This window comes from Cervus elaphus, chromosome 3, assembly GCF_910594005.1.
Source record: "Cervus elaphus chromosome 3, mCerEla1.1, whole genome shotgun sequence".
NCBI classification, from domain to species: Eukaryota; Metazoa; Chordata; class Mammalia; order Artiodactyla; family Cervidae; genus Cervus; species Cervus elaphus.
In genome coordinates, this window is record NC_057817.1 from 7,696,096 (window position 1) to 7,840,274 (window position 144,179).

Here is a 144,179-nt window from a genome sequence, read left to right on the forward strand (position 1 = left end):
CTGCATCAGCTTTCCCCCTAAGAAGTCTAGACAGTACTTTAAAACTCCCTTTTATGTTGTAGCATCATCTTTATGACAGCTGATTGTCACATTTTGGGTAGTTTCCCATAGCCATTTATCAAAGTCTGCTTTTATAATAGCCTTGTTGTGGTAAAGGGGCTTGAGTAATTCAATGAAGCTATGAGCCATACTATGCAGGGCCATCCAAGATGGATGGGTCATGGTGAAGAGTTCTGACAAAATGTAAACTTCTGGAGGAGGAAATGGAAACCCACTCCAGTATGCTTGCTGTGAGAACCCCATGAACAGCATGAAAAACCAAAATGATGACACCAGAAGATAAGCCCCCCAGGTCAGAAAGTGTCCAAAATGCCACTGGGGAAGAGTGGAAGTTGATTACTAATAGCTCCAGAAATAATGAAAAGCCTGGGACAAAGCAGAAACCATGCTCAGTTGTAGATGAGTCTGGTGGTGAAAGTAAAGTCCAATGATGTAAAGAACAATATTGCCTAGGAAACTGGAATGTCAGGCCTGTAAATCAAGGTAAGTTGGATGGGGTCAAGCAGGAGATGGCAAGAGTGAACATATACATCTTAGGAATCAGTGAACTAAAATGGATGGGAATGGATGAATTTGATTCAGATGACCATTACATCTACTCCTGTGGGCAAGAATTCCTTAGAGGAAATGAAGCAGCCCTCATGGTCAACAAAACAGTCTGAAATGCAGTACTTGGGTGCAATCTCAAAAATAACAGAATGATCTCAGTTCATTTCCAAGGCAAACCATTCAATATCACAGTAAACCAAGTCTATGTCCCAACCAATGATGCAAAAAAGGCTGAAGTTGACTGGTTCTGTGAACAACTACAAGACCTTCTAGAACTAACACCCCAAAAAGATGTCATTTTCATCATAGGGAACTGGAATGCAAAAGTAGGAAGTCAAGAGATACTTGGAGTGACAGGCAAGTTTGGCCCTGGACTGCAAAATGAAGCAGGGCAAAGGCTAAGAGAGTTTTGTCAAGAGAACATGCTGATCATAGCAAACACCCTTTTCCGATAACTCAAGAGATGGCTCTACACGTGGACATCACCAGAAGGGCAATATTGAAATTAGATTGATTATGTTCTTTGAGCCAAAGATGGAGAAGCTCTGTAGAGTCAGCAAAAACAAGACCTGGAGCCAATTGTGGCTCAGATCATGAACTCCTTATTGCAAAACTCAAACTTAAATAGAATAAAGTAGGGAAAGCCACTAGACCATTCAGGTATGACCTAAATCACATCCGCTATGATTATACAGTGGAGATGGCAAATAGATTCAAGGGATTAAGACTGGTAGACAGAGTGACTGAAGAATTATGGACAGAGATTCATAACATTGTACAGGAAGCAGAGACCAAAACCATCCTGAAAGAAAAGGAATGCAAGAAGGCAAAGTGGTTGTCTGAGAAGACTTTGCAAATAGCTGAGAAAAAAGAGAAGAAAAAGGCAAGGGAGAGAAGGAAAGATAATATCCAGCCACAAAGAGAAGAAAAAGGCAAGGGAAAGAAGGAAAGATAATACCCAGCCAAATACAGAAGTCCAGAGAATAGCAAGGAGAGATTAGAATGCCTTCATAAATGAACAATACAAAGAAATAGAGGAAAACAATAGAATGAGAAAGACTAGAGATCTCTTCAAGAAAATTAGAGATACCAAGGGAACACTTCATGCAAAGATGGGCACAATAAAGGACAAAAATGGTATGGACCTAACAGAAACAGAAGATATTGAGAAGTCGCAAGAATGCACAGAAGAACTGTACAAGAAAGGCCTTAAAGACCCAGATAACCACAATGGTGTGCTCATTCACCTAGAGCTGGACATACTGGAGTGTAAAGTCGAATGGACCTTAGGAATCATTATTATGAACAAAGCTAAGGCAGGTGATGGAATTCTAGCAAAGTTATTTAAAGCCCTAAAAGATGATGCTATTCAAGTGCTGCCCTCCATATGTCAGCAAATTTGGAAAACTCAACAGTGGCCACAGGACTGGAAAAGGCCAGTTTTCATTCCAATCCTGAAGAAAGACAATGTCAAAGAATGTTCAGACTACCATATTATTGTGCTCATTTCACATTCTCGCACAGTTGTGCTCAAAATCCTTCATGCTAGGTTTCAGCAGTATGTGAACCGAGAACTTCCAGATGTACAAGCTGGGTTTTGAAGAGGCAGAGGAACCAGAAATCAAATTGCTAACATTTTTTGGATCATGGAGAAAACAAGGGAGTTTCAGAAAAACATCTACTTCTTCTTCATTGACTACACTAAAATCTTTGAGTGTGTGGATCACAACAAACTGTGGAAAATTCTTAAGGAGATGGGAGTACCAGACTAGTTTACCTGTCTCCTGGGAAACCTGTACGCAGATCAAGAAGCAACAGTTAGAGCCGGACATGGAACAACAGATTGGTTCCAAATTGGGAAAGGAGTACGTCAAGGTTGTATATTGTCACTCTGCTTGTTTAACTTATATGTGTAGAGTACATCATGTGAAATGCTGGGCTGGATGAATCACAAGCTGGAATCAAGATTGCCCCCCAAAATATCAACAGCTTCAGAAATGTAGATGGTAGCACTCTAATGGCAGAATGAGAAAAGGAACCAAAGAGCCTCTTAATGAAGGTGAAAGACAAGAGTGAAAAAATTGGCTTAAAACTCAACATTCAGAAAACAAAGATCGTGGCATCAGGCCCCATCACTTCATGGCAAATAGATGGGGAAATAGTGGAAATAGTGGCTGACTTTATTTTGGGGGGCTCCAAAATCACTGCAGATGGTGACTGCAGCCATGAAATTAAAAAATGCTTGCTCCTTGGAAGAAAAGCTATGACAAACCCAGTCAGCATATTAAAAAGCAGAGACATTACTTTGCTGACAGAGATGCATATAGTCAAAGTTATGGTTTTTCCAGTAGTCATATACAGATGTGAGAGTTGGACCATAAAGAAGGCTGAGCACTGAAGAATTGATGTTCAAATTGTGGTGCTGGAGAAGACTCTTGAGAGTCCCTTGGACTGCAAGGTGATCAAACCAGTTAATCCCAAAGGAAATCCACCTTGAATATTCATTGGAAGGACTGATGCTGAAGCTGAAGCTCTAGTACTTTGGCCATCTAATGTGAAGATCCTGCTTATTGGAAAAGCCCCTGATGCTGGGAAATATTGAAGAAGTGGAAGGAGACAGCAGAGGATGAGATGGTTGGATAGCATCACCAGCCCAGTGGACTTGAATTTGAGCAAACTTGGGGAGACAGTGGAGAAAAGAGAAGCCTGGCAGGCTACAGTACACAGAGTTGCAAAGAGTTGGACACAATTCAGCAATTGAACAAAAACAATAGCAAAAATTATGAAGGGGAAATACTGTGTGTGTTTGGAGTTAAATAGATCTGGGTTTAAATTCATATTCTAATTTAAGTGAATCATCCCTTGGAGATGGTGTTGATGTTATCATACAAATTTGTTTTGAGGATTAATTAAAATAAGAGAGCTTAGTATATAGTAGTTTCTCAATAAATACTAGTGGATAAATCTGCTGTCCTCATTTATTATTTCTATTCATAGATGGGAAATGGGATTAGTAATATAAGGCCTGGCAAAATGGAACAAATGACTAATTTGACATTATGATGGCGTGTAGTCTCTGAATGAAAGTTTTGCTTTGCAAATGAGTAGTCAAGACTTAGGAGCTCGTTTAGTTCCTGAAGTCTGCAATCTGAATGTAGCAGACTAGGGAAAACCCAGGCCACCAAGCATAGGTCAGAACAGGTTGTGCACCACACAACTCAAGGGGGGCTGTTCCCACAGCCAGTGATGTGAATGATACTTCTGGAAGCTGTCCAGTGAAACAGTCCTGGGGAACTTGGATTTGGTTGAAATAATTTTCATGATATCCTCCATTACAATTCAGTGAGATAAGATTTAGGGTATGCCTTAAATTACTCAAACTCTGCTTAATTATATTTGCTTGTTTTAGAAATATAAAACATGATGGCAACAGAGAATCAATCATAAGTATTATTTAATTATTTTTCAAATGTAGAACAGGCTGTCAAGTTAATACAAACTCATTGATCAAGTGGAAGAGAAAATTAGAGCATTTTTGTTCTTGATAATTCTTATTTGACAATCTTTGAAAACAAGACAGAATGGTTGATTTGTATCAGTCTGGTTCTACAAATGAAAGGTATTTTTCTCCTCTTGTTTGTTTTTTCTGACTTACTCCAGTTGAGGCTCCCATATAGCATAGACATGATTTCCCAGGCCTGCTTAGACAAACACCATAAGCGAATATGTTTCAGATTTACAGATATTAGTACACTGTAAGTATCATGGAGAAAATGAGAAAATCAATTCCTAGGCAGTTTGATAAGAAGTCTGGGGGTCCCCAAGGAGAGAGGGGTGTGGAATTCTCAAGGAGGAGGAAAGTACAAACTTTTTCTTCCCCTCTACATTTCTTAGTCTTAGTCACATAAAACGTTTTTATCTTTAAGCCTCAAACTGATGATTACACAACAAACAACTCAGTTTAAACTCTCTACTAAGGATTATGTAACAACAGTGTGTCCTGCTTGAGAACAGTTTCTCCTTCCTGAAAACCTTTGGCTAATCCTGTTATCTTAAAAATGTAAATTATGGGAGTGGGTCTAGTAAGATCTTTGCAACCTCCAGACATTGTTTTGATTCATTGTGACAACTAATTAAAAAGTATATAACTCCATTGCTAACACTAGCCAGGGGGCACTCTTTCTGCCCCCTTCTGATGTCAATGTCAGAAGCTTTCTCTATCTCTTTTATACTTTAATAAAACTTTATTACACAAAAGCTCTGAGCGATCAGGCCTCATCTCTGGCCATGGATTGATTTCTTCTTCTCCAGAGGCCAAGAATCCCAGCGTCTTTTGTGGGTTAGCAGAGATCTTTCATCTTGGGGGCTCATCTGGGATTCTTCAGGACAAGGTAAGGACGCTTGGAGTTCTAGTTCTTTGTTCTCCTAGTGAGCACGTTTTCTACTGTACTTTACTAACTACAGTGTGCTCATGTGAATGAATGACATGCCCTACGCGAAGCAAGTGAGGAGCCCTCTTCTGTGGTTCCGTGGTGACCTCATACGGCTTATGGCAGAAACCTGTTGGGGGTTTATACCGACCTGCCAATGCCAAGAGGCACCCAATGTCTCCTTCAGGGACCGACCAGAAATGGGCAAAGCGTGAGGACCGAACTCTCCTTTCTCAGTCAAACTTTCCGGTCTCTTTGACCATTTCATATCTTCTTGAGAATTAGAACTACTAACCTGTCGGACCATAGACTTTCAAGGGACTTGTGATCTGTGCTGTTACTGTGTACTGTTACTTAGGTCCCAAACTTGGATTGATAGTCAGGAAGCGCCTAGCCTCCCTAGGAATCGAAAGTTCAGAAGCTAGATGGAGCTCTGGCTCCAAGAGCATCTCTGAGGTTAAAGGTTACTCAGATTGGAAGTACAATGAGTTTCTTCCTCTGGTAACACTAGCTCTTGGTGGACCAGAGGAGGCTTTCCAGTGGCTTTTGTCCCAACTCCTTAGATATTCTTTCTGTGGAATCCGTGGGAATGAAATGGAAGGACTGTTCCTAATAACGCAAGGACAAAAATCACTTTTTCCTCACTGGCCAGCCCTTCACCATCTCTTTTGCTATAGCTTATACTTTGGCCACCTCATGCGGAGGGTTGACTCATTGGAAAAGACCCTGATGCTGGGAGAGATTGGGGGCAGAAGGAGGAGGGGACGACAGAGGATGAGATGGCTGGATGGCATCACCGACTCGATGGACATGGGTTTGAGTAAACTCCGGGAGTTGGTGATGGACAGGGAGGCCTGGCATGCTGCGATTCATGGGGTTGCAGAGTCAGACACGACTGACCGACTGAACTGAACTGAACTGATACTGGTGTGGTGACGCTTGGAAGGAACATCTCAGTTTTACGTTTGTACCAGTCTTATTGTGGTCAGTAATATACTCAGCGTTGTGCACAGGCACTCGGGTGACAAATGTTTCCCCCAGCAGTCTTAGCTTCAGAGGCATTCTGGAAGGTTACTCTGGTTGCACCCCGGGTGGCATCAGAGGCAAGCAAGGTTTTAATAATGACGAACTGGACATCAGTCTGGGATTCCATAAGGTCTACCCCTGGTGCATCTCCACCCCATCTCAGTGGTAGAACCTGGAGGGATGAGTATGGGCCCTGCATCAGCAAGGGACAGACTAAGTCCCACCAGGGAAGGAAAGCTTCGGTGTAAAGTCTGTCTACACCCCCATCTAGAGCCGAGAGGGACCCCTCCGGTAGAAAGATGGCACTGGTTGCTTTTTTTCCCCTCTTACAGATGGGAGCTAACAATTCCAGCCTCACTCCTTTGAACTGTATCCTGAAAAACTGGGATAGATTTGATCCCCAGAGCTTAAAGAAGACACACCTGATCTTCCTATGTGATACTGCATGACCACAGTATCCACTGGAGGATGGTGAACGGTGGCTGGTTGGAGGGTCTCTTAATTATCATACTGTCTAACAATTAAACCAGTTCTGTAGAAAAGAAGGGAAATGGGTAGAAGTAGCATTATGTGCTGCCCTTCTTCTGTCTGCGAGATATGCCAGAGTTATGTCCTAAGTGTAGAAATTTGGGTGTGAAACCTTCAGATTCCCGCCGCTCCCCCCTGCCTCCTCCTACTTTGCCCCCTGGGGTTCCAAACTGAGCAAACTGAAAGTCGGAGAACCCCGCCCCCTCCCCAGGAAGGGTTGCCTTGTTCTCGGTAAAAACACAAACTGAGATTCAAATGGCCCAAGTAGGGGTCCAAACACCCCCTGTCTCAGTATGACCTCAGACTGCTCTGGTTTCAATAGAAACTCAGACAGCAAAAACTAAGGGTGAAATACAGGATGAGATGGAGGACAGGAAACAAAGAGATAAAGAAAAGCAGGTTTCTCCAATCTATCCCAGGGATCATATGTGCAGAGCAGCCAGAGAGGCTGAGGAACAGTCACACAAGCTGTTGACTCTTCATGAAGCACCCACCGGGAGAAATAATCAGTCTATGAGAGTTAATAAGCCCTTTTCTTATCACAAAATATGAAGAATCAGGGAGGATCTGGGAAACTGTTTAGAGGACCCAGAAAAATATATTATAGGTTTTAAAGGCATTACTCTGCTTTATGACCTTACTTGGAAGGATGTGATGTATATCTTGGGACAAACGCTGACTCCCGACTCAAAAACTCAAGTTTTGGGGAAAGCTATTGCTTATGGAGATGAATGGCTTGGTAATGACTCAGTAGGGAAGAGAGAGGACGAGATAGCTGCCCTCCCCACTGGGAATCAGGCAGTCCCGACTATGGAACCAGATTGGGACTATAACTCGGCTAAAGGAAGATGGGATCAGAGTCGTTTTGTCAGATGTATTCTTGAAGGACTCAGACAAGTGCTTGCTAAGACTTTCAGTTTAGTTCTGTCGCTCAGTCATGTCCGACTCTTTGCGACCCCTTGAATCGCAGCACGCCAGGCCTCCCTGTCCATCACCAACTCCTGGAGTCTACTCAAACTCATGCCCATCGAGTCGGTGATGCCATCCAGCCATCTCATCCTCTGTCGTCCCCTTCTCCTCCTGCCCTCAATCCCTCCCAGCATCAGGGTCTTTTCCAATGAGTCAGCTCTTGGCATCAGGTGGCCAAAGTATTGGAGTTTCAGCTTTAGCATCAGTCCTTCCAGTGAACACCCAGTACTGATCTCCTTTAAGGTGGACTGGTTGGATCTCCTTGCTGTCCAAGGGACTCTCAAGAGTCTTCGCCAACATCACAGTTCAAAAACATCAATACTTCAGTGCTCAGCTTTCTTCACAGTCCAACTCTCACACCCATACATGACCACTGGAAAAACCATAGCCTTGACTAGACGGACCTTTGTTGGCAATGTAGTGTCTCTGCTTTTTAATATGCTGTCTAGGTTGGTCATAACTTTCCTTCCAAGGAGTAAGTGTCTTTTAATTTCATGGCTGCAATCATCATCCACAGTGATTCTGGAGCCCCCAAAAATAAAGTCTGACACTGTTTCCCCATCTATTTCCCATGAGGTGATGGGACCAGATGCCATGATCTTAGTTTTCTGAATGTTAAGCTTTAAGCCAACTTTTTCACTCCCCTCTTTCACTTTCATCAAGAGGCTTTTTAGCTCCTCTTCACTTTCTGCCATAAGGGAGGTGTCATCTGCATATCTGAGGTTATTGATATTTCTCCTGGCAATCTTGATTCCACGTTGTGCTTCTTCCAGCCCAGCGTTTCTCATGATGTATCTGCATATAAGTTAAATAAGCAGGGTGACAATATACAAACTTGCCATACTCCTTTTCCTATTTGGAACCAGTCTGTTTTCCATGGCCAGTTCTAACTGTTGCTTCCTGACCTGCATATAGGTTTCTCAAGAGGTGGGTCAGGTGGCCTGGTATGCCCATCTCTTATCAGAATTTTCCACAGTTTATTGTGATCCATACAGTCAAAGGCTTTGGCATAGTCAATAAAGCAGAAATAGATGTTTTTCTGGAACTCTCTTGCTTTTTCGATGATCCAGTAGATGTTGGCTAAGACTTTAAACTATGCCAACTTGGCGAACATAGAACAGGAGGAGAAGGAAGCTCCTGGTAAATCCCTAGATAGACTCAGAGAAGCCCTTTGCAGAGTGGCTGAGATTGATCCCAAAAGTGAAGAGGGAAGAGTGATCTTAAAACATAGATTTCTCACTCAGTCAGATCCAGATATCCGTCATAAGCTATAAAAATGGGCATATGGACCAAATCAGTCTTTAGATAATCTGTTACAACTGGCTCAGATAGTCTATTATGGTAAGGAATATGAGGAAAAGAAAGAAAGGCAGAGAAAGACAAAGGAACAGGCGGAAACCTTTGCAATGGCTATGAAAACCCGCCCTTAAACAGCCTGAGAAAAATGCCCAGAGGGACCCGGGTGAAAAGGGATGGGCTTGCTATTACTGTGGAAAGGAGGGGCACCTCAAGCGGGATTGTCCTCAGGCATCTAAGCCGCCCCCGGCTCCATGTCGGTCTGCAAAGGACCACACTGGAGGAGAGACTGCCCCCAGAGGCATAGGTTTTGGGGGTCGGACTCTCAAGACAATCAGGACTGAAGGTGCCTGGGGTCCCCAGACAAGCTCCCATCCTAATTACACCCAAGGAACCCCAGGTATTAATAACTGGGGGCCACTCTTTCTGCCCCCTTCTGATGTCTATGTCAGAAGCTTTCTCTTTTAATTACACAAAAGCTCTGAGCAATCAGGCCTTGTCTCTGGCCCCAGATTGAATTCTCCTGGAGGCCAAGAATCCCAGCGTCTTCTGTGGTTTAGCAGCAACCTTTCAAAAGGCGGCCTGTTATTTGAAATGATAAGTTCTCACCAGAGTAACTGGCGTGGTCCCTGCCACCATGTGGTTATGAATGTTTTACAAATTTTTTATTTAATCCAAAGAAAACAAATTACGACAGTTCCCTCCTGCATAGTCAATTAGAGGAGCAGATGTAACAGCTCAGAGGCAAGATCTTTAGGGAGCTATTGCCTCTCTTACCAAAATGAAAATGGGACTGGATTCTTGGGGCTTCCTGCTTAAGTCCCCTAATTACATTTACCAAAGAAAATCTTAAAGAAAAACAACAACAAACTTGACTGCTGCTTTATTGGCAAAAGTTTAGAAGAAACTATCTAACAGTCTATTAAAGATGAAGCAAAAGGATTAAATGTCATTTAGTATGATTCTTTTACTTCTTTAGCTGTCAGGGTTTTTTTTTTTTTGTTTTTTGTTTTTTTTTTGGCACTGGGGAAGGGTTCCTATTTTAATTTTCTCAGTCCAACAAAAATGAACTTGCTGCTACTAAAGCCGGCTTTGCTATTTGTCTCATCCTTCAGTGTTTTTACAACCCCCAGGCATCTGACTCTGTCTTTCAGATTCAGTTTAACCCGAGAAGAAATAACTTGAAGATGGCCTTGTTAACCTCTTATGTTATCAAATTAGTTAAAGGTCTCACCCCTGTGTGCAGCCCCTCTATTGCCCACATTTTTATTAGGAATGAAAATTTCTTTTCTCTAGCTTGGATTTGCATGTGTTCTGGCCTTAACCAAGCTCTCTTCATTTTCTAAATAGGAACTTCATGCACATAAAATTAATGACAAATCTGATTAAGGTGATTTGCATAAATTAGACATTTTTATTAATTTTCAATGGCTTATCTCTACAAAAGAGGACCTATAAATTTGGATGCTAATTAAGCCGGGATTACCTTTGTTAATGAACATAAGCTCATATTAAGCTTTCTAATGAGGTAGAGGGTGCACACTTCCGGGTGAAGACACTATAAGTGCTGACAGAAATCATAAAATTGTGATATTTCACAACAGAAGATGGCTTATTTATATTAATATTTTTGTCAGGCTAATTTTTTTCTTTGGATCAATTAAAGCATAAGAACAGGAGACATCTTTCCTTTGAAGAAAGAGAGATTTGAAAGGGAAAGAATGTCTCCTGTTTCTGAAATAAAAGTAACATGAATAACTCATCCAAGGAGAAAACACTCTGCATTTTTAACTGGCTGCTGATTACAATGGTCTTGCTGTTCAATTGGCCTTAATTTAGATATACTTTCCCCTGTATTTCTTCAGCCCCTGTAATGGGTTCTTAGTACGTTTGGTTGTCTGCATTTTTTTCCTAAGATTTGTTTTTCACTGGAGACTATTTTTAAATGTTTAAATGTTTTTATTGAATTGGTTACAATATTGCTTCTGTTTTAAGTTTTGGTTGTTTTTTTTTTTTCTTGCTACCTGACATATAGCTAGCTCCCTGACCAGAGATTGAACCCTCAGCCTTTGCATTGGAAGACAAAGTCTTAACTATTGAACCATCAGGGATTTTCTTGTCTGTATTTTTTATGTATTGATACTTTTTCAGATGGTGATTGCAGCCATGAAATTAAAAGATGCTTACACCTTGGAAGGAAAGTTATGACCAACCTAGACAGCATATTAAAAAGCAGAGACATTACTTTGCCAACAAAGGTCCGTCTAGTCAAGGCTATGGTTTTTCCAGTGGTCATGTATGGATGTGAGAGTTGGACTGTGAAGAAAGCTGAGCACCGAAGAATTGGTGCTTTTGAACAGTGGTGTTGGAGAAGACTTTTGAGAGTCCCTTGGACTGCAAGGAGATCCAACCAGTCCATCCTAAAGGAGATCAGTCCTGGGTGTTCACTGGAAGGACTGATGCTGAAGCTGAAACTCCAATACTTTGGCCACCTGATGCCAAGAGCTGACTCATTGAAAAGACCCTGATGCTGGGAGGGACTGGGTGCAGGAGGAGAAGGGGACGACAGAGGATGAGATGGCTGGATGGCATCACCAACTTGGTGGACATGGGTTTGAGTAAACTCTGGGAGTTTGTGATGGATAGGGAGGCCTGGCATGCTGTGATTCATGGGGTCGCAAAGAGTCGGACACGACTGAGCGACTGAACTGAGCTTTTTCCTTTTAAACATTTTTTATTTTATTTTGGAGCATAGTTGATTAACTATGCTGTGTTAGTTTCAGTTGTACATCCACACGAATCTATCCTCTTTCAAATTCTTTCCCCATTTAGGTTATTATGGAACATTGAGCAGCACCCCCTGTACTATACTGTAAGTCCTTGTTGGTTATCTGTTTTAAATATAGCGGTGTGTGCATGTCAGTCCCAAACTCTTTTTCTATCCCTCCCTGCCCCACCCTAGCTCTCTGCAATTTGTTGATGCTAAAGACAGATGTGGAAAACTTGAAGCAGGTCAAAACAAAGTCATTCAAGAAAATTACAAGGTCTAAAAAGAGAGTGCATGGCCAGCTTGAATAGGATTCTGAAGAAAGTAAAATTTTTCTCAGGATTCAATCTTCTCTCTCTGTAGGACTTTTCTTTTTCTTCTTTTGCTTTTCCTGCATGCCCACATTTCATCTTCTATTTTTCTTTTACGTTCTTCCTAAGGTATCTCCTGTTTATCCTCCCTAAATTCTCAGGGGGGCCTGCTCTAACTAGGAGTGCCCTATGCTCTGAACAATCCCCCATCTCTTTCTGTCCATCAGACTGACTTGTTCTGTGGTCCAGGGTTAGCTCAGGACCGGACCTGTTGATGTGAAGACCAGAGTCAAAGGAAACACTGGCTAGAATGAAATTGAGAGAGTTTCTTTCCTTAAAGCAGCAACATGTTGCTTTAGTCTCATGTTCAATTCTGCCTGTAACCCTTTCCAGATATTGAGCGGAGTCATTTCAATTTCCATGGCTTCAGTTTCTGTCTCCATAAAATGGTACTAATTGAGAAATTCAAAGAAGACCATGGAAGAGCAAATATTTGAGGGTTTGCTATATCTGTCACTATATCAGCGTACTGTATAAGTTAATGCAGCATCTCATGGACTATAGTATACATTACTACGCTAGTTTATAGAAGAGGAAGAAGACACGTGGAGATGTTGCTTAATGCAAGCCATCATCTCTCTTGCCTGGAATATAGCAATAGATTGACTGACCTCCCTTTATTTCCCCATTCTTCCTGCTCAGTGTATTCTAGAACACAACAGGCAAAGTGATCCTGTTAAAACTTGAGTTAGATCCGGTCCTTCCTCTGCTCAGAATCTTCTGGTGGCTTCCCATCTTACCCAGAGCGAAAGCCCAAATCCACCCTGTATGCGAGGTCCTAGTGACTGGCTTGCCTCTCTTTATCTTGCTTATTCCCATCAGTTACACCACTTCCTTGCACCCTCTCATCCTCCCACCTTAGGAGGCATCCTGCTGGCTCCTTCCTCTGCCTGAATATTTCTCTGCCAATTACCACCATGGGCTCCTTCACATTCTTTTCTCAAAAACCACCTTCTCCTCTTTCACCTTATCTAAAATGACAGCCTTGTAGCCTCAAGACTTTTTATCTCTCTTCTCTGCTTATACTTTCCCTTTTAGCACCCATCATAGTCTAAAATTCTTGTAGTTACTTATTTGTTCATTCTCTCTCTCCCCCGTTAGCTCATGAGTTCCATGAGATAAGGAGGGACTTCTGTTGTGTTTGTTGCTTTATCTTTAGCTGGCAAATTATGGCCCAATAAATATTGGCTGAATGAATGAACTAACTTTCACCCTTATGTCATACAACCAGTAAGAGATAAGACTTGATCTCAGGCTGATTTCAAATCCTTAACCATGAAACTTTATTGCTTTTCAAACTGTAAAATACTAAGTAAATGATAATTCTAATGGGTCATTTAGGAGATAATGATGGAGTATGGGAAAAACTCATGTTCCACTTGCCTAAGCTGAGAGTCTGGGTGGATTTGATTGCCTGTCCAGATAGCTCAGTGGGAAAGAATCTGCCTGCCCATGCAGGAGCTACAGGAGACGCCGGTTTTGATCCTTGGGTCAGGAAGCTCCCTTGGAGGAGGAAATGGCAGCCCACTCCAGTATTCTTGCCCAGAGAATCCCATGGACAGAGGAGCCTGGCGGGCTACAGTCCACAGGGGAGCAAAAGAGTCAGACACTACTGAGTGACTGAGTATGCATGCTATTACCAAAGTACTGGTTGGGAGTGTAGGACTCACAAAAGGGTAGACTGAGGTTCCCTCCAGCCACTGTTTTTCTTTCATATCCCTCCTTTCAGTCACATATGGAGTGGCTTAGGTAAAGTCTAGTCTGGGAGAAGACCAGACTTTGAGTCATAGTTGCTATGACACGATCAGGGCAATTATAGCTGCCACTCCCTGTGGTGTGTATTTCTATTCCATTGTTCTTTCTCTCCCTTCCCTGCCTTTTACTTTCACTTTCATCCAGTTTTCCCAGTTCTACAACTGTTCCGTAGCCTGAGGATGGCACTCCTGGTTTTTGCCTTTCTGTGTTGGTAGCATCCAAATGAGGAGACTGTTGATCCAGTCTGGACCAGATCAAGCCTCCCTAAGTCCTTCCCAGCTCTGAAATTGTGTATCTGAAAGCTAAAGTACTTGTACATTAATAAGATGCTGTGTTCACACTATGTCCCAAACTCAGAGACTGAAACCAAAGGAGAAAAAGAAAATTGAAAGATCAGACATTGGTCTAGAGGTGGAACAGATTAAAGGTTATATCAGGCCAGTTGTGTCTTTTTCTATCGGGTGGTCTGCTCCCTACTAGCCTTATTTGGAACCCAGGAGCACTCAGTCAATAGCCTGTTCTTATTTTCAGGGATTTCTTACTGCAAAATTGCTTTGGGTCTCATAGTTCACTCACAAAGCATTTTCTCTCAGGCTTGAGTTATCTTATTAGGGCTCTCTCCCCAGCCTGGTACAGATGGAGCTACACACCTGCCTTCAATTGTTCACCCTCCTGGGTCTCTTTGCTTGCTTAGTAGTCATTTTTGGTGTAGCTCTAGCTATTCAACAGTTTGTAAACCATTAACTGCAACTATATTAAAGTTTTATGATTCAATTCCTAGGATTCCAACAAAGGGTTTCTTCACAACTGCTACAAGAATAGTCATTTTTGGAGGGGGGAGAAACTATAGATGTTTTAGGAAATCCAGCTTAGAAATTTTTAGGGAACTGTTTCAGGTGTAAAAGCAGGCAAAAGAATTATGGCGTGTCCATATGCTTTTGAAAACGTTGAGTTCATTCAGTGTATTTTTAACATCAAGGAATAAATGATCTGATTTCATCTTTCTTAAAGAGTGGGAGGCCCCTTCCTCTGTGACCTTCTGGTTTTGCTTTTAGTCTCCCTCCATGGAAACTCCCATCACAGCCATAGAAGACTGGTGGCTTTGACATTCCAGAAGTCTCGCTCCACATAAGAGTGGTGTGAATGGTGTTTAGCAGCCTTGAAGTGAAGTCCTGCTGATCATGGTCCAGGATCACTCATATTGCAGACTGTTCTTCTGGTATTACTTTTTCCCATTGCTTGTAGGCACCTCTGTTTCCTTTCTTGACTTCTTAGAAACTAATTTTCTTTAAGAACAGAAGAGGAATACAATGATACCTTCTCACCTGCAGTTGAGTAGTGATTGGAACCAGGAAAGAGAAATGGAAAAATTGTGGTAAAAGCAATAGTGAACAGCTTTAAAACTTACACCACCACAGGCACTACAGCAAAGCCCTTCATATGCGTTATTTACGTTATTGTTGTTCAGTCACTAAGTCGTGTCCGATTCTCTGTGACCCCATGCCCTGCAGCACACGTTTCCTCTGTCCTCTGCTATCTCCCTGAGTTGGCTCCAACTCACGTCCTCTGGGTTGGTGATGCTCTCTAACCATCTCATCCCCTGCTGCCTCCTTCTCATTTTGCCTTCAGTCTTTCCCAGCATCAGGGTCTTTTCCAATGAGTCAGTCCCTTGCATCAGGTGGCCAAAGTGTTGGAGTTTCAGCGTCAGCATCAGTCATTCTAATGAATATTCAGCGTTGATCTCCTTTAGGATTGACTGGTTTGATCTCTTTGCTGTCCAAGGGACTCTCAAGAGTCTTCTCTAACACCACAATTCAAAAGCATCAATTCTTCAGTGCTCAGCCTTCTTTATAATCCACCTCTTACATCCATACATGACTACTGGAAAAACCATGGCTTTGACTAGATGGATCTTTGTTGGCAAAGTAATGTCTCTGCTTTTTTAATATGCTGCCTAGGTTTGTCATAGCTTTTCTTCCAAGAAGCAAATGTCTTTTAATTTCATGGCTATAGTCACCATCCACAGTGATTTTGGAGCCCTAGTAAAGCAAATCTGTCACTGCTTCTACTTTTTCCCCTTCTATTTGCCATGAAGTGATGGAACCAGAGGCTATGATCTTAGTTTTTTGAATGTTGAGTTTTAAGTCAGCTTTTTCACTCTCCTCTTTCACCTTCATCAAGAGGTTCTTGAGTTCCTTGTCACTTTCTGCCATTAGAGTGGTATCATCTGCACATCCGAGGTTATTGATATTTCTCCCAACAATCTTGATTCCAGCTTGTTCTTCATCCAGCCTGGCATTTTGCATATTCTACATTACATATAAGTAGAATAAGCAGGGTGATAATATACAGCCTTGACATACTCCTTTCCCAATTTGGAACCAGTCTATTGTTCTGTATAATATTCTAACTGTTGCTCCTTGACCTGCATACAGGTTTCTCAGGAGACAGGTAAGGTGGTCTGGTATTCCCATATCTTTAAGAATTTTCCACAGTTTGTTGTGATCCACACAGTCAAAGTCTTTAGTGTAGTCAGTGAAGTAGAAGTAGTTGTTTTTCTGGAATTCCCTTGCTTTCTCTATGATCCAGTGAATTTTGGCAATTTGATCTCTTGTTTCTCTGTCTTTTCTAAACCCAACTTGTACGTCTGGAAGTTCTTGGTTCATGTAATCTAGTTTGAAGGATTTTAAGCATAATCTTACTAGCATGCAAAATGAACACAATTGTCTGGTGAATATTCTTTGGCATTGCCCTTCTTTGGGATTGGAATGAAAACTGAGATTTTCCAGTCCTGTGGCCACTGCGGAGTTTTCCAAATTTGCTGACATATTGAGTGCAGCTCTGTAAGCGGGCTTACAGATGAGAAACTTGTCTTACAGATGAGAAAACTGAGAGCCAGAGATTTTTGTTTTGGTTTTAAAAGTACAGTTGATTTACAATATTTCAGGCAAAGTGATTCTTTATACATAAAAATACACATACACACATATATATACTTTTCAAATTCTTTTCAGTTATAGGCTATCCCAGGATATTCAGTGCAGTTCCCTGTGCTATACAGTAGGTTCTTGTTGTTTATCTGTTTTGTGTGTAACAGTGTGTATCTGTTAATCCTAAATTTCCAATTCATTCTCCCCCTTCCCTCTTGGGTGACCAAACATTTGTTTTCTGTATCTGAGAGTCTATTTCTGCTTTATAAATAAGTTCATAGGTATCATTTTTTAGATTCCACATATAAGTGATATCACATGCTGTTTGTTTTTCTCTGACTTACTTCACTTAGTATGACAGTCTCTGGGCCCATCCATGATTCTGCAAACGAGCCAGAGATGTTAAGTACATCCTCTAAGGTCACCCAGATAGTGAAGTAGCTTCCTTTCACCTAACAAAAAACTGTGTATGTGTGTGATTTTTCCCCCCCACTTTCCATATATTGAGCAACAAACCTTCCTTTTGGCTTTGGGTTATCTATTATGGAATTTCAGGGAAATTCCTGTCTAAGGAATTTTTTCTCTCAGCCTTGTTTATATCTACCTTCTTCCTATTTTTCTCCACTCTTCCCCTTCCTCCCCCCCAGGCCACAAACACATAGTACAGTAGAAAGAGAAAGGATTTTGGAAACAGGAAAACACTATTCAATCTTCACCATGCAACTTTTCCAAGATAAGACTTGAGGCAAAAACTTCAGTCCTTTGAGCCCCTGTTCCTCATATTAAAAAAAAACCAAACAAGCTCTTTCACAGAGTAGTTGTAATGATTAAGTATGATAATGCATGTGAAACTTGAATATTCTGGCCCTTATTAAATCACCTCAAGTTTCTACTTTGTGTAGTGTTTCATTTAATAGAAGATACATCCATTTCCAAAAGCCCCAAGAAATAACACGAATCATTGTGTGTGTCTAAAAAAGAAAAGTGCAGTCTCTTTATTCAACATCAAAACTTCCTAAAAATTCTCTTCTCCCCCAAGTTACAGTTCACAGGGCAGCTACCCCAATTCTGGCCAAAATTATTAGTTCTTCCTCATTTCTCTCTCTTCCTAATGTCCCAGCCCCAGTCCAGTAGGCTGACTGTTCTGTTATCTGAAGTTTGATTGAAGCATTGCCTCAAACTATTTTTAAAGCAGGTTTGCTGGGACAAATACACACAAAAGCAAACAGCTTCCCTTTTTTCTTTTTCTCCTCACCCCCCCGCCCCATTCATCTCTTCCTACTCTGTTATCTCTAATAGCTTTTTTTTTTTCTTTTAGTCTTATATTTTACAGTTATCTGTGTCTAATATTCAGATAGACTGTGAGCATTGATTTAGTTAGGAATGCTTCAGGCTGCAAGAGGCAGAACATTTGACTGGGTGGCTTAAAAAGAAGTTATTTTCTTACATACAGAATGTCAAGATAAAAGAAACCAGCTGTTGGCATTGGTTTAGCAGCTGATCCTTTTGCAGAGCCAGTCTCTGCTCAGCTAAGTCTTTCATCTCATCGAGAAAGCTTTCCTAGAATTTGAGCAAACATTTTTGTATATGTTGTTAAACTATATCAAATGGCAACACCAAGCTTCAGGAAGCCTGAGAGCTGAGAAACTTCATAGGAGAGGGGAATCCAAAGAAAGGGGGTTGGGATCAGGTCTCATGTCTGCCATGCTCCTTAAAGACAGAAAAAAATTCTGTTCAATCCTTCTTTGCTTTGCCTAGTGCCACTTCTGGAACATAGAAAGTGAAAGTGTCAGTCACTCAGTCGTGTCCGACTCTTGTGACCCCATGGATTGTAGCCCACCAGGCTCCTCTGTCCATGGGATTCTCCAGGCAAGAATACTGGAGTGGGTTGCCATTCCCTTCAGGGGATCTTCCCAACCCAGGGATCAAACCTTGGTCTCTTGCATTGCAGGCAGATTCTTTACCATCGGAGCTACCTGGAAAGCCCTGGAACATAGAAAGTGTTCAATAAATATTTGTTAAATTGATGAATTTATGAATAAATAAAAAGTGAATGGATGAATGACTTTTCAGCTGGCAAAAGCATGTGAGGCTTTAGGAAGCATCCTTTTTTTTTTTCAAACTGAAGTATATTTGATTTACAATGTTGTGTCAGTTTCTGGTATACAGCAAAATGATTCAGTTTTATATATATATATATATATATATGTATGTATATATATATATATATATTTCACATTCTTTTCCATTACAGTTTATTACAAGATAGAGTATAGTTCCCTGGGCTATGTAGTAAGATCTTGCTTCTTATATATAGTAGTTTGTATCTGCTAATCCCAAACTCCTAATTTATCCCCTCCCCCTAAAAGTTTGGTAACTATAAGTTTGTTTTCTATGTCTATGAGTCTGTTTCTGTTTTCTAAATACGTGCATTTGTATCATATTTTAGATTCCACACATAAGTGATATCATTTGGTATTTGTCTTTCTCTTTCTGACTTCATTTAGTATGATCATTTGTAGGTCCATTCATGTTGCTGGAAATGGCTTTATTTCATTCTTTTTTATGCCTGAGTAGTCACTGAGTGACTTCACTTTCACTTTTCACTTTCATGCATTGGAGAAGGAAATGGCAACCCACTCCAGTGTTCTTGCCTGGAGAATCCCAGGGACGGGGGAGCCTGGTGGGCTGCCGTCTATGGGGTCGCACAGAGTCGGACACGACTGAAGTGACTTAGCAGCAGCAGCAGCAGTATTCCATTATACATACTGTCCCTCCTTTATCCATTTATCTTTTGATGGACATTTAGGTTGCTTTCATGTCTTGGCTATTGTATATAGTGCTGCTAAGAACATTGGGAGGTGTATCTTTTTGAATCAGAGTTTTCTCTGAATATGTGCACAAGATTGGGATTGCTGGATCATACAGTAACTCTGTTTTTAATTTTTTAAGAAACCTCTATACTATCTTCCGTTGTGGCTGCACTAATTTACATCCCCACCAACTGTGTAGGAGGGTTTAGAGAGTACTCTTTACAGGACTGGCTGGAGTTAGACTGCAGTGTAAAAATTTTCCATGCTGAAATCAGGAGAAAGTGGTTTAAATAGTCTAGACTCTGATTTTTAGAAACTCTTCTGAAGGTTTAGGAAGTGTTGAACAGTCAGCTGTTTCTCCAACAAAGATAGGTACATTCAGAGTCAGCAGAAAATTACAACTCAGGGTCTGTAACTATGGAGAACCAGTTGCAAGGGAAAGAGGCCACTTATATGGAAGGGACAAGGAAGTTGGGAGGGCTATAGAAAGCAAAATGTCCATGAATTCTTATTGGCTGAGTCCTTGTCGGGAAAGAAGAGGAGTCTTCTTCCCGTTGGGCTCTGCTGTCTTCCTGGGGCTTGACAGCTCCCCCTTCTGGTCTCAGGATTCTATCTGAGCTTCCGTGGACAGAGGAGCCTGGCGGGCTAGAGTCCACCAGATCACAGAGTTGACCATGACTGAGCGACTAACACTTGTGTCTGTTAAGTTTTTACAAAAGGCTCAAAGGGCATCCTATGAGTTTTGTTAGTTATATGACCTTTGTGTAGTTATACTGCTGCCAGATAAGAGTAATATATTTTTTTTCTAGAGGAATTTGGAGGAATTGATCTAAACTGGATACAATTATGGCTTTCTTTTGTGTGCTTCATCTAAAGACTTATTTGTTTTTTAACCTACAAATTTTAAAGTCATAGAACTGATGATAGACTGGGAGAAATTTACCACACAATGAAGACCTGAGTAGTAATGTCCACATGAAGTCAGTCCCATTTGGCTTTATTCAGTGATATCCTTGAATCTTAGAAAAGTCTCTTTATGCATGAGGAGTGCCCTTCCTAGAAGCATACAGGCAGACCTTTCATGAACCAGCCTCATTCCCAGCTCTGTTCTATGTCTTCTTTGCTTTCTCTTCGTTTCTTTTTTTCTTCTCTCACTTTACTATATGTATCTTTAGGAGCTTTCTTATACCCATCATGGGTAAGGCAGGATATAAACCACTAGTTAGTGATTATGCACAGTACTATTTTTTATGACCATTTCTGAAATGAAGAGCTGTAATGATTTGTATTTTTAATTAAGCCTATTCAGAACAGGCACAAAACTTAATAGAACTGACATCAAAGGGAATTCAAAGTGTTAAAGATTGCACTTGAAAATATATCTGGGCTTCTTTGAAATGTGACACATGGTAAGTTCAATGGTGGTTTGTAACGTATGCCAAGCTGTGAGCTTAGGCACCTCATATAGTGTTCACATTTATGACAGGCAAATCTGTTGTTTTCATGATTGCCAAACCACCCTCCCCCATCACTCACCCTAATGTTCCTTGGGCGATTAAAAATGTATGATTATTTCATTTGAATTTTTGCCTTCAATTAAATATATAGGAAAATAAGAATACTTTTCGTAGGATTGATTGGGGTCTATGAAACAAATGTGAAATAAACATTGCTTTTAATTACTGTTTGTTAGATAAAAAATGAATCTAGCCATGCCTTATTTTAAAAGAGTGAGTCTTGGGAGCAATTCTTTACTTAGTGTAAATTCTCAGTCTTGCATTTTGAAGTGAGTAGTGCTGAAAACTTAACAGGTGGCTTAGCGATCGATGCACAAAGGAAGAGAATTATTACAGCACCTTAACTGCTTGCAGATGTCCTGGGTATGGAAATACACACTGCCTTTGTCACTTAGTACTGCCTAGGCTTTTAATTTGTAATGATTTTTTTATCCTTGACAGGACTGTCTGTAAATAAATCCAACTGACTTTTTAATTTACGATGGAGAATTTCAACTGGAGGCAGGGAAATCTGTCCATAAAGGAAGAAAATGGGAATTGTCACAAAAAGAATAAATTGTTTTTTAATTTTTATTTAGTGGATGTAAGGGAGTGGGGTTGAAAAGTTAAGTGGAGAGGAAGTAAAATCAGAATTCTCTGTTTCATGATAGAATTGCTCTGAAACTGCATTTAAATCTAGCTTCAATTTAAGCATCAGTCTTTGAGTATCATAATCTTGCTGTCAAATGAGATTTACCAGTGTCGTTTTTCAAAGGACGCTTGTAAAGCTTATTTCAGAGTAGCTGGTGAAGCTGTTGGGGGCTTCTCTGCTTTACTGTATTGACCCTAGCCCCACAGCGCTGGAAATTGTACGGCAGCACAAGATACCCTCCCTCACATCACAGAGGAATATGAATTCTATAAACCATTAAAATACTAACAAAAACCCCTCATGGAGTAATAACTCTAGGTAATCACCTTCAATGGTTACATCACAGAAGGGCAATAGAAAATTATGTGACTCCTATTGGAAGTTTATAATATCACCCATGATGTATTTTTGTTTTATTAGATCAAGCTTTAGGTCTAACTAACATTTTGTAGTGAATAAAGGGGATAAAGAGATGTATAAAAAGAAACCACGGGAATTTATTCACCAAAATCCAGAATGTGAAAAACTCTATGGGACAAACAATCTAGTTTCATCGACAAACAAATTGCCAAGAAAAAAAAAGAGAGGGAAGCTACAGATGAAAAGAGACTTACCGTGAATATCATATAAAACCGTTATGAACCTCCTTGTTTGAAATCTTATTTGAACACACCAATTGTGTTTTTTTAAATGGATATAATTTGAGAAATCTGAATGCTGACTGATTATTTAATGATATTAAAGAAATATCAGTGATTTTAACATGAATTAAGATTGAATGTTATAAGTCCTTACCTTTTAATGTATAGTGGTATTGGTAGTTTAGTTGCTAAGTTATGTCCGACTCTTACGACTTCATAGACTGTAGCCCACCAGGCTCCTCTCTCCATGGGATTTCCCAGGCAAGAGTACTGGAGTGGGTTGCCATTCCTTTCTCCAAGGGATCTTCCCGACTCAAGGATTGAACCCAAATCTCCTGCTTTACACGTGGATTCGTTATCAACTGAGCCACCAGGGAAGCCTTTAATGTCTAGAATTTGCTTCAACATAATGTGGGCAGGGGGAGATGGTGGTTTAAATGAAATACGATTGGCCATGAGCTGATAATTAGTGCAACTTAGTGATGCACTTGGTACAGGGGATTCATACCCTTTTTCTGCATTTGTGTTGGAATTTTCGAAAACCAAAAGTAAACAAAGAACCTAAAGTTAAAAATCACTACAGCACAAACACACACACCTTGCAAGATCTCAGATTCTATTCTGACAGTTTCAAGCTTTGACATGAAGTACTCTTTACCTCAAAGCTCTTCTTAATGTCTTCTCCAAAGCTGACTGTATTATCTGGCCTTGGTTTGTATCCCTGTAGTCCTCTGTGCTGACTCCTTCTGTTGTTGACATCAAGTTGTAACTGCTTAGTCACCGGGGAGTGGAATGATACGTGCATGTTTTAGTAATTGTATTTATTGTTGACTGCACTGAGTCTCTGTTGCCGTGTGGGCTGCTGCCTAGCTGAGATGCACAGGTTTCTCGGGCAGGGCCTTCTCGGGTGCAGGGCACGGATCCAGGGCTTCGGTAGTTGCACACACGGGCTCAGTAGTCCTGACTCCTCGGCCCTAGGGCACAGGCTCAGCAGTTGCGGTGTATGGGCTTAGTTGCGCTGTGGCACGCGGGATCTTCCCAGATCAAGGGGTCGAACCCGAGTCTCCCGCATTGGCAAGGGAGCCAGCAGGGAAGCCCCTGGAATAATACTCTTGAATAAGCTTTCTGTTTCCCATCTTTATTCTTACCCCTGGGCCTTTACCCTACTCAGCCAGCTTAAGTATCTTTTGTTCATGGCCTCAGGGAACGGGTGGTAGAGGAGACACAAAGACAAAAAGGAAGTGATGGTTGACTTTTGAGTTTCAAAGCCTGGGCATCACAGAGATAGGAAGGCACCTGGAGACATAATAGATAAAGATGCAATGAATTAGAGAAGAGCTAACTCATAGCTAGGATTCCCTTGCTGGAATATGGGATGAGATGCAGGGAACAGAGCCTAGTGGGAGGAGAGACTGATGGGATCCAGGATGATATGCCAGGTCTGGAGGGTTCCCAGACAAGCCTGGAGTCTGTCTCCAGAGAGAGCTTGCCCACATCTGACCATTCTCTAGAGTGAGCCCTATCTGGCACCAGCACCAGGAAGCTGTGTGAGAAGGTCCAGTCTCATGCCAGTGTGGATTGTATATCACTTGTGCATCCTCCCCTTCAGTGCTGGGTCCCTTAGTATGGGGGACAGGATGCAGATCAGTTCAGTCGCTCAGTTGTGTCCGACTCTTTGCAACCCCATGGACCGCAGCATGCCAGGCCTCCCTGTCCATCACCAACTCCTGGAGTTTACTCAAACCCATGTCCATTGAGTTGGTGATGCCATCCAACCATCTCATCCTCTGTTGTCCCCTTCTCCTGACTTCAATCTTTGCCAGCATCAGGGTCTTTTCTAATGAGTTGGCTCTTCTCATCAGGTGTCCAAAGTACTGAAGCTTCAGCTTCAGCATCAGTCCTTCCAATGAATATTTAGGATGGATTTGCTTTAGGATAGACTGGTTGGATCTCCTTGCAGTCCAAGGGACTCTCAAGAGTCTTCTCCAACACCACAGCTCAAAAGCATCAATTTTTCAGTGCTCGGCTTTCTTTATAGTCCAAGTCTCACATCCACACATGACTACTAGAAAAACCATAGTTTTGATGATACAGACCTTTGTCAGCGAAGTAATATCTCTGCTTATAATATGCTGTCTAGGTTTGTCATACCATAAGATGGAGATGGAGGGAATATAACCTGGAGAGAAGCAGACAGGTGGGATCTGGGATGGTGGGATATGCCTGAGTTCTGAACAGAGTCAAAAATAAAACCAAGAAGTGACAAACAAAAACCACAGTATCACCCTTATTATTGACCAATCCTAGGTTGAAGATGTAGAATATGGGTTATAGAAACCCAGATGAGGTAGACATACCTTCTCTCCTCACTGGCAGTGCTGGAGGAAGGCCAGGCTCTCGCTCTGGGAGAGGAGGGGTGTCCCGTGAGGTTACTGGAAGCTCCCACTGCTCATCTTGGTAAGCAGGTTTGCTCTGGAGAGGAAAGGGGGAGATGGTATGAGCATGCCCAGTATGTTCTTCCCAAATTTATCAGGTACAGAAGTGCCTATGTTTACCTTTCCTACAAAACTGGGCTGGAGAGCCAGCAGAGTTATGTTAGTTGTGCTGCTCTTGACAGTAAAGGAAAATCAGAGGTGAGGAAGAGGCCGTCTCCTCTAATAGTCAGCAGTCAGCACACCACTTAGTGATTATCTGACAGAAGACAGCTGTCTGCACAAAACTTTGCTCAGTACCCAATCAACTGGTCCAAGAGGGCTAACCAGCATCTCAAAAATCCCAGGACCCTTGGAAATGCTACAGTGGAGATTGTGAACATCACTGCCCAAGGGGTCAGTGGTGGCTGTAGCTGGAAAGTTGAACTCTCAGTTACCCTTGAAAGTGGTAAAATTCATTTCTGTCTTTGTGTGTGTGTGCGCGCGTGCGTGTGCCTTCTCCAAAAGTTTATAATATTTTTGATGGCAAGGATTAGACTTTATTTAAAATTGTATCACTGTCTATAATATAAAGTAGGGACCGAATAAATATTTACTGAATTCCCTTATAGTGATATTTTATTAATGTTATTTTTACCAATTAAACAAATATCTTGGCTACTGAGAGCAAATCCACTTGTCTTATGGATTAACCCCATGATTATAGCCCATGCACACTCACTTCTAGATTGCTATCTATTATTAATTTCATAAGTTAATCTTTGAAACAGTCACTGTCTTGGAGTGTTAAGGATGACTTCATTCTCTTCAGTGATTGAAATAGTTAATGGATGCTATAAATTTATCAGTACTTTTTCTCTTTCATGCCCACGATCTATGGAAATTGAATTGTGTTCTCAGCATGGTTCTAAATCAACAGCATCATCCAATAAATCATAACTATTCATGTCACTTCTTGAACTGATAAAGAATTTTATCAACTTAGAAAAATACTGTGCTCAACTACCTAATTTTATAGGTGATCTCTGCTTTCTAAAATTAACTTTCCTTTTCAAGTTGTACAAAATCTCACGTATTATTTCATCTTGCAGTGACATTTATCAGTTATTGACCACTCAGCACGAATACCTCTTCCCACTTACACACTGATTGTATTTAGGGAAATTAATTCACTCCATTGTGTTTTGGACTGGTGCTAAATGCAGATATTTGCTATGCCATTATGGACTCTGGGGTGATTTCTGGAGGCTCCTTCTATTGAATCCTTTTTCCTTATCATTCAGGAGCTACCTAGTAGATGTAGGCCTGTGATAGTGTCAGAGCTTCATGCAGCTTTAAGTCTTGAGTAGAATTATGCCAGGTTGGAAGAGATTGTTGGAGCTGTGATGTGCCAATGGTACAATCTGGGCACAGTTGAGAGCAGTTTCAACTGCCAGGACCTTCTGGAGTCACTTGGTTTCATTCACTTCAAGACTGTTTTATCATCTCTTTCTTCCAGTTTGTGGTTCCCCCATATCCTTTTAATTAATCCTTCCCTTTGTGTTTATGTTTGCCAAGATAGTCTCTGTGGCTTGCTACCATAGAAGCTTAGCTAGCTTAGCTTCAGTGAAGGCAGCACGAAGTGGGAGAAACTCTGATTTAAGGGTCACGGGACATGAGCTGTGGTCGTGGCTTTGCAGCTCACTTGCTTTGAGACTTTGGCAGAAAAGCCACTTACCCTCTTTAGACTTCAATTTCCTCATCTGTGGAGATAATAGGATAATACTGAAGGTTCAGTTTTTTAAAATATAGGTTCATGAATCACATTGTTACTGGTTAGGGACCACTATCAGGAAATAACAACACATTCTAATTAAAGTAAGAACTTTGTTTTTCAATGGCTTTACTTTTTTTTTTTAAATAAACTGTATTTATATTTTGTAATTTCAAAAGGAAATAATTTAATACATACATCGTGGTAAGTTTAGAAGACACAGAAAACTAAGAAAGTATGATGAGAAATCACCTCATGCCATAGTAAAAAGGAAGCCCTCATCTCAACTAACAAATTTTTGTCAAGTGAAAAGATTTTAATTGATTTTCTCTCACTACAAAATTAGGACACTGGTTTTAATATTTAACTATATTTATAGAACTTACACTGAAATAGTAAACCAACAAACAATGTATAAGATAGGTTGCTAGTGGGAACCTACTCCCTAAAATAAGAACTTTTATAGAAGTTTCACTTGATGTTGCAACATAAGAGGTGCTGTGAATATGTCACATATGTTAATCCTTGACTGAGCATTTACTCTGTAGCTCATCTTTTGGGTGGGGTGACCAGGTATTGGAACAGATTTCTACAACAGAGAGTAAAGAGTAAAGGAGCATGTAACTGCAGGTTCTTGGAAAATATTACCTCAGTTCATTGGGGGTGTTTATGACAGAGCCAGCCTCAAAGATGATTGATAGCATTGGCTTTAGGTCCAGAGAGTAAGCAATGCTGACACATTACATTAAAAATAAAATAAAGCCCATTCAGCAGATGTTGGCTGTGGGGAAGGAAACCTTCTTTTTGAGGACTCGAGTCTGCTGTAAATGTGAGATATGTATACACAATCTCTGGTTTGGGAGTGGTTGTCACTGAGTGTTTCCTGATATTTCAGGGCTCCTTCTTATCTCTGCTTTCATCAGATTTGGATTAGCACTTTCGGTGACCTGTGGATGGCACAAACACCGACTTCCAGTTACTTCAGATTTCAGATTCAGACTTTGCGGTTGTTATACTTGACCCGTGCGGTTCAGTGCTGTAGACACACAGCATCTAAAGGACATTTGACAGTTTTCCAGATGCTTCAAGTGACTTCTGCAATCAACTCAGATGCTATTAGATCCTTGCAAAATCTACTTCGAGGTCATAATTTACAACCTGTGTGTCGTTTGCTTGATTACCGAGATCGAAGCACATCCAGTTCATTTGGCCTCATGTGGATACTTAGTCTCTTAGAACTGATGGACCACTTGGTTCTGAGTCTTTTCTAAGACATTTACTTCAACAAAGCTGATGACTTTTCATGTCTCAGATTCTTGCAATGGCTTTCGTTCTCATTCAAATGAAAAAGTTGTAGAACAGCCTGTAAGACCTCCCATGATCTGGTCCTGTTCTTCCCTTTCTTCACCTCCTTTGGTCTTCCCTGGTTCACTCCATTCTAGCCACATTGGTTATCTTGTTCTTTGAACCCTTGACTGTCTCGGGGACTTTGCCTTGCCTGAGAAAAGAGGCCTCTAGCACCCTCCAAATTCTGTGAAGGAGCTCTTCTCCACCACTAGAGTCTACCACCAAGCCGCCACCAACAGAGACTGCATCCTGCTGCCGTGAGAACCAGGGGGTCTGGTCTGATGGTGGGTGGTAGGCTGGATGGCTGCCAGAGTGGTGGTTACTGGAGTCTTGGCACCAAAGTTGACTATTATTCACCCAAGCCAGCCCCACTCCAGTTTGCTGTGCTGGAGCTGGGGCACAGTTTGTCCTGGTACCATCCCAATATGGTAGAGTATAGCATTGCCGCCCACCAACGGTAGTAACTAATATTCGCTGAGCACTTACTATGTGCGAAGAACTTTGTTCACTTAATGCTCATAACAGCTCTGTGAGGTGGGCACTGAAATTATCCACATTTTATAGGTGGTCATGACAGAGTCTTTGAAAGGGTTAACTTGTTTATACAGGTAACAAATATAGAGACTGGATTTTAACCAAGCTGTTATGACAGCACCCTTATGGCAGAAAGTGAAGAAGAACTAAAGAGCCTCTTGATGAAAGTGAAAGAGGAGAGTGAAAAGTTTGGCTTAACACTCAATATTCAGAAAACTAAGATTGTGGCATCCAGTCCCATCACTTCATGGGAAATAGATGGGGAAACAGTGGAAACAGTGGCTGACTTTATTTTTCTGGGCTGCAAAATCACTGCAGATGGTGATTGCAGCCATGAAATTAAAAGACGCTTACTCCTTGGAAGGAAAGTTATGACCAACCTAGATAGCATATTAAAAAGCAGAGACATTACTTTGTCAACAAAGGTCCATCTAGTCAAGGCTATGGTTTTTCCAGTAGTCATGTATGGATGTGAAAATTGGACTATAAAGAAAGCTGATCACAGACGAATTGATGCTTTTGAACTGTGGTGTTGGAGAAGACTCTTGAGGGTAACTTGGACTGCAAGGAGATCCAACCAGTCCATCTAAAGGAGATCAGTCCTGGGTGTTCATTGGAAGGACTGATGTTGAAGCTGAAACTCCAATACTTTGGCCACCTGATGCAAAGAGTTGACTCGTTTGAAAAGACCCTGATGCTGGGAAAGATTGAGGGCAGGAGGAGAAGGGGAAGACAGAGGATGAGATGGATGGATGGCATCACCGACTCAACGGGCATGAGTTTGAGTAAACTCCGGGAGTTGGTGATGGAGAGGGAGGCATGGCGTGCTGTGGTTCATGGGGTCGCAAAGAGTCAGACACGACTGAGTGACTGAACTGAGCTATGATTCCAGAAGTCATGAACTTAATGGCTCCAGAATCAACTCATATTGTTGGGTTCAGTGGGAAAGAGCTCTTTCTCCCACCATTTTGTCACTTTAAGCCCAATGTATTCATATCATTTTCATTTTTAAAAATAGAACTATAATTTCTTCAGTTTTCACTCACTGAATTGGGATACATCTGTCAGGCTCTGGGCTAAAATCAGGATCAGAACTAACCAGGTAATGATTAGATTTGATGTCACATGTAGCAAAATGCAGAAAAGCTTGCCTGTCTGTATGATCTAAATGAAAACAATAATGACGATTCATTAAGAGATGATTCATGGTTAAAATAGGAACAAACGTGAAATCACCTCCCCAGGCCCACCCTCTTAGCAACACTCCCCCCACACCCTGCCAAAGTAAAGTGAAAACACCTTTCAGTTAAGTTCAGTCCTCAGTCGTGTCTGACTCTTCGCGACCCCGTGAACTGCAGCACCGCCAGGCCTCCCTATCCGTTAACAACTCCCAGAGTTCACCCAAACTCATGTCCATTGAGTTGGTGATGCCATCCAACCATCTCATCCTCTGTCGTCCCCTTTTCTTCCTGCCCCCAATCCCTCCCAGCATCAGGGTCTTTTCCAATGAGTCAACTCTTCGCCTAAGGTGGCCAAAGTATTGGAGTTTCAGCTTCAGCATCAGTCCTTCCAATGAACATTCAGGACTGATTTCCTTTAGGATGGACTGGTTGGATCTCCCTGCAGTCCAAGGGCCTCTCATGAGTCTTCTCCAACATCACAGTTCAAAAGCATCAATTCTTCAGTGCTCAGCTTTCTTTATAGTCCAACACTCACATCCATACATGACTACTAGAAAAACCATAGCCTTGACTAGACAGACCTTTGTTGACAAAGTAATGTCTCTGCTTTTCAATATGCTGTCTAGGTTGGTCATAACTTTCCTTCCAAGGAGTAAGCATCTTTTAATTTCATGGCTGCAGTCACCACCTGCAGTGATTTTGGCCCCCCAAAAATAAAGTCAGACGCTGTTTCCCCATGTATTTCACATGAAGTGATGGGACTGGATGCCATGATCTTAGTTTTCTGAATGTTGAGTTTTAAGCCAACTTTTTCACTCTCCTCTTTCATTTTCATCAAGAGGCTCTTTAGTTCTTCTTCACTTTCTGCCATAAGGGTGGTGTCATCTGCATATGTGAGGTTATTGATATTTCTCCCGGCAATCTTCATTCCAGCTTGTGCTTCCTCCAGCCCAGCATTTCTCATGATGTACTCTGCATATAAGTTAAATAAGCAGGGTGACAATATACAAACTTGACAGACTCCTTTTCCTATTTGGAACCAGTCTGTTGTTCCATGTCCAGTTCTTACTGTTGCTTCCTGACCTGCATACAGGTTTCTCAAGAGGCAGGTCAGGTGGTCTGGTATTCCCATCTTCTTCAGAATTTTCCACAGTTTGTTGTGATCCACACAGTCAAAGGCTTTGGCATGGTCAATAAAGCAGAAATAGATGTTTTTCTGGAACTCTCTTGCTTTTTTGATGATCCAGTGGATGTTGGCAACTTGATCTCTGGTTCCTCTGCCTTTTCTAAATCCAGCTTGAACATCTGGAAGTTCACAGTTCACGTATTGCTGAAGCCTGGCTTGGAGAATTTTGAGCATTACTTTACTAGCATGTGAGATGAGTGCAATTGTGCAGTAGTTTGAGCATTCTTTGGGATTGCCTTTCTTTGGGATTGGAATGAAAACTGACCTTTTCCAGTCCAGTGGCCACTGCTGAGTTTTCCAAATTTGCTGGCATATAGAGTGCAGCACTTTCACAGCATCGTCTTTTAGGATTTGAAATAGCTCAGCTGGAATTCCATCACCTCCACTAGCTTTGTTTGTAGTGATGCTTTCTAAGGCCCACTTGACATCACATTCCAGGATGTCTGGCTCTAGGTGAGTGATCACACCACCATGATTATCTGGGTCATGAAGATCCTTTTTGTATAGTTCTTCTGTGTATTCTTGCCACCTCTTCTGAATATCTTCTGCTTCTGTTAGGTCCCTATCATTTCTGTCCTTTATTGAGCCCATCTTTGTATGAAATGTTCCCTTAGTATCTCTAATTTTCTTGAAGCCATCTCTAGTGTTTCACATTCTGTTGTTTTCCTCTATTTCTTTGCATTGATTGCTGAGGAAGGCTTTCTTATCTCTCCTTGCTATTCTTTGGAATTCTGCATTCAAATGGGAATATCTTTCCTTTTCTCCTTTGCTTTTTGCTTCTCTTCTTTTCACAGCTATTTGTAAGGCCTCCGCAGACAGCCAATTTGCCTTTCTTTTTCTTGGGTATGTTCTTGATCTCTGTCTCCTCTACAATGTCATGAACATCTGTCCATAGTTCATCAGGCACTCTATCAGATCTAGTCCTTTAAATCTATTTCTCACTTCCACTGTATAATCATAAGGGATTTGATTTAGGTCACACCTGAATGGTCTAGTGGTTTTCCCCACTTTCTTCAGTTTAAGTCTGAATTTGGCAATAAGGAGTTCATGATCTGAGCCACAGTCAGCTCCCGGTCTTGTTTTTGCTGACTGTATAGAGCTTCTCCATCTTTGGCCGCAAAGAATATAATCAATCTGATTTCAGTGTTGACCATCTGGTGATGTCCACGTGTAGAGTCTTCTCTTGTGTCGTTGGAAGAGGGTGTTTGCTATGACCAGTGCGTTCTCTTGGCAAAACTCTATTAGCCTTTGCCCTGCTTCATTCTGTACTCCTAGGCCATCTTGCTTGTTACTCCAGGTGTTTCTTGACTTCCTACTTGTGCATTCCAGTCCCTTATAATGAAAAGGACGTCTATTTTGGGTGTTGGTTCTAGAAGGTCTTGTAGGTCTTCATAGAACCATTTGAAGAAAACACCTTTACTTTAGTCATTTTGTTTGTTTTCCATTTTGGACTCCCTGGTGTGATTTCTTTTGAAGAAAGTGTTCTGCTGCTCTTAAAAAAAAAAAAAAAAAAGAAGAGGAAAATCCCAAATCCAGAGAGCTATTATTAGTATTCCTTCCTCTTCCCTTTTTGGGTTGGGTGTGTTGGGGGCCAGTGAAGAATAATTCAGTCTCTGGCCTCAAGGGGATTCTGTCAACGGGAGAGTATATTTTGACAAGGATGAACACAGAGGCCCCGTTCCCTTTGACTTCTGGACAGAGGTGAACTTTCTGGCAAGGATGCCTTTGAAATGGTTTTTTTCAGGTTCCGCTTTTGAAGTATAGGGATAAACAAAACCCTTCTTTAAATTCTTTCTATTGTCTTTCACTGTTTCTATTTTCTCTGTGGATAAGAATAAAGATGATAAAAAAAAAATCCTAGCTCTTTCTATCAGAAAGAGCTAGTTTAAAAACCTCAAGTTACCTGCACACAGAGCAGTGGTGTGGTTTATTGGGGCCACATAAAATTCTGATTTGCCAAAGGGGTTGTGACTCAGTGTGAAGCTCCCCCAGGCCTTGCAGATTTCAGGTGGTACAGTGGGTGAGGAATTCTGTTGCAACAGCTGCTGTGCTTTCAAAACTGTGAGAGCACTATTTCCTTAGGGTTCCCATAAGCCTTCTCTCCCATCCCCATATTAGCAGTGAAAATTATACTTAAAGAGGAAGAAATTATATGCAGATATAAAATGAAAGTGAAATGATTTTATCACCTGGCTAAGTACTTCTCCAGCTGAGCGATTTATGAGTCCAGAATAAAATGTCGTGACGCAAGTGTGTGTAAATACTTATTTACATTTTTAGATAATGAGTTCAACAGGTGCCTTGTGAGCACTGTGTAAAATGTTGACATTAGAGAAAAGAACTCTCAGCATATTTCAGAACATAAACCCCTGGGAAGAGTTTGCTCACCCTTCATTTGTTAGAGGAGTAACAGAAAAATTATTTCATAATAATGTATTCTGTTCCCACGGTTGGACTGTCTTGCATAGGTTAGTTACTGAAATGATCTTTTTATGGTTCCAAGCTGATACCCAGTAATTATCAGGCCAACAGTTTCTTTCTTTCTTTTTTTTTTTTTTTAACAGTATCTTTCTATTCCGTAGACTGTTTTTCCTTCAAAGAGGTAGAAAATGAATTTCTCAGTGCCGGGCTCTGTAACGACTCACAGTAAACTCTAGAAATGTTTGCTGAATAAATAAATGAATGGAGGCATTTCACAGTACTGTGAAAATGAGCAGGTTGGAGCATTTTTTGAAGTCTGTTACTTCATTACTTTTGAAATAGAATTCCATTTTCTGAGTTTGGCAACCTTTTGAAACTCTGGATAAATACAGAAATTCTCACACTTTATTCCCACTGATTGTTAAATTTATGGAAGGAACAAGTTATTTAGACAGGAACCATAAACCTCCTGAGGATTAAACTTAGAGATAAAACTAAAGTAGGTCAGGGCAAATGTGCAAGGTCTAACTTGCTATATAAGTTTTTACGCTTGTCCAATTTGAAGTGTGTTTATTTTTTATTTAGGTTAACCCTTGAAGGGCCCTAAGGTGCCCCCAAAGGAGGCTAAATCCTTCTCCCTACTTTCTATAAAAATGACCACTTTGAAATAGGAGCCCTGTTGGAGAATTTAGCCCTCCCTGCAGATGTCTATTGCTGGAACACAGCTCTTAAAAAGATTATGTCTCTAAGAGGGGACCAGACTGCTGATAATATTTCTGACTTCAAAATATGTCAATGATAAAAATAGGGTTCAACAGATGGAGTTGAGGTTTGTTGAGCAGGCGTGAAATACTTTCAGAGAGAGCGACCCATACTCCCAAACCAACATGAAATATAGGTTATGGTATATTGACTTGACATACTGTAAACAGATAATTTATCAGACTTAGAACATTAACCTCAGAAAGGATCTCAGAAATCTAATTGTGAAGGAATTCTTGGAATCTATATCCCAACTTCTCCCTAAATTATCACATGCTATAATTTTATCCCCTTATGAAATGCCACATCTAAATTTAGAACTAGCTGTAAACATTGACTAGTTCTTTCTTACAAGGAGTTGAAAGTCCTTTCTCTATGTTTTTCTGGATACTGTTTCGCATAGACACTTTTTGTAGGAGTCAAAGGGATGGGGCTAAGACTGGTCGGTAGAATTTACAGAGAGACTGATATTTTATTACTGTCAAGAAGAATTTTCTGCTGGTCAGAATGGTCTTGGCATGGAGTAGGCTGCTTCATGGTTACAGGGAGAATGAATTATCCATTGCTGGAAAGCCTTGAGTTAGACTGTACAATCAATGGATAGAAATATTATAGAGAGATTCAAGCATCTGATAGGTGTATGGGATAGATATTACTTAAATGTTAGTCACTCAGTCATGTCTTAATCTTTGCAACCCCGTGGACTATAGCCCACCAGCCTCCTCTGTCCATGGGATTCTCCAGGCAAGAATACTGGAGTGGGTTGCCATTCCCTTCTCCAGGAGATCTTCCTGATCCAAGGATCGAACCCAGTTCTCCTGCATGGCAAGCAGATTCTTTACCGTCTGAGTCACTAGGGAAGATAATACTTAAAGGATCCATCTAATCCTGAGATAGTATTATTCACTTTATGATACATGTCTTTAGATATCTCTTCCGGACTTCATACAATGCATATCAAATGGCCTACTTGACATCTTCACTCGGATATCTCATATTCAACATACCTAACAGCAAACCCTCAGTTTCTTCTTTCACTCCTGCTCATCCAGTGATCTTTTCTTCTTTTTCAATAATCTTTATATCAGTCAACGGCCCCTCTAGAGGGCAGTCAGTAAGCCTTTGAAAACTCTTCTAGAGCTTCTCATCTCACCTCGTGTTTCCTTTGCCTGGAACGTCACTCCATACACGGTCATGGCGCACTCCTCATTTCCTTGGCCTCTGCTCAATGTCACTTCTTCAGAGAGGCTCTCCTTGACCGTGGTATCTGATGTACTGTTCTTTGTCACCCCTGCATGTTATTTTCTATCCCCTACCCACTCTATCTTTCCTTGAGAAACTAGTATCACCACATATTTACTCATTTAATTGATTATTGTCTGTCTCTCCAACTAGAATTTAAGCTTCTTGAGGAAAGAGAATTTGTTATATTGACTGCTATTTTTTCAATGCTTGAAACCATTTCTAACCCATAGTAGGTTTTCAATAATATAGGATGACATGATACATATATGAATGATAATAGAGATTTAATTCAAATGGGAAAATAAAGAGTGAAAATGTTGCATAAACCATGTATAAACAGGGCAAAGAGAGGGGAAGTACTTATGACTTTTTCATAGTAAAGGAAAATAAATTAAGGGCTCTCACGCCTCTTTACAAAATTATTCTCCCAATGCAGCAGTCTGCCTATGAAACATACATATTCATTAGTACACATGTTCACTCTTGGCCTTTAAAAGTCGTAGAGACATTGCAAGGCTCACCAGCCTGACTGTGCTGTTTCCATAGACAATATGGATCCCCAGACACACCAGATACCAGAGCTGGTAGATACTGAATAGTAGATGTCCAGAGGTGAAGAGCAATCATTGAGTTTACTGCTCAGTCAGTCATATAAATGGATATCAGATCCATCTTTCACATCTAGAGGGCAAATAAAGTTTTCTTATTTCTTCTTCCCTCAAGTAAGATCTTTCTCATTTCAAATGCTGGGACTAGTCTTTCTTACATGTATGAAATATTAAATTTCAGAGTCTTTATTTAAGCACAGCAAAACTCCTTTCTCAAACATGAAAGGGATGACAGGATCACTGTAAGTTTTGCCACTAAAAATGGTAATTTCTTCCCTATTCTTTTCTTTAATAAAATAGTTTTTGTCCTGAATAATAATGACTGGTGATTTGCATGTTTTTCTAAAATTAATGACTTTATTTTACATTCATATCTCAGCTGCTTTAATAATAGAAAAATGGATAGTCTCAGAGTGAATATATTTCAAATCTTTTCTAATACACAACAAGAGTTTTAAATGCTGGTGGGGAAAGCAACTCATTTTTTTTGGAAACCTGAATATATCATCTTATAGCTGTCATAAAATTAAAACTTACTGAGAACAAATTTAATGGTAATTATTTATTTTAGCTTTTAGAGACACTTATATTTTAATGAGAAATGCCTTAGAGAAAATAAAGGAAATGTCTCTAGATTCCTCAAGGAATAAAGTTGCTTTTTTTTAAAAAAAGTCACACTCAGGCTTAAGCGTTGAATGGAAGGAAGGATGCGATAAATCCACGGTGCCTTCTGGAATGCAGTTTAGCAACTCATAAAAATCAGACCCTGACTCAGTATTCTCACTTGTAGGCTTTTGCCTTGAGGACATATAAGAATAGAAAGATGTAGGCATTTGAATGTTTCTTATAAATCTGTTTTTAACATATAAAAATTGGAAACATCCTAGACATCTATCAATAGGGGTCTGATTAAGTAAATTACTGCACATAAATGCAGTGCTATTCTTAAGTCATTAAACTTGACTTACTATTTATTGACAGGGAGGGATGTTTGTGACATAGCATTGAGCGAAAAAAGGTAAAAACTGCTCTAAGCATGACTCCATTAATGTAAAATTATCTCCTTCTCATTAGAAGGATAGTCACTGAAATGTTACCTGTGCTTATGTATAGATAATGGGATTTTGGTGCATTTTTTTCCAGGTATTTTTTGGTTTTTAAGTTTATATTGTGTATGTATAATTTTAATAAAAACAAAACAAATTCACAGATGAATTTCTTATAGTAAAATTTAATTAAAATATACTACTTAGACCTACCTAACTGGAGTCAATTTGGCATCTGTTTGTTTAATAGAAAGAAATTTAAAATAATATATAATTTATTCATGAAAATAAAAATTTAAAAATAATTTTAAAAAATGATCTACCAAGGTTCCATATCTGAAGACTGTATAGGACTGTAGTACATATCTACTGAAGAAAACCTACATGTAAGCAGGAAAAAAATATGATCTAAACGACATGACATGGTATGTCATTTAAACCCAAGATATAGTTACAAAATAATATTCCTAGAATTCTGAAGATATTTTCACTTCCACTACCTTCTCATAAATATAATCCTTCATATGGATGTTTTAGAGGCGGCTCATTCGATGCTAGCAATGAACTGGGGAGACCCTGGGAGCATATTCTGGTGGTGAAACTGAAGACCACCCCAGCACTCAAAACTTTTCCTGTGGTGAGCAGTGCTCAGCTGAATGATAAATTTACTCGTCTGATTGCCACTGATTGCTACACATGCTACACATACATATTTGGAAGCTCTTAAACTGTACATCTTTTTTTAAAGCTTTTTCTCTTTTATAAGCTGTAAACTTATAAGAATTTGTGAATTTACTTTTAACTGAAGGATAATCACTTTACAGTGTTGTATTGGTTTCTACCAAACATCAACATAATAAAGTTTATTTATTTTTACTTGAAGGATAATTGCATTACAATACTGTGTTGGTTTCTGCCGTATATCAATATGCATCAGCCAACCATACAGTTTTAAATGTAAAGAAATGGACAATCATTTTATTGATTGCTTGCTATAGGTGAGGATTGAAATAGTTGCCATTACACTTTTAACACAAGCTTCTAGGAACATCCTTATGCACTAAGTTTGAGAAACATAAGCTGAGAAAAACTGGTAGTAAAGAATCTACCCTATAATGCAGCAGATGTGGGCTCGATCCCTAGGTCGAGAAGATCCCCTGGAGGAGGAAATGGCAACCTACTCCAGTATTCTTGCTAGGAAAATTTCATGGACAGAGGAGCCTGGTGGACTACTGTCCACGGGGTCGCAAGGAGTTGGACATGACTGAATATGCATGCAATCAACACACAATCCAACTACTATGAGGAAGACCATGAAAGACATATACATTCTATAAGGAGGATTCCATGATACATTCAGAGCTATATTCCTAGAACACTTAGAAATGAAAAAAGCTGGAACCATAAAAATCCTAGAAGAAAAAAAAAAAAATCCTAGAAGAAAGAATAGGCAATAAGCTCTTTGGTGATGATTTTTTCATGTCTGACACCCAAAGCAACAAAAGCAGAAATAAGTGAGGCTATGTCAAAGTGAAAAGCTTCTGCACAGCAAAGCAAGCAATCAAAATAATGAAAGGCAACCTACTGAATGGAAGAAAATATTTGCAAAGCATATATCTGATAAGGGGTTAACATACAAAGAACTCATACTATTCAAAAGCAAAAACACAATCTAATTTAAAAATGGGCAGAAGATCTGAATAGACATTTTTCCAAAGAAGAAATGCAGATGGCCAGCAGCTACATGAAAAGATGCTAAATATCATTAGTTAGCAGGGAAATGCAAATCAAAACCACAATAAGATATCACCTCATATATGTTGGAATAGCTACTATCAAAAAGACAAGAAGTAGTAAGTGTTAGCAAAGATGTAGAGAAAAGGGAAACTCTAGTGCACTGTTGATGAGAATGTAAACTGATACAGTTATTACAGAAGACCATGTGGAGGTTCTTCAAAAAACTAAAAAAAGAACCACTATATGATTCATTCATTTTACTTCTGGTTATTTATCCCAAGAAAATGAAAACACTAACTTGAAAAGATGCCTGCATCCCCATATTCACTGGAGCATTATTTATAATAGCCAAGATATGGAAGCAACCTAAATATCCACTGATAGATAAATAGATCAAGAAGATGTGGTATATATGTGTGTGTGTGTGTGTGTGTGTATGTATACACATTTTGTGTGTGTATATATACACACACACACACTGAAATATTATTCAGTCAAAAGAATGAATGAAATCTTGTCATTTGCAACAACATGGATGAAGCTTGAGGGCATTATGCTAAGGGAAAAAAATCAGACAAAGAAAAACAAATGCCATATGAGCTTTCGTATATGTGTATTATTAAAAAAAAAAAAAACCCCAAACTCATAGACACAGAAAAGAGATTGGTGGTTGGCAGAGTTGGAGGATGAGAGATGAGAGAAATAGGTAAAGGAGATTTTAAAAAGATAGAAGATTGTTATCAAAGCTACTTATTTACTTCACACATAGAACAAAGTATGTTTCTATATTTTTGTTGTTGTTCAATCACTAAGTTGTATCCAACTCTTGGTGACCCCATGAACTGTAGCACGCCAAGCTTCCCTGTCCTTCACTGTCTCCCAGAGTTTGCTCAGACTCATGTTCATTGAGTCGATGATGCCATCCAACCATCTCTGTTATCCCCTTCTCCTCATGCCTTCAATCTTTCCCAGCATGAGGATCTTCTCCAGTGAGGCTCTTTGTATCAGATGTCAAGTATTGGAGCTTCAGCATCAGTCCTTTCAATGATATTCAGGGTTGCTTTCCTTTAGTGTTGACTGGTTTGATCTCCTTGCTCTCCAAGGGACTCTCAAGAATCTTCTCCAGCACTACAATTTGAAAGCATCAATTCTTTGGTGCTCAGCCTTCTTTATGGTCCAACTCTCACATCCGTACATGACTACAGGAAAAACCGTAGCTTTGACTATATGGAGCTTTGTCGGCAAAGTAATGTCTCTGCTTTTTAATACTCTGTCTAGGTTTTTCATAGATTTTCTTCCAAGAAGCAAGTGTCTTTTAATTTCATGGCTGCAGCCACTATCTGCAGTGATTTTGGAACCCAAGAAAATAAAATCTGTCACTGTTTCCACTTTTTCCCCATCTACTTCCCATGAAGGGATGGGACAAGATGCCGGGATCTTAGTTTTTTGAATGTTGAGTTTTAAGCCAGCTTCTTCACTCCCCTCTTTCACTTTCATCAAGAGGCTCTTTAGTTCCTGTTCGTTTTCTGCCGTTAGAGTGGTATCATCTGCTTATCTGAGGTTGTTGATGTTTCTCCTGGAAAACTTGATTCTAGTTTGTGCTTCATCCAGCCTGGCATTTTTCATGATGCACTCTGCATAGAACTTAAATAAGCAAAGTGACAGTATACAGCCTTGACATACTACTTTCCCAGTTTGGAACCAGTCTGTTGTTCCTTGTCTGGTTCTAACTGTTGCTTCTTGACCTGCATACAGGCTTCTCGGGAGATAGTGAGGTGCTTTGGGATTTCCATCTTTTTAAGAATTTTCCATAGTTTGTTGTGATCCACACAGCCAAAGTCTTTAGTGTAGTCAATGAAGCAGTAGATGTTTTTCTGGAATCCCCTTGCTTTGTCTATGAACCAGCAGATGTTGGCAATTTGATCTCTAGTTCCTCTACCTTTTCTAAACCCAGCTTGTATATCTGGAAGTTCTCAGCTCATGTTGAAGTCTAGCTTGAAGGATTTTGAGTATAACTTTCCTGGCATGTGGAATGGGTGCAATTGTGTAGTAGTTTGAACATTCTGTGGCATTGCTTTCCTCTGGGATTAGAATGAAAACTGAGCTTTTCCAATCCTGTGGCCACTGCTGAGTTTTCCAAATTTGCTGGCATATTGAGTGCAGCACTTTAGTAGCATCATATTTTAGGACTGGAAATAGCTCAACTGGAATTCTTTATTTTATAGCTCATTATTTTTTCACTATTTGATTTTAAGTAGAAATCCTATAAAATATAACATTTTTGTGATTTAAAAAAATCAGCGAAACCACTTTCACTGGTTGCTTGATTGGTTCATTTATTTGTGCACTTTGCTGGTGAGGCTCCAGAACCCTGGGCTGTAACAGCACTTCCCTAGGTCACAGCTGAGATGTGTTGCTCCGGCCCCAGCTGCAATAGCAGTTTTGATTTACCAGCTTCCTGACGGTGGCTAAGATAATGGCTCTGCTCCTTCCCCTCTAGGTCCTTCCCGCAGGGAACCATTCTTGAATGCCTAGTAGACTGGCTGTCCTGTCTTTCTAATGATGGAGTAAACACCTGAATCACTGTGTTAGATACCTTACTGGAAGGAGCATCTGTATCTCACTCAACCTATGTGTTTTTTGGGGGTTGATAATTACATAAGGGCTTTCTGGTGACTCAGACGGTAAAGAATCTGCCTGCAATGAAGGAGATCTGGGTTCATTCCCTGGGTAGGGAAAGTCCTCTGGAGAAGGGAATGGTAACCCACTCCAGTATTCTTGTCTGTAGAATTCCATGAACGGAGGAGCCTGGTGGGTTACAGTCCATGGGGTTGCAAAGAGTTGGACATGACTAAGCGACCAACTAGTGCAAGGCTGCTAGTAATCACATAGGAAATGTTTTCTCCAACTGTTTCCCACATATCTTGACAGTGGACATTGCCATTGCTTGCATGGGTGCCCTCAGGGCCGGTCTTCTTCAAAGGACTGGCCTCAGGCCACCGCAGCACCTTTGCCCACAGACAGAACCGGAAGGGCCTGGGAGTTTATGATTCCCTAAGGGGATGCTCAGCTGAGGAATGATCACATCCAGAGATGAGAATCCAGCCCCTGGCCTTAAGGTACAACAGCCCTGAGGCTGTAACTTATCCTCCAGAAACATCAGGCTGCAATCAGGCTGAAACTGCTTTCCTGGGAATTCTCTGAAATTAAAACCTTCTTGATTTATTTTCTTCTTTGTTGTACTTCTCTCTCTTCCCTAACATTTTCTTCAGAGAGTACTTCCTTGCACACAAATCCTCACCTCAGGGTTTGTTTCTGGGGACTCCTACTAAGATCACAGGTCAAACATTGCTTTCCAAAGACTCCTAATGATTTTCCAGAACTGAAGTCAACAGCATAATATCCTTATCTTCTGTGTTAGACTAAAAGCTCTTTGTTCTTTGAAGGCAAGCAGGAATCATATCTTATTCAGATACTTTATCTTATTCTTTACTGAACCTGGAAATAAGGTTTATACCAAATGAGCTAAATTAGTGAATAAATGGACAGAGGATCAGTCATTTTCTTTGGGATTGCATCTAGTCATGTTAAGTGAAAATTCTGCATCTCCCAATTATAACTCCTGTGGATAAATTAGTCTGATATTCCTAGACAAAAAATGTTTTACTTATATAAATCACTATTAAAATCTAGATGACAATGATGCATTCCACCTTGAACTTTTTAAAAAGTTCAAAGAATCAGGTAAATAAGACAATACCACCTCTTCACTCAATTATGATAAATTGACTTTGCTTTTTTATATTGTGTTAGCAAGAAGAGTGACTATCCTTTTTGTTGCTTTTTAGTTTAGCTCATTTGCATAGCTTGAAATCGGAGTACATGCGTGTTGTACAAGTCAAGCTTGTAATCAATGTGATGTGATGATATGTCATCTAATTGAGGCCTATTTAGCCTTTCTTTGCTACATAATGGAGGCACAGTAAGTAATATGGAATATTAGGTTAACTGGTGATATTTTACTGTTCTAGTTGAGCTTGAAATCAATTTCCCATTGATTTGATTTAGTTCTGTACATCAGGAAGTGGATAACTAAAGAAAGGAATTACAGTATGAATTCAATATAGTTTCCTTCCCTAGTCATTCATCCTTAGAAACCAATAAATATTTATTTCTTAGAAACCAATAAATATTTACTTTTCAAAAAATCCTCTCATCATATAAAACATTTCATTTCCATAAGTAATTTTCATACCTCCAGTATATATTTGCTGTTGAAGAAGGAACTGGTCAGAACTATGGAGTACAATTTGTCTAATGATTTTACTGTAAAAGGAAATATAATTTAGATTTTTATTCATGTTTGCTTCATTTTTTCCATTCACATTTACTTTTCCCAAATTGATGTTGTCAAAAAAAATAGGATCTATGTTGAAAGAGCTCTTTTCTTTCTTCTTTAAGCTTCAGTGAATTAATGTGTTATTGTTCAGTCGCTAAGTTGTGTCCAACTCTTTGCAACTCCATGGACCGCAGCATGACAGGCTTCCCTGTCCTCACTATCTCCTGGAGTTTGTGCAAACTCATGTCCAGTGAGTCTGTGATGCTGAAGGGATTTCTTGCAGATGAAGTACATCTTTTCTAAAGGTAGATCCCTGAGATTGAGTTCTGCTGAGTAACATGGAGAGGGTGACCAAATTTCTCCAGAAGACTGGGGTACATGAGACATTTTCTTTTTTCAAGTACTCTTGAACTGTATGTCCTTCTGGAGATGCCCTAGTTTTGGTAACACCATAATTACACTAATTAGATGAACTGATTTAACAAATATAAAGCGCTTAGAATAGCTCCTAGTAAATACCAATTATGTTATAGGACAGTAATTCCTTGTTTGAAATGCTTCACATCAGATGTATTTTGTAATTCAAAATTTTTTAGATTTTAAAATAGAAATAAGAGAGAGATATTGTATCTTGCATGATTTCTCCAGTCCCTCAAATTAAGCACGTTAGTATTTCTGTAGTGAAATACGTGACTATTCATACAAAGTATATTCATAAACAGTCTCACATTAATTCAGGTCAGGTTGTGCCCCAGAAAAATTTTTTTTAAGCTTTTGGTTTTTAGAGATTTTTTGATTTTGTAATTATGGATAAGGGATTATGAACCTATATCATCATCATTAGTTTAAAAAAGCAGACTTCATTTTTTAGAGCAGTTTTAGATTCACAGAAAAATTGAGTGGAAGGTACGAAGATATATCATATACTTTCTGTCCCCACACATGAACAGTTTCACCATTGTAAACATCCCTCATCAGACTGGAATATTTATTATAATTAATTAGCTTGCATTGACAAGTTATTATCACCCAAAGCCCATAGTTTACTTTATGATTCATTCTTGTGCATTCTATAGGTTTGAACAAATATATTCCAATCTTCCTTGACTTTCAATGGGGTTATGTCCAGGTAAACCCATTGTAAGCTGAAAATATTCCAAGTTAAAAGTACTTTTAATACACCTACTGAACGTCATGTTCTAGTCCACCTAAAACATGCTCAGAACACTGACATTAGCCTACTGTTGGGCAAAGTCATATAACACCAAGCCTGTTTTACAATAAAGTGTTGAATATTTCATGTAAGTAATTGAATCTTGTACTGAAAGGGAGAAACTGAATGATTGTATGTGTACAGAAATGTCTTAAATATACCAGCTGTTTGCCTTCTCAGTCATAAATGGGAGCTCTGGTCACTGCTGCTGCCCAGCATCAGGTACTGGGTTGCCACAAGGACAAGATCAAAATTCAAAATTTGGTACAGTTTCTAGTGAATGTGTATTCCTTTGCATCATCATAAAGTTGAAAAATTATTAGGTTGAGCTGTGGTAAGTCAGGGACCATTTATAATCACATGGATCCACCATCAGAATGTTTTCACTGCCATGAAAATTCTATTTGCACCACATATTCATATCACACCCTCTTCCAACTCTTGGCAACCACTGATCTTTTTACTGTCTCTATAGTTTTGCTGTTTCAGAATGTCGTATATTTGGAATCATACAGCATGTAGCCTTTTCAGATTGGTTTCTTTCACTTAGTAGTATGTATTTAAGTCTCCTCTGTGTCCTTTAATGACTTGATAGCTCATTTACTTTAGAGCTGAATAACATTCTGCTGTTATGACATACCACAGCTTGTTTACTCATTCATCTACTGAAGGAAATCTTTGTTGTTTCTAAGTTTTGGCAATTACAAATAAAACTGCTTTAAACATCCATGCGCAGGTTTTTGTATGAACATAAGTTTGCAGCTCCTTTGGGTAACTACCAAGGAGCATGATTGCTGGATCATGTGGTAAGAGTATATTTAATGTTGTAAAAAACTGCCACACTGCCTCCCAAAGAAACTACACCATTTTACATTTTCATTAGCAATAAATGAGAGTTCTTACTGTGCCACACCCTCACTAGTATTTGATGTCTTCATTTTCATTAAGTTCAAAACATTGGATTGGCAAAAGTTTCATTTGGGATTTTCCTGAAGGAACCTTTTGGCCAACCCAATATTTTAAAGTTTCTCTTGAGACTTCTTTGTCCTATATGTTATTTAGAAGTGTATTGTTTGACTTCCAAGTATTTGGGGATTTTCCAACTATCTTTTCGTTAGTGATTTTTAGTTTAATTCCATTGTGGACTGAGAATATCATCAGTTTATATATATTCATATAATTTTTACCATTTTATAATTTTTATTATAAATCATATAAAATTTATTATTTTAATTTTTTCAGGTGTGTTTAATGGCACAGAATGGTTTATCTTGGTGAGTGTTCCACGTGTGAAAGTGAAAAAAATGTGTATTCCACTGTTGTTTGAATGACGTCATCTGTAGATGTCTATTCTATCGAGTTGATTAATGTTTTTGCATTCGACTATGTCCTTACTTATCTTCTGCCTGCTAGATCTGTCTGTTTGTGATAATGGGGTATTGAGGTCCCCAGAAATAGTAGCAGGGTTCCAGGAGGCAAAACTCAGATAAGTGTAGCAGCCTCCTGAGGACGAGGTCCCCCAAAGTTTATCTCTCTCAGGTAAAAACCACACTGAACCTTCAGCAACTCATCAATAATACCTCACACTTCCCTGCCCCAGCACAGGGATAGAGGATGAGTATAAGCAAACCAAAGTTGGAGCATTTCATTGGACTAAGGAGTTTTTTTTAAAGGGCTTTCCAGGTAACACTAGTGGTAAAGAACCTGCCTGCCAATGCAGGAGACATAAGAGATACGGGGTTCAATCCCTCGGTTGGGAAGATCCTCTGGAGGAGGGCATAGCAACCCACCCCAGGGCTCTTGTGTAGAGAATCCCATGGACCGAGGAGCCTGGTGGGCTACAGTCCACAGGGCTGCAAGAAGTCATACACGACTGAAGTGATTTAGCACACACGCACAAGGAGTTTTTTCTTAGGATGATTTCATCTTCAAGTAATGGTAAACTTTTATTAAAACTGACTAAAATATTAGCACATGCATTATATAATGAGAAGTCCAGGTGCAGTGTGGGCGCCAGGTGCATTATCAATGCATTTTGGCTCTTCCTCTCCATCTCTGTAACCTCTGGGCTCTGCCTGATTTTCTTAGCTTAAACTTCAGAATTAAATGGCTTGACAATATCTAGAAGAATGGGAAACTTCTCATCCAATTCTGTTTTTTGAGTAGATAAACCTTTACCGGAAATCCTCCCTGCCATCCCCCTGTGCAAATATTTACTCACCTCTCATTGGCTAGTGGAGTAGGCAATGGCAGCCCACTCCAGTACTCTTACTTGGAAAATCCCATGGATGGAGGAGCCTGGTGGGCTAGAGTCCATGGGGTCGCGAAGAGTCGGACACGACTGAGCGACTTCAGTTTCACTTTTCACGTTCATGCATTGGAGAAGGCAATGGCAACCCACTCCAGTGTTCTTGCCTGGAGAATCCCAGGGACGGGGGAGCCTGGTGGGCTGCCATCTATGGGGTCGCACAGACTCGGACACGACTGAAGTGACTTAGCAGCAGCAGCAGTATTGGCTAGATCAAGTGAAGTGCCTTTTCTGAAACCAACGTGAGTTATCTGACTGACTGATGCTGATCGTATGAGGCACTTGGTGAAGCGGTGTCAGGTGGTGACTTACACAGTAACACGGATCTGCAACGAAGGGCAGAGCTTGCCCTCGGAGGCCAGCTCTCCTCCGTGGAAGCCCTCCGTGGGCAGCTCTTGGTTGTCATTCAGTTAGTGCCAGCTTGGTAGTCCTAACTCCAACCAAAAAAGAGGAGCTCTTGGTGAAACTGATGTCTGTTCATTGAATTAGACTCACTCACCTGGACGGCCTAGCTTCACCACCAGTTTCTTTTAAATTGGTCACGGCAAAGTTTCACAAAAGTGAGTTGATGAGTAGGAAGACAAAATGATATTTTGGCCACAAGATTGGAAAGTTCACCAACTGTTGCTTAGTTAAAGTAATCTTAAAAGTATTTTAGTCTAAATAATTATGGGAAAATTGTAAAAGTATCATGAATGATTGGCTCTCTGAAGGAAGAATTTAGCCCATACCCAAGGAAAACTGTTACTAGTTTGGAAAAATCATGTGGCTTTAGGAACTAGCAAAGATAATTTTTAGTTGAAAGTTAAACTGAAAACTCTTTATAACAAAAAAAAACTGCCTAAAAGAATTTGCACACTTTACCTTTAAAGTGAATTTTCTCATGCTGAAATTTTAACCAGTTTTGTAATTTCTTTACTCTTATTTACATCAGTTTATTCAGTCTAAAACTCTAATGGAAGAATAATTAGTGAAGACACCAAGCAGAAGAATATCCATCATCCATATAGTCTATCAGAGGTCTTACTTCTTTCCTTTTTGGACATGCTTTTAGGGAACTACTAGCAAGAGATAAATGGAATAGCTTGTGTATTTTGATGTTTTCAAGCTCTTCCAAAAATTCTACAACATACTAGCATAAGGGTCAAACTTTGAGGGGCATTAATTACTTTTGAACATTTATCCATAAATCTTAATATAAACAGTGTTCTGAAATAACATTGAGCTGGGTGTTTTTCCAAGTTTATAAATATCAAATAGTCTTCTTAGTCAGAAACACAAGGGTAGAATTAATGCAAGAGCAACAGCTTCCAGTAATCACCTGGATCACAGCTATAAAATTTTTTTTTAAAGATGAGATATAAACTAAAAAGCTTGAGCTAACCACAAAGTATTAAATATGCTTTGACTTAGAGGTGCTGCCTGGCCAGAGTTTAATTAGGTTAAGTTTGTTTGAGTGCATGCTCAGTTGTGTTCGACGATTAAGCTTAAGCAGGAAATGCTTACACATAGTACACTGGGAACTTACAATATATCAGGCATTGTTCTAAGAATTTTCTGTGTAGTAATTTAAGTCTTAAAAGAACCCTATGAAGTAGGTGCTTTAATCCCCATTTTATTGATAGAAGAACTGAGATACAGCAAGATTTAGTAAAGGGTCACATGACTGATAGTGGATGGGGCCAGGATTTGAACCCACGCAGTTTGACAGAGTGGTCACATCTCAAATGCTGCATAACTTCACCCTGGGTGTTCTGGGGTAGCTGTTGGAGAGAACAGCCCTTGCTACACTAGAACCTTTAGTGACGCAGCTGATGCAAGACTGCTTGGAGTCTGAGGATGAGGACTGTGGAACCAGACCCCTACCACTTTAGTAGCCAGGTGACTGTGAGTAGGCTACTTCTTTCTCTGCTTCTGAACTGTTCAGTTCAGTTCAGTCACTCAGTCGTGTCTGACTCTTTGTGACCCCATGGTCTGCAGCACGCCAGGCATTCCTGTCCATCACCAACTCCCGAAGCCCACCCAAACCCATGTCCATTGAGTCGGTGATGCCATCTAACCATCTCATCCTCTGTCGTCCCCTTCTCTTCCTGCCTTCAATCTTTCCCAGCATCAGGGTCTTTTCAATTGAGTCAGCTCTTTGCATCAGGTGGCCAAATTTATTAGAATTTCAGCCTCAGCATCAGTCCTTCCAATGAATGCTCAGGACTGATTTCCTTTAGGATGGACTGGTTGGATCTCCTTGCAGTCCAAGGGATTCTCAAGAGTCTTCTCCAACACCACAGTTCAAAAAGATGAGAATGGCATACTATTAATAACTAAAAACAGTATCTAGGTCTAATGGACTGTGTTTTTCCCATTGGGACAATGCCCTTTGGAGCCCTATAGAAGGGTAATTTTTCACACAGCTGCAAACACAGCCAACTCTTTTACATAATTTATAAACTTGTCTGAAACTCATCTTTTTTTCAGAGGATATTCTAACGGAGGCAGCATTATATTAATACTGTGGTGTAACATCAGGGCCATAGAATGTAGTTGAAGACTAGATCTACCACCCCTAGCTTATCATAAATAAATGTGACTGTATTCTAAGACTAACATAATAACCTTCCACCAATATATCTTAAAGTAGAACATTTATAAAATTTATTTCATTTCTTTCATGTACATCAAAAATTACAGGGCACAAAAAAAATAAAAAAATAAAAATAAAAAAATAATAAAAATTACAGGGCACAAACATACATTGGAAGTCTTCAGGGACTGGTATTTTTGTACTTTTGCAGCATGATAAGAATCAATTTTCATTTTATCTTTAGTTTTTCCCCCTTTTAGACTTATGTTTAGGTCTCCTTCTATTTATAAGAGAAAAAATAAAACATGGTTTAAAAGCATTCTGACATTTTAGTCATAAAAGTACACTATTAAGATTCTTACATGTGGCCAATTTGCTTTAAAGTCATTGGATTAAACACATGCAATCCTAATGTCAGCTATAAGCCTTCCAACCCCAATACCCAAGTAAAACTGGTTTAAACCCCAATACTAAATATCACAGTTTGTGCAAGGGTAGAACCCAGCCCAGTTCCCATGAACTCCACATGGCATTATGTTCCTAATTTGCCCTTGGGTCTCCTACTTTCCCTGTATTTTATGTGTTGTGCACCTTTTTGATCCAAGAGAGAAATTTAACCCTTCACTAGTTTACACAAAATTTCATTTACAAAATATTAAGTGAATAGGTTTTATTATAAAAATATAATACTGCAAGCAACTTTGAACAATAGGCACTTGTAATTCTTAAATGATCCTCTGTCCACTCAAGTCCCATGAGGTTTGATGACCTTAGTCTCTACTTAGCCTCAGCCATACTGCATCCTGTCAGCTGGGTCATCTGTTCACTGGAGCAGGGGGCAAATCCTCCTTGTCTCACCCAAAAGGGTTTGTGTGTATGTGTGCTAAATTACTTCAGTTGTGTCTGACTTTTTGTGACCCTATGGACTGTTACCCTGACCAGGTTCCTCTGTCCACGGGATTTTCCAGACAAGAATACCAGAGAGGGTTGCCATGCCCTCCTCTAGGAGATCTTCCCGGCCCAGGGATCGAACCAGCATCTCTTATGTCTTCTTCATTGCAAGGATAACAGAAGGATTTACTCTTTATTAATTGACAGGAATGTATTTATCTATAAGAAAAGAAATAGAACTACAATGATATAAACAAATAAAGATTTATTGTTCTGATATAACAAGGCTTACTACAGAGGGAAGTGGTCCAGGGCTAATATAATTTACTCAATGACTGCGTAAGTGTCCCAGGCTCTGCCAGTCTTTCTGTTCCACTCTTGTGAGACATTATTGTTTGTTCTCACGTGTATGGCCTCCTGGTTACAAGATGCCTACTGCATTTTTAAGCATCAAGCTATTTTCTAAGTGATTTTAAGGCTCAAAATCAGGAAAGTGTTAACTATACTATTCATTATATATGTTTAGCTACTGTGAACTATGCGGCTGCTGCTGCTGCTGTTTAATTGCTAAGTTATATCCGACTCTGCGACCCCATAGAGTAGCCCACCAGGCTCCTCTGTCCATGGACTTTCCTAGGAAGAGTACTGGAGTGGGTTGCCATTTCTTTCTCCAGGAAATCTTTCCGACCCAGGGATTGAACCTGCATCTCCTGCATTGGCAGGTGGATTCTTTGCTACTGAGCCACCTGGGAAGGTCATAGAGTTTTAATATATAATTGCCTAAGCACATGCTAGCTGATGTTCTGTTACAGAGATAAATTAATAAAAATGTTTAAAATTATAATAAGGGGTGCTATATCTTGAATGTCTTTATGTTATTTACCAGATAGGCATTTTACATGCATAATTTTTTAAATTCTCATGACTGATTATTTTACAGAAATAAAGACTGAGGCTTGTACTTCCAGGGCCATGGGGCCTGCCTTCTTTTTTTTTTTTTTTGTTTTCCCTTTTTAATTTAGAATCTTGTTAGCAATACATTACATCCTTGATAGAAAAAAACAACCTTTTACACAGTAACTCAAAAACCAACCATTTAAGAAAGTAATATAGTAATCAACTGCTACCAGGGTAAAGAGCTCCTCTCATTTGATTCTACTGGCAGGCCCAGGTTTATCTGAACTTTGAGAAACTCTCTGTCCTGAATGGATGATGAAGCATTCAAGTAAAAGGTAAGGAGTTGTTGAGTTTCTGAGGATTCTGCCTCAAAAGAAGTTCTTCCAGGGACAGCCATAGTTCTCCAGTTTACTCCAATGTTGCTATGTTTCTGGGACGACCAGCATAGTTGCCTTTTGAGGAGTTTTGACAATTCATCAACCTCAAGATTCAGGTCTCATAAAACATTCTTCCCACATTAAAAAAGACTTTGTCCCCACAGTAAAACAGTAGTTTTTCATCGCTTCTCCAGCTTCTTGTACTTGGCTTCCAGTTTTTTTGAATATGCATCCAACTTGTAGGCTGCCTGCTCAAGAGCTGCTACTTGCTCCTCAATTATGTTGATCTGATCCAGATAAGGCTGCAGTCCAGCATACTTCTGGTTTAAGTCCTTTAAGTTTCTACTAATGTTTATAGCAATATCTTTCATTTCAAGATACTTCAGGCTGGTTAGTTTATTCATATTTTCCAGCAGCTTATAGTCTTCACTGGTGGCCGTCAGTTCCCCAGTCAGGTAAGTTGCCATTTTGGAGAACATGTCCCGACAGAGCTCATTTATGTCAGCCTCAGCAGGCTCCTTTGCTTCCTCAGCAGTCTCCACGGCAACATCATCTCGAACTGGCTCCTCGCGGTGGGTCGCGAGGACACCCTCGGCCGCCGCCGCCGCCATGCCCGGGGCCTGCCTTCTTTTACCCACCAAACTCCACAGGCACCCAAGGCTCTGGATTTATGTTACATTTTATCTACCCTTTATCTCACAAAACCTCCAGTTCTTCCATTTGGAAAGGGTAAAGCTGCATTTTCTAGACTCCCTAGCAGCTAGGGTTCTGAAGGTGAATTTGATTCTGCTAATTCATGCCCCAAGAGAGAGCCAAAAGGTGGAAGCAAGGTAAAAACCCTCTTCCTGTGGTTCTTGGCCATTCCTGGTGGCATGTAGTTCTTTCTCATAGCAGCATACCTGAATCCATTCTCCAGCTTTCTGGTTGTTTAGGGGCAGATGTAACTTTAGTGAACATTATCCCTGTCCATGAGGATGGTGTCCTACTGCAGATATGGGCCCCTGTGACACTCACATACTGTGACTCTGCCCCCTTCTCTCCGTAGATGACAAGAGACCAGTGCGTATGCTTAGTTAGGCCTCTCAATCTTTCTCTCCTGTGATTTAGAATTAGAACACAGATTCTAGTTCTATGGCCCTCACATTTCAGGTACATGAGGATCATGAAGAGCTCATGAGAAAGGAAGAGTCCAGTGCTCCACTTATGATGGGTCCCAGAAGTGTTCATATTCAGCAGGCACCTCCATGAGATTCTGATGTAGGTCACACTCGGAAACTTGGCTCTAGCTGGTTGCTGGCCACACGGAGCTAGACTATAGCAACCATTGTCTGCAGGGAAAAGTGAGTCTGTTACTCTAAATCAGTTGGCATGAGGGAGGAGAAGAGACAGAGGGCAGAGAAAGGAAGAGAAAGGATGGGGAGGCCGAGAGGAAGAGAAGAGAGAAGATGCTTTGGTTCCTGATAGTCCTGGTTCTCAGACCCTTCTGAATCTTGGTGACACTGCCCAACCTTGGATATCATAGTCTTACCTGGATTTAACACTTCCCCTTTTAGTTTAAACTAACAGGGCAGTCTTCTGTTTTTTTTTAATCTTTCTCAAAGAAAGAGAATTTCTTATATGTCAGTTCTTATGAATCTTAAGAATTCTTATGACTCTGAAGACATTTTGGTTGTATTGCATGTTCTTGAGTATGAAAAGTTATTTTTAAAGGTCAGTTTTGTATGTATGTCAGCTGTGAAGACATCAGTGCCTCGAGACACTCTAGAAATAGAAGAATGAACATTGGCATTACTCTATTTTGAAGTTTTGCATTTCCACATTGACAATAATAACATATCAAAAGCTACAATCTGTTTGGCATATATTGTTACCATCCTTCTGATTTCTTTTTGATAGCTGGGGTGAGTTGGGCTCAGAGAGATGCATCACTTACCCAAGATCACACAGCTAGAAGATGCTAGTTCCAAAATTTGAGCCCAGGCCACCATCCCTATGTCCCTATGTTCCTGCTTCATAAACACGGACATAGGAGATACGTAAGTGAACAAAACAGGGCAAAGTCCCTGAACCCGCAGAGCTTCTAGTCTAGTGGAGGGAGGTGACAGTGAATGAATATACGTGCTAGGAAGAATCGTCAGGATAAAGAGGCTACAAAGAGACTGAGTGAAGATGTGTATGTGTGTGCTTGGGCATGTGTGCGTGTGTGTGTGTGTTTTATAGAAGGTGGCAAGAGAAGGCGTCTTTGATCAAGTGTCACTTGAGAAGAGACCTGAAGGAAATGAGGGAGTAAGCAATGTGGTTGTTGAAACAAGAGTGCTCAAACAAGAGGGGAAGAAATTGTTCAATATGTGGGTCTGAGAACTGACAGAAGAAAGAATCTTCTTCTATTTGCTAAGGTAAAAAACGTGAACATTATGAGAACATATACTTTTTTAGTTATCTGATTTCACCCCTTAATTTTATAATTCTTTCCCCCTAACCTTCTTATCTATACTCCAACCCAGTTCTAGCTTACATAGTTGAAAAAACATTGTAAGTCATCTTTACATGTATTTAAAATTTTCGGTGCATTAGTGCCCTGAGATTTCATCAGCTGCTTGGTCATCCTTTCATGGTAAAGAGAAAAGTAGTCGTAGGGCTTTACAGCTAAAACCTGAATCGTTTAGTTTACAGCTGAACTTTATTAGTTTCCCAGGGCTGCTGAACAAATAACTGTCAACAAGTTGGCTTAAAAGCAACAGAAATTTATTCTCTCACACTGCCGGAGGCCAAAAAGGTGAAATCAAGGTATCAGCAGGGACATCCTCCCTCTGGAAGGTTCTAAGAGAGAATTTTTTCTTGCCTCTTCCTGCTTCTAGTGGCTCAGGCAATCCTTAGCATTCCTTGGCTATAGAAGCATCACTTCAATCTTTGCCTCTGTTGGCACATAGCCTTCTTTTATGGGGTCTCCAGACCTCTGTCTCCTTATATGGACCACAGTCATTGAACTTAGGGCCCATCCAAGTCCAATACGACCTCATCTTAACTTGATTACATCTGCCAAGACCCTGTTTCCAAGTAAGGTCACGTCCACAGGTTCCAGATAGACGTGAATTTTGTGGGGGAGGGGACAGTATTCAAGCCTGTACAGAGGGGAAATCCTGAGTATAAACTGCCTGTCAATCATGTGGAATTCATCTCTTCCATCTTAGCCTCAACCTCACAGATACAAACTGATCAAGTCTTTCATCTATAGGAGTCAGCAAACTTTTTCTATAAAGGATCGGATAATAAACACCAAAAGGCAAAGGAGAAAAGGAAAGATACACCCATTTGAATGCAGAGTTCCAAAGAATAGCAAGGAGAGATAAGAAAGCCTTCCTCAGTGATCAATGCAAAGAAATAGAGGAAAACAATAGAATGAGAAAGACTAGAGATCTCCTCAAGAAAATTAGAGATACCAAGGGAACATTTCATGCAAAGATGGGCACAATAAAGGACAGAAATGGTATGGACCTAACAGAAGCAGAAGATATTAAGAAGAGGTGGCAAGAATACACAGAAGAACTATACAAAAAAGATCTTCATGATCCAGATAACCATGATGGTGTGATCATTCACCTAGAGCCAGACATCCTGGAATGTAAAGTCAAGTGGGCCTTAGGAAGCATCACTATAAACAAAGCTAGTGGAGGTGATGGAATTCCAGCTGAGCTATTTCAAATCCTAGAAGATGATGCTGTGAAAGTGCTGCACCCAATATGCCAGCAAATTTGGAAAATTCAGCAGTGGCCACTGGACTGGAAAAGGTCAGTTTTCATTCCAATCCCAAAGAAGGGCAATGCCAAAGAATGTTCAAACTGACACACAATTGCACTCATCTTACACACTATCAAAGTAGTGCTCAAAATTCTCCAAGCCAGGCTTCAACAGTACATGAATGGTGAACATCCTCCAGATGTTCAAGCTAAATTTAGAGAAGACAGAGGAACCAGAGACCAAATTTCCAACATCTGTTGGATCATAGAAAAAGCTATAGAATTCCAGAAAAATATCTACTTCTGTTTTATTGATTATATCAAAGCCTTTGACAGTGTGGATCACAACAACCTGGAAAATTCTTCAAGAGATGGGAATACCAGACCACATTACCTGCTTCCAGAGAAATCTGTATGCAGGTCAGGAAGCAATAGTTAGAACCGGACATAGAACAACAGACTGGTTCCAAATTGGGAAAGGAGCATGTCAAGGATGTATACTGTTACTCTCCTTATTTAACTTCTATGCGGAGTACATCATACAAAATGCCAGGCTGGATGAAGCACAAGCTGGAATCAAGATTGCTAGGAGAAATATCAATAACCTCAGATATGCAGATGACACCACCCTTATGGCAGAAAGTGAAGAAGAACTAAAGAGCCTCTTGATTAAAGGAAAGAGGAGAGTGAAAAAGTTGGCTTAAAACTCAACATTCAGAAAACTAAGATCATGGCATCTGGTTCCATCACTTTGTGGCAAATAGTTGGGGAAACAATGGAAACAGTGACAGACTTTATTTTTTTGGGTCCAAAATCACTTGATGGTGACTGCAGCCATGAAATTAAAAGATGCTTGCTCCTTGGTAGAAAAGCTATGACCAACCTAGACAGCATATTAAAAAGCAGAGACATCACTTTGTCAACAAAGGTTCATTTAGTCAAGGCTATGGTTTTTCCAGTGGTCATGTATGGATGTGATAGTTGGACTATAAAGAAAGCTGAGCGCTGAAGAATTGGTGCTTTTGAACTGTGGTGTTGGAGAAGACTTTTGAGAGTCCCTTGGACTGCAAGGAGATCACACCAGACAATCCTAAAGAAAATCAGTCCTGAATATTTATTGGAAGGACTGATGCTGAAGCTAAAGCTCCAATACTTTGGCCACGTGATGCAAATAATTGACTCATTTGAAAAGACCCTGATGCTGGGAAAGATTGAAGGCAGTAGAAGGGGACAGCAGAGGATGAGATGGTTGGATGGTGTCAGCAACTTGATGGACATGAGTTGTCCGGGAGCTGGTGATGGATGGGGAAGCCTGGCGTGCTGCAGCTCATGAGGTCACAAAGAGTTGGACACGCCTGAGCAACTGAACTGAACTGAATGTACACCAGTCTTTGTGGGCCATCTACTCTTCTGCTGTAGTGTGAGAGTACCACAGACAATACATAACAAGTGATCGTGGCTACGTTTCTGTATAACTTAATTGACAAAAACAGTCTACAGGCTAGATTTGCTCAGGCTTATATAACTTGTCGATTTCTGAGCTATAGCACCAAGAAATCACTTAAAAAGAGAGCGAGGGAAAAAAGTACACACACACACACACACACACACATATCTATCTGCTTGCTGCTGCTGCTAAGTCGCTTCAGTCATGTCCGACTCTGTGCAACCCCATTGACGGCAGCCCGCCAGTCTCCCCCATCCCTGGGATTCTCCAGGCAAGAACACTGGAGTGGGTTGCCATTGCCTTCTCCAATGCATGAAAGTGAAAAGTGAAAGTGAAGTCACAAATTCGGGTCCTACTCTTCATGACCCCATGGACTGCAGCCTACCAGGCTCCTGCTTAAATCCCTACAAACCTTGGTAGAGATTCCAGTAACTTTGGTTGAATTGTGGTTCAGAATAAAATAGCATTTTCCAAAGAACTATATCCACTTCTCTGAATAACTCCTACTTGCCCATTTTCCTCAGATACAGAAGAACAGGAGAAAAGCAGGAAAAAGTTTAGGTGTGCCAGGCCTACTGGACTTAAAATACTTGCTGAATATTACTGTGAAGCAATGTGGTTCGTAATATTTTGCAATAGAGTAAACGTTATTCCAGGAAATACTGTAAGGGTCACACAGCTGTAGCCAAGTAGCATCAATTCAGCCAAATACACGGGGACACACTAGAGTGCACTTTATTGTGTTATGGAAGAGTTTCATGAACTTGGCAGTCTGGTTATGATCTTGGTGACTGGACCCAAGAGACACCAGAGAGATTTTACTAGAAACTTGAAAATATACACTATGAGCAAGATTGCCTTTGGAATAATCAGCACTTCTATTTGTGCTATCTAATCCATTATAAGAAATATTAAGACAAAACTAGAAAATCTTAAGCAACATTAAATGGCAAGGGGGAGACTTGGAGGAGAATTCTACCTTTGGGGGATGACATACAACTGAACACCGGAAGAGTTGTAGCACCACTGGGATTTAAGGGGTGGGGGGAGGGCAATGCAAAGGGGATAAATAGATGATCTCACCCTCCTGGCCTGCCACACAGATTGCGGAGCAACTTCTCTGCCCCAAAATTCTGGCAGAAAGTTAAACTTAGACATAGGATGGTCTTCTAGACACAGGGCCATGCTCCTCATGGCAGCAGCTGCCTCAGTGAGGGGACACCTGCCCCTTTGAGGCTCTCTCTCTGGTGGCTGGGTGGGTGCCGAGATTCTCATCTCATCAGGATAAATGAGGGACGATGGGAACGATGTGTCTTTCTTCACGTGATGCAAGGCCACACGGTGCCATTGCTTCAGCATGAACCTGGCATCCCTCCCTAAAAGCCACTCTGTGACATTAATATCATTCCCATTTTACAGAGGAGGAACCTGAAGTCAAATATCAGTGAATGGCAGAGCTGGAGTTGGAGTGTCAAACCCATGCTCCCAACCATGGGACAACACCTTCTCCTAAATTAAGTGGGAGAATAATGGGCCTCTGGCATAGGAGCACAGAATTCCTTACACTCTATTTAAATGTTTTCAATATTAACTAGATTTAAAATGTGACTATCAAGTCACTCTCCTTTTTTCATCTACTATAGGTCTAAAGAAGCGCAGTCTGCCTTGAGCAAATTGTACAGTACAATAGCCTGCTGGCAAACAGCACGTGGAAATGCTTGCTGACACAGACTAAAAGTGAGCTTGAACAACTTTTTCATTTCCAAAAGAGACCTTTTAAAATACTTTCTTTTAGAGAGTAACCACAAGACAAGGTTATACTTTGAGAAAACAAGTTTGGGTGGAGAAGATTAGAGTTGAAAAAAAAATATTATTCTACTTTTTACAAGTCAGAAACCATATGGAATTTTCCCTCTCATGTAACTCATAAATGACTTTGCCTGGTTTTCTTGAAACTTGACCCTCCAGACTCCAAACTCAGCAAAATCTGAGGATGAGTTGGTGTCTAGAACGAATACTCTACAGGCGAGCCTGTTACACAAGACCAGTTGTTCCGGAAGCAGGGGAGACTTACAGGCTGAGAGAAATGAGACATCTTTTTCAGCCATCAGTTTTTGACCTGATCTTACCTCTCAAAGCCCAAGCAACTTTTCTATTTCTGGACTAAAAAAGTGTTCTTCTTTTCATTCACTTTTGATGTTTTCCAAGGAAATGAGGATGTTGGGTACATGACCCTATTAGCATCCTTATGCCATGATCTATACATAAAGCAGACAAGGTTGAATTAAAACATTGAGACTCCTTGACCACCTAATAATTTGAGGCTCTTAGGATTAATTTTTTTAGATATTTGTTTGGCATTTATTTATTGAAGTATAGTTGTGACTGAGAGGAGAAATTTTTGTTTTTTCACTTAATGATATTTTACACTTTGGCAGAAGCAGGACCAATATGCATTTTGTCAGTTACCTAAGGAAACTGTGGAAACTAGAGGTAGTTGGCATAAATTTTCATTATATTCTTATAATGTTTGGGTGAATCTTTACGGATTCCTGGGCTATACTGATCCTCAAGAAAGTTCTGAAGCAAGATTTCCCTTGTATCAGTTAGCATTTGCTGAGTAACAAATCATCACAAAATGTAATGGCTTAAGACAACCATTGTTATGTTAATATATGAGTCTACTTGGCAAGTCTGCTGAACTGAGCCAGGTTTGACTGATATTGTCTGGATTCTTCATGTGTTTCCTGTTAGCTGGTGGGTTGGTTGAGATCTGGCTAGTTTAGGAAGGTCTCTGTTGGCACAAATAATCTCTACACCAGTCTCTCATTTTCCAGCTGGCTAGACCAAAATGTTCCTTAATTTGGAGGCAGAAGTTCAAAGTTGGGAAAGCTGAATCACATGAAGTCTTTTATAATCTGGCTTCAAATTGGCATGTCATCATTGCTGCTTCATTTTATTAGCCAGAGCTAGTCACTAGACCAGTGGGATTTAAGATATGGGAAAATGGACTCTACCAATCCATAGAAGGAACAATAAAGTTGCATTGCAGTGGGCAATGAATAAATGAGGGTGAGTGGAGAATTGAGGCCATATTTGCAACGTCTACCAACGGCCTGTAACAGTGAGTTTATGAAGTGAATGAAGTCAGTCCTTAGTAACACCATGTTCCCTTTCTTATACCCTATGTTAGTTGAAAGTTTAATGGATTCAAAGTCCAAAGACCAGGTTCAGGTTCCAGCTGTGCTATTTCTTCTGGAAAGTCATTTTGCTCTCTGAGCATTAATATGCTAGTCTTTAAAATGTTGTGCTATCTGCCTTCTGAGGGTTTTTTTGCTATATAAACTCTTATGCATTTGATAAATAACATTGATAGAACCTCTGTCTGAGATGTTCAAAGGCTTTATGTTGGTTCTTGGCTACTGAAGCGCCTCCTACCCATCCTTGCCCCATGCAACTATCTTCTGCTCCACGTAGGTTTGCTTTCAAAACCCCTCCTCACTCCCCAGTCTGGACCTTCCCCAATTCTCATGGTGGCCCCAACAAAAGTAAATTCTCCTAATTTTTTCTTGCCTTGAAATTATTTAGCTAATTGATAAATGATTTCAGCCTAAAATGATGTTGATTCTATATAAAACTGGCATTTTAACCTCAGCCTTCTGAGGATATCAGAATTGTTCCTACATTTCTGTTAAGCTTCTGTGGGTTCTCAAAGTGCTTTGCATGCACCTCTTCAATAATTACAACCATGTCTTGTTCTTACAACTGATAAGAACTTGACTAGATATCCAAAGCCCCGGTCCCGACAGGGACTAGTTGTGGGATTTGGGGGCATATCACCTCAGTTTACACTTTTTCTCACCTCTGAACTGAGGATATTTGTCAAATCGACCTTGAGAGGCCCTTCCAATTCTGAAAATGTATGCTAATCTAGAATATTTACAAAGTGAAACACGGAGAATTCAGGATTATTTTGAATATTTCTTTATTTTGCGACTTAGTAGATCAAGTTATTTCATAACCAATGAAAACTTAGAAAAGAAGAAATCATAATCATAATGAAAATAGCTAATATTTATTGAGAAGACTTAAATTCCTGCTTGACAAAAAGTTGTTTCCTATAAAAGTGTTTGACTGTGAATTGAAGAATTATCACACTGTAAACAATGGTTATGTCTTATACAAGAAATATTTCCTATGTAGATGAATGGATAATAGAAAGAGAAAGACAAAAAGCAAGAAAGAAGAGAGAAGAGAAAGTAGCACTCACTAAACTCTTACTCTGTGTGGTGGGAAACGGTCACAGAAGCATGAGGCCAAGATTTCCCCACATTCGAGGTCCCTTTCCTCGCAGGCCCTCAGTCAGGCTACATCCCCCGCCTCTTGTTGATGGTTGCATCTGGGTGCCTGGGTGCCAACTGATGGACTGTGATAGAAGTGAGGTGTTCCATCTCTGGTGACTTTAAAAAGCCTCCTGACCTTGCTTCTCTGACGCTTTCCCCCACATCGAGCTTACCTCGATGGCGCTGATGTCCCAGATGTTGTTGAAAGTCATTTATTGAAGGCAGCACTAGGGCTAGCAACCTGCTACCTTGAAGGAGAGGCTTGAGGCCAAAGAGGCATGCCTGCCTAGAAATACAGTGGACTGTTTGAACTGTGATACATTTGGGAGTCCGTGGGTTGCAACAGTTGAACACATCCTGATGAACATACAACATTAATTTTCAAATCATCTCTATACAATGGATGCTCTTTTTTTTTTTTTTTTAAATAGAGGAAAAACTGAGGCTCAAAGTGAGGAGGTGACTTTCTTTCTCCGGTTATACAAGTGAGAAAGCAAAGATTAAACTTGGGTCGGTGTAACTCTGCTCACCCAGGGACTGAGAACATTTGTTCATGTATAGAGGAGAGTCTACTAGAGTTTTACTATAGAAATTCTCATCATACTTTTTTACATGTTGGAAAAAACCCCACCTTTTTATGAATTAATGAGCTAAGATAAGTGATTCCTGCCACATTCCGAAGCTAATACGAGCAAGAGGCAGTCTGTCCCGTAATAGTGTTCAAGTCATAATCTAAATCTGTCATTTGCTGGCTCTATGACTTAGGCAAGTCATTTAACTTATATGAGTCTGTTTTCCAAGCTGGAAAATTAAAGTAAAAAAAAAAAAAGTAGATTTGCCTAAGAATGATCGGTGAATGGTTACCTGTCAGAGTTTCCTATCCCCTCTTCCCTTTTGGCAATAGTCTTTTCTCAAAAACAAGAAATGAAGAAACTTGCACTCAACTGTATCTTATACAGTCACTTTGTCTAGTGTTGTAAAAACCTTAAAAAAATAGGGTTGAGTATGAAATGAAGTGATATTTTGAAAATTAAAAGAAATAGTAAATGTGAAGCACTTAGCGCAGTACCCAGCCTCTGCTAGGTAGCCTGTAACAGGTAAAATCATGTCATGATTTTTTAAAGTAAGGGGAAATAAACCCTTACGAGCGCAGTGTTTGGGTGTTATGTTCAGAGTTGTTCAAACATTCTGGGCTTCTTTTTCCTGCATTTATTGATTGAGCTGTGATTTGCTTTACGATTAGCATAAGTCATAAGCCTCCTGCTCTGTTTTTCAGGAAAAGGGGGTAATTTGGGCTGCAGCCATGCTCTCATTAGAGAAAATGAGGGCAGTTAATGGTTAGTGTTCAAAAACAAGGAAGCTCTTTCAGTTGCTTAGTAACTGAAGCTGGGGGGTGGCCAGAGACTGTGTAAACAGTGAAGAAGAGAAGAGCAGAGAGGAGTGTTAAAAACGAATTTAATGCCCAGGTCATTCCTGGGTGGGTGAAAAGAGATTTACATAGCTCTGGTATTTATAAGCTTATTTGCCTCATGAGTGAAAAATTTAATGAAATATTTTAAAATTCAGCAGTGGTAAGTCACAGTGGACATTTTACTGTTTCAATGCAATATGTAAACTATTTAGCATGTTAATTGCAAATGCAATATGGGAATGATTAGAAGGCCTCGGATGGAAACCCATCCTTCTGCACAGACGCTGCTGCCACCGCGTGGACAAAGCTGGGAGCCTGACGGGCTGAAGGGGAAGGAACGGGTATGCGAGGGTCCGTTTGCTGGGAAAAGTAGTGTCTGCAGTTTTGCTCAGGTATCCCTTAGATTAATTTTGAAAAATTTCAAGTACATTTTTAAGTTTGTGTGTAGAAATTTCCATTATAAGTTCAAATGGTGGTAAGGAATAAATATAGTTTCCTGTGGTTGTGGATATCGACACTTTAAAATAAAACTGCTGTATCCGCCTTTAAATATATACAATGGACTGTAAGTGGCAAAGGGATTTGATATACACTGTTATCCACTGTAATGTTATAGGAACAAGAAATTATATATGAATAATTTCACACAATTCCTTTTTCTCTTCAAACTTATATTTGAATTTTACTCCCCCCAAATACTTATTGTGATGTTTTATGCGTATATATCTTATGTATAAGTATATAATGTTATATTTAAATTCTAATTTACATACTTATTTTTGTTACAGAGGAATATATATAGCATTATATATAACAAAATATTTATGTGACTAGAGGCTTTAGTTATCTGCATTTTCTTTACCTTTACAATTGATGAAAAATTTAAGTGTTGATTAATAATTATTAAAAATTAAAAAGCAGTGTTATATTTGGAAATATACATCATAGATGTATAGGGATTTTAAAAAATTAATTCAATTATCTATGATAAATATTCATTGCTAGACTGAGAGGTCAGTATCGATATATTCATATTCTCTATATTTATCATTTTTTTTAGGTTTAAGCCTCAACAAACTTTCATTCACAGGAAGTAATAGGACTGGAAGAACTTTTATTATGCAATGTAACTCAATTATTTGAGTGGTTTCTAAGTCACTTGCTAGATATAACCTAGTACTCTTTCAAGATACATATTTTTAATGATCAGTGGGCACCTGTTTTAGTTTTGCCTTAGAACTATTAAGAGCAAAACAATTGAAAGCTACCTGACCTGCAAAAGAGTTGGAAATCCAGTCATTAGAATCATTGACTTTCTCCGCGCAGATGTCAACATTTAAAATGTCCTTGTGATGGATGCCCCATAGATATTTGTATCCCAAACAGTGTGCCTCTATAATCTTCAGTTATGTAGGCATTAAGTTCTTTTTTGGGGGGAAACTGTTGCAGCTCATGGGATCCTAGTTCCCCAACCAGTGTTTGAACCTGGGCCGCAGCGGTGAAAGCACTGCGTCCTAACCACTAGACACCGGGGAATGCCCCAAGCTCTTCGTTTTTTTTTTTATTAACTAACTTATTTTAACTGGAGGCTAATTACTTTACAATATTGTGCCCTTCTTTTTTAATGGGAGAAAGGGGAGAGGAAACAGAGTTCTCCAACAATGCAGCCCACACCACACGACCTAACAACGCAGTCACTCAGCTCCACAGGTGACCAGAGACTACCCAGGCCATCGGGTTTATCAGTTTTATACATTACCAAGGTTATCAGCTTTAGAAGCAAGTACAAATGGAATTCGAAGATAAAAGGGGAGTATATTCTCTTTAAATTATTTGAATATATACCTGTTCCTTGCAAAGTCTGTGTGCATATCAGGTTGAAATCACTGGTTTATTCCAAAAGCCAGACTATGATGAAGCTTCCCCTCTGATACTAAATAGGACCATGGCAGCAGGGGCTCAGGGGAGCACAGTTAAATTTTCCAAATGTTAAATTTAAATAACTCTTCTTTTTTTTTGTAATGTCTTCTGAGTTGGAAAAAAAAAAGTGATTTTGAAAGCCCATGCTATGTTGGTGTCTCACTTATAGAGCTTTCAAATTGTGCCAGTTAGGATAGCCTGAATTAGGCTGAGGCAACAGGTTCGAATCTCAGTGATGAGAACAAGGTTCATTTCTGCTCACGCTGTATGTTCATTGCAGGTCGGATATGCTTCTGCTCCATGCCTAAGACCATGATATAGCAGCACCTCTCTGGGCAGCTGGATTTTTGGCAGAGGAAAAAACAGGCATAGAAAACCACGTGCCTTCTCTTAAAGCTCTGACTTCTGGGGACACGTGTCACTTCTGTCTACATGTCTTTGGAAAAAGTAAGTCCGTGGCGTCTGCTGAGTTCAACATGGTGAGGAAGCACAAACTCCCTCTAGGAAGAAATAGTGGATATTCTGACCCATAGTACAACCCTCATAGCCATAAAAACCCCAATTCAAGCAACCATTGATTTATAGTCAACAGATGGTAATTGTTTTCTAGTATTATTAAATTAAAATACCTACCTTAATTTTAAAATTAGAAAATATTTCCAGCATACAGAAAAGTACAGAGATTAATATAAGAAAGACATGACTACCTATATCCTAGAATTACCAGGTGTTAACATTTGCCATATTGACCTCAGATCCCTTTGTTAAAAAAGAAATAAAACACTATAGATGCAGTTCAAGTCACTCCACTAATCCTATCTCATTTCCTTTATAAATCCTACCTTTTTAGAAAACCCTATTATGATGCTAAGGTATAATAGCATTTCTTTGTGTCTATTCTTTCATATATTTATTACAAAGTGCTTTAAAATATGTTTTTGTATATGTTTTATATATTTTTCTACCACTTTTCCCACTTAACCTTATGTTTTAGATGTATCCATGTTGATGCATATGGATCTGGTTATTTAAAGTATTCAATAGTAGCATGGGATATGAATAGATCTCTCTCTATCCATGTTGTTGGAACTTTGGTTCATTTATAGCTTTTTACTGTTACAAATACTGGAATGATGAAAACACTTTTATATGTATCTTTATGTATAAGACAAGAGTTTCTCTAAGATTTATGCCTTTAATATGATTGAAAAGCTAATTACTTTTGCACACTAAGTTGAAGCTTTGCAAATGGTGGCTCCAGAGGCTCAGACTCAACAAACAGTGACCCTGTGACCCAGCCTTAGCTGAAACTCTCTTGGCAGAGTGAATCAGAGACAGCTTCCCAAGACTCTCCTGGTGCTCGAGGCAGATGAAAGATCATCATCCTAGGAGACTAGTGGTTTTCCTGGGGGCTGAGAGAAATGTGGTGAATGTGGGACCAAGAACCAGCAGACTTAGAGATGTGGTTAGATGAGAAAGACTCAGCCCGGAAGGCCAGAGGGTTGGACCTAGACCCAAGGAAGGCACGCTGGATGTCAAAAGGGTAACAGGGACCAAAGACTGGAAGGGAAAATCTACACCTGAGCTGATGTCACTTTGAACAAATAAGGACTGAGAACCCATATGTCCTTCCCGATGCCCTGGTGCCATGACTGCAGGGAGAGGAGGTGGGGCTGTAGAGACACTGCTGTTGCCAGCCAGCATCTAGTTCCTGCGTTTCTCATTCCAGTAGAACCCAATTTTGTTCAAGTGTCAGCTCCTCCCCTATAGAGCCCCTGTAGGTTTCAGTTTCAAAGATAGGTCTAAATGGAATAAAGGTTATCCTATATCCCTCACCAGTAATTGGTCTAGAAATGGACTTGTAAGGCAACTGGAACCAATATGAACTGAGGAGAGATTTTTACAAAGAAACTCTGAGAAAGTCCTTTCTTATTCCTTTGGAAGAATTTCCAACAGTTTTTTCTCTGTGAACTTGTCTTGAGTGGAAATGTAATTGCTGCCGCCTGTGGATTAAACTAACATGTGGAGTAGGGAGTAAGGCAGAACCTAAGGAACTGAAGGAAAATGAGCTTGAATCATGGTCCTTCCTCTGTGCTTTTAGTGATGTGAGCAAACCAGGCCTTTACTGTTTAAGCCTGTTTGAACTATGTTTTTAAATACATGTCACTACAAATACTGCTTCTAGAATGTGGCGGGAAATGTTTGCTGGGGTCGGGAAGAGTGTTCTGAATTGACTGATATTATTCTGAATTGACCGAGATTAATTTCTGCCATAGGTAGAATGAAAGATTAAAATAGAAATGAATTTTTTGTTAAAGCATAGTTGATTTACAATGTCGTGTTAATCTCCACTGTACAGCAGAAAGTGATTCAGTTTACATATATACATATATATATGTATACACATGTGGTCTTTTTTATATTTTCCATTATGGTAGGACCTTGTTGTTTATCCATTTATGTATGACAGTTTGCATCTGCTAACCCCAACCTCCCAGGGCATCCCTCTAGGACGCCCCCATCAACAGCCACAAGTCTGATCTCTCTCTGAGTCAGTTTTGTAGAGAGTCATTTGTGTCATAGTTTAGATTACACATATAAGTGATTTCGTGTGGTATTTGTCTTTCTCTTTCTGACTTAGTGTGATAATCTCTAGATGCATCCACATTGCTGCAAATGGCATTATTCCCTTTTCTTTTTTTTACAGCTGAGTAGTATTCCATTGTATAGATGTACCACATCTTTATCTATTCGTCTGTTGATGGACATTTACATTGTTTCCATGTCTTGGCTATTGTGAATAGTGCTATGAACGTAGGAGTTCATGTATCTTTTTGAATTACAGTTTTGTCCAGATATATGTCTAGGAATGTGATTGCTGGATCATATGGTAATTCTATTTTTAGTTTTTTGAGGAACTGCCATACTATTTTCCATAGTGGCTGGACCAACTTACGTTCCTCCCAATGGTGTAGGACAGTTCCCTTTTCTCCATGTCCTCTCCAGCACTTATTATCTGTAGAATTTTAATAATGACCATTCTGACTGGTGTGAGGTGGTATTTCACTGTAGATTTGCATTTCTCTAATAATGAGCAATGCTGAGCATCTTTTCATGTACTGTTGGCCATCTGTATGTTTTCTCTGGAGAAATGTCTATTTAGATCTTCTGCCCATGTTTTGGTTGGATTGTTTGGTTTTCTTGTTGAGTTGTATGAGCTGTTTGTATATTCTGGAAATTAAGCCTTTGTCATTTGCATCATTTGCAAATATTTTCTCCCATTCTGTAGGTTGTCCTTTTGTTTGATTTCCTTTGCTGTGCAAAAGTTTGTAAGTTTGATTCAGCCCCATTTGTTTATTTTTGTTTTTATCTTTATTGCCGTGGGTGATTGGCCTAAGAAAAAACACTGGTGTAATTTATGTCAGAGAATGTTTTGCCTGTGATACCTTCTAGGAGTTTTATGGCATCATGTCATTTGTTTAAGTCTTTAAGCCATAAAACAGAAATTAATTTAAATCACAGAATATAAATACAAGCAGTCCTTGCTTTGCAGTTCTGGTATGCAGACATGGCAGTTATCATGGTTTAGTTATATAACTCCAGTCCCCTGATAACATGGTTCAAATATCAATTACTCTGATGTGATATATTAGGTGTGAGTAATTGCATAAAAGTATCAATTTCACTGTTATCAATTTCAGTCTACAAATCACTACATAAATAACAGATCCTACCATGACCAATGACTAATCACACCACTTCTTTCAAGTGTTCATGCACAAAGTCTGCTCATGCAGACAGAAAAGGATGTAGTCATGTTTCCTCTGTTTCCCAGTGATGTACACACATATTTTAATAATGTCAATACTGGAAAGAAAGAATTGGCCAACAAAGATGAAAGTGAAGCAAATTAAAAGGAACGCGGAAATGGTGGAGATGAAATTTGAACTGAACATAAGGATAGTTAGAAAGAAATAATTGATTGTGGGATCCTGACCCTGCCACCATTTGAGAGACTATAGATATGCAGTTAAAAGAGTGTAATGAAGGTTAATTTATCAGTGTAAGCGAGGAAAGTGATTGTGATGAAAAAGATAAAGATGCCTTCAGAGAGAGTGATGCCTGAGAAAATGTCTTATTGAATGACCTCACAGAGATATTTCATGAAGTTGAAAGTGCAGAGGATAAAATTTGGAAGCTGACCCAAACTTAGAAAGGAGTATAATAATCCATCAACACATAGAAAAATGACGAGTATTCACTGTAATTTATGGGATAAGAAATTAAGCACTGTTCAAACTATTCTTGATAAGTTTTTATTGTAAAGAAATGAAACACTTTAGTTCTCAATGTTTCTAAAGTTTTAAATAACACACTAAATCAGTACTGGTTTTACTTTTTCATTTCCTTAAATATTTATAGTCAACAGTAAGAAAGTTTTAGATGTTTTGATAAAGATTTTTAGAGGTCACAAAACAATTGTAAGTATGTCTCCATGCCTTTGTGCCAGCTATTACTGCTGCCTCAAATGCCCTCTTTCCACCTGTTTCTCTACTTGGCTATGTCAAATACATTTCTCAAAACGCAGGTCAGATGCTAAGATTGCTTCGCACAGTTTCAGCTTGTGTAAAGACAGGGCTGCTTGGGGACTAATGTCATAACTTTCTTCTCACCCAAGTCTGGTGGGTCTATAAAGTTCATACATCCTGAAAACTGGAGAGGTTTGTATGGAGTCCTTTAACACTGTGAGAAGATTTTGCCTTCGCTTGTTAATTGGCATGGCGCAGAACAAGGGTGCTGGGCTGGGTTCCTGGGAGCCTTGCATTCTGGCTCAGCTTTGTGGTTAAGTAGCTGTGTAACCCAGGCTGAGTCCCTTAGACCCCTTCTATTTCCTCTCTGTAAAACAGAGTCAATATGAAAACTTTCAGGGTACTTTTGAACTTGACATTTCTATAATTCTCTACCAGTATTAAAGAGAGATAAGGGAAGGGAGAAAAAAGAAAAATGCCACCTCCTCCCTCCAAAGACTATTGCTGTTTGCAATAGCAACAATGTTTATGGAGTGAATAAATGATGAGCATGATTTTGGTGGGATAGGTGGAGATATCAAATGTTGATTCTGGTGAGAAGCTGCTGTTTATTGCACTCGCTATAGTTGAGGGGACGCTGTTTCCTCATGATGGTTAGGACAGTAATGAAACCAATGCCAACATTATTGCGGGCACATAGTTTTGACTTAACAGTAGAATAAATGATGGGTGGTACAAGACAGTCTGCCACGGGTTGCTCTAGTGTAAGCGGAACAACCTCAGCTTTTTTTCTGCCTAATCCTGCTGTGCTTACTCAGTTGTGTCTGACCCTCTGTGACCCCATGGACTGTAGCCCACCAGGCTCCTCTGTCCATGGTGTTCTCCAGGCAAGAGTACTGGAGTGGGTTGCCATGCCCTCCTCCAAGCGATCTTCTCAACCCAGGGATTGAACCTAGGTCTCCTGCATTGCAGGCGGATTCTTTACCAGCTGAGCTACCAGGGAAGTCCAATCCTGCATGAGTGTATTTAATTGACAGAATCACATCTAGAACCTGATAGCTTGGGGATTTGGAAAATGTAGTTCCCAGACCCTGTGATAAAGAACTCAGGAGTTCTTTGAATGCTGAGGGTCAAACAACAGCTCGCATAGCTTGGGAGTCAAGTTGGGACCCGGCTGTAAGGGGACAGGAAAGGGATGCTGAAAGAGTCAAGAAAATGTTGCATAGAATGCAGCTAATAGTTAAAAGCAAGATTGTCACAATTTAGTCAGTTTTCTAAGCACTGATGGCATCGTAGATACCAGAAAACTGACTACATTGTGACAATCTTGCTTTTGGCATCACAGATGCCATTCTTCTCAACAGAAAAAACCCAAGCTGTAGACCACAGTGATTTATGAAATAACGATTATGTGTATAGAACCATGCAATTAAGGTTTTTCAAAAATTATGTATTGGTGGCTGTTAACGTGGCTTGAACTTATCACATATTTTTTTTCAATAGTACTACTGCAATGGTGCTATTTCAGATAATATTACTACATGATATGGGGTCGGTTGAATTGGTGGATGCCGAACGATGAAAGAACCTCAAACATGGAGTCTGTAAGGGGCAAGTTATATGTAGGTTTTCAGCTGCATGGAGGCTCAGCATGCTTAATGCCCATATTATTCAAGGGTCAACTGTTTTCGTGCTAACTCATCACCCAGTATTCTTGCCCCATTTTTACTAGGTGCACATTTTGTGGTAGGCATTGTGAATACAGGTATAAAGCACCTATAGTCCCTGGTTTTAGAAACTAATGTCCTTTTTCTATTCAGTGAAGACTAAGTTTTAGAGGGTTATTTAATTCATTGTTTCTCAAAGTAACTTCTGCTGAACCTAATACTTGTAAAATGCTCTAAGGAAAAAAAAGTGATCCTGCTATCAAACCAGGTTTAAAGAATTTGCATATATATTTCTTCTTGCACATTTTAGTCTCTAATAAATCCGATAGTTAAAAAATTAGATATTTAATATTGTTTTACCAAAATTACCCACTTTTGACTCCTAATATCTATCGGTAGTTGAGTTCTTCAGGGCACAGTTGGGGAATGACTGACTGCTTATATAAAAGAGCCAATCAAATTGAATGCTACCATTGTGCTATTTACAAAAAAAGGATTTAGATATGAGAGAATTAAAAGAAAACTATTGTAGCTTCAGGTATGATTTCTTTATTTCAGTAGCATTTTCAGGACAGAAAGAACATCAAACTCATCAAACTGATGTTAATACTAAAAAATTAACAGCGGTCAAAAATTAATTTCTTAAAGAGAAGATATTAAGTTCCCTAACATTCACCTAGGAAAAGGCAAATCTTGGACAATGGAAGATTAGAATTGTTTTAACCGGATGTTAAATGGTGAGCTTGGCTGCAGCAGCAAGTTATAGTTGCATTCTGTAAAACTGATAAACGAGGTTTTGCAAACCAGTTACACATTGTACCCACATCTTGAAAGAGCCTTGAAAGGGCTGAGTAAGTGGGAATAGAAATGGATTTTGTGGAGAATTATGCTGTGGTTCCTCGCCTCTGCCTCCCAGGAGCCACCAAGGGCAAGGGCAGGGGGCTGCTCACTTCACTCTTGCCTGCAGTTGAGAGGGGTGCCGGTGCCTGACTCTGGCCTGGGGGACCTGTGTGGGCTTGAAGCTACAGTGGGGAGGGAGAGGCCACGTGAGCTGGGTTGGGCCTTCTCTCCAAGAATCAGGCACTGGATGTGGGCTAGTGGCAGATAGGCAGATAGACTGTTCTAAGTCCTGCCCAGCAGGCAGCTGTGTGGAGTAGATGTTGGAAAACCAGCGACGGAAGGAGAACAGCAGCTGGAGGAAGATGGTTTCTTCCGGCCAGTGTTCCCAAGCACAGGCTTCTGAGCAGCTGTCAGTTAAAACAGCTCCAACACATACCAGGCCCGCCACGTGAGAGGCCCGATCACCTCAGCTTCACTGCCATCTTCATCTCTCACACTGCCCCTGCATTGATCTTCCTGGGCATGGAAATCTAGGCCAGCTCACTGCAAAAGGAGCGACACCCAGCAGAGAAGAGACGAAGGATTGTCATTGGTGACCAGGCTACAGAGAGCCCAGGCAGCAGAAATTTTAAATGCCTATCCTGCATCATGAACCGAGAATGCCTTAACTTAAGATTATAGAACTTCTACTATTTACAGTAATGGGGAGGCCTCCGCACCTGACTTTACCTTCATACAAGTGTATGTGTGTTACCCCCATTGACCAGGCTTAAAGGGACACTGGCAAACAAAATCAAGTTGCTTCCACGATTATCCCATGAGTTCTGCTTGTTCAATATACCCTTTACACTGTTAGACACAAGGGTGGGCACACACAAGAAGATACTCGCGGATGCCTGCAATACTGTGTTATATATGATGCCACTAAATCGATGCTAGTAAAATCCCAATGGGCTTCCCGGGTGGCTCAGTGGTAAAGAATCTGCCTGCCCAGACAGGAGACCCAGGCTTGATCCATGGGTTGGGAAGATCCCCTGGAGTAGGAAATGGCAACCCACTTTATTCCTGCCTGAGAGTTATAAGAGCTGAGGAGCCTGGCGGGCTGTGGTCCATGGGTTCCCAAAGTACTGGACATGACTGAAATGAATGGGCACTCACGCAAAATCCTAACCCTGACTGTGTGCAGAAGCAGATCTGTCCTGGGTCACTTTAGATACCTCTGCAAGATGAGGGCTAAAGACTGGGACAAGTGATTTGTTGGAAGAGGTCTCAGGCACAAGCTGAATCCAGCTGAAGGCTTGGAAGGGACAAGCCCTGTTGTGGCAGGTCCTGTGGGCCATCCATTCACCAGTTTAGGGGCTTCTTCAGAGCCCCAGGGGCTGGGTTTGAGGTTGGAGTTTCTAAGCTGTTTTCCTCCGCGCCTGACAGTCTAGCAGAGGAGATTGACCGCAATGGCATCTCCAGTTGGCTCTGGAGATAATATGAGCTAAGGAAAGTCAGAGTAAGTCTCTTGGAGGTTCATGTAAAAGCGAGGGTTAACCATGGAATCTGGCTTTGAACAATGGGTGAGCATTTGCTAGACTAAGAACCATTTAACCTAACAGATCATGAGAAGCCAGGGAGGTGACCTCACTGGTGATTCTTGTATTGGTTAAGCCTCACATCATCTGGAAACTTCAAACCCACAGTGATTCTACCTCTGGTAGAAATGAAAATCTCAACAGCAGAGTCCCTCAACCTGCCCAAGCTCCCACATGTTTCTGCTACTGTAAGTTTTGGCATTTGGGAACCGCCAGAAGGGCTCAGGAAAAAGATTTGACTTGGGTTTATGAAGGTCTGGCTGGCTACTCTGTACAGTGAATGGTTTTACCATGAAATCAGTATCTACAGAAAGCTCACCAACAAATACAACCAACACTTCTCGTTAAAATGAATTAATTTTTATTGATATTTTATAAAGCTTAATACTTTGCTAAAAGAAAAAACGAAAAAATTATATAGATAATATAGCCATTAGAAGAAAGAGCAGAGCTACGTGATACAAAAGAAAGCAGTAAGCAGCAATAAAATACCTACACAAAACTAGCAGTGCAATAAGATAAAGCGGAAAGCAGCTTTACACTGGGAAAAAACGTTCTTTAAATACAGAAATAGCACCTTACAAAAAGGAATCGAGAAATGTAAACTTGGTAGGTAGATTCAAGTATAAAAGTTATACCCCCAACTCTTGTACCAGAATGAAAGGGTTTCACAAACCCTGGACAGTGCAGGGCACACACACACCTCCCTCAGTGCTGACTCAGAGCTGCATTTCCTTAGCAGGGTCACGGACAATCTATTTTTTTTTTTTCTTTTACGAAATTATACAATGATAGACTCAAGATTGCCACCAAGGCTTCTTCACCACCCCTAACATCCATATCTAGCTCAGCTGTTCCACTACCATCAGCTGCTCTGTAACAAACAGATTCATATTCCGAGAGAAATGATCACTGCATTATCATTTCTACACGCCACGGAGCCACGTGAAGAAGTGGGTACTGAATGCAAAAGGAACCTGCTCTTGGTTTTTCTATGGCTAAGTATGGTCACAGAATCATAGTCTCATTTATGGGTTTGTCTGTTAACACTCCTCAAGAACCGTAAATCTTCTGAGGTTTATATGGTCATACCACGAACAGAATTAAAAAAGGATTGAGAAGTTAAAGTGGCAGGCATCCAAGAACAGTGAGGGGAAAATCAGTCTGTATTTTCATCTAAATGTAGCCCTCTGAAGTGAAAATATTTTGTGGATGGTCTGAAGCATGATATATTTAAAATGTATGTATCTTGTATGGATTTATATGCTGTGTGTTTTACAATCTACTTGAAAAAAGGATATTTTTGTTTCGATAGGAAATCCATCCTATTACTTCAGGGTAATCATTACCATACAATTAGACTAGCAGAAGATGAGGACTGGACTTTTTATCTGTTTAACTCTAGAGAAGACTATGAAAAGGAGGGGAAAAAACCATCTTGTAAACTTTAAAAGTTTAGTGTTGATAAAAATTTTATATAATAGCAAATTTATTTAATCTGGCTACCTACCTCAAGTTTTCAACAATCTCATGGGGGTGATAAGGCTAATACCATCCTGTAGTTAATATAAAGCTACTTTATCAGACTCCCAGAGTCTCTTAAATTAATATTTTTATTCTTTCATATAACATTTTGGGTCCAAAAATAAAAATAAAAACCTACACCAAGACTCCAAATTTTAAAAGTTTAAAGAAGGAGAAAGGAATAAAGAAAGGAAGGAAGGAAAGGAGGGGAAAATGAAGGGGGAGAGGGAGGGAGGGTTGGGCGGGGAGGAGGAAGCCATCTGTTCTGAAGAGACCACGAGGTAAGTATCAACACATCTAGGCATGCAAAGATCTAGTTCTGCTACTTAATGAAATCCTCAAGGAGCACAGTTTGACAAAGGGATACTGATAAGTCTCTAGAATTGCATTTATGCTAGAACAATGATCCCCTGCACTCTGTTCTCATTTTGCAGAACTTCTATGAAAAAATCACTGTGGTTTGAATTCTTTGGGGTTCTAAACATAATGTGTCTGTTTTCCCTCTTACTCTTCCCAACATGAAGAAAAAAAGTTAAAAAAAAAAAGCATCACCTATTGTCCTATATCAATCTTTACATTGTCATTCTTCAGAATTCTACTAAAACATCCCAACTAGGTCTCAATTTTCTGTAGAATTCCTTTCTACCATCCTGATTTATTCAATAAAAAAGCAATTGCTAGAAGACGTCCCATACCTGATACTCTACAGTTAACATTTAAATAAAAAACCACAAGGGCATGTAGTGAAGGAAACTGAACATGGTAGGTTTTTTTCCTTTTTTTTTTTTTTTTAAGCAAATGATCAGTAAAACCTCATTGTTCACACAGTTATTGAGCAGCAGCTATCTGGCTGCTAGAGTTCATCTTAATGCTCACGCCCAGGTTGGGTTAGCACAGTTCATTATAGCAAGGTGTATCATTCACAGTTATTTTGGTCTTGACATTCCGTCATGTATATATATTTATCCACATTATTACTAGGTTGTAAAGTAAGTGCAGGGCAAATTATAGGAAAAAAGTACAAACATTCAAGTCGTCATACCCTGAAAAATATGTGTTTTGCTGTCGTTGTAAACTTTTTTGCACTAAATCCCACTTCACGAACAAAATAAATAATACCATAGGATTCACAACTGAAGCTGGCTTCCTGATGAAGCCGAAGGAAGCAGTAGCTTTTTTAAACTGCAGAAAGGAAGTTTCTCTCACCACAGATCTACTCAGGGTGAGCGGTAATACACGTCAAGAACATTCACCCCAGTTAAGTGCTAGACGCGCCCCCTCCCCTTTAGAAAAACCACAAGGTTCCAGGAGGCTATTCAGATTTCCTTCCAGCAATAAGATGATTCCTGAATGAAAATGACAGAAGTCAGCTGATGCTTCCACTGTGACACCACGTACAGAGTCGGACACTAACTGGTATGAAATGTACAATTAGGAACAATTACTTGCAGGAATATAGATGCTTCATGAAGATGGATAGTTAACATTAGAACCAGGGGATGCAGGAGAGAGGAAGGATGCATGCTGGTTTCGGTTCAGCATTAGGACATGACCTGTGACAAAGGGGAATTCAGGCGCCTGGATCCTCACCTCTGCTGGGCAAAGCATCAGGTTAGTCTGCACCCCCGCTGGGGATTTCCAGTCTCCTCTGTGCCGAGCTGGAGCTTCGTGACTGATTCCTTTCTTTTCCCCTGAGGACAGGGTCCCCGAGGCTGCCAGGCGTCTTGAAAAACGTCTCTTGGTGTGTGCACCGGATGCTCTTGGGGGTCACTGGAACTGGAGACTGAAACAGGAAAGAGAAAAGTACATAAAAACGGAAATGACCTCACATCGCCTCAAGTCTCTGAACTGGAAGCCCCCTCCTGACCTGTGTGCCTGTGATGCCCATGCAGGCGCTCCATCCTCTTTGCTTTTCTGTCACATTCATCCACTGTGTCTCCTTCACAACACTCATCACAACTGGAAATTAGCTGACTTATTTTCTGTGCAGAAAGGTGGCCTAGCGAAGCGGTCACAAGTGGCTGGAGCCAGGGTCTGGGCTCTGCCATAACTAGCTGTGTGACCTTGGGCAAGTTACTTAACCGGTCTGTGCCGCAGTTTCCTCATCCAAAGATGGGGATGACCAAAGTACTGAATTAACAGGACTGTGAGACTTGAATGAGAGAATATTTTTAAAGCACTTTAGATCATTCCTGGTGAGTAGTACGTGTATGTGTCTTTGCTCTTTTTGTTTACTTGCTAATATTTATCTTCTCATGTTAAACATTTACCCCTTTAACATGCCCTAAAAGGGCAGGAAACATTATCCTGTTTACCAGTATCTTTACTGCCTAGGTCAGTCCCTAATACATAACCAATCATTAAAAATACGCATATGGTATGTTACAATCCCCTTGTTTAAAAACATGTTGACTTCAACGTCTAGCAAACTTTTGAGCTTCGGATTACTTGTCTAAAAATAGTTGTGGCCATAGCATAACCCTTTCTCTGGGAAAGAAAGTAATTATTCCGAACAATGCCTAATGCATAATAGGAGTTCAACGAATGCTTACTGACTGAACTACAGATGGAGCTGGGGGAAGTGAATAAAGTACTGATTAATTTACACTGGTTAGAGACATTTACATATGTACATCTGTGTATATTTTGTGAGTATGTGTGTATATATACACACACACACACACACATCATGGAAACAATGGGTATGTATTAATATATCCATTGCCTCCTAAACAATGCATTTTAAGAAATGATAGATGCTAACATTCATGGGGTCGCAAAGAGTCGGACACGACTGAGCGACTGAACTGAACTGAACAATCTTTGAGCTAGTATTAAGACTTTCATTTCCCTTGACTATTTCTATAGCTGCACAACTAAAATTCAGGATGGTCTCCTTTATTGATCTAATGAAATGAGAGCTTGGAGAAATCACCTGGATAGTCAGCATGCATCAAAAACCCCCCTGAACAATGAAGTCCCTTCTGATTCTAAGAAACAGATTGACACCTATAACTATTTTTGCCTTCAAAGCACAGGATCTCCCCCTTCAGTCTCAATACTTAATGAAATGAGCAGATGCCTCTGGGTCTACAGTGGATGCTAGCTAGAATCTGGTGTTAGATCCCCGTCTGAAAGTTGTTTGGCTAAAGTCTGACTGTGTGTGTGCTAAGTGGCTTCAGGCGTGTCTGACTCTTTGCGACCACATGAACTGTAGCCTGGCAGGCTCCTCTCTCCACGGAATCTCCCAGGCAAGAGTACTAGAGCAGGTTGGCACTTTTCCTCCAGGGGATCTTCCCCACCCAGGGACTGAACCTGCATTGGCAGGTGGGCTCTTAACCACTGGTGCCACCTGGAAGCCTGATGCAATGCAGGCAAACCCCATCACGGTGTGCTGCGTCGCCCTGTGCCAGGCTAGCATGGACCCTCAGGACTCACCTGTTGTGATTTTACTGCGGGGACTGGGTGACCTCCATAAGCGGGGGATCCAGGTGGCACGCTGCCATGTGACCTTGACATCACCGGACTCAGGTGAAGTGAGCATGGACCCTGAAGCTGAGGGTCTGTGGAGGGGAGTGTGGACGACTTTGGATTAACCAGGGCGGCAGGGCCGATGAGAAGATGAGCTGTTGATCCGAGGCCAGGCAAGCCAAAATTCACAGGTCCCGCGTTCGGGAGAGGGCTGGGAGCAGAGGACCCCGGCCCGGGCACCGTGGGAGAGCACAGAACAGGAAAGGCACCCAGGGTCGGCGACGGCACGACCACGCACGGAACGCTGAGCGGGGGCAGCGGGCCCACGGGCAGGCCCACAGCATGGGGGCTCTGACTGCCAGACAAGAGCACGTTGAAACCATTTAATCCTGCAACGGAAGCAGAACAGGGGGAAGTCAGTGCAAAGTGAAGATGCCATCCAAGCGCCTACGTTCAGGGCCTTTTAAAATGGGAGCCCACAGTAAACTAGCCACCTCCAGACCAGGCCAACCCCCGGGCTCTTCCAGCACCCCCTCACTTCCTCGCAGCAATGGCCACCTCCCCGTGTCCACCTTTACTTGTGTGAAAATGTGGGGGATGCTCACATCTCCCAACAGAGTTTATTAACATGGGCTCCACTGAACCCAAACTGAGGAGAAAAGTGAACCTGGATGGGAAAAATAGTATCTTTCTTTTGATCAACTTCTAACTGAAATTTATATTTCCCTCAGTTAAGATCACAGGCAACAAATCACAACCGAATGAACAGTACCTTGACACTGTCACTAGTAAAAAGCACGGGTGTATTCATATAATCTTACTTTGATGGAAGATTTCTTGAGTCAAAAGCTCCCCACAAGTTATGAGAGGCTTGGCAGATCTTCTTATCACTATAACTTAAAATAATTCTCCCAGCTGGATTTCAATGCAATTTGCCTCCTTTGTAATCCTATGTTTTTAATTTTCTGCATTTGTAAACACCCTAAGGAGGAGTCCCCAGGCTTCATCATAGTGTCCAAGGACCCATGGCCCAGAAAAAGCTATTGATCCCTTTGCTGGACTGACATTTTCATTCTGAAGAAGCTGGGTCTGTTTTTTGTTTATTAAGGTATCAGTAACACTATCATGCTTAGGTGAAGCTCTCACAAAATATTGGATAAAGGAATAAAGAATGTGTTCTAGATAAATGAATAGTAACAGATACCCACCTAACCTGTGACAGGAACAAGAAACTGAGGAAAATAACTGTAAGTCTCTTTGTATCAAGAGCAGCTTCATGTACACAGTGCGTATTTTAAAAAATTAGGTAACTTATATTTCAGCTTTATTTCAAAAGAGGGCATTTACTGAATCTTCTAAGTGTCAGGCACTATTATTCTAAGTGCTCCAGATGTATTAGCTTATTAAATTTAATCTTGTTTTCATAGCACCCCCAAGAAGCAGGTGCTCTTATTATTGCTGTTTTACCAGTTCAGGAGGGCTAGATACTTAATTTCACGCAGATCAGAAGAGGTTTTAATGTCCAGCCCCCTCACTCCAGTCCCGGCACTCAACCACAAGGACATGTCAGCACTTCGGGATATTTAAGTGGTCAGCGTGTGAGCTGCACATGGTGGCCAAGAGGTTCACATTGTGAAACTGAACCGATGCCAGACTCAGCTGAATTATAAAAACAGAAATGTCATTTGAATATTTGTGCTTTTTTTTTTACCAAGGAAAGTTGAATGCATTAAAAATAAATTATCAGCCCTAATGACTTTCTCATCATCTGTGAGGTTAGTGAAAGTGAAAGCAGGCTCCATCTTCATTTCATTGATGGAGAAAGCAAGGGGCTGGAGTGAAATGACTCAAGAGACAGCCCCTCAAGACATCAGTCACATGATGTAAAGAGAAATGCAAACATGCAATGTATAATCTGACTACCCCAAAGGACTCAAAGACATGACACCTCTTACCTGCTGGCGACTGCACATAAAGATACTGCAGCAGAGAGGGCTCTTTGGTGCTCTCATTTTCCTTCGAAGGCTTTTCTATCTCTGTATTTCTAGAAGGATTTTCCCACTCAAAAGAGACGAAGCCGTTTGTGGTAGCCTTTCCCAAAACTGCTTTTGCAGCAGAAAGTTGCCTGTTCGTGTGAGTGTCTTCATGGGGTGCAGAGTTCTTGGGAGAGGCGATGTCTGTGGAATCTGAAGGTTTCTAAGCAAAACCCAACCAGAAACAGAAAAGCAAATCAAATTCCCAGCGGTAAACTATCGTAACAATTTTCTCCAAATGGCTAACCCATAAAATGAAAAGTCAGGCACCACTGTGAGCCACCCTGATTTCTGTACACCTGTCATTTCTGTCGTGTTTAGAGCAATGGTATGAAGATCAAGGACATGCCAGGGGCTTCTGTAGGCTTAAGGTTCCTTAAGCACAGAAATGATGGAGATTTCAATAATGGGTATGTGAGCATGGTGTTTAGAAGGTGAAATAAATGACTGAGTTGGAATACAAAAAGGGTGTTGATGGCTGCAGGCTTTTAGGGGCTGGCTAAGAATTGCAGGGCTGACCCAAAGCCGTCCTGTTTATCTGAGACACACATATATAGACATACCAGTCAGTCTTTCCCTGCTGTTTTGCAGCCACAGGCTATACACAAAACTAGAAAAATTCATTCTGGCAAGAGGAACGCATAGAGGAGGAAGGGTCTTAATTAAGGGACTGATGTCCATGAAGTGTGCTTCGCTGACCCTCTACGAATGGCTGTGATGAGACAGTGCTTCTGCTTTCTGGGAGTTTTACTGGTCATATCGCATTGACCTCCAAAGGCTACTAAGCAGGGGATGCAGACAGCTCAGAGTTTTGTTCTTTTATTCTAGAAAAATGGGCTCCCTGAGCAGTGACATGAGCACTGACACAGACGCAGAGCCAGCGGCACCGAATTCCTGACCTGGACCTCAGGGGCACCCTGGAGCAGATGGTTGTTTCATTGACGTGTTAAAAAAATAAGGCAAAACAGTCTGGGAAAGGATATACAAACATGTTAACAATGAATGGCTCTTTTTTTTTTTTTTTTTTTTTTTTTTTACTTTTTAGCATTTTATGCCAAGTGTGATTTTTCTAAAAATTACTTTCATTACAGGACTACTTTATGGCCAGGGCTCCCCTGATAGCTCAGTTGGTAAAGAATCCACCTGCAATGCAGGAGACCCTGGTTCAATTTCTGGGTTGGGAAGATCCACTGGAGAAAGGGTAGGCTACCCGCTCCGGTATTCTTGGATTTCCCTTGTGGCTCAGCTGGTAAAGAATCCATCTGCAATGAGGGAGACTATTTTTGGGGCTCCAAAATCACTGCAGGTGGTGACTGCAGCCATGAAATTAAAAGATGCTTGCTCTTTGGATGAAAAGCTATGACCAACCTAGACAGCATATTGAAAAGCAGAGACATTACTTTGCTGACAAAGGTCTATCTAGTCAAGGCTGTGGTTTTTCCAGTAGTCATGTATGGATGTGAGAGTTGGACTGTAAAGAAAGCTGAGTGCTGAAGAATTGATGCTTTTGAACTGTGGTGTTGGAGAAGACTCTTGAGAGTCCCTTGGACTGCAAGGAGATCCAACCAGTCCATCCTAAAGGAAATCAGTCCCCTGTGTTCATTGGAAGGGCTGATGTTGAAACTGAAACTCCAATACTTTGGCCACCTGATGCCAAGAGCTGACTCATTTGAAAAGACCCTGATGCTGGGAAAGATTGAAGGCAGGAGGAGAAGGGGATGACAGAGGATGAGATGGTTGGATGGCATCACCGACTCCATGGACTTGAGTTTGAGCAAGCCTCCGGAGTTGGTGATGGACAGGGAAGCCTGGGGTGCTGCAGTTCATGGGGTCACAAAGAGTCAGACACGACCGAGCAACTGAACTGAACTGAACTTTATGGCAGGTTACTTGGAAGAGGCAGTCCTGGCCTTAAGCATAAAAATGATACAGGCACCACCTCCTATTCCAGACTCAGGAGCTTGTGACTACCTGCGCGTCCCAGTGAGGAAGACACCGGGTCGAGGCGCCGTCAGTCGGCACGGCCGCCGAGCGCTCACCTTGGGCACGACAAGGGCGAGGGGGCCGGCCCCGTGGTCCCTGCTCTGTCTCTTGGTGGCTGGCGCCTCGTCCTCCTGCTGGGGCTTCCTGTCCCTGCTCAGGCGCTTCTGACCCGCGGGCACGGGGGGCTGCTCTGCTGCTGCGCCCTCGGAGCCCGCGCCCGGCCCCGGCGGCCCCTCCTGCAGGCCCCCGCACAGCATGAACAGCGGGGCGGGCGGCACGTAGAGCAGGGGCCCGGCGGCCGCCACGGCCGGCGGCAGGGGCTCCCCGTCCGGCGCCGTGGGGGCCAGGGAGACGCCTCCGCCGCTCAGACCGTTCTGGGCCGACAAGGCCTTCGACTCTGTCTGGGCCGCAGGGAGGACTTGGCAGGACAAGGGGCTCACACAGTATTCCGAGTCAACACACAGGCCGGGGAGAGGAGCGGCGGGGTCCAGGCTGCTGGACGGAGGCATCGCGCTCTGGCTGGCAAAAGCTTCCGCCCTGTAAGGAAGGGAACAGAGCGGGGCCATGCAGTTACCACAGTCTACCGACCTCCAGCTCCGCTTTCCTAAAGAGAGACGAACCAAAGCAGGACTGAGGGAACACTGCTCTCTCCTGCTACTTAAAAAAAACTTTTAAAAATTAATTTGGCTGCATTGGATCTTAGTTGCAGGCTCTCCAGGCTGTGGTTTGCAGGTTTAGTTGCTCCCCGGCATGTAAGGTCTCAGTGGGATCTTAGTTCCCCGACTAGGGATTGAACCCTCGTCCTGTGCAATGCAAGGCATACTCTCAACCACTAGACCACCAGCGAAATCCCCCACTCCTGCTATTAAAGGGCTCCTTTAATATCATGGGCTCCCTGAGATCATGAGCCAACCCCAGAAGCAGACAACCACATATTATAACCTGGATTGCTTTGCAATGGGATAGGGGCTCTCAATTTGGGGCTCTCAGAGGCTCCTCTCCGCCTCTCCCACAGCCAGTAGTCATCAGTTGCCCAGCAAGTACCCCTTCCCAGGCACACAGATGCTATAATGACCAGCAGGGTATGGTAATAATTTTACATCATTCTTCAACACGAGCTACTCTCAGCCCCCTCCCCCACTACGAGGGAGGAACACTGAAGCCCAGAGGCTCATCTAACTAAGGGAAGGTCACCCAGTGGGGGCTGCACACGGAATCCCTGAGAGATGTCCGGCAGATAACAGAGAGGAGGCCAGACGCGATTTTAAGGGTACATCTTGTTTTTCTCACGTTCACTGTGAGATGAATGAAGTAAGCGATGAGCGAGGAAGTAAATGTATTTACAAAATTATTCTCTTTTCTCCTCCCATTCTACTCTGTATTACTACAGAATTTTCAAGCAGCACACATTCAAACTGGGCTTCCTGGGTAGCTCAGCTGCTAAAGAATCTGCCTGCAATGCAGGAGACCCCGATTCCTGGGTTGGGAAGATCCCCTGCAGAAGGGATAGCCTATCCACTGAAGTATTCTTGGGCTTCCCTGGTGGCTCAGATGGTAAAGAATCTGCAATTCAGGAGACACGAGTTCGATTCCTGGGTTGGGAAGATCCCCTGGAGGAGGGCACGGCAACCCACTCCAGTATCGTTGCCTGGAGAATCCCCATGGACAGAGGCGTCTGGAGGGCTACAGTCCACGGGGTCACACAGAGTCAGACATGACTGAGTGACTACGCACAGCAGAGCACACGTTCAAATTAACTCTTGCTGACTCACTGTCTTATGCTGGTTTCCATTTCTTCCCGTCGCCAGCTGACGGTGTGGACCCGCACCACAGCAGAGCAGAAAGAAGGGAATGCACTATTCTGTGATCTCCTAACATGCAGTCCTTCTCTAGTTCCAACCCTACCTGCTCAAAGCAGCCTGAATGGTCTGCAGTGAAGCTACAATAACCCTTTAGTGTCCATCTGCTAAGTCTAAGCTCTACGACTTGGCTTTCAAAGCATTCTGCCAACTTGACCTACCCACCTCCAATACCCCAAGCTCTTCCTCTATCTTATTTGGACAAATCACTACGGCTTACTTCCCATCCACTCCCTGACTCTGGCTCAACAGTCTTTTTCTTCCCTTGTCTGTCATTATAAACCTCTTCTGTTCTCTCTTCAGCATTTCCTCTGTTTCCTCTGCTAATATGTGATTTCCTTCAAAATCAAACCCCAAATCTGATTCAGATAGTGTAGGTTTAAATCTCAGTTCTTTCACTTAATGACTTTGTGACTTTGGGCGAGTTACCTAACCTCTCAGAATTTCAGCTGCCTCCCTGTAAAATTAGGATAATAGCACCAACCTCAAAAGGTTGTATAATTGGATGAGATAATACACACAAACCTTTTAAGAATAGTACCCGGTAGTTCATAAATGACGTTAGTTAGGATAATGACAAAGTGATTCATGGGACTATGAGACATCATTTCTCTGTCACATTAGTAGTGACTTGTCTTTTCTCAGTGTATTTGTATTTTTATTTTTCCTGGTAAGTTTTCATAGCCTAGGGGATAAATTTTTCACAAAAATTTTCAATTTTTGGGTCCCAGATGCCAAATCCTGCACAGTGTTGGGCACAAGGGGGTAAACTTACGAAGTTCTTAATAAACAAATGGCTGATTTTTGAGCAGGACTGCTAAACTTTACCCTTGATGGGTGGCATTTCAATTGAGTCACAGTTAAAACCAGGATGAAGACTACTTACTTTGAGTTGTCTTCTATTTTCTGTCTGTAGACAGCTGCCAGACTTCCAATTTCCAAGGAGTAGCCTCCTGATCCTAAAAAGGAAAACGAAGTTCTAACAAATAGAGCAAGGGACTTATACACAGCAGTTATGTACAGCAGGATTCACTATTCACAGCTCAAGGATTATAAGACTACCTCAAATCCATCCTGATTTTGATTCAGAGACAGACATGTCCAGAAGCTAGCTCTAAGCAGTGAATGTAGGTCTCATTAAAAATTAGTAAGAAAACAAAACAAAGCAAGTATTGCTTTATAAATCTGATGAATTGCTGAGATGCATCAAAGAGGTTAACCATGGCAAACCAAGTAATCTTCAATCTTCAAGGCCAACGAGAATCAATTTCAGGCCGAGGGCCACCCTGTGAAGTCACCATCTCACGCAGAGCCTACAGTCAGCTCACTTTAAAACGTCAGTGCACAGGTCGGGCTACCATTACATGGTGACTGATACAGTCCGTGGGTTAAATAAAGGCAGATACCTTGTTTTTGTCTGTAAGGGCTGCTGGGTTCTGAGTTCACTTTCCTCTGTATCCTCTCAGAAGCCTGCTCTGAGTTAAAGGAGCCATGTCGAGCAAGTTTCTGTTTTGCATAGAACTGAATGTGGCCGTATATTTCTTTTTTCAATTCTGGTAGGACAGGTGTAGAAACATCCACAAGATCGTCATCTAAATAAAAAAGAGATGTTGTTATAGTGTTAGTGTTGTTATATAGATGTTATAGTGTTGTTATATAGCTATAATTCAGGATAATTTTAACCTTTTTAAGATACGGCTTTGAGAACCTCTCATTGTAATGGAGCTACCTATAAATTAAAAACGAAGACAAAGGAATTTCATGAGCCTTATCTCAAACCCCAATTTCTTTCAGTGTACTAATCTTTTCAAAAAGTTAGTCAGTGACTTTAAAGACTGAATCCATATATGTTCTAAAATTATCTAAACTGCAACAAAAGTAGAGCAGGATGTTCTATAACCCAAATTAGAATGGACCTGACATTTCAGATGCTTTCTTTGGGCAGAGATATCAAAGGAAAACCCAATCATACTCAGCCCAACATGAATATTTGGAGATTTTAACATTAATTGCAATCAGCCTCTTATGCCACAGTCCCAGGGCAATGAGTATAAGAATCTCTGTTTCCTATTATTATGCTTTATTATTTCTTTCTTATGCAGCAGGAAGCTCGGTTACTAAGTGACCAAAGACATAAGGTCAGCAGATACCTCATGGTTGAAATGCTGCGGAACAGTGAGGGTAATAGAAGACTGGGCCTGAGGCCAATTTTATGCTGAAATAAGCCTGTGTGAAATCAGGACAGAAATCTCTATATAGAACCAGGTCTATGTTCTATTAAGAAACACTTACATTGTTCAGATAGTCATTCCTACCCTGCTCATCTGTGCTATTTTTTTTAAGTTCAAGGGATGCACATTTTAATTATAAGACTGATTTAGTAAACTGAAAGGCCCAGCTAGACTTACATTTTCTAAAATACAGAAATACTGAAAAAGAAAACCACCTACGGTTTTCTTTTTCTTATAATAAAAACCCCAAAAATTCTCTCTTTAGAAAATCAGAAGTTATAGAATCAACTAGAAGAAAGAAGAAAGTGGGTCAAGAGTATTATTTACTCTCCTTCCTGAAAGAAACAAAATACTGAACTAAGTATATAAAACAATGGTTCTCAAGATACTGAACACTAGGACATGAAGGACAGTGAAACACTGGAGACAGGAACTGAAAAGAGGGAAGCTCTGATTAGCCAGCTTACTGCCTGGATAACACTTCCAGGTTAGGGGCAGAGAAGGAGCTCTAGGCAGAGCCTGGAAGTCTCCTTCAATCGGGAATGGAGCTGGGAGACCTGGAAAGTCAGGGCAGCTAGCGTCTGTGGGGCAGGGTCCTGAGGGGCACAGTCATGCAGAAGGAATGCTGGGGGTCTGCAGAGGGGCCCCCCTTGAGCAGAGCTGCCCTTCAGCAGTCACAGGAGACCCGTTTCAAGTCCCCACATCTCACCTGAGATGCTCAAGACTCCTATACGAAATGGCATAGATTTAATCCTGTGTAGACAGTGGAGTAAATTTTGTAGGCACTGTACACCAGATCATCTCTAGAGTACTGTAGTTACCTGCTGCTGCTGCCAAGTCGCTTCAGTAGTGTCCGAGTCTGTGCGACCCCAGAGACGGCAGCCCGCCAGGCTCACCCATCCCTGGGACTCTCCGGGCAAGAACACTGGGGTGGGTTGCTGTTGCCTTCTCCTACTATAGTACCTAACACAATGTAAATGCTATCTCAATAGCTGCCAGCGTGCAGCAAATTTTGAGTTTTGATTTCTGGAACTTTCTGTATTTAAAAAAAAAAATACTTTCGATCCATCGTTGGTTGACTCTACAGATGAGGAACCTGCAGACTCAAAGGGCTGACTGTATTCAGTGGAGTACTCAACCATGAGCTGAAACTACCCAAGGCCAAGGAAAGAGCCCTCAAAAGGAGTAGACAGGACAGTGTCTGCACTCAGACAGGGCTGAGAATAGTGCCGACTGCCAACAGTCACAGTGGGAAAAGAAATCTCATGCGTCGTGGTCTTTGGTTAGAATGCTAAAGAGGGTGTTGCCTCAGTAGAGGGGACGGTGTACTCAAGACTAATTGCTGATGGGGTGGGTTCCGCCTATCAAAGCTTAAAAGCAAGAGCTGAAAGGATAACTGTTTCCAAGTAACTCTGCTGTATCAGAGAACAAAGCTCAAGAACATTTTTAGGAAGAGAGAATTATTTAGCACATAACAATTTATAATTCTCAGTGTACATATAATGGCACACAATCGGGCTTCCCAGGTGGCTCTAGGGTAACCTGCCAATGCAGGAGACATAAAAGATGCGTGTTCCATCCTGGGCTTGGGAAGATCCCCCGGAGGAGGGCATGTCTTCTTGCCTAGAGAATCCCATGGACAGAGGAGCCTAGCGGGTGCAGTCCATAGGGATGCAAAGAGTTGGACATGACTGAAACAACTTAGCACACATGCATGGCATACAGTTAAAAATTACGTCATACACAAAGAAGCAGGGAAATATAACCCACAATGAGCAGAAAAAATTAGTTGAAATGTACCTCAAAGTGACACAGATGATAGAGTTAGTGGACAAGCACATTAAAATAGATATTATAATTGTATTCCATAAGTTCAAGAAATTGAACATGTTAAGTGGAAACATCAAAGCTATAAAGGCCCAGGGTCCCCTGGTGGTCCAGAGGTTAAAATCCCACCTTGCAATGCAAGGGACACTGGTGACAGCCCTGGTCTGGGAAGCTCCCACAGGCCACAGAGCAACTAAGCCTGTGTGCCATAGCTACTGAGCCCACGTACCCTAGAGCCCATGTTCTGCAACAAGAGGCCATCGCAATGAGAAGCCTGTGCACTGCAATGAAGACCCAGCACAGCCAAGAAGTAAAATACCTTAAAAAATTTATAAAGGCCCGAGTCAAACTTCTAGCAATTAAAACTACAATGTTGAAGATGGAAAAATACCATGGGTGAAATGCATGGCAGCTTAGAAAAAAATTCATGCCTGCAGAAAAAAAATTGTGAACTTAAAGAAAGAGCAATAAACACTATCCAAGGTGACAGAAAAGAGAAAAAGAAATGAACAAAACATCAGTGAACTGTAGGACCACTTCAAACAGCCAAAAATGAGTATAACTAGAGCTGTCAAAGGACAGAGGGGAAAGAAGAAATGATGACAAGAAATTTACCAAACTTGATGAAAAGTTTAAACCCATAGATCCAAGAAGCTCAACAAATCAAAGTAAGAGATACTGAGAAAACTGTAACAATGCACACATAATCAAATTGTTTAAAACCAGTCATAAAGAAAATATTAAAAGTAACGAAGAGAGAGAGGTGGGAGGGGGGGATTGGGATGGGGAATACATATAAATCCATGGCTGATTCATGTCAATGTATGACAAAAACCACTACAATACTGTAAAGTAATTAGCCTCCAACTAATAAAAATAAATGAAAAAAAAAAAGTAACGAAGAAAAAAGAAGACACATTATGTGTGGAAGAACAGGATGACGGTAGATTTCTTGTCAGAAACAATGCAAGCTTGAAGACAGTGGAATCAGTTCTTTAAAGGACCAAAAGGAAAAAAACCCTCCAACCTAGAATCCTTACCCAAGGAAAATATTTTTCAAAAATATAGGTGAAATAAAGATGTTCTCAGACATACAACAACTGGAAGATTTCACCATTGGCTAACCTTCACTCTAAGAAATGTTAAAGAAAGCCCATCAAACAGAAGACAAATGATACCAGATGGTTGGACTGAACACCATGGGGGAAACACGAAGTAAAACAACAGTGACGCCTCTACACCCCTATTGGAACAGCTACAACTAAGGCCGACCCAGAACTCCCATATACCACTGGTGGGAATGTAAAATGTCACAGCTACTTTGGAAAACAGCTTGGAAGTTTCTCAAAAACATAAACATCCACCTATCGTGTGATGCACCTATTCCACTCCTAGGTGTTAATCAGGAGGAATGAAAGCATGTTTCCATATAAGACATGTACGTGAATATCCACTGCAGCTTTGTTTGTTGTTCAGTCAGTCATGTCTGACTCTTTGCCGCCCACAAACTGCAGCACACCAGGCTTCCCTGTCCTTGACTATCTCCTGGAGTTTGCTCAAATTCATGTCCACTGAGTCACTGATGCCACCCAGCCATCTCATCCTCTGTCATCACCTTCTCCTCCCACCCTCCATCTTTCCCAGCATCAGGGTCTTTTCCAATGAGTCAGCTCTGTTTGTAATAGCACTAAATTGAAAATAATTCAAAAGTCCGCTATTAGGTGCATGAATAAAGAACAGTATATCCATACAATGAATACTCCTCAGCAATAAAAAGGCATACACCATCGATACATACTACCACACAATTAATCTCAAAATAATTATGCTGAATGAAAGAAGTCGGATAAAAAGAGTATTCACACTACAGCTGATTGTCATTATTTGTAGTAAAGTTCTATAAAGTTACTGTGAACACTAAATTAGTTAATACTGAACCATCACTCCCAAAGGAAATACAGGGTTAGTTTTCTGCAAGTCTCTGGTCAAAACATGTTTATAAACTGATCAGTACATAACCCTGTTTCATGAGCCTGTTTAAGACACATTTAGAACATCTTGTTGATCCATTAACACTGCACTCAGTCAAAATCACTGGAACTCAGGCCGGAACTAAGTTCCTCCAACGCGTGTATTTTCTCCGTAAGATATAGCACAGCCTTCGTGCACTTAGAAACACTAGACAGTGTTTCAGTATGACCCTTGGGAACCATTTTAAACAGCAAGATCACCAACACAAACCACAGAAACGTGAAAATGTGGCACTGAAAAGACCACGAAAAGGATGCTTGTTTACAGTATGAGTCAAAAGAAGCAAGTGTGGGAAACAAGAAGGCAGAGGGCTGCTTTGTTCTGACCTCAGCTGGGAGCACACGCAATGGCAAATAAAACCCTGTGCTACTCTGCAATCTGTGAACGACTCAGAAAATGCTGTGTGTGTTGATTCTGGAGTTTCAAATAAATTTTAGGGAGTTGGTAAATTCGCAAATACGGAATCTGCCAGTAATAAGCACTGACTGTGTGTGATTCACTTATTAAACATTTTAGAAGATATAAACACGTCTCGAGTGAAGGAAAGCAGATCATTGGTTGCTGGGAGTGGGGAAAGGGAGGGAGGTATTCCAAGGAACAGAAGGAGGCTTTGGAGGGTGATGGGTTAACTGCTTTGGTTGCAGTGATTATTTCACTGAGGCATACAATGCAGAACTTACCAAACTATAACTTTAACCACGGTGCTGTTTACTGAATGTCATGATACCTCAATAAAGCTGTTAAGAGGAAGGAAAGGTCCTGATGGTGGGGGAGGAAAAGAGTAAAGAGGTGAATTGCTAATTGAGGAGTGAAGGGGAGTGAATTACGAAATCAAAGGTAACTTGATGTTCCAAATTTAATTGTTGGGCTCATGACAAAGGTGCTGTCAGTAATGGAAATAGGGCATATGAAAGGAGGCCCAGGTTTCTGAAGGATAGAGGAAGAAAGTTCAATTTGAGGTTCCTGACCTAGGGCCAAGTCCTCTCTACCATGACAGATCAGAGCGCTCCCAGGGGCTGACCCACTGGTTATATAAATCCACAAACTCCTCGACTTCTCAACACCAGCTCATTTCTCTGGCTATCTTATTTTCCTCAGTGACACCACCAACTTTGAATCCCTCCTCTCTTTTAATCTCTTTATCTAAAGACCCCTGTCACTTCTACCCACTAGTACAGATTTCTTGGCCTAACTTTTGAGGCTTTCCAAAGTGTGGTCCCAAATGATCACGTCTTACTTCTCATTATTCCTATCCTAGGTCCTCCACTTAAGTCAGGATGCCTGAGTTCTCTGACACAAGCCAGAGATGTTCTTAGGTATCTGTTCCTTCAACTGAAAAAAAAAAAAGCTCTCCATCCCTCCAAAACCTAACAGTCCATCAGAACTTAACCCATATCATCTCTGAATTCCTACAGAGCCAGTACTATCATATGCAGTGCTTAAGAATTCTCTGATTTTCAAAGGTATGTTAATTATACACCCTCAGTAAAGCTCATTAACCAACTGAAGTACATAAGGCACTGGTCTGGACACTAGGGTTTAATCAAAGGTGAATAAAAACTGTGTCTGCCTCAAATGTGTACAGCAGGGACAATATCATGAAGCAAGAAGTAATTGGGGAAAACTTCATGAAAGAGGTGACATTTGAGCCAGATTGAAGGCTGAGTAGAATATTTTATGTTGAAACAGGGAAGAGAGCTTCACTGGTGAAAACCCAAGGATAAGCCAAAAACAGGAATAGAAAGTGGCAAAGTTGTACATTTCATACTGGCAGGGACTGTATCATAAAGTCTTTGAGTTTTCCTTGGCATTACTAAAGGCAATGCTCAGATATTGTGGGTTTGGTTCTAGGCCACTGCAATAAGACGAGTCACATGAATTTGTTTTCCAGTGCATATTAAAGCTAGGTTTATGCTATATTGTATCGTGCCATAGCATCATATCTAAATACTGTACATACCTAAGTTAAAAAATACATCATTGCTAAAAAATACTAAGCATCATCTAATAACACACAGTTGCCACAAATGTTCAATTTGTGAAAAATGCATTACCTGCTCAGTGCAATAAAATGAACTTTGCCTGAATAGTTCACATGCAGTAAGTATTTGCTGAATTAATTATACTTGGTTATAAGTGGCTTCATCTAGTTTCTAAGTGAATAATGTGTTACAAAGTGAGGTAGAGAGCTGTATCTTTTATAAGCCTGGGTTAAGTGCAGGAATTTATACTAATAAGACTAACATTGGAAGGGCAATTTAAAAATAACTTTAATGGCTTTTTTCCAGGCAGTATAGCTATACATAAGTAGCTGGTGCAGAAAGATCCAGTCCCCAGTTGCACAAATACTACCTGTAAAGTAAGTAGAAGATAATACCCTCTTTTGCTCTAATTGAGTAAAATTATGACACTTGCGACGTTTTAAATAAATTACAGAAAAGGTGTTCATTACATCCACACTATGTTTAGGTGTCATCTTACCAACTATGAGTTTTGTGACAGTAACTGATATAATTTTTACATTATCTGGAATTTCAAAGAAAAACAATGTTTTATTCTGCTAATGCAGAAACAACCAGAGTTCATAAGAAGCATCATTTTTAAAATTAAAAAAAAAAAAACCAAAAACCTGTTAAAATGAAACATTATTTTTAATCCTCAGGCCCAAACTTCCAGGAATTTTGAAATGAAATTAAAAAAAAGCCAATGAGCTGTAATTTAATAGTTTCAGAAACTGCCAGGTTCTAAGCTCTCTGTGTGTGAGCTGCCAGCATAATCACTTGTAGACTAAGGCTCACTGTTCCCAGGCTGGCGGCATGAGTCTAATTTTGAATGTGACGTGGGTGATGGGAGATGAAGGTGAAGATCAATCTCACCATGTGGTAGGTGTACGCTTCGAAACAGCAACTGGGGATTATGCATGAGATGGTCTCGAGCAACACCATGCCTTACCTGTGGAACTGAAATCCACAGGGCCGATCCACTTGAAGGCAGGTTTCCGGCCTCGATCTTCCGTGACATGCACTTTCTTTATCAGCGCCAAGCTGGTCAGCACATTGGCTATGTCATAGAGGCGTCGTACCTTTGCTTGAAGACATAAAAAACAGTTGCGGTCACACCATACCTCGGTCCGGGACATCACTCCCTTAGTTTGTGGGACGGGTCACTTTCTCAGCCACCAAAGCAGCCTCCAGCAGAGAGCAGTGGGGTAGCATGAGAGGCCAGTGGCTCCCGCGTGAAATCACTCAGGATTTCAGTGTCTGATCACCCCACTCAGCGAAGGTCAGGGCGTCCTTATGCTTTCACAGCTTCACGCTTCCTACCAGAGGCACCTGGTGACAAGCTGGGATCACTGTGATTGCAAAAACACCGAGGGAGGCGAACAGGCTGTAATTAAAGGCTTTAGGAAGCATCATTCTGATCCTTGGCTTGTCAGAAGCCTGCCTGGAGTCTCTCCCCGCAGGAGACCGGGGCACCCGCTCTCCCAGGCAGCTGGGCTGTGACAGTGACAGGGCTCCCTGGAGCTCCCGGCGAGGCTGCAGGGCCGGCACGCAGGCTGTCCGGGGCTTGAGGTCACGCGGTATGACTGTGCTGAAGACAGTCAGCGCCTCTCCTCTCGCCCTGGCGGACACCCAGTGGGGCAGGGCTGGGTGGGCACGCCCTGAGTCCGAGAGGTTCAGGGAGAGACATTTGAAAATGCATGCACTGGAGGAGGAATCCAGAGGGGCGGGCGGTAACACATTAGACGGGCAGGACGATGCCCACAAAGTACGCTCTACCCAAGAAGTCAACTTGCAGGGAGGAGAGCCACTTGAACTCAGGGCTAGGATAAGCAGAGGGCTCTGGTTATCGGCCTGAAACCTCAAGTTCACCCCTGATGCAGTATTCTTCCCAATCCTGATAGAATTGGATTTTATTTAGTCCTTTCTCCCACAGGGTGGCTATACTTCCAGCTGGAAACAAACAAAAGCTAGAGAATGTTGAATTCACGGTTTCTAGGACTTGAATGAGCTACCAGCAGCCAGGGTCTCTGGCTCAGGACCCAGGCCTGGCGGAAAAGGAAGATGTTCTGGGTGTGAAACTCGAACACTCTCCTGTCCAGCATCCATGTCCCACCGCTCCCCCCACCCCCTCCCCTGCTGTTCTTCTGGTTCTTACCTGTAGACAACTTTCATGTCCACCCATCAGAAGAGTATGCGGGGGGTGAGGAGAAAAGGGAAAGAAAACTCAGACATTCCATCTTGGATGCAGCGATGCTAAAGAGAAACTCAAAGCCTCTGACACCCTCCCTGACATGCATCTGTGGGATGCCATTCTGCCTCCAGCATCCACTCTGCCGAGGAAAAGGCATCAGGCAGAACTTTCACAGGAATTCTAGGATGTGATCAACTTACCTCTCACAGCACCAAGAAGCTTAAAGAAGGCAAGAAGGAGCGCACATCTCAACAAAATAATTTGCTAAAAAATCTCCAAAGCTGCAAACATCAACTGATGAAACCCCACCCTTTCTGTGCTAAGTGGATTTGAGTGAAGATGCTTACTTTTAAATTTACTATGGTCTGGCGTATCTTGGCTTTCTTCTATCAGTATTTTGGCGGCCACATCAAGAGTAACTATCTTGGTTTTGGAGACCAGGAACAGCGTGACAAACTTCTGGCTCATAATTCTCAGAGACTTGTCCTTCCGACTGTTTGCAGATGCTACAAAGGGAATGAAACAAAAGCATCAGAACACATAATCTACCACAAGAAAGACTGTACTTGTAGTTTGCCAGACCTCTCTAACTCTGTCAGCAGATGGAGAGATCACTTTTGATCACCACTTGGCCACACATCACAAAAAGATGGTTCATAAAGAAATAAGGTAGATTTTTTTTCGGGTCCTAAAATTATTCTATAGTTGGTATAAATTCTGAAATGCTTTATACTCATACTCCACTGAATAGAATCTATGAAGCAATTTTGGAAAAGATTAAAGTAGAAGGGTGAAAGGATAGAGTGGGGATCAGGAACTGTTTTCAGCACATCAACTCTTCCCTCAAAGGCAAGGACTCCACTTGTATTTCTCTGAGCCCACAAGAGCTAGAATACACCATCCACATAGGAGGTGCCCACCTCTTCCATTGTGTTTTGGAAATAAGTTAAAGAAATAAAGAATAAGTAAGCAAGAGACATTGCTTAGACGTGTGTTGCCACAGATGACAGGCAAATCATCCCCGACAGATGGCTGTCTCCTCTGGTTATTTGGATAAAGACTGGTTCATAGGGTGAAATTAAAGGCATGAGGTAGTGAATGGAATGACAGCCAGGCCCACCCTTCCATATCTATTTCTTATATTTGCAAGTGAAACATAAGGAACATTTGCACTTTATCAGCTTAGCAAGGAGGATTAGGGTGAGAATAAAGATCAAAGAAGGACAGCATACACAGCAGCTAGGAGCGGGGAGAACAATGTAATACAATATAAGTAAGAAAAATTCAGCATCAAATGAAAGGTTGTCTGTCTTCCTCATTAGCATTTCCTGCAAATTGGGTTCTTTTCTAAGTCGTCCACTCCAACATATAATGAAACAAATAGACTCTTGAAGAGAGAAATTCTTTCCAAGTAAATTTTCCTTAAGGGCTCACAAATAGGCAGCAGTGTGGGACTGTCAATCTGAAACTGGAACGCTACTCGCCACCTATGATCCAAACACACCAGACACCAATGAAACTGCCGCTAGACAGGTTTCCCGTGAGGTGGAGTGGGCAGCCCAGGTGGGAAGCCATCTGTCTGCCCGTCTCCATGAGAGATACCGAGAGGCCACATGCCTCCAGGGTGGCCCATCTGGCCCTCTCCATCTTCAGAAGAGACCTGTGTGGGCCCAGGGGACTCACAGGAGGGGTAGTCTGCTTCGGAGAAATCCAGTAACTGTGGATCTTGGGAATCGGGACAGCCATCTCTTCTGCGTTCTCCGAATTTGTAATCGATCAGGTCGAGCTCTTTCTGCTGGAGGTGTGCCATCTGCTCCTCATATTTCTGCTCTTCTCCTAATCTCTGGAGGTTCCTCAGGGTTTTGGGCAGGCTGTGCCTACCATGCCAGTCGTACTGATTCTTGGCCACCCGGCTGACCAGATGCAGCGACTCCAGCACGTTTACAATGTCATAGATGCGTCTCCTTTCAACGCCTGTTTGAAAAATAGAAGCCAACCATTGTCATGCTGAACTTCCCTGATCTGGGATCAAATCTGGGTCCCCTGCAGTGGAAGTGCAGAATTTTAACCACTGGACCACCAGGGAAGCCCAAAAGAACATTTATGAGTATAAATTCCTTGAAGGCTTGGGCCTTGTCTGTGAACTATTTTGTGTGATGCTTTGCCCAGCAAATATAATTGCTCAACAAATTCATCCTATGAGAATGCAAGCAACAGAAATTATTTTTCTTTTTTCTTCTTGGGATCCAACTCTTGATAAGATCTAGGGTAAACATCCACCTTGAGATGGATGATAGTTTCATCTGTATTACATAAATAGGAGAGCAACTTTTCTTTGAACCTGTTAGGCAAACCACATGAACATTTCAACATGTTAAAACTGGTGGGATTGAGCAATATGCATCATAGTAATAAATGCTTGATGAAGGTTGGACAGTTGATTTTGACTTGTAGTTAGTCCTAATTATACAGACTATAAAACTGTGTCCAATAACTGTAACCTCATTATTGGACTATACTCTCCTTCCTGGAGTTTGAATGATGTGAAAAAATTACCCTGTTAATTCTTGTAATGGCCAGTAGGGAACACAGATGGTAAATATTCTGTTTCCTATTTTGTGCAGGAAACTTAGGAGTCAAGAGCTTGGGCACCCTCCTCAGGGTGCAGGCGGAAGCCAGGGCCGGGGCTGGCACGTACAGGTCTCCGCGTGCCCGTCACAGCCACGGACAATCCCCCATGCTCTCACACCCCGTGTCCTGCCTCACAGCCCAACAGAGGAGCACAGAAACTCCTGCACAGGCTGACCAGCCAGCTCACGGATTCCCTACCCACTCACGCAGCACTCCCTAAATATCCAGGATTACGAGCAGTCTATTGAATTTACTAAAAATATTTCCATGGGTTAAGTGTGGGGTCTTCAGGGTCAGACTGCCTGGACTGGATTCCCTGTGTTATCCCTTACTAGTTGGGTGAGCCTGGAAGTTACATACTCCTTCTGTGCCTGGGTATTTATCTCACAAAATGAGGAGGATTCAGTGTGACAATAAACTTAAAGGGATTCTGACAGGTGTTAATTTATCTGCTCTTTGTATATTATTTTGTAAGTACGCCCTGTGTGGTGCTGGAGGTATCTAAAATTCCTGCTGGCATTCAAGGTGACAGTAGAAACAGATTTTTTAAACCTCCCATCTGTGTCTCATCCTGTTATGCAATAGACACTTAGGCTTTTGGGACTCACTGGCCCTTCTTGCTCTTGCCTAAGTATCTGTAACAAATGCTGCCAGGCATCTCCAAGCAAAAGGGCCCAGCAACAAAAATGCCTTCTTCCCCTTCGCTTGCCAACAGCTGTTGTATAATCAGAGCAGACTCAGGGTATGCAGCTCTTGGCTTTACAAAGACTTAACACAAGAAGTAGACCAGATTACAAGAAAACTGTGGAGCTGAGAGGAAGTGCTATCCCCGCTTGAAGAGGCATTTCACAGTCAATCAGAACATTTCAGCTCATGACCCTGAAAGGCTCTTCACCCTCCAAAAGCTCTGGCTCTGCTGCCAGATGCCTGCTGGACGGTGCTGGCAAGACAGTCAGCAGCCCCTTGTCCAGATCTGCCTGGGCCCTGGGTCCAGTCTGTTTCCATATATTAACACATCTCGTTTAGAGCGTAACTCGCCATAAACCTTCCCATTAGAAATGTCATGTGAATGCAACTGAGACACCCCAGGGCCAGCCATATGCCCGCCTGTTTTGTTTTTTTGTATTAGACAGGAGCTGTTAAGTCTCCATCTAGCGGCTAGACATCCCAAGAAATAAAGGAAGAAATAAGAAATAAAAGGACGATTCGGACCACTTAGACAGTAAGATACCGCTTGACATGCACAATAGGTGTGCTGCCTGACTGATCACTCGCTTTTGCAACCTGGATTGAGTTTAGCTGTCCACTGTCTGGGTGCATCTAAGAGTTGCATTTCACAGACCTCAGGTCCTGCAGGTTGCTCTGTCAGAAAGACTGTCCCTGGCGCTGAAACTTCTTTTCCTTTTGTCTTCAAGGCAATCCTATTCATCCTAGTCATGGCATTGGTTATGCCCGCAAGCCTTTCCTCATTGTTACCATGCTTCCCTATGCCCCACAGAGCTTATCAAGAGCATCTCAGCCCAGTAAATTTTCCTAGGCTGTGTAATTTTCCATTTACTAAAGTCATTCCCTTTAACGTCTTACCTGTAATATCAGTTATCAAATCTACATGAGAGCAGAAACTGGGAAACAGTGCAATTTGAATGCTCTGCAGGTCCTTGGTTAAAATCTGGTCTTACAGCTTGTGACCTGGGATAGAGCCAGGAATTTAGACTCAATCAAGGAGATGGTTACCCTGGAAATAGCTTCTAGGAAGGGACCCCGTCTTATCTCACATGAAGAGAGACAGAAAGTTCATTTGGCAGGCCTGGAAAATCATGACACAGTAGGAAGTTGTTGCAAAAGCCTTGGACTTCTGCTGCAGACGGTTATAACAGGAGACCCACAGCCCTATGAGAGCAGGAGTCTACTCTCCTGTCCTCCCTGGGACCTGTAAGGCAGCCTTCCAACATCTAATCTGTTTTCTTCTGCTTTGATATCAGCAAGATCTCTTGATAAGGGGTGGGTGTATAGAGGAGCCCAATGAGAAAGGCATTGTGTGATCTGTTCTTTTACCCTCAACCTCTTCAGACTAGTTTCTAGGACCCAGTGCCTCAGCTATGTCTACACCAAGCTTCTGTCCAGCTGGCTCACATCTCGTTTCATTGCTACCAGAGCCAGAATACTGTATCCTATTCCTGGGTTCTGAAACAGCTCCCCTTCAAAGCCCTCTGCTTCCTCTTCCTGGCTGTACAGGTTGACAGGACAGCTTGAGGGTTGTGGAAGTAGGCAGGGGGAACCTCTCATAACAGCTGAGTAGAAATAGTTCCATGGAGCAATAAGTTACTAAGCCAGGCCCTGAGCTGGGCATGTTACTGACATGACTCCTAACTTTTCTAAGTTTCTGCAAGGTAGGTGCTCTGGTTTTTACGCTATGACTGAGAAAAGATTAATTAACTTTTTAAATCTCTCTCAGTCTATACATTAGAAAGCTGGGCTTCAAATCCAGTTCTGTCTTACCCAAAGTCCAGCCCACGGTATTCCCATCGCAACCACTGGCTCCTCATTACTTCAATTTCCAGCAAATCTCTTTAACCATCCGTTTGAATAATTCAGATTGACAAGGATCAACTGAGCCACATTCTTAGGGCTATGGGAAGATACAGAACTAACAAACCAACTAAAAGTATAAGCTGTCATAAAGCCTTGCATGCGTGCATGTCAGGTCACTTCCGTCGTGTCTGACTCTTTGCAACCCGAAGGACCTCCCAGGCTCCTCTGTCCATGGGATTCTCCAGGCAAGAATCCTGAAGTGGGTTGCCATGCCCTCCTCCAGGCTCATAAAGACTACTGGGCTGACTTCTTTCAGACTTTTTTTTCCCTATATGTAAATTGTCCTAATTTGTTAAGGCGACACTCTGACATCTTCAAATCATTGTGATTTCTACTTATTCATCGTCAACAGTACGTTCCTTGTGAAACTAACTGCAATCCATGTCCACTAGGAGTCTCTACTTGGATCAGCTGCCTGCATATTTATAGCCCAGACACCACTGTACATGACACCCAGTCACACCATGTGGATGGATGTATTCCTCTTTGTTATAAGGCTTAGCTGTTTGAATTATATCCAGATGTACTTTTTCTAGTTGGGCAGACTTGCTGTGAAGGTCACAGTACAGGGCTTCAAACATAACTCTCTTGCTTTCAAATTTGGCTTTGTAACAGAAATAATAGCAGTTCTGAACTCTTAGAAGCATTAAAGAAAAAATAAACAGCAGGATATTTCTAAAAATCTTTTGAGTCTGGCTGAAATAAGATAGAATTAAGGTGTTAGCTATTAATTTGTAACGTGAGTCTTTTGCAAACACATTTTTTGAGGTTAAAGAAACCAAATATTTGTTTGACCCTCAGGCCTAGAAGGCTCCCTGGGATTCTATGCATGACGGTAATGACAGAAGAAAAACTCTACCTGCTCCTCTGTCCTCACTCTTTTGGAGGGCCTGCTCTTTACGTAGTAGAGGAGGTGATCTGGAGCCTTGGGCTTGCCCGAGGACTCAATTTCCCACCATAACTGGAGACAGGCCTCCAGGTGATCCCATGATACATACCGAGACTGACAGCAACTTCATCCAGGGAGATGGTAGTTTTTTCAGTTGACAGAGGGTAACTTGGATAGCGAGCTAGAAACTTCTGGCACAGGAGTCCTAAACTTTTCTGTTTTCTGCTTGGCCTTTGCTTTTCAAACTCATCCACAGCACTGTCATCTACAACATCAAGCTACAGAGGGCAGAGAGAGGGGAGGGGGGAGATGTCGCGGTTAGCATCCTGAAGGAGAGATTGCAGTGGGAGGGACCGCATCCCCATCCTCATCCTTACCATCCCAGATTCTCGTTAAAATACTCTTCCTGACCCAATTTTCTTAACCTTTTACCTACTGCTTTCTCTGAACGGAACTCCTCCTCCTTTGTGATTTGAGGCTGAGTCTCTGCGTGTGTGTTAGTCGCTGTCGTGTCTGACTCTGCAACCCCAGGGACTGCAGCCCCCCAGCCTCCTCTGTCCATGGGATTCTCCAGGCAAGAATACTGGAGTGGGTTGCCATTCCCGTCTTCAGAGGATCTTCCCGACCCAGGGATCAAACCCAGGTCTCCTGTATTGCAGGTAGATTCTTTGCCATCTGAGCCACCATGGAAGCCCTGAGGCTGAGTCTACTGGTTAAATTAAAAAGTGAACAACGCAATAATTTACAGGTTGCTACACCCTTGAGACTAGTGTGCTCATCAGGCTGCAGATCACAGCAGCAGCTGTAAAAACCTCTGGCCTTCCCTCAGACCTGATGTATTAGAAGCTATTTTTCCCTAAGATCCTGTGTAATTCCTGTTAACATGAAAATCTGAGATGGACTTGCCTGCACTGTGTCACCAAGCTTATTTTTCACAATTTACCAAGAGTTGATAGACCTGAACAAGGACAGCTGAATCTTCCTCTTCCTTCCTCTTTCTTATTGTAAGCACATTAAACGAGTTCCCTTGTCTTATCAACCCACATTTGAAAAAGGCTCAGTTTAAGTCCCAAGAAAGACTTTTTAAAAAATGTATATATACGCTGCTTGTTCAAGAGCCCTGGTTCCTACAGGACAGGTAATTTAAAGACAACTTAATGTTAAAGCACTAAACCAGTGAACTAAACAAATATTTAGATTACTACTAAATCAGACTGAAAACTATAATTCATGGCAGCATTAAAAAATCCAAATTTCTTCATTAAATCAAAATTATTAAATACCTTTTTTAAGCAATAATTTAAGCAATGTTAAATTGCTTAAAAAAAATTATCATTAAAAAAAACTCGTACTGGTAAAGAGAGGAAAAAAAAAAACCTGAAGAAAAGAATACAAAACACTCATTATGAAAAATGAGACAGACTGAGAGTCCCACTTCAGCTGTAAATAAATAAAAGGATTAAGTAGAAGAGTGCTTTCAACTCAATAGCAACCAAAAAGTTAAGAATTCTGTGACTTTTTAATAATTAGGTTAAAAATTTTCAATTCTATGAAAGCCCTTAGGGGCACAGCCTATATACCTGCAGGGAGTCTGGAAACGCATCATCCTTGTTCTCAATGGGCCTGAACAGTCCTTTTTTCTTCTCTCGGTCTCTTATGTCCGGGCTGGCGGCGCTAATGAGCATCTTCAGGTTAGCAGTGGGTGTCCATGGTTCTGCTTGCTGTCTGTCAGCAAGCTTAACCGGAGTGATGGGATTTCTTTCTGGAGTGAAGATTTTTTGCTTTGACAAGTCAATTGGCTCATTTTTTATTGGCGTCTTTGGGGCCATCCTTGAGAGATCAACAAATATATTTTCCTATTAAAAAAAAAAAAAAGACCTGTTAGCAAAAATGAGAAAGGGCAGGTGTCAGCTAAGAGTGCACCTTGATCCCATCATTCACTAAGACAAGAAACTGCAAACAGACCACACGTCCAGGGCTGAAAAATATCAGGACGAAAGAAGACAAACAGAAGGATCCATGGGAATCAAAAGGTGGTTCCAATGAGAAACTGATTATAATTGGCTACTCCTTTTAAACATTTTTCACGGCATCTGTGTGAAAGAAGGCATGAGAGTATCTGTCACTGGTGAATGTTTATAAGAGTCGGGGATGACAATAAGGGCCAATGTGGGTTGCGTCCATATTGCTTCTCAGTGACGTATTTTTAAAACACTATTCACAAGTTTGCACTAACTAGTGAAGAGTGATTATGTTTCTGTTGAGTGTTCACCAGTGCTAACACAGCAGTTAATGGAAGGGCATCCACAGAAGGCCACATTTCAAACCATCCGGCAATGTATGGTCCCTCCCCTAGAGTGCTGCTTCTCAAACTACCCTTGCTGAAGGCACTTCCAAACTCCCACAGGCTGATACAAGGTCTTCCTTCATAGGACCCACACGCAACTCCCATCACATGTGACTCTCCCCTTGAGTTTGCCACTCAACCCAACCTATAGCTTGTCTAACAAGAGACCACTGATCACAGGCTTAGATGTTATAGGGGCAAGATCCAATTACTACACAGAGGTCTCTGAATGCTAAACTCTCAAGTTCTGCTATTGATTTTTTGCAGCTTGATAGAAGTTTGTGGACTAGCACCTTTCCCTAGACCATAACTTTAAGTAAAATGTCTTAGCTAATTATAAGAAAAGATTAATGATGGGCCCGCTAATCCATTAAGAAAAAGGACTGAGTACTCAGAACTCACATTTGAAACTATGAAGTTAGTTTCTGAAATGAATATCTTTCCTGCAGAATAAGATTTGCCATTCAAAACCAGAAAAGATTCTGCCCTTCCCGTAGCTGAATTCACCTCCAGGCAATTGTGCCTGACATAATTAGCAAGGTGGATGAGTTGCATATTTGATATTCCTGTACACAATATCACTCTATGGCTTACTGCATGCTTAGATTTTGGCTGAGAAGCGGTTTTAAAAAAGTGTTTTCCTATAAATGAGCAACAAGTGGAAAGGGAAAAAGAATTGTTTGGGAGAAACTGGAATTCAGGGTAGCAGGCCATCTCTTGTTCCTTGGATCAGTGGAAGCTGCCAGCTAGCCATGGTGAGTGAGTTCTGTCCTAGGGTAACGGGAAGGGAGCAGAGATGGGGGTGACAATTTCTCATAACACTGCAGCAGTCAGCATGCAGCCTCTATCTCCTCAGATCTCTTAACAAGTCCCTGCCAGGGTGCAATTCTGATGAGTCTTCTACAGGAGAACTCTCAAGGGAAAGTACTGAGTGCATATTATGTGCTACAGACAATATCTGTTTCATGCACTTTTTTTTTTTTTTTGGCTGCACGGTATCTTTGTTCCTACGCCTGGGCTTTCTCGAGTTGCAGCGAGCGGGCTTCTCAGTGCAGTGGCCTGTCTGGTTGTAGCACACAGGCTCTAGAGCAGGTGGCCTTGGCAGTGGTGGGGCACAGGTTCAGCTGCCCCGTGGCGTGTGGAATCTTCCCGGATCAGGGATCGAACCCACGTCCCCGGCACTGGCAGGTGGATTCTTAACCACTGGACCACCAGGGACGTCCTGTTCCGTGCACTTCACGCCACTAACTCCTCATCCAGTCCTCTAACCTAGGTACTATTATTTTTCAAGCCGACAGATGAGGAAACTGAGGCACACAGAGGGTACCCTGCCTGAGGTCACATACAAACTCATTCAGTATAAAAGTCATGGGTAGGGCAAGAAATAGCTGATAACATTTTCTGAATTCCTGCGTCCAAGTTTCCGAAATTCTGCATCTAGAAATAAGCTGGTCTGGAGTATGAATTGGGATGGAGTTATCTTTTTCGCAGCTCCAGGGTACCCAGCAGGCCACTGATCCCCACAAACATCTATGGCGAGGCGGCATGGGTAGCAGTTCTGCATGCAGGCTGGTAGGGCCAGCTCATCAGCAGGGTGAGTGCAGGCAATTTCCTTCTCCTCACTATATTTTAATTCTCTCAACTGAAAATGAGTTCATAAAAATACTGATCTCCGGAGTTATGAGAATAGTTCCTGGCATATAGTGAGCACTCAATAAAACTTAGCTATTCTCTTCCCCAACTTTCTCGTTCTTTATTACCATCCATCCTTGAGCTCAGAGCTAAGAGAACAGAGCACATCGTATTGCTATTTAACTTCCTGGGCATGTGTCTTGTCTCATTAAGGAGACTGTGCACCTCTGGAGGTCAGGGAGCTAGTTCCACATGTCTCATTCTTCACTATTTTTGGCACAATGCCTTGCCCCTCATAGGTGCAAAAGGAACAACGGGCTTTGATTATCGAGTTATTTTAAAAGGTCTCCCCATGGTGGAGGGCGTGGTCCAGGCTTGCGGAGGTGCAGAGAGTCTTCCTCCTTCTCCACTGCCTCCGTGGTAGCTGTCTTCCGAGGAACATTGAGCTCCTCCTACTTTTCCCTACTGAGGAGCAATTCAGATCAATTATTTCCTCTAGCACTTTGATATATTTTCACTACAGTTTAAGTAATACTTGGGGCTTCCCTGATGGCTCAGATGGTAAAGAATCTGCCTGCAATGCTGGAGACCCAAGTTCAATCCCTGGGTAAGTAGGAGGGGAGTCAGGTCACGTGGGAGGTTACGATCGTTACCACACCTCTACATCAATAGAAAATAAGACAGAAAATTGTTTTGAGGTCTCAGGTGGGCAGAAAGTCAGTTGCAACCTAATCACACTGTGCTCCATCCGTCTGTCCATCCCCAAATCCTGACGCTGTGGAAGGTGGAGGAAGCGACTGGATTGAGAAACCTGGTTTTGGGCTCCACTCTGTATTTTGTTGATACTGGACAAAGTGTTGGTTTTGTCTGGACTCAAGTTTCCGGATCTATAAAATAAGGGGTTCAGACCAAAGTACCTATCTCCAAGGCTTTCCAGCAAGGCTGCCCAGCCATGCAGTGGACACTGGGGTGTACCCAGCTCTCTTGAGGAATGAATGCCTCATTTCCCCAGCTGCTGGACTAATGCCAACAATAAGCATCTTCATGCTTTGACTGAAGAGGACCGACTCGCCCAGGACACACCCCTTCCCGAGAGACCAGGACCATCCTCAGGGGCTGGGAGAGGCCACACCGACATGGAGAAGCCTGGTCCTCTTGCCCAGACTCAGAACCACTCCAGGGGGGTCATCCCAGAGCTTCCCTCAGGGTGAACCCGACTTCCACGGAGACTGATCAATTACTGCTCCACTCCACCCGCTGTCTCATTCTGCTGCCTTCTTGTTCCTTAAATGGGCACCGTCCCCAGGGCACTCCCTACACCACCTGTCCGCTAATCTCCACGTCAGATCTGCTTGCCAGGAAAAAGCTGCCACACCCTGGAAATGACCTTGCTTCTCTCTCAGATGCAGCCTTGATCACGTTAGCAGCAGCCCGTTCAAGGCCCCTGGTGATACTGTGCCAACCTCTTTTCCAGTCCCACTTCATGCATGTCCTACATTTTGCATGAACAGTCCACTCGTGTTTCTTCAAGCCTGTCCCGCCTCTTATCACACCTGAACTGCTGCTCACACCATCACGTTGCTTCCACAGGCTAAGCTCTGCCCGCTGAAACCCAACTACTCTTTAAGACTCATTGCAAATATGACAGGCACTTCTGGAGATGTCTCCTAGTCATTGACACATGCTCCTCTCCTTCAGAGCACATGTTCCAGAATGAGTAATCTGCACCCAGGACTTTCCCCTGCCCATCTCTCGGGGTTCCTCAAACCACCAGTCTGCTCTTATTCACTGCTCTCGTTTAGATCACATCTTAGGTGACAAGTCAACCGCATTTGACCTCACTGCTACAGTTAAGACTATTTGCTTTATAAAATTCTCAGTCCTTCTGAGCTAGCACATTTTCTCTCTTGGTTCTCTTTCTATTTGTGACTGTTCCTTCTCAGGCTCCTTCATAAGCTCCTCGTTTTGTGCTCTTAGAAACCTCAGCCCTCCACACTTCCCTATTTGCTCTCCAGGGCAGCTCACCCACTCATGGCTTTAAAACCAACATGTATTTGATAATTCCCAAGTTTGTATCTGGCTAGAACCTTCCATGAATTCCCAAATCAGGCAACCAACTGCCTCTTGCATATATTTATTTATTTACCTGTAAGCACACGGGTATAAATAAATGCTTCGAGTTGAACTCACTTTCTTTTGAGCTTGATCCCTGGGTTGGGAAGATCCCCTAGAGGAGGGCATGGTAGCCCACTGCAGTATTCATGCCTGGAAAATCCCATGGCAAGAGAAGCCCGATGGGCTATAGTTCATAGGGTTGCAAAGAGTTGGACACAGCTGAAGCAACTTAGCATGCAAAAGATGAATGACCTTCAAAGAAAAGCCATGCCCACTAAGTCTAGGTGAGGTCCCCAAATTTACTATGTTAGCTTCCACTTCTTTACTAGTGTCCTTCCTTTCCACTTGCCTAAGTCTTAGCATTCATTCCTTCAAGACCTAGCTCAAGTGTCACCCCCTTCACACAGGCCTCCCAAAGCTCAATCTTTCCTGTCCACTCCTTCATCCCAAACCATCCTTTTTCTTCTTTTGTCATTCCTAAATGCAGTACAGACAACCGAAAAGGAGAGTCTTGTTTATAATCTCACAACTTGGGCACAGTAAACTTTATGTTTTAAAGAAAAGTTTCTCCGTGAGTGGTAAGAAGCATGCAGTACCATAGCCTGTGACCAATGAAGATCAGACCGTCAAGAAAGATAAGTCCTCACATGCTGACTGACCCATAGGACACTGTTCCAGGTACCCACCAGGGGGTTTCAGGCAGTACCACTGGCTTCTGGCCACTCTGGAAATTTTGAACATTTCTTGAATGTCCACACCACACAGACTCATATGATTCTTCTGCCTACAAAGGCCATCTTATTCCTCTTGTTCCCGGACAGGCTGAAGTCCTCAGCCCAAGTATTATCTCCCCAGTGAAGCTTTCCAACTTCCTCTGGACTCCCCGTGAATTTCTTTCTTACTCTTCTGTTCTGCTGGGGCAACTGGTTCCCATTCCTAGAGCACTTAACAAATCACAGGCTAGTTGGTGAGTTTACATCTGAGCCCCTGAAACATCTCTGAGGTAATTGAGGGCCAGGCCTGCATCATATTTATCTTTGAGCTGTCAGTTCAATTGAGTAAGGGTGAACAATATGGGTTGTTGGGTGCTTTATAGACACCCAGAGAAGAGCGTCTACTTACTAATTCCAATTCATAAAATAAAAAATAGGCTTAGGGAAGCTAGGAGATTTATTAAAACACGGTACCCCCAGCAACTGGAACATAAATATTTGTTGAAAAACTGAATAATAAATTTATTCAAGCTTATGGAGCTAACAAATGGTAGAACAGGAACTCAAAGCCAGATCTGACTCCAAATCCCACATTCTCAGCATCCCTAGAATTCCTCTTTCCTTTCCTTTCCAGCAATGTGAAAAGAGAGATGAAAGCCCCGTCGAGCATCTCCTGGAGCACTGATCTTTTCCTCTGCCATCTCTTTGACAGGTGAAATAAGCCCTGCATTCTATCTCAAACATTTTAGTCACTTTCCTAAATCTCTATGGAGTCATCTGGAGTTTTCTCTAAACCCACTAACATATGAAAGCTCAGCCAGGCACAGTACTTACTGGGCTAGAGTAGGAGAAGCACCCTTGTTGAAAGCACTTGATAAAAAAATCACCCACTTGGAAGGAAAGAAGCGGATACCAACTTTGCCTTTTCTCCCCCCTTGACTTTGTCTCTGTGCAAAGGTATACACGTGGCTTCCCTGTGGCTCAGACGGTAAAGAATCCGCCTACAATGCAGGTGACCCAGGTTTGATCCCTGGGTCAGGAAGAGCCCCCGGAGAAGGGAATGGCTACCCACTCCAGTATTCTTGCCTGGAGACTCCCACAGAGGAGCCAGACGGGCTACAGTCCATCGGGTCTCAAAGAGTCAGACATGACTGACTGACTAACACTTACTTCCTTAAAGGTATACACATTCTTTCTAGGCTGTCCCATCCAAATTATGAAGAGAAACAAAAAGTTTTGCTCTGAAACTTGCAAAACCAAAACTCTGAATATATAATCTAAAGTCTGGGCATTGCCAGTCTCATATGGCAAATGGAATTTTTTAAAAGTCCTCTTTAAAAACATTAATGTTTTGGTATACTTCTTTTTGCAACAAAAATAAATCAAATGCTGGGGTGGGGGGTGGAAATCATACATGAAAAAGCATCTAATTTCACCTATCCAAAATTAATGGTTGTCAAGTATTCTTCAAAGGCCCATATAACAGGTGCTTTGCAGTCAGGCAGTTTCATGATGGACACTAAGCCTAAAATTAAGCTCAGGGACCGAGACAAGTTCAATGCCTAAGGAAGTGGCTGTGCTCAGTTTGATATTTAAAGTTTCTAAACCTGGCTATGTCATATCTACTTGCCTCTGCCTCAAAATGCTTAGATGTTCATTACTAACAAGCTTTCCCACCTACTCAGTAGGGCACTGGCTGGCAAGGGCATTGTGATGACATGAGTCCTGTTTAGACACTGCTATGGTTGGTTACTTCGTAATGTTTCTTGAACACAGCCCCACTGTCTTACAAATTACAAGGCATGCAAAACCACAAGGGATGGCTCAGTGCATAACCAGCAGGAGTGCTGAAACTATTCAGTCTTGGTGAATATTCACTTTATCGGGAGGCCCTGCTCATGCTCTTGGGAAGATGGGACAGCCTCTAGGAGCTGGTTCATCAGTATGAAGAACATCTCTCTATACTTTAATAATCTAGCACATAGAGTTTTCCTGGGAACTGAGACTTAACATTTCTGACCAGCATTAGCTAATTCTACTTTTTAAAAAAATTTTGTATTGGGTATAACTGATTAACAAAAAATGCTGTGAGAGTTTCAGGTGAATAGCAAAGGGACTCAGCCATACATACACATGTATCCCTTCTCCCCCAAACTCCCCTCCCAGCCAGGCTGCCACATAACATTGAGCAGAGTTCCCTGTGCTATACAGTAGGTCCTTGTTGGTTATCTATTTTAAATATAGCACTGTGTTCCTGTCCATCCCAAACTCCCTAAACACTTCCTTCTCCCTACACCCCCAACCAGAAGCTCCTACTGGAAGTCTGTGAGCCTGTTTTGTAAGTTCATTTGCACTAATGCATTAATTCTACTCTTGATAACTATAAGTACTACAGTCTTTTGACTGTAGTGTCTAGCATATCTTTGATTCATATAAATTTGCTTCAGCATTACACGTAACCTAGCCTCTTTCCACTACATAGTGACTGAGAAACTGAAGGATATGGCTGGATGTCTCCTCCCTTAAAAAAAAGGCATAGTTCTAAAATGTTCACCAATTATGTTTATAAGACAAATACAAGTGGGATGCTGGAATCCTTAACTGAATTAGACATTACCATCCTAAATATGATAGAGCTTAAGGTATTTAAGTTCACTTACCTTTTGTGAATTTTCCCCATCTTCAATTGCAAAATCTAGTCTGGGCGGCCTGCTGATCAGGTCTTTTAGTGTTAGACAGTTTACCTCCATCTGTAATGTACATTAGAAAACGACTTTACAGTTGGATATTCTTTCCGTCAACAGAAATATCTATTACTCGCTCATGAACATGAACTTCCCCTCCCTAAGCTCATCCTGGGAATTTCCAGGGTCGTGGCTACCCCAAGTCTGTAAAACGCACACGAACGAACACAAACACTTAAAGCTGTGCTTAGCAATGACTGAAATTGGGAGGGAAAAAAAACCCGATAAAAATAGTAATTTTTAATGAAAAGTAACAGGACAAAATTAAGTTTCAAGTCAAGAGGGTGTAGGGCAAATCTGTCAGAAAGTACAGGGTCTCCTGGGTCAGTTAATTTTGGCGCAAAGAACTGGGAGGAATTCGGCTTTGACGGGGGTTTGAATGGGGGGAAGGAAACCTGATCGCTAGACCTAACCCACTCAGTGCCTAGCGCAGTCCCTTCCCAGGCCTCCGAGCAGACCCCAAAGATAAACTCTTGCAATGAAACCCCTAGCTCCTGAGGTTGGGCAGGTCCTCTCTCTACCGCCCGGCCAGAGGGCGAGCTGGAGCCCAGACACCCCACGCACGCCTGGTCCAGAGGCAGCAAAGCCTCGATTCCCCGCCAGCCGGGGTGGGGAGGGGTGGCAGACTGGTAGCCGCAGCCCCAGGGTCCCCTTTCCCCCCAGTTCCCGCCTCCCTGCCAGCGCTACTTACTCCCACTCTGCGAAGGAGCCTTCCTGCCTCTCCCGGGACCTCCGCAGCCCCACAGTGGAGCGGGATCAGCTGGGGGACTCGATCAGCAGCTGGACGGCGACATCGGGCGGGGAAAGCTAGGCGAGCAGCTCCCCGCTCCAAGCACCGTTCGCTGGCGGGGACCCCGTGCCGTTCGCGGAGCGCCAGCGTCCCGGCCCGCCGAGCGCGACTCCTGCCCTGGACCGCGGTCCCCGCTAAAACACCTCCTCTGGCGCCTTGAGACCGAATTCGAGCATCCGCCAATCAGCGGCGGCCGGCAGGGCGGCCCCGGCCAATCGCGCGGCGGCACGGCCCGGGCTCGCCGCCCTCCGCGTCTTGGCGCTCCTGGGCGCGCGTTTCGGCCTCACCCGCCCAATTGTGGCCGCCTCGCCCCCTCCCCTTCCGGGTACCTGGAAACCTCCGGCCCGGGAGCCGATTGCTCCCGGGGACGCGCGCCCGGGCGGCCGCGGGAAGCGAGGGCAGGGGCGGCGTGGGGCGGCGGGGGGAGGAGGACGCGCGTTCTTTTGTTGTGCGCAAAATACCCGCCCGTCCCTCGGCTGGCCGCGCGGGGAGACCGCGGGCACAGCCCGGGGACGAGGGAGCAGATGGAGTTTGGGAAAACGATACACACACTCTGGATGCTGCCGCCGCCACCCCCTCCCCCGGCAACCTGCGCGGCCGCGAAATTGTCCAGGCTTGTTGAGCCGACTTCTAACGCGAACGCTGGAGTGACACGTGAACCATGGTTACCACGCTCTGCGGCGGCAAGCAGATGGCACGCCAGTTAGCCCTGGAAACTCGACTGCCAGCAGGACCAGCTGCTTTTTCCTTTTCCTTTGCAAGTCCAGGAAAGTTTTTTGGTGGTGTTCCCTTTTCAGAACATCGCCAATAATTAGCCTTATTAAATAACTGTTTGCAGTATGGACTAGCATTCTGGGAAACAATCGAGGAACATTGCTGATTTGTTTGAAATGTTTCACTTCCTTCAACCTTAGTTTCTTACTTAAAATATGAATATTGATAGAGGTGTGTGTGTGTGTGTGTGTGTATTAATAGGCGTGGCTGTTAAAAGCAGCTTGAAATTATAGAAACATTGAGAAGATAGTAGAGGAAATTCCCAGACAGCGGGCACCCGGTTTCATCTGTTCGTTAACATCTTAAAATTTGTTTTAATTAAGTTCAGTTCAGTTCAGTTCAGTCGCTCAGTCGTGTCCGACTCTTTGCGACCCCATGAATAGCAGCACGCTAGGTCTCCCTATCCATCACCAACTCCCGGAGTTTACTCAAACTAATGAACCAATATTGCTATATTATTTTTAACTAAAGTCATCATTCAGTTTTCCATAATTTTTATCCAATGTTCTTTTTTTTTTTTTTCTGTTCCAGGATACAGCGTTACATTTAGTCTTCATGTCTCCATAGGTGCCTCTTGGCTTTGACAATTTCTCATACTTTCCTCATTTTTGATGGCCTTGACAATGTTGAGGGTTACTGTTATTTTGTAGAACGTCCCACTGTTGGAATTTGCCAGGCTTGAAAGCCTGTCTACAAACATTTTCCTACAAACAATACACTTTCTAGCAAAGATAGCATTCTCATTATTATCTTTTCTGTACCGTGTGTGTGTGTGTGTGTGTGTGTGTGTGTGTGTGTGTGTGTGTGTGCTTTAAAGCCTGTCTACAAACATTTTCCTACAAACAATACACTTTCTAGCAAAGATAGCATTCTTATTATTATCCTTTCTGTACCAAGTGTGTGTGTGTGTGTGTGTGTGTGTGTGTGTGTTGCTGTTCAGTTGCTCAGTCATTTCGGACTGTTTGCAACCCCATGGACTGTAGCCCTCCAGGCTCCTCTGTCCGTGGGTGTTTTTCCAGGCAAGAATACTGGAGCGGCTTGCCATTTTCTTCTCCAGGGGATCTTTCCAACTCAGGGATAGAACCCATCTCTCCTGCAAGTCTCCTGTATTGTAGGTGGATTCTTTACCACTGAAACACTGGGAAGCGGCGTATATGTGTGTATGTATGTATGTGTATATATATATATATTTTTTTTTTTTTTTTTAACAAGTTCTCTGCAGAATTCAGAATGCTCAATCAGTGCTTACCTTTGTACACTAGGGGGACATCCCTGGTGGTCCAGTAGTTGAGATGTCACCTTCCGGTGTGGAGGGTGTGAGTTGGATCCCTGGTTGGGGAGCTAAGATCCCACCTGCATTGTCGCTGAAAAACCAAAACAGAAGTGTTACAGTAACAAATTCAATAAAGACTTAAAAAATGGCCCACATTAAAAAAAATCTTAGAAAAAAGATTGCTGGTAAATACAGCCTGAAAATCACCACTAGATCGTACATTAAAAAGACCAAAAAAAAAAAAAAAAAGCATGGGAAGCTTTAAACATAAAGGAAAATAATAAAGTAATAAAAATCTGACACTTTTATAATAGAAATGGTATTTTTAACTGAGGTTTGTCTTGTAGGTAGAGGCATAAGGACAAATACAAAAAATAAAATTGCTGTTTATTAAATTTTGCAGTTGTAGTGGAAGCAGAAAGTTAGATGAATAAATATTGTTGTTTTGCAACTATATTAATTTCCTGTAGCTATTGTAACTAATTACTGCACACTTGTTGGTAAACCAGAGATTTATTTTCTCACAATTCTGGAGGCCAGAGTTCTACAATCTAGTTGTTGACAGGGCCACACTCCCTCTGATGCTATGGTGGAGAATCTCTGCCTCCCCTCTTCCAGTTTCTGGTGGCTGTAAGTAATCCTGAGTAACATATGGCTTTCTTGCTCAGATCTCTGCCTCCGTGATCACAGTGCCTCCTCCTTGTCGGTCTTAAATCTCTCCTGTGTGCCCCTTAGAAGGATACTTGTCATTGGATTTAGGTCCTATCTGTATCATCTGGAATGACTTCATCTCAAGAGTCTTACCTATGTCTGCAAAGACCTTTCCAAATAAGGCAACATTCACAGATTCCAGGGATTAGGACATGCACCAGGTGGTGTACGGTAAAAAATGCCTGCAGTGCAGGAGATGCAAGAGACATGGGTTCAATCCTTGGGTTGGGAAGATCCCCTAGAGTAGAAAAGGGCAACCCACTCCAGTATTCTTGCCTGAGAAATCCTGTAAACGGAGGAGCCTGGTGGGCTACCGTCCATGGGGTTGCAAAGAGTCGGACATGACAAAGCATGCATGCATGCCTTTTTTGGAGGGACCCCCATTCAGCCTTCTTGATCACCATTCCAATAGTTAGTTTATTCATTTCTGTGATATTTCAAAATAATACTGGTTGTCTCTTTGGAGTTAGGGAGCTTTATGTTGTAGACCTTTTCATAGCATTTTCAGAGTATTTTATCCACCTATTTCAATTAAAATGTAATCTCTATTCAAAACATGAAAAACTCAGTATGTGGCTTCAAACACGTGTAATTTCATTAACTGCTTGAACAAGAGTGATCTTAGATTTAGAGGAAAACTAGAAAATGAATGTTTGATGCAAATTCAGAGACAGTATTCCAACACATTTATTTATATTGCTGTTTTCACATCCCAGAATTCATAAGTAATCTGCCAGTCACTCAGTTACTCAGCTGAAGCTGATGGTGGCTGGGAACTCAGCCAGGGCATCAAGAATATGTGACTTCTCTATGTGGCTTGATCTTCCTCACAGCATGGCGATTCAAGCTGGCTAGACTTGCATGGTGGTTCTGGGCTCCACAATGCCTCTGCTAGCTGACAGAGCAGAAACTGTGCTCTGTGCACTTTTGTGGCCACAGTCTTCAGGGTCCTGTACTGTGTTAAGACCATGGTTCTCAATCCTGTCTGTGCTTTAAAATCACCTGGAGAGATTTTTTTTTTTTTTAAAGAACCTATACCTTTCTCCAGCCCCTCACTTTCAGCCTGTATGTGTCCCCAGGTTTGAGGTGGGTCTCTTGTCAGACGTTTGGACTCAGTGTGAGAAGGAGAAGGTGGTATGATTTGAGAGAATAGCATTGAAACATATATATTACCATATGTAAAATAGATGTCCAGTGTGAGTTTGATTCGTGAAGCAGGGCATCCAAAACTGATGCTCTGGGACAACTTAGAGGGGTAGGGTGGGGAGGGAGGTGGGAGGGGGGTTCAGGATGTGGGGGACACTGTATACCTGTGGCCGATTCATGTTGATGTATGGCAAAAACCATTACAATATTGTAATTATCCTCCAATCCAAAAAAAAAAAACCAAAAAAAAAAAAACCTCTATCTCAACCACACACTCAAGAGATTTCTAGTTTACTTGATCTGGAATTGGACCTGGGTATTACATGTTTTTTCAGTTCCTAGTGTCGTGTTCTTTGTATATGCTAATTGCATGGTTATTCATTGACTCCTTTGAATGCTTCTGACTCAGTGATTTCAGAAATGGATCCTCAGGCTCCATGAGTGAAGGCAGAAAGAAGTCACATATTCTTGATGCCCTAGTTGAATTCCCAGCCACTGTTAGCTTCAACTGAGTAACTGAGTGACTGACAGATTATTTATAAACTCTGGGGCTTGAAAACATCAGCATAAATAAGTGTGTTGGAGTACTGTCTCTGAACAGTATGGCTATGTCATCACTGGTTTTCAGAAGGAGTTGAGGTTGTAAATGAGAAAGCTGATGGGCAGGTAGAAATCAATAGACGAATGAGCAGCAGGGGCTGTGATTGGAAGATAACACAGCAGATGACTGACATTCTTCCATATATAAGACATACTGCGTGGTTTCTCAAACTTGCCGATAGTCTTTTGCCCTTTTGGGGTTCCCAATCTCAATTGATCACACTTTGCAGGGAAAATATACTGTGGTGAGATACAACACATTTCATTTAGTATGAATTGTCCAGTTAATATATCAGCTTCCTCTGATATTTTCCTTTCCTTCCATTACTGCAAGCATAGTCATCTTGTTGTAACATCCGTCTGCAAAAGTTCAGTCACAGAAGGGAATTAAAAACTGATTTTTCACCACATGGGTAACAGAGGGACCTTGACTTCACATCCTGGCAGTTCCGAGGTGTCTGAGTGATTGGTTTAATGGTTTTTCTTAAACTGAGGGCTACCATTTAAAATGGGCTTTGTCTTCAGATATTCCTGGGTCTGGGAATGTGTTGCATTTGCTTCTCTACTGCTTGTGGTTCAGAGAAGGCAGAGAACTTATTCTTGGCTGATCATAAGCAATGTCAGAAGGAGGATCAGTTCATGATTGGTTCCTGCTCATGGCCTTAGTAACAATTTTTAAAAAAAGATCATATTAATACCAAAGGGCAATTATGGCTCCCATCTCACAACATCCAGATGTCCAGCTATTCAAAGAGAGGCGCCTAAACTGTGCCTACATGTCCCACAGGGAACAGAGGAAATTCATTCTTTATCTTTACAGGGTCCTTGTCATCCTTGGCACTACCGAGCGAAATCAGTTTCCTTAAGGATTGTGTGACATGCGTCCTCATGCAATTAAAATTTAACATATTTTGTGTGCGTTTGTATATGTTTGCACTTGTGTGTGTGTGTTTTAGGCAAGGATTGTGCATGGGTTGCGCTATAACAAACATTTCAGACCACAACACATAGGATGGACATTGAGCTGAGTTGGGTGTTTCTGGGAATACTGTGGTACTGAAGAGTGTATAGTAGGACATCCCTTTATGCAATGCTACTTTTATGCTGCAGGTTTGGGTGTGGTTGTTTGGGGGGACCACAGTGTTTGGGGGGTAAAAGTGGGGATTGACCACTAGCCTGGAAACCAGATTCTGTATAAAATGGGGGTAGGTGTCCTGTTAATCTCCAGAGCCTTAGCTAGAAGGGAAAGAATTCATTTTGAGTTGTGGAGGGGCATAGGTTTCAAGTTAAGCTTCGCCACGGAACAAAAAATATTGCCTACTTAGCCTTAATTTTCTCTTTAAAATTGTCAGTCTGATTTGAAGGGTCTTTGAGAGTCGTCCATTTCTGTCATTCTAGGTATTTATTGGATGCTTAGGATATTCTCCTAAAAATGTTGCTACTGACACCTAATCACTTAGTGTGGATATGTAAGAATGTTTGCTGAAGTCACTTTTTAGTTTCCATATTTGGTGATACTGGACACATTTCTCCACTCGTCATGTTACATCATGTACATACATACATTAATAATGACAGTGTTGAAAAATATCAGGCCAAGGGCTGATGTTCGTCGTCATTTTTCTAAGCTTAGAATTAAATTGCCTGAATGTAACTTTTTATATAAGTTAAAATAGCATTATTTTATATAAATACATCTTTATAAATATATATTTTATAATTTATATTTATAATATACTTTATAAATTATGTTTATAAAACCACATAACTTAATAAATATATAATATAGAATATAATAAATATACTTATATAATGCTCCCTAATAGCATAATTTTAATAGTACTTTTTCATTAATAATACTCTGTAGGACCAAATGAAAATGTTTTCATTATGAAGTGGAAAGAAGAGTTTGGGATGAGGGGCTCAGGAACTAGAAACTTGAAATACTTAAAATATCAGCTTTCCTGAACCTAACCACCTCATCCTATGCAGGGGCCTTCAGCCTTAGAACAAACTTGACAAGTAGAGTATTGAGCCTCAATGGAGGTACATTAGCCATAACTCCAGTTAACAATTGGGGGAAGTGTGGGTATACAAATATTAAGGTTTTGTCTACAAGAAATCCCTCTTGAAATACAAACTGTTCCTGAAAAGAGTAATCACTTAACTAACATCACTCATGTAACATGTTAAGACATTTATCCTCAGATCATACCTGGGGGTAAAAATCAAGTTAACCTTAATGTAAAAAATGTTTCTCTATAATACCTTCTATAAAACATGGAACCTTCTAGCCATGTTCAGAGACTCACTTCTGCCTCCCCATTGAATTTGGGCACCTCGTCACACATACTCTCAAACAAGTCCTTTCCACCTCCCTGACACCCAGGGCCTCCAGTGCCATATGTTGATTTCCTTCTGCCCACACTGGGGTTGCGGGATGCCAGATATCGCCATGTAGCCTGGCCACTCTGGCTAGTGAAGCTGTTGGTACCCATGACATCAAGGATGCTCTGTGATGCCGCTGTGTACTCTGTCAAAGGCGCCAGCTACTGCTGCTGCCACAGAGGATGGGAGAAGGGTTTGGCCCCCTTCTCGCACCCTCCTCTCACCAACCCCCCAAGCAAAGTCTTATCAGTTTAGTTCATTTCTGTGCCAAGATAGGGAGTCAGAGAACAGTCTCTCCTGGTGGTTACTTTTCACTTCTTATCCTTATTCCTAAGCATTGTGTTGGGGCCTGGGCTGGGGCCCCCATCTGGGAAGTAGGCACTTTGTTATATATAGATTCTCCCCAACTCCAGTGGCTGAGATGTTGTGACTGGATCAAATTTTGGTCTCTTTGGTTGAATGATTTCCCAAATGCTCCTCTCTGTTCCTCTAGTCGCAGATTACGAGGGTCAGTTCTTGGGTGTGTATTCATGGCCTCATTACACTCAGAGATGATCAGAGTGTCTGTGGACAGTAAGACCTACAAGAAGAGAGAACTCAGGACAGGCATAGTTGGGAGGGGCAGATATAAGTGGAATCAGGTAAGAGTGGGGACAGGAGTTGTCCCTTCTTCCAAGGAAGAAAGCTTGAATGGAGGTGACTCTACATTCCAAAGGGGGAGGGAGAGGAAGAGCCTCCTGCTAGGAGAAGGGTTCAGAAAGGAGTGTGAGAAAACAGAGGCTTGCATGACCAACTTCATAGAATTATTCGGGGTCCCTGGATTATTATTCCTGTCAAAGACTTAAAATATATGAATAAAATCTGTAGTGGGTAAAATCTCCAGAGAGAGCATGCCGATCAAATAAACAGCTTTTTCTGAGATGGTAGAACAGACTTTTGTTTTGTTTTTATATTTGGCTGCACCCATTATAGAGAGTGATACCATCTAGCACAGGGACCCATAAGGCCCAGCAAATTAGGACATATTCTTTTGGTCTACATTTTAATGATGCCATAATTACCTTAATTAAGTTCTCTTTCTCTCCTCTCTACATGTTGTCTGTTATAAAAGTCCCATCAAAAGTTATTGTGTTTTGAGCAAAGGAGTGCTAAATCATTTTTTCTTTTGTTTAATGTCATTTTTTAAAGTTGTAGGTCCTTATTGTAAGAAAGCATAGTTTTATTTATTTTATCTTATACTTTATGTAGTTTAAGTAAAATGAGAATGTTTTCTTATTCATCATGTTTTTTTTTTTTTAAATAATGTCTAATGTTTTGTTGCATTTATTTCTCCCTTGATGGACATGAGTTTGCAAACTCTGAGAGGTAGTGAAGGACAGGGAAGCTTGGTGTGCTGTAGTCCATGAGATCACAAAAAATCAACATGACTTAGTGACTGAACAACAACAACGGAGGCCTTACAGTTGTTTGGTAAACTGATCTCTTGATAATAATCCTGCCTATCCTTTTGACTCAAGGGAGACTCCTTCCTGTTTCCAATACCCAGTTTACTGGATTTCTTACTGTTTAATTATGTTCCCATGTGGCCACTTCTATTATTTTCTTAAGCTTGTGAAATTTACTATGGAATTTTTTTCCCCCCATTTTACTGATTTCTTGTCTCATGGTTAAACATTTTATTGATGTTTGCAATTACAGTGACGATGCTACAGTATCCTCAGGGCAATTTGTGTTTGCTCTTTCCCTAAATCTTTTGTAATCTTGTGATTTTTTTTTTTTAATTACAAATTTCAAGAAGTTTCTGCCTTAGTGTCAACCTAAACCAGGTGAAGTTGCTAGTTGAAGAACAAAAAAGAATTACCTTTTTTCCAGTGACACTTCTAGAGGAGTGAAAAATGATAAACTCAGCTGAGGCATAACTGAGAACATATTATAGAGAGAGGAAATCAGATCGTATTGCTAGTGAGGAATACCACATGTATAATGATGGAAATTATATAGGTTTTAAAAGGAAAAGAGATGGAATAAAATTTGTACAAACAGTAATAAAAATTAATTTTGCTCTCATCATTAGTAGTAAGAGAGGGTAATAACCCTCCATACAGTCTGTGAGTAAAGCTTCACTGAATTTCATGGCTATAAGACTGATGTCTTGATAATTTTCCTATTTCAAGTAGCCTTTGTTTGTTTCATAACAATCATAGCTGGCTGTTGGAAAGAACCCCAAGCAATCTTGTCTCTCAGGTTGATGACAGTTTCATAGTTTATATTAATGACCGCACTGAGGGTGAATATATTTTAATAGCATTAAATCTCAATGAAAAGTTTTTAATGGGTTGAGTGGCTTAGAAAGCATTCCTAAGACCTCTGGTTAGTTTTGTTTGCTTTTTACACATCAATTATTAATACCTGTAATGAAACAATAATGCAGTTATGCATTGGAAGAGCCCTTTTCACTACAGAGGACACCAAGTACTTTATGAGCTGCCAAGAGCCAATTTCTGCTCTCGATGCATATATAGTTGCCTAGCATGAGCCAGCCAGAAGCATAAATATCATTTATGCCTCAATTTCAGACAAGGAGCCCTTGGCATTACCTTAAACACATACTCAGAATCCAAACCCTGCTCCCCACCTCCTCTGCCACCTCCTGATTCCAAACCAACTTCACCTCCGCCCTCAATCATTTTAATGGACCTCTCGATTTGTTGTCTCTCTGGACTTTGTTCCTGAGTACCTGCTGCAGTGATCCAGGCTGAGATGTCAGGGCATGTCTTCTTCATTGACTCTGAACACGTCAGTGACTCCCCAACGCATTCAGGGTAAAAGCCAAAGTCCTCACAATGGCCAACAAGGTCCTGAGGATCTGGCCTCTCTGTATGGCTCTGATCTTATCACCTTCAGCTCTTCCCCTTGTTGCTTGGCCTTGGCCACACTTTGCTCCTGGCTGATCCCTGGACACACTTATTCTGTTGCCCAAGGGCTGTGAGTTGACTGCTCCCTCTGCCTGGAATGCTCTTTGCCCAGAGAGCTGCTTACCTCTCTCCTTCACTTCTATCAGGAACATGTTAATTAGGGTGCTGTTTGCAACTATAGCCAAGAAACGTTCAATTTGCAGTGCCTTTACCGAAGCAGAAGTCTACCTTCCATTTCTGAAACAGCTGAAAACGGTGCCTGGATGGCAGGTGACTTTCCTGTAAGTGGCAACTCTGGGACGCAGGCTCCTTCCCTGTGTGACTCTACAGCCTCTTTGGCCAGGCCCCCGAGGCCTCTGTTTCTCCATGGTGAAAGGAAAATCAGACAGTGGACACGGCAAACATCACTGGTACTCAGCTTCTCTTGAGAGAACAGTTAGTGACGGGGCCACACTGGATTCAAGGGGAGCTGTGATGATAATCACTGGCTCAGTAGCATGTCCCAGCAAGAATCTAACACAGTGAACTTGGAGTAAGAACTCCTGGGGAAGCTAGATGTTTCCGCCACAGACCGCCCTCTGGCCACCAAACATATCTGTGTAACCGCCCCTCAATTTGAGCCCTATTGGGTTCAAAAACAGGCTTCCCAGGTGGCTTACTGGGTAAAGAATCTAACTGCGGTGCAGAAGACCCAGGAGTCATGGGTTCAATCCCCAGGTCAGGGAGATCGCCTGGAGGAGGGCATGGCAACTCACTCCAGTGTTCTTGCCTGGAGAATCCCATGGACAGATGAGCCTGGCTGTCTGCAGTCCATAGGATTGCAAAGAGTCAGATGTGACTGAGCACACACACATGCACACAGGCTCAAAAATGCATTTTTGAAATGAATTTTACCCATTTGTAATAGCAAATAATCACATCTTGGATAAACTTGCTTGGCTATGATACTGCCACTACACAAAGCTAAAATATACATGTTGTGTAAGAAAGTGAAGTCATTCAGTCGTGTCTGACTCTTTGTGACCCCGTGGACAGTAGCCTACCAGGATCCTCCATCCATGGGATTCTCCAGGCAAGATACTGGAGTAGGGTGACATTCCCTTCTCCAGGGGACCTTCCCGACCCAGGGATCAAACTCAGGTCTCCCGCATTGCAGGCAAATGCTTTACCCTCTGAGCTACCAGGGAAAGGAATAATATGTATATTAGTGTAGCTACTAGAAAATTTAAAATAACATATATGTCTCATATTATATCTCTCTTGGACAGCCCTGTTCTAAAGCTTTAAAATCTTGTGTATCAGTTGGCAGAAGGGGAAAGAGACAGTGGAGGAGCCACTTCAGATTCATAAAATCTCAGCTTAGAGGTAAGAGAAAGCTCATCTCCTCAAATTCCGTTGATGAGAATTAGTTACATGGCTGTGTCTGGTTGTGAGAGGACGAAATGTCGTCCTGGCTCAGATGTCACCTTGTACAATAATTCTACTCTAATAAGGGGAATGCAAATGCTTGTGGACAGCCAGCCCTCTGTGACACAGGGTCTTTGCTCAGACATTGCCTCCTTGATGAAATCTTTCCTGACCACGACAACCACCTACATGCCACGCCCAGCATTCCCTATCTTTCTTCCCTGTTTTATTTTTCTCTAGAACATTCCACATATTGACATGTCATAAATTTTGTTTCTTGTTCATTTTCTTTCTTTCTCACTATGTGTCAACTTCTTGAAATCATTAAAAAAAACTTTCATGTGGCAAAATACACACAACATAAAATTTATTATCTTAACCATTTTAAGTAAACCCATTCAGTGGTTATTAAGAACTTTCATATTTTTAGGCAACCATCACCACTACCTGTATCCAGAACTCTAAATCTTGCAAAACTGAAACTCTGTACCCATTAAACAATAGCTTCCCATTCCCCTCTTCTTTTGTCTCTTAGCAATCACTGTTCTACTTTCTGTCTCTATGATTTTGACTACTGTAAGTATCTCATATAAGCAGAATCATACGGCATTTGTCTTTGTATGATTGACATATTTTATGGAGCATAATGTCCTTAAGGTTCACCCATAATGAGGCATATGTCAGAATTTTCTATGTTTTTAAGGCTAAATAATATTCCAATACATGCATATATCACATTTTGTTTATTCAGTTATCTATGGTCTGAATGACTTTTAATTTTAGCTATTGTGAATAATGCTTCTGTGACTACTAGTATACATATATCCCTGATGTCCTAAACAACCCACAGAGATGCTGATTTCAATTCATTTGAATATGTACCCAAAAGTGGAATTGCTTTATTATGTGATAGTTTATTTTGAACTTTTTGAGGAAAGTCCGTACTGTTTTTCATAGTGACTGCACCATTTTACATTCTCAACAATGCATAGGGTTCCATTTTTTCTACCTCCTAGACAACATTTGTTATTCCTGCTTTTATTTTTAATTTTATTTTAGCCATTCTAATGTGTGTGAGGAGCTATCTCACTGTGATTTTGATTTGCATTTCTCTAATGTTTAGTTGTATTTAGCATCTTTTCATGCATTTTTGGCCATTTGTATATCTTCTTTGGAAAAATGTTTACTAATGTCTGGAGACATTCATTTTCATCTGTGGATTCAGTGCTATATTACTGGTGCCTGGAACTGTGCTGTCCTGTTCCAGATACTGAAGGGTTGTATGCTGACCAAATTAATGTTTGGACCTTACTGGCCTTCTGGGCCATAGGTAACAATCTAGGTACTTGAGATAACATAGTTCAGAACCCATTAGTACCGTCAAGATAAATGATATATTCTGTTTGTAGATATGATCAAACTAGTGTTAGACATAGTGGCACTATCAACCTAATATGACAGATTTTTAACTTGAGCAGAAATTTGCTACCCTGGTGTTTTGTTTTCTCAGTGCCTATTTTTTTTTTGTTAATTTTTATTATTTATTAGTGGCTAAAAAAATCTAGATACATTTGTAAATTTTTAAAATCAAGATTTTATTTTTTCTTCTGTTTCTTTTTAAAGTCATACCCTACTTGTACTCTTTATTTAACTTGTATCATATCAGCATACCAGTAATAGTAACTATAATGATGAAAATAAATAATTTATGAGGTTAAAAAGAAGACAAATTAATTCTGGAAAACAAATCTATGTAAGCCAGGAGGGAAGTTATCAGTTAAGTTTCTTAAAGTCCTTGAATTATTTGGAGGGGGTTAAAATATTAACTATAGATTTTGTTAGTTATTATGAATACAAAATATTATTTTAAAGATAATCAGTAAAGAGTAGACAGAGAATCTGTAATCTTCAACCAGCAGAAGGAAAAAAATCAAATAAGAAAGCAAGTCACAATTCCACATCTAGATGTATACCAAAAATAGTTGAAAGCCAAGACTTGAGCAGATATTTACAAAAGAATTTTTATTGCATAGTTATTTAGAATATTCAAAAGGTAGAAACAACCTAAATGTTCCTCAGCAAGTGAATGGATAAGCAAATTATGGTACATACATTCGATGGAATATTATGGAGTTCCACTATGTTCTACAGCTTGAGTGAATCTTGGCATTTTTACACTATGTGAAATAAACCAGACACAAAAAGACAAGGATTATATGAGTGCATTTGTGTGAAATATCAAGAATAGGCAAATTCATAGAGACAGAAGTAGATTAATGTTACCAGGGGCTGGGGAATGAGAGGAATGAGTGATTTATTGCTTAATTGTTACAGAATTCATTTGGGCTGATGAAAAAGTTTTGGAAATAGATAGTGGTATTGGTTGTACAGGGGATTCTCTGGTAGCTCAGCTGATAAAGAATTTGCTTGCAATGCAGGAGACCCCGGTTTGATTCCTGGGTTGGGAAGTTCCCCGGAGAAGGGATAGGCAACCCACTCCAGTATTCTTGGGCTTCCCTGGTTCTCGGATGGTAAAGAATCCGCCTGCCATGTGGGAGACCTGGGTTTGATCCTTGGGTTGGGAAGATCCCCTGGAGGAGGGCATGGCAACCCTCTCCAGTAGTCTTGCCTGGAGAATCCCATGGACAGAGGAGCCTGGCGGGCTACAGTCGGTGGGGTCGCAAAGAGTGGGACAGGACTGAGTGACTCACACACACACACAATGGCTGCACAGCACTGTGAGTGTAACTAATGCCTCTGAAGTGTACGCTTAACATGGTTAAAATGGAAATTTTGTTATATATTTTATTATTTTTTTAGTTTTAAATGAGAGCAAACCAACAATTTGCTCCAGGAAAGAATAAATAAAACATAAAAAAGTACAATAGAAAAAGCAAGATGATAGGAACAAGTCCAGTTAACGGTATCTGTAAATCATCTGAATTCATCAGCTAAAAGAGATTGTTAGATCTAAAAAATGCAAAATCCATTCACATGTTTATAAGAAACATCTTAAAATAGGGACTAAGAAAGGTTGAAAGTTAAAATTAAAGAAAAGTAAAAGAACTAAAAGAATTTTTAAAAGATTTACACCAGGAAAATACAAACCAAAAGAAAGTTCAGGTTTCTGTAGTTATATTATTTAAAACAAAACATATTGTTAAAGATAAGGGAATCATAACATAATAATAGAATTAATAGATTATTTCAGCAGGAAGTTCTCATAATTCTAAAATTTACAGAAGTCAATAAAATATGTGAAGTACAATATAAAATGTATAAAGCTTCAAAATATATAGAACAGAATTGATAAATCTATATGAAAACTGGACAAATGCAATATTCAAATGGAATATTTCAATACACGAATGTCAATTATTGATGGTCATGTAGACCAAATATTTAATGAATTATGGAAGATGAATCACATATTTAATAACCTTGAGTTAATAGATATATATAGAACTATGTTTCTAAAACCACTGATTAATGAATGCATATTATACTGAAGAATATAAGAAACGTTAAAACAAACAAACCTGACCATGTACTAGGTCATAAAACAAGCCTTAACAAATTTCAAAGATTATATGTCATATAGCTCGTGTTTTCTATCAATAATGCAATCTCACATACAAAATAATAGAGATATAAAAAAAAGCAAAACTCCACAATTTTGAAAGTTTAAAAATGTACTTCTAAATAACTCTAAGTCAAAAAAGGATAATAATGAAGATTAAAATATATTTAGAACTTAATAAAAGTAAACATACTAAGAATGAAGTTTGAGGGATGGGTAAGAAAAGTATTAGAGGGAAATTTATAGTAATAAAGGCTTTTTTTTTTTTTTAAGAAAAATAATATAGGTTGAAAATCAATAAGCAAAGCATACAGTTAGGAAAAATGGAACAAACCAAAAGAAATCCAAAGAAAGCAAAATATAAAAATAAAAGCAGAAATTAATGTAAAAGAAAATAAAGATACAGTGGAAAGGACAAGCAAAGCCCTAAATTTCATGTCTAAGTATATATCCTACAGAAATTGTTACACATTTGCAGCAGATAAAATAAACAAAGTGGACAAAAATACATAATCAAATTGAGGTAAGTGAAAATGGACATAAGTGAAAGTCACAAATAATCAAAATGGATGCAAAAAGAAATGTAAAATCTGAATAGCATTTTATCTTTTGAATAATTTGAATTTATATTAGAAGGCTTCTCACAAAGAAAACTAGTCTCGGATGGACTTACTAGTGAATTCTACCAAAAATTTAAGAGAGAATAAAAATATTAAAAGATAAGACCATTATTCCTTAGGCACACAGACAGAAAAGTTCTTAACAAATTATTAGCAAATCAAATCTAGCAATATATAAATAGGATAACTCAAATTTATATGATCAAATGTAATGTAAGTTTAATGACCAAATTAGATTTATCTAAGACATGCAAAATGGGTTTAGCATTCAACAATCAATTAATGTAATTGAAATATAATTAAAAGAATAATAAAAGGGGAAAATATTATTATCTCCATAGGTACAGTAAAAGTACTTTGAAAAATTCAACACTTTGGCTTCCCTTGTGGTTCAGCTGGTAAAGAATCTGCCTGCAATGTGAGAGACCTTGGTTCGATCCCTGGGTTGGGAAGATCCCCTGGAGAAGGGAAAGGCTACCCACTCCAGTATTCTGGCCTGGAGAATTTTGTGGACTGTATAGACCATTGGGTTGCAAAGAGTTGGACACAACCGAGCAACTTTCACTTTCAATTAATGATCTAAAAAAATCCCTGGGAAACTAGAAATAGAATACTTCTTCAGTCTGATGAAGGGAGTCTGAAGAGCCTGCAACTAATATCATATTTAGTAGTGAAATACTGGATACCTTTCCTATGAGATTAGGAACAGGCAGGAGTACATGCTTTCACTGCTTTAATGAAACATTTTCAACATTTTCCTGGAGATCATAGCGGTTGCAACACTCAAGAAAAACAAATAACAGGTGTATAGATTAGAAGGAAAGATGTAAAGCTTTTTATTTGTAGAAGATATGATAGTATATGTAAAAACCCCAATGAATCTGTGAAAAAACTGCTAGAACTAGTAAGTGAATTTAGCCAGATAAGATAAGTTCAATATGCAAAACTTTTTTGAAGCTTTTAATACTAACAACAAACAACTGGGAAATCAAATTAAAACACATACTCTTTTATGGCATAAAAATAAAATACCTTATAGTAAATTTAACAAAATATATTGAATAGCTGCATATAGAACATTACCATATATTACAGAGGAAAATTAAAACAGATCTAAACAAATAGGAATGTACATATTAGGTTCATGGATTGGAGGCATCAATGCTATTAAAATTTCATAATTCCCTGATTCGTTCTATTGATTTAGCATAATATCTCTCATGCTCAGTCGTGTCCAACTACAACCCCATTGAGTGTAGCCCTCCAGGCTCCTCTGTCCATGGGATTTTCCAGGCAAGTTTACAGGAGTGGCTTGCTATATCCTACTCCGGAGGATCTTCCTGACCCGGGGATTGAACCCCTGTCTCCTGTGTTTCCTGCATTGGCAGGTGGATTCTTTACCACAGAGCCACCTGGGAAGCCATTGATTTAACATAGTCCCATTCAAAATTCCCATAGCCTTTCTTTCATAGATATTGGCAAATTGCTATGGAAATACAGAAGATCAAGAATGTTTAATACAATTTGAAAAAGAAGAATCAAGTTAGAAAACTTATGCTATCTAATTTCAAGGTGTCATAAAGTTATAGGAGTTAAGGTAATGAATTTTATCATAAGTGTAGACATACAGATCAATGGACTAGAATAGTGAGTCCAGAAAAAAAATGTACACATTAATTGATTTTTGATAAGATTTCAGGGTAATTCAGTGAATCAAAAAGTAATATTCTTAACAAAATATGTTGAGATAATTGGATATCCACCTGGAATAAAATGACTCTTGGCATGTACTTCACACTCTACACAAAGATCATCTTGAAATGGACCACAGACCTAAATGCAAAAGCCAAAACTGTAAGACTTCAGAGCAAAGTCTAAGAGACAATCTATGTAACTTTGGAGTAGACTATAGATTTAAAATCTTTAAAAAGGGTAAGTTAGACTTCATCAAAATTAAAACCTTTTAATCTTTAAAATGAGAGGAAAAGGAAATGAGAGGTGTGCCACAGACTAAAAGAAATTTTCTCCTTACATATATATGAAAAAGTGCTTTCATCCTTTTTCTGGAATTTTTTGGCATCCAGAATACATAAAGAATTCTCCCAATGCAAAAATCGGAAAGTAATCAACCCAATAATAAATGAGCAAAAGATTTGAACAGATACTTGGCAAGAAAAGAAATACAAAGGGCCAATAAACACACAAAAAGATGCTCAGCATTATTAGTTATCAGAATGATGCCGACTGAAACAGTGATATACCACTAGTGACCCCCTAGTATGCTTAAAAAAATGAAAAAGTTTAATAATATCAAGTGTGGGCAAAGACGTGGATCATCTGTAACTCATACCTTGCTGGAAGGAGTATAAAATGGTACACATACTTTGGAAAACAGTGTTGTGGTTTAAGTTAAACATGCAGTTATATTATCCAGCAATTCCATGTGTGAACATTACCTGAAATAAATGAAAATATATGTCAACACAAAGCCTTAATCATGAGCTCAAAGCAGCTGTTTTTCATAATAGCAGCAAACTGGAAGCAACTCTAAGGTCCATCAAGAGTGAATGAACACACAAACCGCTGTAAGCAAAATATAGCTCAGTGATAAAGAGAAAGGAACAAGGCATGGAAGACTCTCAGAAATCCTATATGCAGGAAAGAAGCCAAAGAAAAGGACATTCTGTGTGATTCTGTTTACTTGATGTTCTAGAAAATGTAAAATGTATTCCTTGGTGGTTCAGTGGTTAAGGCAATACACTTCCCATGCAGAGGCATGGGTTCCTGGTCAGGGAACCAAGATCCTATATGCCCGGTGTTGCAGCCAAAACAGAAAAAAAGTAACCTACTGGGACAGAAAGCAAATAAGTGTTTCCCTAGGGCTGGGAGTGAGATGGGATTGACTGTAAAGAGCCACAACAATTTTGGGTGAGGAACTGTTCTATATCTGGATTATGGTGGTGGTTACAAATTGTGGTAGTTATAAATTGTCAAAACTTTTAATGACATACTTAAAATAAATGTAGTTTATCATGTGCAAATTATGCTTCAATAAACTTGATTAAAAAGATAGATAGCAAGTAAATCAATGTCAGATCTCATCTTAGTTTAACGTGGCTGTTCTGCACCACCGGTGGAGTATATTTCTGGAAACAGCTTCTAATTTGGGTGCTACAGACAGGAAGGTTTTGAAATTACTGCTCTGTTCCAGAAATTTCTCTGATTGCTCTTTTTATTGACATCTGTTCTTGTTTCAGTGAGTGTAATAGCTCCCAAATTATTTGATGGCATTAATTGGAATTTTATAATAGTTCTCTCCAGCCTCTGAATTACCTCTATTTCCTCTGTGGCCATAAAGTTAAGTAAAAAAAGTAGAACATTAACTGGTAAAATTTTTGTTTTCCCTTTTTTTCACTCTCCTGCTATATCTAAGACCTGGTTTTGAGATTAATGGTGAAGGATTTCCATATCGTCCTAGATAATATCTTGACTTGGAACATAATAATTGTTTCTAGAGTCAAATTATAAACCAAATATAAAACTTCAGAAGAATTAGAGGACACTAGAAAGCTAGGAAAGCAATTGTGCTATCACTGCATTATTATCTTTTAGAATTAATGATGATTTTTACATGTTTATATGAGCTGCTCTGGTTCTGATTTTTTCCTTTTTTCTCCATCATTTCACAAACCATGTCTTTCTAAAAGGGGCTTCCTTGGTGGCTCAGACAGTAAAGAATCTACCTGATATTCAGGATACCCAGATTTGATCCCTGAGTTGGGAAGATCCCCTGGAGAAGGAAATGGCAGCCCATCACAGTATCCTTGCCTGGAGAATCCCATGGACAGAGGAGCCTGGCGGGCTGCAATCCACAGGGTTGCAAAGAGTTGGACATGACTGAAAGGTCCTGACAAAATTAATCATGAGATTATTTTCTTCCATTTAAGTTTATTTACATTCTGTTAAATGGGGGAACATTTTTAGTTTTGACATTTCATTTCAGTTCTGCTGAGAATTATCAAGTCTCTGCTATTTGCAGTTGCTGATCCTGGAACTGGGAAAATAAAAGTGATAACTGGACCTGTCCTCACAGTGAGAGAGATGCATACAGAAGTAGTTTGATAAAATGCAGTTCCCTGCCATAGAAGTGCATTTAAAAGGCTGGGAGAACCAGTGGAAAGAACAACTGATTCTGCCTTTTGAGACAATATTAGACAGAGCAAGTTGCTGTCAAAGGTTGAATTATCTAGATGTGAAAGCGAAAGAAGGGTTGCTTAGAGGAAAGTGGCATAAGAAAAGAATCAGGGTGCTTTTTCTCCCATTGTTGGGGAAAGTGGAATCAAGGAATAAGTTACTGTGATGAACTTTCCATGATATGTCAAATTGCTGTCTAAATTTTCACAAATATTTCACAGATATTTCACCAAATTAAACCCTCCAAATTGACTACACTGAAGAATGGAGGTAAGAGGATTCCATAGCCAGTGGGGTGGGCTCTCAGAACCTCTGAGATGAACGCATCCGGGTGAGTCACCCGTGTAATTGTCAGTCATCATGGACATATTCATGAGAAAAAGGTAGAGTCTTGGATTTTGAACATCTAGACGGTAATTTAAAGCACTGTCGAAATCCTAATAAAAGGAAACAGTTTATCTTATGGGGGAAGAGAAAAAAGCACACACAAGATAATGTTAATAGACACAGTATAAGTAACCTCCCTGGTATTAAATTTACTCTTTTTTTCAATACTCCGTGGACCTCTGTACTCTTCCTTCTCAAAGAAGAAATTCATGGTCCTTTGTGATGGATGATTTCCATTCAGAATGCTAATATATATAGTATAAGGGTTGTATACTATGCTACTCAGGATAAGGGTAGAACCAGACTGGGCAAGCCGTTCCGTACCTGACTATATACCTAAAAGGACAAGCCACATCTTAATGTAGTAGCCTAGAACCACAACAGTTTATTATTTCTTAGCGTTGGTTTGCATTCAGGCTGGGCACACCTGCACTTCTGCTCTGCTTCTTTGGACGTATTTGGGGTAATTCATGTGACTGACTTCAGCTTGGAGCTCAGCTCGAGCAGGGGCCTTTTGTCTCTTGGGGCCACTGTCCACCATCATTGAGTGTTTAGCTTGGACTTCCGTACATCACAGTGGCTGCTTCGTCTTTTCATCCAACCTTTGTTTTACCCCTCCAGCCACTCCCTAAACTGTAAAGACACATTTTGCATGAGACATGCTCGTTCCTTAAGTTCTCTCTTGCCCCGCTGTGTACCTTCCACTTTTTGAAGTCCCTCCCATCCTATAATGTCCATCTCTACAGCCACTTTTGTGATGAAACCCATATGACAATTTTCTTTCCCACTTGCTGTATCCATACCATCTTTTTTTTTTTTTTTAAATAATTTTATTTCTATATTTTTGGCTATGCTGGGTCTTTGTTGCTGCAAGAGCTCTTCTTTAGTTGTGGTGAGCGGGGGCTACTCTCTAGCTGCAATGACGGGCTTATCATTCCAGTGGCTTCTCTTGTTGCAGAGCATGGGCTCTAGGGTGCTTGGACTTCAGCGGGCATGGTGTGTGGGCTCAGTAGTTGTGGCACATGGGCTTAGCTGCCTGTGGCATGGGGGGTCTCCCCAGATCAGGGATTGAACCTGTGTCCCTGCCATTGGCAGGTGGATTCTTTACCACTGAGCCACCTGGGAAGCCCTCTGTACCTTCTGATGATGTCACACCGGCTGTTTCCAAGTTCTCACAGAATGCCGTCTGTTGTTCTTTCTTGTGTTCTGTTCAGCTGTTCAGGTGGTCTGAGAAAAGCCTGTCCAGTCCATGGGAATGTATTCCATGCACCTACCTTTGTAAGGTCATGAGGGTTCCTCTCTTCAGACATGTGTCCTAGTGATGACTCACCCATCACAAGAGCATATTAACTCACTCCATTTTGACTGACCAATGAAACATACAAAATTGAGCATTGTAAAATAATCTGTACTCCAAGTTGTCAGAAGTTTTAACCTAGACATCTCTGCTGCCCAGTACCTATCAAAAGCTCAGCTGTGAAAATTAATATATATGGAGAATTGCCTGAAGGATATGTAGTCCATCTATTCTCCAGACATACTCAATTTTCTTCCTGGATTAACCAAACCAAGAGAGGGCTGTACACTAGAATACTGTTGATTTAGTTCCCCAGAGAATTGCTTGTAGGCAATTGCCCTTGCCATTATGCCAGTGGCCTTCATTTTGATGGACATTAGAAGGAAAATCCTTTTCATTTTTTGGCAATACATTGGTGAATCAACATGAAATAAGTGACTTTCTAATAAAAATATAAATTATCAAAATTGACTCAAGTGGAGTTCAGAAAATCCATACAGACCAATGACCATGGACAGAGTTGGAAAAGGTTGCCAAAGATTTATTCCCCAAAAGTTCAGTTCAGTTCAGTCACTCAGTCATGTCCGACTCTTTGCAACCCCATAGACTGTAGCACACCAGGCCTCCCTGTCCATCACCAACTCCTGAAGCTTGCTCAAATGCATGTCCATCAGTAGGTGATGCCATCCAACCATCTCATCCTCTCTCATCCCCTTCTTCTCCTGCCCTCAATCTTTCCCAGCATCAGGGTCTTTCCCAATGAGTCAGTTCTTCACATCAGGTGGCCAAAATATTCCCCAAAAAGCTGAGCCCATTTTTTTGGGGGGGAAGGTTGTGTATCTACTGTGTGTATTTGCCTAAGAATTCTGTCTCTCCTTGTTATCTTTCTCTCTCTTCTTTTTCTTTTATCAATCAGTACCACTCCTTCCTTTAGGGGGGGTTGCTCCTCCATCACCTCAATTATATGATATTCTGATAGTGAGATATTGTGGTACATGGGTTGCTGGCCACAGAAGTAAACCAATCATGCTGACCCATATTTGAGTATGAGCATGTGTGCGTACTCAATTGCTTCAGTTCTGTCCCACTCTATGTAACCCCATGGACTGTAGCCCACCAGGCTCCTCTGTCCATGGGATTCTCCAGGCAAGAATACTGGAGGGAGTTGCCATACCCTCCTCCAGGGGATGTTTCTGACTCAGGGATTGAACCCGTATCTCCTGTATCTCCTGCACTGCAGGTGGGTTCTTTACCTCTGAGCCACCGCAGAAGCCCATATTTGCATATATCCTTGTATAAAAGTATCCAAGGTGGGCACATGACCCAGATAGAGTTAATCAAAGACTTTCCCGCTAGTTTTATATTCACATCTGTGGAGAAAGTTCTCTTCTTCCTGGTTGCTAAATGGTGATGATGTAAGCCTATAACTGCCTGGGGTTGCAGCAACTCCCTCCCATATATATTAAGCCCATCTGCCACGAAAGGTAAGAAAGAGAGGGAGAGAAAAGGATGAGGGGCAGGGCCAAGGTGACCCGGGACAGGCAGAAACCCAGTCAGAATCTCTTTGACTGAGAGATGGAGCCTGGGAGAGATAGGTACATATGCAGACATAGAACTCAGATGCAGACATGGAAATAAAAGAGAAAGAAAAGAGAAAGCTTCCAGCATTGAGTCCCTGGTGCTACTCCTGACCTTCCTATATGTGAAGCAATAGATTTCTTTCTTCTTTCTCTCTCCCTTCTTTTTTTTTTCTTTTTAGTTTAATTGAGGAATCGTTCACTTGCAAGTGAAATACTTCTGATCAAAATGATTTTAGACTAAAAGGTGAACTTAAAAAATTAATGAAGGCACTGATCATCCTTTTGTCCCTTTTCTTCTTCAAAAGCTTAGGGGAAAAGAGCTCACAATATTTGTCTACCCATTTTTAAAGACTAGCATAACTCTGAGACATGAAAAATTATAGCACAAAGTGAAAATAATGAATATACATGACTATAGATGTATGTATCCTGTGTCCCAGAAAGCATTTATCTCCATGACCTCAAAAGATGACTTTTTGGCCCTGCACCTTTCAGTTCAGAGTTCACCCTTTTGCTGGGTTTTCTCCAGTCACATTTTACCTGTCAGGGTCCTCAAGGTTTTGCTGTGGTAACAAAAGACTCCAAATCCTTAGTGGTTTAAAACAATGAAAGCTTATTCTCACTTACTCAACTCAGGGTCAGCTGGGGATTTCCTCACACAGGGATACAGGTTTTCAGAATGTCAATCATTTGGAAAATTATTTAGTGGGTAATCATCCAGAGTTCCAAAGAATAGCCAGGAGAGATAAGAAAGCCTTACTCAGTGATCAATGCAAAGAAATAGAGGAAAACAACAGAATGGGAAAGACTAGAGATCTCTTTAAGAAAATTAGAGATACCAAGGGAACATTTCACGCAAAGATGGGTTCGATAAAGGACAGAAATGGTATGGACCTAACAGAAGCAGAAGATATTAAGAAGAGGTGGCAAGAATACACAGAAGAACTATACAAAAAAGATCTTCACGACCCAGATAATCACGATGGTGTGATCACTCACCTAAAGTCAGACATCCTGGAATGTGAAGTCAGGTGGGCCTTAGAAAGCATCATTATGAACAAAGCTAGTGGAGGTGATGGAATTCTAGTTGAGCTATTTCAAATCCTGAAAGATGATGCTGTGAAAGTGCTGCACTCAATATGCCAGCAAACTTGGAAAACTCTGCAGTGGCCACAGGACTGGAAAAGGTCAGTTTTCATTCCAATCCCAAAGAAACTCAATGCCAAAGAATGCTCAAACTACTGCACAATTGCACTCATCTCACATGCTAGTAAAGTAATGCTCAAAATTCTCCATGCCAGGCTTCAGCAATACGTGAACCGTGAACTTCCAGATGTTCAAGCTTGTTTTAGAAAAGGCCGAGGAACCAGAGATCAAATTGCCAACATCTGCTGGATCATCGAAAAAGCAAAAGAGTTTCAGAAAAACATATATTTCTGCTTTATTGACTATGCCAAAGCCTTTGACTGTGTGGATCACAATAAACTGTGGAAAATTCTTCAAGAGATGGGAATACCAGACCACCTGACCTGCCTCTTGAGAAACCTGTATGCAGGTCAGGAAGCAACAGTTAGAACTGGACATGTACTAACACACTGGTTTCAAATAGGAAAAGGAGTACATCAAGGCTGTATATTGTCACCCTGCTTATTTAACTTTTATGCAGAGTACATCATGAGAGATGCTGGGCTGGAAGAAGCACAAGCTGGAATCAAGATTGCTGGGAGAAATATCAGTAACCTCAGATATGCAGATGACACCAACCTTATGGCAGAGAGTGAAGAGGAACTAAAGAGCCTCTTGATGAAAGTGAAAGAGGAGAGTGAAAAAGTTGGCTTAAAGCTCAACATTCAGAAAACTAAGATCATGGTATCTGGTCCCATCACTTCATGGGAAATAGATGGGGAGACAGTGGAAACAGTGTCAGACTTTATTTTTTGGGGCTCCAAAATCACTGTGGATGGTGACTGCAGCCATGAAATTAAAGGACGCTTACTCCTTGGAAGAAAAGTTATGACCAACATAGGTAGCATATTAAAAATCAGAGACATTACTTTGCCAACAAAGACCCATTTCATCAAGGCTATGTTTTTCCAGTAGTCATGTATGGATGTGAGAGTTGGACTGTGAGGAAAGCTGAGCACTGAAAAATTGATGCTTTTGAACTATGCTGTTGGAGAAGACTCTTGAGAGTCTCTTGAACTGCAAGGAGATCCAACCAGTCCATCGTAAAGGAGATCAGTCCTGGGTGTTCATTGGAAGGACTGATGCTGAAGCTGAAACTCCAATACTTTGGCCACCTCATGCAAAGAGTTGACTCATTGGAAAAGACCCTGATGCAGGTAGGGATTGGGGGCAGGAGGAGAAGGGGACGACAGAGGATGAGATGGCTGGATGGCATCACCGACTTGATGGGCATGAGTTTGAGTAAACTCTAGGAGTTGGTGATGGACAGGGAGGCCTGGCATGCTGCGATTCATGGGGTTGCAAAGAGTTGGACATGACTGAGTGACTGAACTGAACTGAACTAATCATCATCTTGGCTCTTCATGCAGTGTTCCAGAGATGATATATATAATTTCTGCTTATGTATCTTTGGCCAAAGCAGGTTAAAAGTTGCCTCTAACTTTTAAAGGTCAAGAAGAATCCTACCTTCATCTTGGAAGTGGAAAGGACTGGAATATTTACTAACAGTCCTAATAATTACCAGAGAATTCCTTACTGGTCACCGAGTATTGGATTCACACTCCTTTTCACATTCACAGTATAGTTGTCCCCTCTCCAAAGGACACTATCCAAAATTTCTGTAGTCTAACAATACCAGACTTAAAGTCCAGGATCGCTGGATGATGTGTGATGGTCTGTTTATCAGTAAGGAGATGATGATTAATAAATAGTCTCTATCAAGCCTGGGTATGGCTTCTTTTGATCCGAAGACTTATGAACCAAAATTTTATCTGCCCCTCACACACTCAATATGCACACAGATTAGGTGATGTGGAAAGAGCCCCTTTGCTGGTAGTGAGTGTTAACCTTTGACCGAGTCCTGACTTGGCTGCTTGAACATCTATTATTCATTGCTTCTAGATTCTACTTCTCAGAGATTCTTCCTCTTCCACTATTCTCTTTGGTCATATCTGAAGTAGGCATGAGGGACTATGTTCTTTATTGGGGAAGGCAGGTTTAATGGATCACTTCTTGTTCAATAGAAGATTGGGACCCATGGTTGTCTTAAGTCTAGGATCATTTTTAATCACTGAATTCATAATCACTTTTAGTCCAGGTCGATAGAATTGTGCAGTACAAATCACTCAAAAACATTTGTGACTACTTTCCTATCTGATTTCAGTCAGTTCCATGAACCAATAGGTGCAACCACAATTCTTTTCTGGACATAGTTTCCATTTTTCTGTACGTCTTTGTTTTCTCTACCTTGTACCAAATGATTTCTTACTGTATAAAATAGATTTTCATCTATTCATGTTTAAACAATATTTTCTTCACTACTTCCCAGTCCTTAATCCAGTGCCAAATATTTTAGTGTGTGTGTGTTTTTTTTTTTAAATGCTCTACTAGAAGCTATCAGTTTCCATATCAGTTAGACTGGATTATGTTACAGTAATGATCTAAAAATTTTAGTGGCCCAAGTTGACAAAAACTTGTTTCCTACCCTCACTGTGTCTATCACAGGTTGACTGTGGGTTCTGTTATATATAGTCCTTATTCAGGGACATAGGCTGTCAGAGATTCCATTATCTGAAACAAGAACATAAAAAGGAAAAAGGGAAAACCATGCCACCAAAAGCTTTCTGTCTGGAAATGATCCACGCCAATTCCTCTCACATTTATTGGTCAGTGCAAGTCACAACTAATTTTAAGAGGTTAAAAAATTAGTTTGTACTACACGTCTGGAAGAACAGAGGGATATAATATCTGTGAACCCATTTAATAAATAAGACATACACTTTGCAAGTTTAATTATCTTTGTGGACTTTACCAAAAATTTGTGGGGGCCAGAGAAAGAATTATATCACATGATGTTTAGAATCTTTCAGAAAACTCTCTATCTGAAATCGTTCTCATTCTTTTTTCACGGTGTCAGTAATGTCTTATTTTTCTCTCCTTCGTTCCACATGCAGTGCTCAGCCTCACAGGCTCCACTCTACCCCTGTCATTTTTTTCTGTTTTGGACAGAAAATTCCGTACTCCTTCATTATGGAGGGAAAATTCCATTATCCTTGTTAATTTCACATTCCCTCACAGGAAAAGTCCCTCAAGGACTTATATCCTATCCTATGAGGCTTATGAAGCATTTCATCTCAGCAAATATAGTGCTTTCTCTTAAGATTCCTGGTGAATGCAATTTTCTCCATCTTACTACATTAATAATATATTAGCAAGTCAAATCTAGCATTACGAAGTAGATCTTGTTCCAGGAATAAAAGGTGGTTTAACATCAGTGTATCTAGTATTTCAATATCTTATATTAATAGATTACAAGAGAATACCTATATGACCATCTGAATGTGCTCTGTCCAACATGGTAGACCCTAGTCATGCATAGCTATTCCAATAGAAGTTTGAATAATTGAAGTTAAATTATTAAAACTTCTGTTCCTTATTCCCACTGGACAGATTTCAAGTTCTCGATAGTCACATATGGCTTGTGGCTATGGAATTAACACAGATAATGAACATTTACATCATTGTGGAAACTTCTGTTGGGCAGTGTTGATTTAAATAAAGAGTCATTTGACACACATATTAGACATTTCTGATTTCAATTTTTTTGTAAATTAGAGTTAAAAGGAAGCTTTCTTAAATTGAGAAATAGTATATATAAGAAGCCAATGGCAAATATCATACTAAGTAGTATTTTTCACTATGTTCAGGGAAAAGGGTAATCATCACTATAACAACTGTGTCTGTTAAGATTAATTTTTTCTTTTTTTATAAGTAATTTATTTTTCATTGATGTATAATACTATGTAAATTATAGGGGTATAAAATAATGATTCACAATTTTTAAAGGCTTTACTCATTTGCTATATTCCCCCTATTTTATGATATATTCTTGTAATTTATTTTAAACTGAGTACTTTGTGCCTCTTTCTTTTTTTATTAATTAATTAATTTTTTTAATTGAAGGATAATTGCTTTACAGAATTTTGCTGCTTTCTGTCAAACCTCAACATGAATCAGCCACAGGTATACATATATCCCCTCCCTTCTGAACCTCCCTCCCGTCTCCCTCCCCATCCCACCCCTCTAGGGTGATACAGAGCCCCTGTTTGGGTTTCCTGAGACACACAACAAATTCCCGTAGGCTCTCTATTTTACACATGGTGATGTAAGTTTCCATGTTACTGTTTCCATACATCTCACCCTCTCCTCCCCTCTCCCCATGTCCATAAGTCTATTCTCTATGTCTGCTTCTCTATTGCTGCCCTGTAAATAAATTCTTCAGTACCATTTTTCTAGATTCCGTATAAATGCATTAGAATATGATCTTTATCTTTCTTTTTTTGGTTTACTTCATGTATAATAGGTTCTAGGTTCATCCACCTCATTAGAACAGACTCAAATATGTTCCTTTTTATGGGTGAGTAATATTCCATTGTGTATATGTGCCACCACTTCTTTATCCATTCATCTGTCAGTGGACATCTAGGCTGCTTCCATGTTCTAGCTATTGTAAATAGTGCTGCAATGAACAATGGGATGCATGTGTCTTTTTCAATTTTGGTTTCCTCAGGGTATATGTCTAGGAGTTGGATTGCTGGGTCATATGGTGGTCTTATTCCTAGTTTTTTAAGGAATCTCCATACTGTCTTCCATACTGGCTGTATCAATTTACAATCCCACCAACAGTGCAAGAGGGTTCCTGTTTCTCCACACCGTCTCCAGGATTTATTGTTTGTAGACTTTTTGATGATGGCCATTCTAACTCACTGAAGTTTTGATTTTCATTTCTCTAATAATGAGTGATGCTGAGCATCTTTTCATGTGTTTGTGGGCCATCTGTATGTCTTCTTTGGAGAAATGTCTGTTTAGATCTTTCTCCCACTTTTTGATTGGGTTGTTTGTTTTTCTGGCATTGAGTTGTATGAGCTGCTTGTATATTTTGGAAATTAATCCTTTGCTAGTTGTTTCATTTGCTATGATTTTCTCCCATTCTGGGGGTTGTCTTTTCACCTTGCTTATAGTTTCCTTTGCTGTGCAAAAGCTTTAAGTTTAATTAGGTCCCACTTGTTTATTTTTGTTTTTATTTCCATTACTCTAGGAGGTGGGTCATAGAGGATCTTACTGTGATGTACGTCACTGAGTGTTCTGCCTATGTTTTCCTCTAAGAGTGTTATGTTTTCTGGTCTTACATTTAGGTCTTTAACCCATTTTGAGTTTATCTTTGTGTATGGTGTTAGGAAGTGTTCTAATTTCATTCTTTTATATGCAGCTGTCCAGTTTTCCCAGCATCATTTATTGAAGAGGCTGTCTTTGCCCTATTGTATATTCTTGCCTCCTCAGTCAAAAATAAGTTACCCATAGGAGCATGGGTTTATTTCTGGGCTTTCTATCTTGTTCCATTGGTCTATATTTCTGTTTTTGTGCCAGTACCATACTGTCTTGATGACTGTAGCTTTGTAGTGTAATCTGAAGTCAGGAAGGTTGATTCCTCCAGCTCCATTCTTCTTTCTCAAGACTGCTTTGGCTATTCGGGGTCTTTTGTGTTTCCATATGAATTGTGAAATTTTTTGCTCTAGTTCTTTGAAAAATGCCATTGGTAATTTGATAAGGATTGCACTGAATCTGTAGATTGCATTTGGTAGTATAGTTACTTCCACAATATTGATTCTTCCTACCCAGGAAGATGGAATATCTCTCTATCTGTTTATGTCTTCTTTGATTTCTTTCATCAGGGTCTTATAATTTTCTGTGTACAGTTCTTTTGTCTCCTTGGGTAAGTTTACTACTAGATATTTTATTCTTTTTGTTGTAATGGTGAATGGGATTGATTCCTTAATTTCTCTTTCTGATTTTTCATTGTTAGTATATATAAATGTAAGTGATTTCTGTGCATTGTTTTTGTATCCTGAGACTTTGCTAAATACACTGATTAGCTCTAGTAATTTTCTGATACTATCTTTAGGGATTTCTGTGTACAGTACCATGTCATCTGCAAACAGTGAGAGTGTTACTTCTACTTTTCTGATCTGGATTCCTTTTATTTCTTTTTCTTTTCTGATTGCTCTAGCTAGGACTTCCAAAACAATGTTGAATAATAGTGGTGAAAGTGGACACCCTTCTCTTGTTCCTGATCTTAGGGAAAATGCTTTCAGTTTTTCAGCATTGAGAATAATGTTTGCTGCAGGCTTATCATATATGGCCTTGGTTATGTTGAGGTAGGTTCCTTCTATGCCCGTTTTTTGAAGAGTTTTAATCATAAATGGGTGCTGAATTTTGTCAAAGGCTTTTTCTGCATCTGTTGAGATTATCATATGATTTTTATCTTTCAATTTGTTAATATGGTGTATCACATTGATTGATTTGCATATATTGAAGAATTCTTGCATTCCTGGAGTAAACCCAACTTGATCATGGTGTATGAGCTTTCTGATGTGTTGCTGAATTCTGTTTGCTAAAATTTTGTTGAGGATTTTTGCATCTATGTTCATCAGTGATATAGGCATGTAGTTTTTTTGTGTGTGTGTGTTGTCTTTGTCTGGTTTTGGTGTCAGGGTGATGGTGGCCTCGTAGAATGAGTTTGGAAGTGTTCCTTCCTCTGCACTTTTTTGAAAGAGTTTTAGGATGATAGGCATTAGCTCTTCTCTAAATATTTGGTAGAATTCTCCTGTGAGGTCCTGGGCTTTTGTTTTTTGGGAGATTTTTGATCACAGCTTCAATTTCAGTGCTTGTAATTGGGTTGTTCATAATTTCTATTTTTCCTGGTTCAGTCTTGGAAGATTGAACTTTAAAGAATCTGTCCATTTTTTCCAGGTTATCCATTTTATTGCCATGTAGTTTTTCATAAAAGTCTCTTATAATCCTTTGTATTTGCATTATCTGTTATAACCTCTCCTTTTTCCCTTCTAATTTTGTTGATTTGATTCTTCTCTCTTTTTTTCTTGTTGAGTCTGGCTAAAGGCTTGTCATTTGGTTTATCTTCTCAAAGAACCAGCTTTTAGTTTCATTAATGTTTAATATTGTTTCTTTCATCTCTTTTTCATTTATTTCTGTTTGCATCTTTATGATTTGTTTCCTTCTGCTATTTTTTTTTTTTGTTCTTCTTTTTCCAGTTGTTTTAGTTGTAATGTTAGGTTGTCTATTCGATGTTTTTCTTGTTTCTTGACGTAGGATTGCTTTGCTATAAACTTCATTCTTAGAACTGCTTTTGCTGCATCCCATAAGTTTTGAATTGTCATGTTTTCATTGTCATTTCTTTCTAGAAATTTTTTTATTTCCCCTTTGATTTCTTCAGTAACCTGTTGGTTATTTAGAAACATATTGTTTAATCTCCACGTGTTTTTGCTTTTTACAGTTTTTCCTAGTAATTGATATCTAGTTTCACAGTGTTGTGGTCAGAAAAGATGCTTGATACTATTTCAATATTCTTAAATTTACTGATGTTTGATTTGTGACTCAAGATGTGGTCTACCTTGGAGAATGTGCGCTTGAGAAGAAGGTGTATTCTTCTGCATTTGGATGGAATGTGCCGAAGATATCAGTGAGATCCATCTCATCTAATGTATTATTTAAGACTTGCATTTCCTTATTAATTTTCTGTTTTGATGATCTGTCCATGATGTGAGTGGGGTGTTAAAGTCTCCTACTATTATTGTGTTACTGCTAGTTTCTCCTTTTATGTCTGTTAGTGTTTGTCTTATGTATTGAGGTGCTCCTGTGTTGCATGCCTAGATATTTACAATTGTTATGTCTTCCTCTTGAATTGAGCCCTTGATCATTATGTAGTGTCCTTCCTTATCTCTTGTAATCTTCTTTATTTTAAGGTCTATTTTGTCTGATATGAGGATTGCTACTCCAGCTTTCTTTTGCTTCCCATTTGCATAGAATATACTTTCCCCTCATCTCACTTTCACTCTATATGTGTCTTTAAAACTGAAGTGATTTTCTTGTAGATAGCATATTTATGGGTCTTGTTTTTGTGTCCATTCAGCCAGTTTGTGTCTTTTGGTTGGAGCATTTAATCCTCTTACATTTAAAGTAATTATTGATATATATGTTCCTATTGAGGGTTTCCCTCATACCTAAGTGAGTAAAGAATCCACCTGCAATGCAGGAGACTGAGGTTCAATTCCTGGGTCAGGAAGATCCTCTGGAGAAAGGAAATGGCAACCCACTCGAGTCTTCTTGCCTGGAGAATCCCATGGACAGAGGAGCCTGGCAGGCTACAGTCCACGGGTTTGCAAAAGTCAGACACAACTTAGTGTCTGAACCACCACCACCATGTTGCTATTGCCATTTTCTTAACTGTTTGGGGTTTGATTTTGTAGATCTTTTTCTTCTCTTGTATTTCTTGACTATAAAAGTCCCTTTAATATTTGTTGTAAAGCGGGTTTGGTGGCACTGAATTCTTTTAACTTTTGGTTGTCTGAAAAGCTTTTGATTTCTCCATCAATTTTTACTGAGATCCTTGCCAGGTACAGCAATCTTGGTTGTAGATTTTTTCCTTTCAGTACTTGAAATATATCCTGCCATTCCCTTCTGGCCTGCAGAGTTTCTGCTGAAAGATCAGCTGTTAAATGTATGGGGTTTCCCATGTATGTTACTTGTTGCTTTTCCCTTGCTGCTTTTAATATTCTTTCTTTGTGTTTAGTCTTTGTTAGTTTGATTGGTATGTGTCTTGGTGTGTTTCTCTTTGTGTTTATCCTGTATGGGATTCTTTGCACCTCTTGGACTTTATTGACTGTTTCCTTTTCCATGTTAGGGAAATTCTCAACTATAATATCTTCAAAAATCTTCTCATCAGGTTTCTTTTTCTCTTCTTCTTCTGGGACCCCTATAATTTGAATGTTGGTGTATTTGATATTGCTCCAAAGGTCTCTGAGCCAGTCCTCAGTTCTTTTCATTCTTTTTACTTTATTCTGCTCTTCAGAAGTTATTTCCACCATTTTATCTTCCAGTTCACTGACTCGTTCTTCTGCTGCAGATATTCTGCCACTGATTCCTTCTAGAGTATTTTTAATTTCAGTAATTGTGTTGTTTGTCTCTGTATGTTTATTCTTTAATTCTTCTAGGTCTTCATTAATTGATTTTTGTATTTTCTCCATTCTGTTTTCAAGATTTTTGATTATCTTCACTATCATTATTCTGGATTCTTTTTCATGTAGTTTGCCTATTTCCTCTTCATTTATTTGGACTTCTGTGTTTCTAGTATGTGCCTTCATTTGTGTAGTATTTCTCTGCCCTTTCAATATATATATATATTTTAACTTATTGTGTTTGAGGTCTCCTTTTCCCAGGCTTCAAAACTGAATTCTTTCTTTCTTTTGGTTGCTGCCCTCCTAAGATTGGTCCAGTGGTTTGTATAAGCTTCGTATAGGGTGAGATTTGTGCTGAGATTTTTGTTTTGTTTTCTTTTTCTTCTTATGGGCAAGGCTGAGTGAGGTGGTAATCCTGTGTGCTGATGATTAGGTTTGTATTTTTGTTGTTGTTGTTGTTTTTTGTTTTTTTTAGTGAGGCGTCTTGCATAGGGTGCTACTGGTGGTTGGGTGATGCCAGGTCTCATATCCAAGTGGTTTCCTTTGTGTGAGTTTTCACTATTTGATACTCCCTAGGGTTAGTTCTCTTAGTCTAGGGTCTTGGAGTGAGTGCTCCCACTCCAAAGGCTCAGGGCTTGATCTCTGGTCAGGAACAAGATTCCACAAGTGGTTTATTATGGCATTAAGTGAGATTAAAATGAACCCCAGACAAATGACTGTTAAAATCAGGCAAATAATAATTAAAATAATGGAATATGCACATATACCTATACACCCATAAACAAAATCAAAACCGTCCAACAAAAATAAAGTACAGTAGATTGACCCAGAGAACAAAGGAAACCAAAAATTATATCTACCAGTTAAGAACA

At 40.8% G+C, this 144,179-nt stretch overlaps 2 protein-coding genes across 2 annotated transcripts; both read right to left on the minus strand.

Annotated features, from left to right (window-relative positions):
• Window positions 1-50,851: 50,851 nt before the first annotated feature.
• Window positions 50,852-51,768, minus strand: LOC122677895 (biogenesis of lysosome-related organelles complex 1 subunit 2). Its single transcript, XM_043878209.1, has one exon. It carries the CDS (start codon window positions 51,747-51,749, stop codon window positions 51,318-51,320), a length of 432 nt encoding a protein of 143 aa, XP_043734144.1. The 5' UTR covers window positions 51,750-51,768; the 3' UTR covers window positions 50,852-51,317.
• Window positions 51,769-72,950: 21,182 nt separating this feature from the next.
• E2F7 (E2F transcription factor 7) lies at window positions 72,951-110,373 on the minus strand. Its single transcript, XM_043880055.1, has 13 exons — window positions 110,120-110,373; window positions 109,345-109,434; window positions 101,458-101,733; window positions 99,987-100,155; window positions 95,449-95,739; window positions 94,113-94,271; window positions 92,524-92,658; window positions 84,889-85,074; window positions 84,369-84,441; window positions 81,680-82,160; window positions 79,563-79,803; window positions 77,575-77,996; window positions 72,951-75,919 (listed from the first exon to the last, which is right to left on the minus strand). The coding sequence occupies exons 2-13, from the start codon at window positions 109,432-109,434 to the stop codon at window positions 75,749-75,751; spliced, it is 2,694 nt and encodes an 897-aa protein (XP_043735990.1). The 5' UTR covers window positions 110,120-110,373; the 3' UTR covers window positions 72,951-75,748.
• Window positions 110,374-144,179: the final 33,806 nt, after the last annotated feature.

Bases quoted from the DNA above. Each gene is read 5' to 3' on its own strand.
- LOC122677895 (XM_043878209.1), bottom strand. From the start codon at position 51,749: ATGGCGGCGGCGGCGGCCGAGGGTGTCCTCGCGACCCACCGCGAGGAG.
- E2F7 (XM_043880055.1), bottom strand. From the start codon at position 109,434: ATGGAGGTAAACTGTCTAACACTAAAAGACCTGATCAGCAGGCCGCCC. The intron at 84,442-84,888 runs GTATCTGCCTTT...TTTCCTTTTTAG, and splicing joins CCCTTACAGACAAAAACAAG to GATCAGGAGGCTACTCCTTG. The intron at 82,161-84,368 runs GTAAGTAGTCTT...CCTTCCTTACAG, and splicing joins AAAATAGAAGACAACTCAAA to GGCGGAAGCTTTTGCCAGCC.